Raw genomic sequence first — 144179 nt, forward strand, 5'->3', positions numbered from 1 at the left:
AAAACTTCCCGTGGGGGGTAATGAAACGCAGAACATAACGAAGGTGTCTAATCCTTACTGCTGCAGAATAGCAATCCATGTAGGCTTTGATAGGACCAAATTTGCTCTTCAGTTAAACGTGTTCACCTGCTGAGAGCTGTTACTGGCTGAGAGCTGAATGCCCTGTGCGAACAGAAAGCCAGCCTGTGGCTTGCTTTCAGAACTGCGAGTGCAGTTGCTCTGAGCCTGGCACTGAGGGAAAGTTCTTGTGCTGTCCTTTGAAAATCAGATGTGTTTTGTGTTTTAACGTTGATATCTGTTGTTCAGATTTGCGAAGGGTAAGGTCATGTGGTTATTGTCCTGATATTTATAAGTCCAGCTGGCAGTTAGGCTCCGGTTTGGCAGACAAAATACAAGTGAGATAGGAAAAAGAAAGTTCTGCGCTGAAGACCTTGCAATTGAAAATGTAGGAAACAAGTCATCGTTGAGGAGGAGAGGGAACGTACTCAGCTGTAATAAAACCGTGTTTCTGCCTCTGCTCTGTAAAGTTTCCAGAGCAAGGCACTGCTTTAAACCGACCATGCTCGGCGTCTCAGAGGCCTGGCGCTAGCGCGATTCCTCCCCGCTCCAGGAGCGAGCTGTCACCTTACTATTATTAGTGAGCTGATTGCTCCCCCTGTGCCATAAGCGACCCGGGACTTGACCACGGCCGCTATAAAACCTCCGCGCTGCGGAGCCTCAGCCAGCTGCTGGCGGCGGGGACCGCGGCGCTGGCCGTAAGTTCGCGGCGCCGGGCTGGGGGAACCCTGGGGAAGGAGCCCCTCCTGGAGCCCCTGCCCGGGCCGTGCCGCTGCCCTGCGGCCGGGAGCGGGCTGGCAGGGGGCAGCCGCCCCACGGGTGTCGATGGCTCCACAATCAGTCAGGGCGCGGGGAGCAAGCGGCGGGGTCGGGCTGCGCCCCCCGCTACTGTGAGGGGCTGGGGCGGGCCGGGAGGGGCCGGGACGGGCCGGGACAGCTGCCTTGGCGCGGGGCTCGCCTGGAATGCGGGCGCCGGCTGCGCGCCGCGACTTTTATGGCAAGTTGCAGCGGCGGAGCCGCAGCCGCGGCCGCAGCCAAGGGGCGCTCGGCAGCCGCCAGCGCTCCCCGCCCGCCCGCCGGGACCAGAGCGAGCCGCAGCCAAGGGGCAGCGCGCCCAGGTAAGAGCCGCTCCGCCGGTGCCGGGAGGGAGGAGAAGGGAGCGGGGCAGGCTCCTTCGGCCTCGGCGGGAGACCCCCGGCCGGGCGCCGCTTTCCCCCAGCCCCGCCGAGCCGGGAGGAGCGGCTGCCCCCTCACACCGCCCTCAGTGCGGCGCCTGCTGAAGGACCCGGGGCGGACGGCCGGGGGGGGACGCGGCACAGCGGCGAGGGTCGGGGCCGAGCTGCGGGCTCAGGACCACGGAAGCGGCTGCGAGCCCCGTGGCAGCCCCGGGGGCTCCAGGCGCGGCTGGGGACTCTGAGGGCCCTCGGCTCGTCCCGCGCCCTGAGGGGGCGCCGTGAGGCGGCCTGGCGGGCGGCGGCCCCCTGCTGCCCGCGGCGCTTGGCGAGGGATCCGTGCCCGGGTGCGCCTCAGGTACCGGGGGGTTCTGGTAGCGGAGCCGTTTGTTGCAGCGCTCCCCGGAGCGCTGGGCTGGGCTGGGAATTGGTCAGCAAGCGGCTGCGTGCTTAGCGCTGTCTGCCGTAGCTCCCGGACCCTAGCAGATCGCTTGGAAAAATGCCCCGTGTAATGAAGTTGGGAAATAATAATTAGTCTTCGAGGAGGGCCAAGTGCGTTAAGGACTGCACAGAAATACACGAGGCTGTCTGGCGTACACAGAACGCGGGAGAAATAAAAGAACCAGGTGGGCAGCCCAAGACACATGCCTAAGAAACACTTTCTCTCACCGCATCTGGAACATTTCAATGACCGCTTTCCTCGGCAAGGCAGCGAGACGAGCCGCAACTGCAGCGCTCGCATGTTCTGCTCGGAAACTTAACGAGGAGCGCTGCCACGGCCAAGCTGCAGACGGGACCTGGAAGCTGGACGGGGCCAAACCGCGGTGAGGGCTCGTGTCTGGAGGAGCAGCTCGGCACCGGGAGGAGCAGCCACGTCCCTCTGCGGAGGTGCGGGTACGCAGCGCGTCCAGCACGGCCGGGCTGCTCGGCTGGAAACCTGCGCTGTGCAGGGGGAGCCGTGAGGATGGCGGAGAAGTGGCGGATAGGCTGTGAGCTGTCCTCTGAGAAGGGAAGAAGCAAACTGCAATCAAACTTCACACCCGCGATTTTATCCCATGTATCAGCGCCCTGGCCTCTGTGGTGCTGTCCGTGGCATCGGCACTGTTTCTCTTCAGCTGCTGGGATGCAATGGGAGTTTCAGGAGCTGTGGCATGGGGTGATGTACACTAGTTTTTCTCTTGGGCATCTGTCTTCACAGTTACTGCCCCCCACAACTAGGATCCCAAGCTATCTTATCTTGGGATGTGAAATCGGGGGCCAGAAGATCTTGACAGGGCTTCCCCCAGTCTCCCAGTCCCCACCACATTTGTTCGGGAGCATATGTGCCCCATAATAGTACCCAAGAAGATTAAAGAATTGAAGCAGACCTCTTCCATAGAGAGGCGCTACTTGTGTGTTGTTTTTTTTAGCACAGCAGTTGGACTGCCTGGCAGTGTCATGTTAAGAGTATTTACAGTTCTATAAATAGACAAAATAGTTTCTAATAAATAGATTTTTATAAGTGGCATAAAGACTGTTCTGCTTTAATGGGGGACTTTTAGTGAATGTTGAAGTGCAATAAATTCAACGATGGAGGAAAAAAATGTAGATGAAGTTGAATTACTTGGGCCAATTTTTGGTAAGCATCTTAGCCTTTGATAATAAAGACTTCATTAGTTAAATACAACCGAGCAGAAATAGTTTTATATTTTATATTCTTAAAAATGTAATGTTTAAGCAGCTGTTGTTAATTGTCATAACTTGTTGGCTTCAGTGGAGGTGACAGTTCATGCCAGTTCAGGATCTTCCTCTGTGCCTGATAATTTTAGTATCTGTAATTTAGTACAACAACTGGTAATGTCATACCAGACAAGTTGCAATAAGGCCAGAAATGATGAGCATGGCTCTTTCCTCTCCTCTTTCCAGTTCTATTTCATATTTCTTTAAATACTTTAGCATTGTGGACTGTGTTTTCCTCTCCTGAAGTGCTTTGGCTGCAGGTAGTAAGTTTCCAAGTTTCACAGTATGGTTTTCTTGTATAATGGAGTCTTCCCTGCAAGCAGATCACAAAGAGGAGACAGATGGTAACCGTAACTCAGACTGTGCTGCAGTGGGCTTATTTATAACTCACAGTAGCCAGGAGGACAGCAGGGGGGCCTCCCGAAAGGAGGAATTGCAGAGCAACAAGACTTTTATTTTAAGTCCTGGCTTCGTACTCCCATCTGTACAGAGTAGCATTTGGTTCAGGAAAACATTTGTATTTCTATGTGTCTCATGTAACGATGTTAACTACTCCACCGAAAATCATGAGCTTCTAGTTTTTTATTATTTACTTATGGGATATTTTATTTGGTTAAAGCTGCATGACATTATTTGATCAATTCTGGACGCTGTCCTCTTTTAAGAAATATAAATTAATTACACTTATGGAGGTAGATTTTGGGGACTTCTGAGCTGTCAAAACTCTTGTGTCCTCTTAATGTTTTTTCTTCATTCATTTAGATTATTTTGCCTAAAGTAGGGCTTTAGAGGGTCACTGTGAATATTTAGTGTGATGATCACAGCAAATCAAGACATATCACACTGGAGCTGTTATCTTATATGTAGGCTGTTAATGGGTAAGCTGCTTTTTTTTTTTTTTTTTTCCTCCTCTTTAAAGTCCCTAAACCCAGAGTATTTCTAATCTGTTGCATAGTTTTCTAAGCATTATTGGCTTTGTATTAAATTTTCACTTGAAACTCCTGAGAGATCACTCTCTGCATTACAGTCAGTCAAGCCACTCTAACAATGGCGTTTTCTCTTCTATGCAGTTCCAGAGGTGGAACCATTGATCAAATTTGGAGGTTTAATTTCCCTTCTGGGAGAATCTTGAGGCAGATCTCTTCAAAAGATGGAAATACAGCCTAGTATTTTCAGTAAAAACATTAAAACATCAGACTTAACATTTCCTGAGATATTTCGTAATCATAGGGAAGGTAAAATGTGGAGAAAAAAAATAGTGATGAAAGTTAGGGTGATGAGAGTGGATATGCAAAAAAAATCCACCTAGTAACAATCGCAATTCACTTTTTGATCAGAGTTACATTCAGCATTACAATCTGGGAATTTTCTGAGTGTGAAGCTTCAGTGAGGAGCTCATGCAACATTTCCTGAGCCTTTCTGATCTCAGGAAGTGAAAGACTAGATGGTATCTTAAGATTTTTAACAGCTTCATAGTAGGAGGACAAATCTCTTCTGAAGCAAGTACATACAAAAGTAGGCCCTTGTTGCCTCAAAAAATAAGCATGACTTAATGGGGAATTGCTTATTACAAAACAAGCAGATATATCTATCTGCATACACAACATAAAAATACAACTAGTTTCTCTCAACAGGGAATTAGTAAGAAGATACTATCTTATTTAAAAGTTGCTGTTGTTAGAAAATAGCATGTCAAAGTTTCTTGGGTTGGAGAATTTACTACCACATACTTTGTGCAAAGTGATCAGCAGATGATGAGGGAGACACTCTTCCATGGTCTGTGGGTGTTAGGACTTCCCAAGCTGGTTGCTCGAGGGGTCCCTGAGGGAAGGGCTTGCTGCTGTTCCTCTTGGAGGTGTAGGTGACATGGAGAGGGATGAGGATGCAGGCATTGGCAGTCTCATGTTTAGTAAGGCCCTACTGCCTTACATCCGTATCTTTTAGCATCAAAGGTAGAGGTAGGATGACTTGCAGTTGCAAAATGTGCTGGAGCCAGCTGGCTAACCTTCAAGCACATTAACAGCTAGGTGAAGCCAACAAATTGGAGAGCACCCTGAAGTAATAGCCGACATGGCAGCATTCCAAATGGCAGAGACCTATCTGCCATCTTGAAGGCCCACAACATGGTAGGTTGGCAGATTTTTTGGAAGTTCAGACAATAGGAGTTTGCAAGGAAAATTTCTTCCACTATTTGTGCTTTTTAAAAATATTTGAGGTTTGTGTTTTGAGGATAGGTCTCACTGCTTCCAGCAAGCTTAGTGACACTGTCAAGGGCTTCAGGTAATTAGAGCTATCAAAAAGGTTCAAGGTAAAGTTGATCCAAAAGATCAAAATCTAATTGTGGTCTCAGACTCATGATTTGCTTTGTATGATGAATTCCACACAATAAATGCATCAGGCTTTGGAATAGTTGCAGTTTTCAAGACTTTAAGGTGAAGCTCTATAGATGGGGGAGGTTAGCAATGCCTTCCCAGGAGCACTTTGGGTGAAATGCAATCATTCCTTGTAAGAGATGAACTTTGGGACTTACTGCTCTGCTCCAGCTGTGTGTAAAGGCTAGGAGATCTCCTGTTGCCCTGGGTACTCCAGTGCATGAATTGTACCAATGCATAGTTTGTTTTCTGATGGACTCATGCAGTAAACCTTATATTTAGCTTCTGTATTTTTAGAAGTCAAAGAGTTATAACGAGTTTTAAGGTCATACTGATGACAGGGAGGATTTTACTCACATGTGTGAAGTAAGCTAAAAGCTTGCGATGACATCCAAATGCAGTAGCACTGTACAAAAATGCACAATAAAGTGTATAGGGACCTTGAGACCACAAGGGTGCTTGTAAAGTTATCTGCCTTTAGAGACACAACAGAACTTTAACATACTGTTGCTGATCTGAAACAGTCTGAGTAGGACCTAATGTTCAGTACCTCTGTGTTCGTGGCTTCCCAAGTGACAGGCTGAAATGCCTTGGATTCCTGTCAGTCCTCAGATGAGATGTTTGTCAGCTCTGACTGGGGGAGGAGTGACTTTACATACTCAGTTGAAAAGAGACAGCTCTGTTGAAGCTGAATTTGAAGAGTTTGGGATTTGTAAATCAAGGCAGGGCTTGGTAGCTAAATGCTCTTGTTTCATATATTGTGACTGCTCTGGCTTGGAAAAACATCCCAAGATATCTATGAATCTCATTCATTCTGTATAGCTACAGCAGCACCATTTATGGCTTTGGTGTATTTTTGAAAAGCTAATACAAAGGCAGCTCCTAAGGTTCATTATTTTTAACACCACATAATTCCCATGTTTATAATTTGTTCATAATTAAGAATGAGAGAACTCTGAGCCTGTTTAATTAAGGGAGGAATGCCCTGCTATTCCCACCTTGACAAATGCCCCCATGTAGTTGTTTCATAGAATCATACTGGCTTTGAGCTATGGCTGTGCCTGGCACTGGCTGGTGGGGGATGTCAGTTCAGCAATGTATGACCCACAGGAAGGTTTCAGAACTCATCCCGAACTCATTGCAAATTTGGGGCTTTCCTTAACATGTCAGGAATAAGTTATTACACATTAAAGCAAAGGAGATTCTGTTCCACATGGTCTAAAAATATGGTATAGTTGAGCCATTAGCGTATTTCTGATAATAGTCATATAGTCGTATTCAAATAAGTGTGTTTTTTTAATTTTTTATTTTATTTTATTTTTACAGTTATCAGCCCTAATGTTCAACCTGATTCAGGAAACAAGTATTTTCTGGGGATTACTTGTTTATGGTTTTGCCAGTAATATTTAAGTCTGAGCTACAAAGTTTCAGTCAGTTTAGTGTCTGCTGAAAGACTTTTATTTAAAATTTTTTCCTGGAATAACAATAAGTGAAATATGTTTACATCACACCGTAGAGAACATGGATTGTTATTTGTTTGTTTTTCCACTGAGCAGGAAAGTAGTGAGAACTAGTTGATATAATCAGAGCAGTTCTATGAAGCATAATTTTATAGGATCATACCATGCAATTCAAATTAGGATTACAAAGTGCCCAATGATAGTGGGTTAGGATACTTGCTATAGGATTGAATAAAACTAAAATAGAACCTTCCAGTTCTTATTACATCCCACTCACATTCAGTTAATTTGTAAAACGGTGGTTTGGCCTCTAGAACAGGGAGTGCTACCCTTTTTGGTCACATGCCTTTGTGACATCGCACTTACGCTATCTTTAGTACTAGATAATTTTTAGTAGCTCCTGAGATTTTTCCTTCTACTTTAATACATGGTTTTTGTGTGGGATTCATCTAGCTGAATTATCTGATCCCAGGTTTTATCCCTTCAAAACTTCATACATACGGTATTGCAAATAAAAAGCAAAGGAAAAACACTTTTTGGCTGACACAGCAAGAACTTCTTAAAATTATTACATTTTTTGGCTGTGATTTTTCTCATCTTAAAATCTTGTTCAAGCTGATGTGAACAAAATTACCTATTACAATTAGGCTTATATTATAAATGAATATTAAGGAGTGGGAGATAAGCAATGAAATACAAAACCCTTATCATTGATTTATTCAGAACATATTGATAAATACATGTATGTTTCTACATTACCGAACAGATCTATGACGGCATAAATGCAATAAAGATATTTGCTGTCCATTTTCTGGTGGAATACTTTTTAACATCACTGAAACCTCTATTACAGTTTACCACCTTTGTTGGCAATACTGAAAAAGAGATCAGAAATGGAGATTACAAAGAGAAAAGGTGCCAAATTTTATATGTATGCAGTGTACATCCTGTATAAGTTAGGGCCACATGTAGAATTGTTCTGTTCCTTCTGAATCAGTCTTTTTTCCTGATCTGATGAAACCTCGTGGCCTCCCAGGAAGAGCAAACTGGACTGTCTTCAGCTTTGTCATTTCAGAATAGGTACTATGAAAAAACAGCCGGCATGAACCAGGGTTTATCTAGATAAGGGATTGTGCTGACCCCACGGGTAAAAAATTGCAGCCTGCAAGGTTACACACTTACAGGTTCTGTCCCTGTCTTCCTCATACTTCATTTTTGGGAATTCACTATATCCAGGTTTAAAAATAATGAGTAATTTTCATTAAAACTGCATATAAAAGCAATGAGTAATTGACTTTTCAGAGGACATATGATTAGGATGCCTGCTAATGTAATTGTCTTTCATCATTCGTTCCTTTGAGCTCATCTGAATGTAAAAACTAGTGAATAAATGAGACTTCACCATAAAGGAAAGTGTCAAATTAACAGCGATTAGTCATCAAGGCATGTTTATTTTCCATGATTTTATTTTAAGCTTACAAATCAAGACCAGGTACCTGGGTTGCACAACTTTTAAGGAACAAATGACCATTTTGACACACGGGGTTTAAAAGCTGCTTTTAGCAGAATGAAAGCTCAAACACTGTCATAAATTCCTGTTCCATGAAACTGAAGTATAGGGAAACCATCAGTGAGGGCAGAGGATTGGGACAATCACCACAGTTCAAGCCTTTGCTTTCATTGTATTCAGGCCACAAATCATGGCAAAGAAAACAACTTTATGTTGTTCTGACACCACTGAGTTTACCAATGAATATAACTTCCTCCTGCACATGTGAATGTGACTTGGAACTGACTGAACATCACATTAGTATCATGGCACTATCAGACCCAAACACAATTTCTTATTATCTTTGTTCCCTTATCCAATTTCTACCTCAAAAAATTAAGAATTTAGAAGGAAAGAAAATAGCTCTTTGTTTTCTTTAAGTCAAAAGTTCTTTATTGGCTGGAAGCTCACGTCCTTTCTTGCAGCAGGGAAGGCTCACCTACTCCTCTTTATAAGTCTGAATAACAGCTTTGTGAAGCCCCAACACCCAGAATGGAATTTTGCTATTTCTTCGTATCATTCTCTGTTGCCCTGTAATGGAGCAGTGAGTGCTTGCACGGCATTCTGCTGAGGAGGTTCACATGGTGTGACTTAGGCAGGTAAGAACAGTTGTTAACATTGGTAAGAGCATGGCATGGAAATGCTAAAATGGGATTTAGGAAAAGACTATTTATAAATAAGAACTTATCTTTACATATCATGAAATGCCCTGTTCTCAGGTCCTCTAACCCACAGGCGAGAAGCCCTTTCCAGCAGAGAGCTCCTTTTCAAGCCTTTTTACCTCTAGCCTTTGAGACCATTTGCTTGCACCCCATGTAACACATCGAGTGTTCAGGCTTGCCTGGGACTTGCCTGTGCATTGGTACAGCACAGACAGCAGTGGCGCTGGAGTCATGTATGAACTTAGAATCATTAAAACTGTAACTTTTTGCCTTAATTTTTTTTTTTTCCCCTTAAACCTTACAAAAATGTCTTAAAATCTGTGGGGGAAATCTGTCTTATGCAGCGGTTCTTCAGCATTCACAGGGTACACAGCTCTCCTGCAGTCTCCTTCCATTCCTGCTTTCTCCCCTTCAGAGCTCCCACTGTACCATCATTCCCTTCCTTCCATGGGAAGAAATAGCGGCCTTCACGCTGTCATTGTTCACTAATTCACTTTTCTGGTCCTTCTCAACTTTATCCCAATCTCCACCCTCTATGTTTTCCCTGCATAGTTTCAGCTTCTGTTGGAGCCACGTCTTGCCCAGAAGCTGTCTGTGCTCTGACAAAGGAAGAAGTTCTCTCCCCTCACTGTGGACTGTACAGCTTTTCACGTTAGCAGGTAGTTGCTAAGGCTTCTCATGGCTTGCTGTTTGTCTCGGGTAGCCTCACAAGGTAAGTTAGGTGCAAAACCTAGCTAAAGGCTAGTACTGCTTTGCTACCCAAGTGCAAACCTGTGGGCAGGTTGCCTTCCTCCCCCCCAGCTCTGACAGTCTTGATTAAAAACCAAACCACAAAAAAAACAACTGTCTCAAACTTGAAGAGCCTTCCCATTAGGTTTGTAATAACTATAGTGTAATTTAAATTTTAAAACATTTTTCTCTTGAAAAATGCAGTGTTCCAGCCACAATTAAATACTAGAAATAGTTTTTCTAAGGTGTGTATGTTGTCCACCTAATGCATTTCACAGCTTTTAGCACTTGTTATTCCTAGAATAGGGGAAGGGAAAGTGTTCTGTGTTTCTGTAATTACTGAAGAGCTGAGAGGGGTTCCTGGCTGAGAGTCACAGAGACCTCATGCAGGCAGCAGATCCAGCTGCAGCTCTGAAATCCAGATACGTTCCCTGTAGCCACTGACCATCCGTCCCTTGTAAGGCAAGGCAGCATCTCCAGGAGGCTGAGTTTTGGCCAGCGTGTTCGGCAGGCTTCTTGCAACCTGAGCTTGCTGGCTCATACATCAGACCGAAGCAGAGCGGCAGAGGTGCAAAGCACATTCCTTTCTGCTAGCATGAGTATTGAGAAAAACAGTTTCATAACACACCAGCCAAGGCAGCCAGAATTTGGCTTAGAGTCCTTTTTTCTTTCTTTCTTTTTTTTTTTTTTTTCCAAATGGAAATTAAAAACCAGTACCTAGGATTATATAGAGGGGTTATGAGCATGAATAGTGAATCATAAGCTTGTTCTTTTAATTATTGGTGCATACTTAGAACCTATTATTGTCTTCAGGAGCCTCAAAGGACCAAATGAAATTGTGATACATCAGTTTCAGCCCTTGCAAACTTATTTACAGGAAAATGGTAAAAGTATCATTTAAAAGGACAAGAATCTAACTATAACTTTTTCTTTCAGGTTTAAGGTAGAAACTTAAACATACCAGGTGCAGAGCAGAACACAGTAGCCATGAATGACATTGCACAGAAAACTGAGGTATGTACCAATTTTAAAGTAATCAAAGGAACATAGTAATTTGCAATTGATGCTTTTAAAAAGAGTAATTACGAACAACTGCAAAAGACAATTATATTGTAAGTCTGGCTAGAAGTGTTTTTATTTTAAGACACTAGAAGGGTATTTGGGAGTAGTTTAAGGAAGACCACCTGATTCGGTGGAATGTGTGAAATACCTTCTTGGTATTAAAATGAATGAAGAATGCAAAATAAACATAATAAAATATGAGGAAACTAAATTTTAGGGGAAATTCAGAGCATCATTTACATCTTATTATAAAATCAGAATTTTTCTATTTAAGTAATTAATTAATATGAGGCAATGTAAAATATTTATTCTTATGCTTTGATTCACTGAGTAACAGGAACAAAAGCAAATATATCATTACACCACCCACTATTGGTTTGGTTGAAAATTTGAACCACAAAATATTTTCAGCCATTTTTCTCAGCACTACTGTATTGACATACTTTTCTGTAGTGATTGCAGTAAAAAGAGAAAAATCTTCCTACTATTTCTAAGTAGGTACTTCTCTTACTGTTTGGACACAGGTAGATTAAGCATTGGCAAAAAAAATGTCTGTTGGCTTTATCAGTAACAGATTCCTGCAAGTCCAGTGATCTTGACACTTTATAATATCACTGGACTTCTGAGTTTCTCTGAATATTAAAAAAGTTAAGTATATAACATATTGGAAGTTATAAATGAACTAATAGTACCATATATAACTATATATGGATGCTGAAGCATTGCAGAAAAATGCACGCATATTTTATCACATCTGTGTGTTTACATTTTTTTAAATGTGGTGTTAGGGGTAGAAAGACTTTTTTGAACACTTATGATTTCAAAGCAATAATAAAAATCTGTATATAATTTTTAAATCCAGAGATTGAAAGTGTACATTTATGTAGTTCTTATACTTAGTTGTGAAATTAGTATTCATTACAGTTACTCATAGTCTAAGTTTAATACAAAGCTGAATGTTTGTGGTATTTTCATGTTTATTACTGTTTAGTTACAAATACTTAATATAGATGATGGCTAGTGTCACAAAGTTCATAATCCCAAATGTACTTTTATGTTCTTACATTCTTTCTAATTCAATCTATTTCTGTTCATCTGTTTCAACTTTCTTTTTCTTATCTTCATTTCTTCTGTATCTTCACAAGATTCTGCTTTCTTCATCTAAACCCGTCCAAAAATCCTATGTACCCAAGCTTCACAAGGGTGATGTAAAGGATAAATTTGAAGCTATGCAGAAAGCAAGGGAAGAAAGAAATCAAAGGAGATCTAGAGATGAAAAGCAAAGAAGAAAAGAACAATATGTTAGAGAGAGAGAATGGAACAGGAGAAAGCAGGAGGTTATTTTCTTTGCAAATATTTTGTGTTATTTTGATATTGAATATTGTATGTGAAAATATTTTCACATTATTTTAATATAACCATTTTGGAATTTTATTTAAGATATAAAGACGGTTCACTTTCTTTTTCATCGACTAGATGAAAGAACTGCTTGCATCTGATGATGATGATGACACAAAATCATCTAAGATGGACAAGGGTTACGTTCCAAAGCTAATAGGTAAGAGAGGCCCAAATTTAAAGGCCACATAATTAATTACTTAAGTATTAGATCTACCTCCTGAATTGTGTATTTCATGTTCACAGGAACTGTTAAAGGCAAGTTTGCAGAAATGGAGAAGCAAAGGCAAGAAGAAGAAAGAAAAAGAACGGAAGAAGAAAGAAAGCGCAGAATTGAACAAGATATGATTGAGAAAAGAAAAATTCAAAGAGAACTAGCAAAAAAAGCACAGGAGGTATGTTCATCTGATCAAAATAGGATATAATTGTAAACAAACACAATGAAGTTTTGTATTCATCAGCAGAAACAGTTGGTCTTAAGATTTTTGATAGTAGTGTTTTATATGGGAGATGCTGGATGGGATGGAAGTGGGGAAGAAAGTGAAGATAAAGGTTCTCCTAACAATCCTTAGGCTAACAATTTTTAAGCCTGAGTCACAAATAAGACCAGGCAGGCATAAACGTGGTAGGAATATGAAAAAGGCACAAATTTTGGTGTCACAGGCATGTAAGAGTTTATAGCATTTACTAACTAATTTGAACATGTTTTTTTACCAGCTGTTATTTTAGACAATTTTTGCTTCTAAATTAGTGAGTACAGTTCAGTGATAGATAAACTGAGGCAAGATGTATGAAAATGACACTGTCAGACCAAAATATGAAGATACTAGCACTAGAAAAATCAAGATTATTCAGATCATGTTTTATTCCATTGTCACTTTGTGAATTGTTATTGCATCTATATGTGAACAGACTCCAACATTTTTGATGCTCATAAAGCAGATTTTGTCTTCTGTAAAATTTTGCACTGGGGCATCATATTCAATTACTTTTTCAAGTTTTATTCAGTGCTGCAAATGCTGCAGTGAGAATAATCATCTAAATGATAACTATTTCTATAAGCAAATCTTTATTTAACAAAAAATCTAGGAATACTTAATTAAGGCTTTTTGGTTTTTAAATGTAAGAAAAGAAACAGTGCTCTAGAAGTCAATTTTCAACAAGGACTTGGAGAGAATTTTCTGCTAGGACTTTTAGCATTGTTAAATCTCCTGTTAAAAAGTACAGCTTAAGCTGTCATGTATTTAATCGACAGTGAAAGGTCGTATGTTACTGTATAAAACTAACATTATATTAAGGCACCAATACAACAGACTTTTTGCATGGAGTTGAGAGGAAGACAGTATCACTTATATCAGAAATAATCAATAAGCTTGCTTCTTGCTTTTTTTAACACAATTGTGGAGTGCTCCCATGAAGAATGGACATCTAAAGCACTCTTCTTGGTTCGTCACTGAAGCATTAAGAATGCTTTAACATGCTTTCTGTATTTTCATGTTTTGCTGTCATGTTTCCTCTTTCTCACCTCGCTATCTAGCTGAAGTATTCCAACGAAGGTTCAATCATTACCATCTCTGTGAATTTAAGTGCTACATACATATCACTGATACAAAAAGAATTTCCAGTTCTTTGTTTGCAAATCTAAGGCAAAGAGCCAAAGTAATGTAATCATATGAAATTCTCATTTAATAGATTGATGACTTAAACAATACGGGAACTGAATCAGCAGCAGAGGTAATCAGATTTTTTTTAAAAGAAATGTTCACCTACATTTTTATTCACGTTGTTTTATTACTGTAATATGGGCTGGGAAAAGTTAGAAAAGGGCACACGTACTTAATTATAATTCAACCAGGGAGCTAAGAAAATTTAAAGCATACAATAGCGTATATATGCACTTGAAGTCAATTTATTTAAGTTTAAAATAGTCTGAACTGTGAATAATTTGTGGTTAAGAGACTGAAGAGCACCTCAAATGTAAATATTGAAAGCCACCAGAATGATTTGAGGCACACTGGTGATGATATTCTAAGTCCTTGGGCTTTGGAAAGTATCATCATAAAGCTCTTTGCCTTAAGCTTGACATTAAAAGGGGATTCTGTCACCATACAGATGTTTGAACACTGCAGTCAACTGCTTTGTCTTTTTTTTTAAATGGACTAATTTAACATAAAGGTTTAGATTTTTAAGTCTTGCAAATAAGCATTTAATTTTAAAAAGGTCTTATCATCTGTAACTAACAAAGGAAAATCACGTTCCTACTATGGTTTAAAAAACAAACTAACATTACTTTTAAGTTATTTGACAGTATCCTTGTTAGTCATGGTATTTTGTTAAAGAAAAAAAACTTGGGTAAAGCACATTTTGGCAAATAAGTTGTGAAAATAATGTTGAAGCAGCAGCATCCTTCAAAAGCAAAATAATCTGCTTGGCAAATTACCTATTTCTAAAACTACTAGCTTATTCCAACCACAGTACATCCTTTACATAGTAAATACAAGACTGGAAGTAGACTGCAACTACAATTTCTATGTATTCAAAATTTAACTTGTTTTTATCCAAACCATGAATATTTATAACTAAGTTAATGAAATTAAGTAAATTCAATTAGAAATAATTAAAGAGTTTGCCAGCAGTTATGGTGAAAATATAATTCAGTCTTGATGTTCTTTAGATATTACAAGGAAATTAGTAACTGTCACAAGTAGTTTATTCTTGTTAATGTAAGTAATTCTTTAGGAAGCTTTGGTTCACACAGGTAAAAACAACAGTTTCATTAAGAAAGAAGTCTGCCTAGAAGTCAAGCTGTACAAAAATATAACAAATATCTTTTTGGACAGGAAGGGGATGATTCACTGCTGGTTACAGTAGTACCTGTAAAACCCACCAAAACACCTGGGAAGAAGAAAATAAACTTTGAAAACACAGGAAAAGAAAGAGTAGAACAAAAAGACAGACAGGATGAAGAAATGAAGCCAAAATATGAAGAACAAAAACAATTCCTTAAGGAAACCAAGTGCCTTTCATTTGTCACGGTAAACTACTTCTCTAAGAATACCTAAGAAATAAATATGTATTATTTAAAATGTAACTATTTAATTTTTCTCGCACAGGGTGAAAATCAAGACAATGAATCACAAGAGCCTCTGTCTCCTGGTAAGCTGAAAGTAACATTTGAAGAACTTGAAAGACAGAGACAGGAAAATCAAAGGCGGCAAGCAGAGGTAGAAGCAAAACAGCGTTTAGAAGAGGAAAAACGCGCCTTTGAAGAAGCTAGACAGCGAATGGTAAATTTATGTTTCATATATATTGTTACAGAATTTTCACAGACAATATGTCTTTGCATTTTCTCCTGCATCCGATTATTTTCCTTACTGCTTAACTCTATTTCAAGCTGAAGATTGTATCACCACAAATTTTTGAAATGTTTCTGATCTTAGTTCTAATCCAGCAACCATCCTGGCGTAATTCTCTAGACATTATTTTAGTAAAAACAGGAAATCTGTGTTTTGAATTTGTCAGCAATCTTACCAGTTTTCATATCAGCTTTTGTACCTGAGGCTGTAAATCCTCAAGAAGAAAATTAGTTGTCTGTTTTCATCTTTAATATTACTTCATACATCTCAGTAACCGATTTTTATGAAAATGTTCGGTAGTAACAGAATACTATTTCTTGTTCCCATATTTATATGATATCATGTGAAATATGATAGATAAGAAGGAAGTGTAAATAGAAATGACCATTCTTGGACAAACAAAATCACTATATTGACTATATTTCAGGAACGTTCCAGAAATTAATATGCAAGGGAAAACAAACCACCCTCACAGAACATCCAGAAAGCTGAAACACTGAAATTCCCAACTGGCCCAAACTGAGAGGGCTCTAGGTTTAGACAGATCCCAAAATCATAGTTCCTCCCACCCACTCCGAAAAATCACCTAACTTTCCATTAGTTCCTACTGGATACTAGTGAAGATGAAGAAGAAAGAAAGAGAAGAGAGAACTTTGTGAAGTGAACAAAACTTCAATTAGAAATGCTACAGTAACATTTCCCACCCCTCAATATCTGCATTTATTAACCATGTAATATAACTGTGACAACTGAATTTACACATTCAATAGAAAAACAAGACATCCCCACGTTTTTTTTCTACCATGCAGTTTTATCAGTTATCCAGTGGCTATCAAAAGTTGAAGTCAGAAGTTTTCTTGAAGGAACTCAACTGCTGAACTGTTCTTTTTTTTTTTTTTTTTTTTTTTTTACCCTACAAATTCCAAATAAAAGTTTTCTGTAATTCCCCCAACATACCAGTCCCTAGCCTGCTTGTAATAAGCAGATAGCTGGATACTCTGAGAGTTCCCAGTCAATTTCCACCATTAGAAATTAAGTACTCCAAGATACATTCTGAAGATAGTTCATTCTTTTGTTCTTGATTGCAGTTTGCAAACCATAGGCTTCTCTTTGTGGATAGTATTTACTGGAGATAAGCAATAGTAAAGAATCTCACTTCCCTTTCTTCAGTGATGATTAAATGTCTAAAAAGGAAAGAAACAAAAAATGTCAGTCTGGATTAAAACAAAATGTTATTTAGTTTAGTTTTGCTATAAGACTTCAATATTTTGTAAACTGATACTTGTATTGGTGGAAATAATTTATACGTAAATAACATGATGCTATAAAGCTCCATGAAAATGATGTAAAGAAAGCTAATAAGGAGTTCACCGTAAATAATCCAACCTTGAAACCACAAAATAGATACTTAATTGTTTAGCCTTTTCCTGATAACATATTGTACTTCAAATTACACCTTCAAGTGATTTAAAGAAATTATAGAAGAATATGTGATTCTGAAATACATTTCTCTTCTCCCTCCCCTGGTTAAAACCAAGCTTAAAAGGTTTCTTATAGGAACCAAACCAATGATATATTTTTCTTCCCCTAGGAGAAGAAGGCATTTATGAGCGTTCAGAATAGAATTAATTAATGGAGCATTTACTGTACAAAGAATTTTTTTTGTTTGTTTGGATAAGGTATTTATTTTTTTCCTTTTCCTGTTCTCGAAAGATAAATGAAGGTGATGATGATGAATCTGAAAATTCTGGTAAAGAATTCCGTCCTGGTAAACTTAGGCTCAGTTTTGAGGAGATGGAAAGACAGAGGAGAGAAGAGGAAAAGAGGAAAGCAGAACTAGATGCAAGACGACGCATAGAAGAAGAGAAACGGGCATTTGCTGAAGCAAGGAAGAATATGGTATGGCACGTTGTTTAGTATTTAATTATTTTAATATTTTACCTAAGTCTCCAAACTGAACTAGAAAGCAGCTCCAGGAAAAGCTTTAAATACAGAGTTAGGAATATGTTTTTACTCCTTCATTAATTAGCTTACCCCACTACCTTCTAATAGGTAGCTTAACAAACATTACCACAGCAGTATCTCCCCACAGAAACCCTAGAAAGCATTTCAAATAATTTAATCAAAACCAGATATTGTTTCCTACTGCTAGTATAATTCTACATGGAAAGCAGAAAGACTTCAGAAGGAGGCTCTTGTTTTCAGTTGGGTGGGTGGGGAGGAATTCCTGTTTCTTTAGCTCCACTTGTCCAAGTTAATCTCCCTGCATTTAAAGAGTGCCCACCAATTAGCTCTTCCTTAAGTATAATTAATGCCAGGCTAGAAAAATGCTCAGTGCAAGTGCAAATTCTGTAGTCATCTGTGGCCTTTTAGGAAGAAAAAATGAAAAAGCTGAAGTCAGCTAATTGATGTTTTTATTGTATTTCATTACTTGTTCAGAGAAACCAAAAAGGCTACTTGTGGAATTTACTGTTAGAACAGTTCTTAATATGGAACTTTGATCTGGATCAGATCCCTGTGACATGCAATGACCAAGACTGTATCAAAGATAAATTTTCAGGGAGCAAGGATTGACATACTGACCCAACCTGAAAACAGAGACAAATGCCTAATTTCAGAGGGTGTCAACCAAATTACTCAAAACAAACAAACAAAAAAACCAGCATGGGGCTTTTCACAGTATTCTTCATATTTCTTGCACTAACTTGAAGTTTCAGCATGCTTTTTGATAAAAGCCAGTTACTTACTGATGGATGTTAGGAAATACAGTGTTAAATTAGACCATTACCAACTAAAATTGCAAGTACTGTTTGTTTCAAAATGAAGGACAAGACATACCGTGCAAAACTGTGCAACAACTCGCCCATCTGGCAGTCTCTATCTACATTCCCCTGTGTGGTTTTATTGAGAAAGAGCAACTGCATGCCTAATAAAATTGTTTTCTTCATAATTCAAAGCAATGCTTGTGAGGCAAATTACTTGTGAGGCAAATTAATGCTTTGTATGACTATTAATACCGCTAGCAGTGCTCCACCTCTGCCTGAAAAGTGGGCTGAAGACAAGACCTCTACTCCAAAATTTTTAAGAGAAATCACAACATAAAGTTATACTTGATATTGTACTGGTAAGCAGTTACATAAAATAATGTCTGTGGTCTGTCCACAGCTCCAAAGAGGGAACACAGAACCTTACATCTGAAAAAAAAGGAGTGCTATTGGACTTCTGCCATTACAATCTTTATGAAAAGTCAGCAGACCATTCAAAAGCCAAAAAACAAACAAACAAACAAACAAAAAAACTCACACCCTGCCCTTTTGTTTTTTATTGTTTTCTTGTGAACAGCCTTTTTCTGCCTCAATGTAACAAGAACTTTAGTGTCCAGGCCAGAAAAATCTCACTGACTGAACAGTTTAATCCATTAGATGCAGCACAGGCTGGAACTGCACTGTAACAGCAGAGAGTAAAGAAGTTCAGTAGTCCAAACAATTAACAGAGTATGTTTTCAGCATATACGTGTTTGGATTTTTTTCTGTTAATTAACATCCTGAATATGAGTACTGCATTTTCTTTTACTTTTAATAGAAAATATAAGCCCATGCTTTCCCTGTTTTCCACACCTACACAATATAACAGCAATGCACAGATGTGCTCTTTAGCATGTCAAGAAGTCATCTCTTTCGGAAGTTCTAAAACCTCACATTCATTTTTAAGCATTTAAATTTAGTTATTTAAGAACCTTTTCCACATTTATTCATTTTAATTCCTTTTTTGAAAAAAAAAAAAAAAAAAAACACAAAACAACAAAAATCAGGAGTAGGAACACTGCTACTAGCAAGCACAAAAGCTACCACCTTTAGCGAGGATCTCCCTATTTTACGTTTTCTTCTACTCTATTTATATTTTCATGCTTTCCAATATAAATTCAGTCCCTTTTGGACTGAAGCATTTGTTTTCTTCACCGTCATTCTCCTTCTACTAGTGACTGCGTAAAGAACCTGTCTTAGTATGAACAAAAAGCCATTCTACTTTGTATCAATCAGCATTGCCCATTGAAAATTGGCTGGCTGAGCCGTAAGCTATTGCTAGTACAGGACTGTTTCCCACCACTATCTGTTCCCAATTTGTAGAAAAAACAACCAAACCATGGTCTCACCTCACAAAACATGGCTACAATATTTACTAAACAAGGGTTTTATGTAACATACAGTTCAGCTGATTTTTTTTCCCTGTGTTTTTTAACCAGGAATAAGTTCACTTACTGTCTTTTCATAACTTACTGACTCAGATGCATATATGCCTCTCATTGCGCATATGCACAGCTTTTTTAATTCATACATACACGTATTAATAAATTTTGAATTAGTGCTTCTTCTATTCACTTAGGTTCTGTGTCATCTTGAAGTGATAAGCATATGAACTAATACAACATCAGAAAGAGACACTGACATTTCTTTACTGACTTAGACGTAATTACCTTCTAAAAAATACACAGCTAGCTATGCGTTGCCTCACTACAAGAAATAGTTTACAGCTTCACTTTTTGACTCTGCTTCTCCATGACAATTTCTACAAATAAGCTTGTGTTATGCAAAACAAGTGAAGAATGGAATGAATGGTGGGGCGGAAGTCCAACTGCAAGCTTACTCCGAGGAAAAAATCTGAAAGAAATCTATAGTGACTGAGAGTTTTTGAATGCGATTAGGCCAGAAAAAACTATTGAAAGTGCTGTGGCAAATAAAAACAGGTATGGGCAAAGTATGTCAAGAACTAAGATATGAACTAAGATAGTACAAACAGCAGTAAAAGGTGCAAGTTACAATGGCAGCAAGTAGTAAGTAATAAAGGAAAAAGGGAGTGCTAAGACATCTTTTCAGACACACTTGCTTGTTTCTTTATAAAGCTAGTTAAAACACTTTCTCAAATGAAAGTTTGGCTTCCATAATCCTTTCTAGAATTTAGTTGATGGCTGTTAGGGATGCCTAGAACTTAAGGCACATTGGACTCTGCAACGATTGCTACAAGACTTCAAACAAGCACTGACTAAATAGTGCCAAAAGCCACACCTTCATGTGGGTCTACATCAGTATTTGACCTCCTCTCACACACCTGTCTTCAGACTGCTCTTGTTGAGACACTCTTTGTTAATGTGACAGAAGTTTACATAGCTACACAAACTTTTTTAATAATCAAGAAGATATTTTAAAAATCTTCCTGTGGTGTAACTCTGACTGTCGTGCTACCTGGCTGTTTTTGTAGCATACCATTCACTGTCTTCGTACTGCTATGCTTTGACAAATTCAGTCTGATCAAGTATTTGGTCTTCTTGCTTTTGGAAGTAAAAAAAATGCCTTTCTGGGGCCCTGATATCCTCTTAGGAATGGGTCCAAAAATAAGCAATCAGCTTATACAGAAAGACAATCAAAGCCAGCCCTACTGTGTGGCCTGGGAAAAGGACAGAGAAAGGAGGAAACCCTTGCTGCAATGAACTGGCAACATGATTTAGTGTCTTCAGTTTGTGCATGAGTTCCTTGCAGAAAATTCTGTTCATTTATGCTTACTAGGAATACTAGTATTATTGGAGCTTAAGAACAGAAAATTAATGCAGTTTGCCTAGAAGATTAGAAGTACTTCAGTGTTAAGGGCAATGGCATTTAAACACAAACAGTTCGTGAGACAGTCTGAAATAAACAGGAATGAATTATTTCAGGTCACCAAGCTGCATATAGAGCACATCCTCTCCCATTTAAAACACCTTCACCTTCATTATCTCAGTACTGTAATAAGAAAGGGCTGAAGTCAAACAAAAACATGTTTTTCCCAAACCCCATTCTTTCCCAAAACTTTAGAGCAATACCTATGCTGTCATATTACATCTTACTGCTCTGTGGTAGGCGTGGCAAAATATGCGGTTATCCTCAAGCATTAGAAGCGTCTGAGCAACGCTGATTTCATCACATGTACCTTCAGGATGTATCATTAATGGTCTGAATTTCTAACAGGTGCTGGATGATGAATCACCAGAGATGTTTAAAACATTTTCTCAAGAATCTCTCATACCTGGTAAACTGGAAATTAATTTTGAGGAAATGCTGAGACAAAAAATGGAAGAAGAAAAGAGACGCACAGAGGAAGAGCGTAGGCAAAAGTTGGAAATGGAAAAGCAAGAATTTCAACAGTTAAGACAAGAAATGGGAGAGGTTTGTGTATTAAAAGATACGTTAAGCATGTTCTGAAAAAAATATAATGGATCATTTCAGTTAACAGAATTTTGACATTTAAGATTGTAACTGGACACTGAAAAAGGGATTTTCAATCCAGAATTTTTGTATTATGTGAAAAGATTGAAAAACATCCTTTTATAACATTTTATATAATAAGATACATATTTTTAATCACTAACATACCAGGAAAACTTTAAAAGGGTTTGAAGACTGTCACAGTTGATTTTAAGAATCTCACACAAAATTTGCCTGGCATACCAGATGACTAGAACATCGCATTCATGAACTCTACGCTTCAATTTGATTTGGTTGTGGGTGGTGATTTTAATTCCCTTTTGAATATTATTTTTTTTGTTTGTTTGCTTGTTTTTTTTTTTTTTTTTTTTTTGTAATCAAAGCAAGAGCAAGTAGTAAAGGCTCCAACTTGTGAACTTTGTAAGTAAATTTTGGATTACGTTCTGCGGAAGAAGGGAGACAGGGATATCCAACTGAAATGCACACACATTCTTATTGCCATTAGAGGTCATAAAGGGTGGATGTAAAATATAAACCATTACAACATCAGACATGGTTCAACTACAGGATCCAGAACTGTTACTTTTTCAGCCATGACACCCTGGCATTTCATTTGCTTTTTCTGCATTAAAAAAAATCTAGCAATAACTTTAACAGAGTAGCTGTATTTTAGAAAACTATTTCAGAAGACATTGCAAGTAAGTCAGGGAGGTAAATTACAGATCCAGGATAACTTTGAGATTATTATATTGTTAGGTATCTGACTCTGAGTCTCTAAAGGGTGGTTTATTGAGAGCAATTTTTGAACAAAAAGTGTATTCAAGCAAAGCCAGAGAAAACAAGATACTTTAAAATCTGTATCTAGTTTAAAGGTGCTACAAACTCAGTTATCTTGATCATAGCGATAAAAAGATATAGAAGGAAAAGGTCACTCTGTTGATTTCAAGTAACTCCAACCTAAAAGAATTGTTCAAGTATATTAAGTTACATAACCTGTGGGGAGAACAGGTAGTAAACAACAATCAGAGTATTTTCCATTTTACATGTTACGTTATTTCTGAACAGCTGGAAGAAGAGTCTGAAACTTTTGAGCTAAGCAAAGAATACGAAGAATTAATAAAGCTAAAAAGAAGTGGTTCTATTCAGGCAAAGAACTTGAAAAGCAAGTTTGAAAAAATAGGACAATTGTCTCAAGAAGAAATACAGAAGAAGATTGAAGAAGAACGAGCTAAGAGAAGAGCAATGGATGAAGAAATAAGAGAAAGGGAAGCTGAAAAATTTCAAGAGGTAAGTTGAACTCTGTGTATGTTAATGATTTACTTAACCAGCACAATTATGATACTGGACAATACTGCTGCTTTCATCAAAGCTGTATTTCCAAAATGGTTCTGTCCCTACTTTCCTATTGCTTCACTTGGATGCATGAGGAACTCTCACTCCAGCATCTCTAAAAGAAACAGCACCAATTCACTATCAGTCATGTGCTCCAGCACAGATCTAATTTGCTGCTCAAAGTCTTCAAATTAGCATCTTAACAACCTCAAACGCGACAGTCTGAGGGGTTAGAACATTCACGTTTGAGAGTGTGTTCTATTAACAGTCAGATGAGTTGCTTCTCCTTCTGAACTCTTAATTCATTCTCCATCATAAAAATTTAAACCAAATAAAAACCGTAGTACCATTTGGAGATCAAGTACTTGCCTTTTTTTTGATCAGAGAGAGGATTTTCACTTGTTAAAGCAGGGAAGGATGCCTAATTATATATGCTTCCATCTGGAATCATTGCACTTTATTTTCCAGAGGAGGAAAACAAGAAATGAAACTTTCAGTCTGACCTGTGTATCAGCACTCTCCTGTGACACCAACAGGAGCAGCTTTCACCACAATCATGGGGTAGTACAGGAGACTCCTAACAGTAGTAAACCTGATCTGAGTCTCATTCTGAGGTTCATACCTAGTGTAGTTAGCCACTTGAGTACCGGCTCAAAACCTTTTAAGCTTTCATTTCATGAGTGACACTGTAACATTCCTATGAGGTCAGCCTGCAATGTTGAAGGCATAACACCATGGTATAAAAGTGACTAAGGACTTACCATCACAAGACAGTATTCAATGTTTAAAGATTTTAATGTATAAAATATTTTTTCTAACACTTTTGAAATTACTTTTGCAAGTATTTTGCCTTTCTAATCTCCCTTCCACCATCTACCCTCCAAAAGTTTACTAAGCTGGTTGTTTCCATAAAGGGAGCACAAATCCAGCTAACCACTATGAGACAAAAACAATCCACAGAAAAGACGTTTAGATGTAGAGCTTAGGGATATGGTTTTAGTGGAGGATTGTTAGTGTTAGGTCAGAGGTTGGACTCGATGATCTTGAGGTCTCTTCCAACCTAGAAATTCTGTGATTCTGTGAACAGACATGAGACTTTATCGGAAAGCCTGCTTTTCAAGACCACAAAGCAAAAGTTGAAGTAGCTCAAACAGGAAAAGACCTTGTACAACCAAATCAACAGTGACTTCCAAGAAACTAGATTTCATACAGCAGTGTGTGAGAAGATGTGACAAGAAAAGAAAGCAAACAGTCCCATGATCATGTTTTTGTACTTCATGGATTCTTGCAGAAGGTAGAATTTTTCCTTAGATAGCACTATGGAGAATCACAGCATAGGTCCAAAAGGACTTATTTCCCTTGTCCAGAGGGAAGGAAACTAAATGTTTTATAACACTAGCAGTAGAAAAAAGCCAAAATGACCAAACAAAAAAAAAAAAGTGCGCACACAAAAAAGCATGAAAGTTGTGAAAAAGCCTGAGCATTCTTCTTGAAGAAGAAATGTAATGAAGATCGGTGTCCTTTCTCAAAACAAGAAAGGATGCGTACTTAGAAGGGCTCTCTGTAATACTTTTACATTGCTCCCCAGTACAGAAATGTAAACCCTAAGTATGCAGTGGGTATAAAGAACAATTCACCAAGGGACAGTTCTTACAACTGTGAAGAAATTCTTTAAAAACCCTGCATTTTTTCCCTATGTTATTTAGTTTAATGTTTTTATTAAATAATCTCTTCTGTATATAACAAAGAGAGTTGCATCCAAAATAATTATTTCCAGTGTTATTAATACGTACTTCTGACATAGAGCCATCAAGAGTGGGACATTATAGAAAATGTATCTGAATTCACTGTACAGAATTGTATATGTACATTCCAACGTTCCTTGAATTCTTACCTTACAGAATTAGTGTCATGAAACTGTTTTAAAAAAACTTCTCACTAAAATATTAGACCAAAGTTCATTTTTTCTTTTTAAATTATTTTTATTTATTTTTCTTAAATAGAAATTACTACCTCAGAACCTGGGATATTATCATTAAGACTTTATTTTAAATCCAACATTAAACAAAACAGGTAGGGTAAAGAAATAACAGGACTCTCTGGCTTTGTTCAGTTAAAAAGAATTACTCTACAGAATTAGTACTATTGTTATAACTGTTGAAAAGGTAATATATGAGTAAGTCCTATTTTTATTTTTCAAGGATGATGAAGTAGATGTGAGACCAGCCAAGAAATCTGAGGCTCCATTTACTCATAAAGTAAACATGAAGGCACGTTTTGAGCAAATGGCAAGAGCCAGGCAAGAAGAAGAACAGAGGAGAATTGAAGAACAAAAATTACTACGCATGCAGTTTGAACAAAAAGAAATCGATGCTGCATTACAGAAGGTAGAGATTACAAAGTACCTTTTCTTCAGTCCTACATGTCATTTAACTTAGCATCTGATTACCATTGATGGCAACACTGCCAGAAGTATAAAAAGAACATTATACTTAACAGCTGCTGTGAATTGCTGCAATAATGTATAATTGCTTTTGGTGTTTTCTTATTCTTGAAGAGTATGAGAAGTGTAGTGCAAAGAAAGTGCAGTTTCCTTTGAATATTCTGAAAATTGAATCCATATTCATGCCTGAATTTCCCTCCCTAGATTCCAGCCTCATTAAAATCAAATTTCCACAGCATTTACTATCTGTTCCACATCCAGACTCAGTGTCCTTGCTATCTAGGAGCAAGGATAGGTGTGGCATTTCCCCTTCTCAAAAACATGATAGCTTTTCTGTAAACAAATACATATGACTAGCAGTCATGCTGCCATTGCTACTTTCAATGTTCTAAATTGGATTATTTTCAAACAGAAAAGGGAAGAGGAAGAAGATGATGATGGAAGCGTTATTAATGGTTCTGCTTGCGAAGATGAGGAAGATCAAGCTCGATCTGGAGCTCCCTGGTTCAAGAAGTCACTGAAAAACACATCAGTTGTTGATGGCGAGCCAGTGAGATTTACAGTTAAAATTACTGGAGAACCAAAACCTCAAGTCACATGGTGGTTTGAGGGGGAAATGTTGCAGGACTCTGAGGACTACCAATATATTGAAAGAGGAGAAACTTACTGCCTTTATTTGCCAGAAACCTTCCCAGAAGATGAAGGTGAATATATGTGTAAAGCAGTCAACAATAGAGGCACATCTGCTAGCACCTGTATTCTCACCATTGAAAGTAAGAGTTAGTTTTCAAATTCACTTAATTCTTAAATACTCTTCTTGCATCTTTCCTATTATGAAAATCTATTAATCTTTCTCTTAACCCTTTTTATTTTCTAGCTGATGACTACTAATGCTCTACTTTAGCTGGAATCTCTCTTCCCCTCAAAACTTTCTTACTGCATCATCTCTTTCTCTGATGGGGCCAACTAAAGAAAGCAAGGATACGCATTGATTTGTCATTCCTGCATCAGATAAGAATAACCTTCAAACTGTGTGAGCGTCCAGGTTCCTTGCTCAGTATGAAATTTAGTAGTGAAGGTTAAAAAGGAATGAATGTTAAGAACTAAAAGGAAAAACTGAAGAATAGTGCTCCCATATTTGAAGACCAACTGTTGTGTAATAGTATAAAACTAAATACACAATCTGGAAACCTGTGTAGTAGTTTAAATCTACTGGTATATTTTGCATGAACACTAAGTATTTAAGCTGTTTTACTTTATCCCAGAAGCATAGAACTGGCAAAAGGAAATACTTATCAGTGATTTTTCAAAAACCCCAGTGTAATATTTTTAAACAATAAAAGATTACATAACTGCTAACTTTTGTGGGTTTGTTTCAAAGATCATTAGTTCTTTTATTATTATTCTTTTTTAAAACAGACTTGCATTTAAACTGTTAGGCTCGTATAAACCTATGCAGTTTGTTATCCAAAAACTAAAAACAATCTCAGTAAGGCTTTTAGTAGTCTTTTGTCTACAAGCAAATGTTGGTATTCTATCTAATTTTTCATTGCTTAAAATATATAGGAACAGTTGGTAACAAAACATGATCTGATCACAGTTAAGTTGATAGGAAGCAACTTTAAGAAAAATATTTTCAGGAAGGGCATGAAGCTCATTTCTCCACTTTCACTCACTCTTAATGCAAAAAATTTATTGCTGCATCTGTAAACATTGTCTGCTCAAGGCTAACATACTGTTTTTCTCTCAGATCTCTGATAGCAATGCTAATGCCATTGTGCTAACACCATGTGCATTTTTTCACCTGAAGCTTGTTATTTGTTATTTTTACAAACAAGTCACATTTTAAATTGAAGAGCACGTGGAGAGCCTTAACGTAAGACACAATCTGCAGCAAATTAAATTTATGCCATCATTTCAAAATGATGGAACAAAATTCTATTATGCTCAATCATGATGACTGCTCTCTGTACAGTTACCTATTAAAAGTCATTCTTCTGCCTCAATAAAAGTTGTAAATTCAGACGTTTTGAAAAAATGATAAGCTACAGGGTTTTCAATGAGCATTTATCCTAATAGCCATATACATGTATTTTCATGTGGGTGATGTTCATTCACGTAAGTACTAGTTGCTGCAATATCTTTCCTCTGAAGCTGTAATTTAAAACTAATTAAGGCACGGTAGGAGCACAAAGAAGACAAGAACATTTCTATTATTATCCATCAGTTTACATTTATTGAGAAAAACCATACAAAAACATTATACAGTTAACGTGTACCCATATTACATACAATGCCAAGCTCAAAACCACATTTTTGTAAAGCATTCAATTTACCTCAAGTCCAAGCTGCATCTCCCTAAGACACTGTTCCCATCACAGTTGCCTTTTAAAGCCAATCTTCTTTTTACACACGGGTAGTTTCTGCAGAGAACACTTTTCTCAGGACGAAAATGCATTTCACATGCACACAAGAGAAATATTTGTGCATACATAAGAGTTTCACAAGCTATTACTAGGGAAGAGGGAATCCTGTCAACTGTATGCTTTCTGAAAGGCCTGGGGTCCTCCCTTCCTCCCACCACTTTCAGAAAAAGGCAAAATAAGAAGCTCTTAGCATGCAATGGAAAACTTAAAAATCACTTTGGAATAGAACAGGGGAGAAACAGTTTCTATCATCCAATAAAATACCACCAGAAAAACAATGAAATATGTCAAGATAGGCTGTACAAGTTGAATAACGATCCTGTCTGCCTGGTCAATTTAAATAGGTACCCTACGGTCATGTTAGGTTGAAGATTACCCACCCGGTATTTTACTTCATGTCCTATTAACATATATGCTGCAGAAGGCTATATGAAAACATTTGTCCTACTTTGAACTTTATGCTTCCCTTCAAGACGTTTTATATTCTTCACATTCTACCTAATTTGTGAGATTCTAAGGGGGAAAAAGCAAGAAACATTTCAAGATAGCTTTTATTACATTCCTAAGAAAATCCCATCATCTTTTTGGATCAGGATAACTCCAATAATGTATTTTCTGTTTTCCCAAGAACTATGAATTTTGACAGTTGAAAAATAAACTCTAAGCTTAGTACAAAACAGCATGCCTCTAAGCCAATCAGTGAGAAAGCTGAAAGTCAATACACCAAAACCGCTACACACTAAGGTAAGAAACTCATCTTCCACACCCTAGCAATGTTCCAAAAAACAGGCTTTCTTCTCTATTTCCTTCTACTGGCTAAACTTAGCAATTGAAAGACTGTTAAATACATTTTAGGAACAACAGTTGTAGAAAAAAAGTACCATGTAAAAAGAAGCGAACAAATGACTCACCCCAACACTAAATTCATGGAATCAAAATCCAAATGGGACACACCTAACTTTTTCTTGTGTTAAAAATGAAGTCAAATTACACATTAAACTACAGACCATCATACATTAAGTAGCTTGAGAAACTGAAGCACAACTATTAATTTAGTTCAAAAAGTCAATATATCTAAGCTTGGCTGTTTAGAAGAATATAAATTAAAATAGATTGCTTATTATTATTATATCACAGTTTAAAAACTTAACAGATTATGAACATTTATGGTCAAACAAATAATACTTTAAAGAATGAAGAGTGATCAAAACAAAAATTATACCCTACACCGTTATGTATGGGATACATTTCAAATCTGTTATGTTTTTGCCAATTTTACCTTCTACATGGAGCCCTTCTATGGTCCATGCTCATCGGCTCACCAATGGCATACACTCAAAGGATTCCTCTTTACTGGTAGTAACTATCTCAGGACCTGATTCTATGAGCTATGATTTGGTGCTTGCAGCATCTTCAGCACTGTGTGTGAAAATGAAGGCAGTATTTTTGAATATTTTTCTTTAATGTACAGATAAGCAGGACTTTTGAAAGAGGAGCAGCACATTTTAGAAACAGAATAATCAACAAACAAATAGATGCTGCTTTACTTTAAGCTAAAAAAGGAAACAAAAACCTGTACCAGACCATCTGTAAGACATACAAACATTTTAAACTATCATAATATACAGCAATTCAGTTAAAGTATCATGAAACAGGATACACTGACTGCTATGTAGATAAAATATTATTTGCTGTACTGTTAACATTTAACTGGTGCACATGCTTTTCCAAATAAAACATACTAATCTGTGAAACTCTAGAATCTATTTTCCTACCATGTCAAGTATGAGTAAGCAAACTAATTTATCTAAAAATTCCACTAACACACTGTAACTGTAAGAAAACTTAACAAGTTCAGTGATAACAACAAGAAGTTATATTCTTTATATTTAAGTCTTACGTGTTTGAGCAAGAACAGTGCCCTACTACAAAAAACATTTGTGAAGGCTGTTGAAGTTTCTAACCAAAGTAATTCCTGCATATTTTAAAGGTTTTGATTCTTTAATTGCAACAAGTAACTATTTGAGGAAAAGTAACAAAAAATACTTATTTTGCTTAACTTCAATTAATGCAATCTACTAATCTTTTCTAAAAAAGAAAAAAAAAAAAGGATACATATTTACCTAGAAATAGAAACAATTGTTTAAAAACTTAAAAGACTTTCCACTGAAATGGAACCATGAGTAACAATGCATTTGGGAAAGCAGCAGATTGCTTTTCAATACACAACCACAAAGATCTCACAGGGACAACATTAATGTACTGAAATATTTAAATTTATATACTTCCTTAGGTTGTGCTTACCTGTTGCTTTTTTGCAGCAGAACCTAAGGTGGAAGGTCTGGGAAGGCACTGTGAAGTATAAATAATTGCACTGTTTGCAATTAATAAAGATTTTATACCTTAAATGAATCAAAATCAACAGCCTCCATTTTGTGAATGATAAAGAATCCAGTGAATTCAATTTTGCTCAGTTTAGTACATCATAAATGCACCATTCTATAAGGTTATCTACAAAATACCATGCAAAATATCTGAACTATTAAACTTCATACCCTACACTAAAGATAGCAAATACTGTCCTATCCTTTTATAAGGTACCAGAATAATTCCTAATTGTAAAAGGGATAAAAATAATTCCTTCTATTTCTACAGCACAAAACATACATTGCTAATTACCTGAATAAACTACTTCAATTTTTTCAAGCCTTAACTTTTACTTCTCTGTGCAGCCACTCTAAAAAAATGTATTCTCAAAGCAACAATATGGTGTTCCAAAGGATAAAGCAAGTAACAGATATAGAATTAAAACATACCTACATCACTACATATCTTCAAACTAACTGAAGACAAAGACAACTTCTGGCTATCAAGTGGTTCCAAAAACTTCAATGTTATGATATGCATACTTTAATACACTGAATGATACAGCCGTCTCAAAGAGTACTATTACTCAGAAACAAAAACATGATTTTCTTTAGCTATTGCTGAACGTTTCACGAATACTTACCCACAAAGCTCACATTATGTGTATGTAATATGTATATACACAAACCTATGTTTTTGAATTAAGAAGCAATTACGTTTTCCTAAGATATCAGCACTGTATTCCAACATAATATTCACACAAGTATGGCATTTTCATTATGTGGAACATCGACAAAAAGATACTGTTGCAGTTCATCAATTTGTCATTCTGATGTACTTACAGTGCAATGCTCCTTGAAGGAACAATCAAGGATGATACACAGCACAGTCCTCCTCACCCCTATAGAGCTAGTTCTATACTGGCTGGATCAAACCTGCACTTCAACAGACAATGGCAAGACAGACTGTATTGCATGTAGTCTAATATATGCAAAGAGCCAATAAATATGCAAAGAGCAAACATAGGATTTCAAGAGAATCAGACTTTTAGTATGAGCATTAGAGCAATAAGTTTCAAGTATATTAAAAAAAAAAAAATCAATTGATTCAAATACTTGTCTTCAGTATTTACAAAAACAGAAGTTATCTGCTTTGCAGGAAGTTCTCAACCACTCCCCACCACTCAAACAAAACAGCGTTTCAAGGACAGACGCAATTTTTTTTTTTTTTTTTTTTAAAACTACTATGCATACCATATTGACTTTTCTACACTGAATTTTGAAGTGGATTACTTCAAATTGAAGGCTTAAGCACATTACACTTAAAATAAATGTTATAACTAGTCTGAAAACTCCTTAAAATAGTTATACAGGAACAGTTTTGAAGTATTCAATTAAGAACAGAAGCTCTGTTGTAAACAGCTGTACAGGTCTGAAACAGTGGTCACATATAAAAGGAAATTTCACTGTTAATGCAATGGAAGTATGCCAAAAGATCACTTTCTTAAACACATGCAGTTTTAAACAAATAGAAAGAAAATTAAGGTATCAAGATTATTGGTGCTAGGCAGCAACACACAATGAATGAAAGAGATTCTCCACCTATAACTATTCTGCAAGAGGGGAAAAACATGCTAACGACAACTTCTTAAAACTCTGCAAAGTTTCAGGGGGAAAAAATCTCATTTCTGTACAGGTACCTTGATTCAGCGTTGCAAATCAATCCTATAACTCTTTAAATACCCACATATCCAACTTACCGACACAGGAGGTTTCATATTATTTATTGTAAAGCACAAAACAGGCATTTTAAAAGTGATAAAGAATACATTGAAAAAGTACATTTATATCACAAAGCATTGACCACATAATTGCAAATACATTTGCTGGAATGTGTACATCTACACTAATACTAAAAACAAACCATTTTTCATTTCTACACAGAAATATTACCTCCTATCAGTAGTGATAGATATTTTGTACATTTTCAAAAACACTATTTTTTTTAACCAAACAAAATTAAGATCTTCATCAAGGCGTCTGCATCCATACATTTAACAAAGGTTTTTTCCCCCACACAATGAAGCAAATACTGTATTGTCCACTTCTTATTATTGGCCCTGTGCAGAAGAGATACATAAGAGATACACAAAAAGTTAAAGAAAATCCTTTAAATTGCGCTAACTCAGGAGTGAAGCCTTTAAGAAAGAAAAATTGGTTAATGTAAATGGTGGTGGCTTCTTGCATGGTTTTCAAAACCCTGGGAGGAGAAAGTTTCTTTTTCTTTTTTTAAAAATCAAAATCACCAAACATATGGACAGATAAAGAACTCAAGTTATCCGGTAAACAAAGTCATCTATTAATTATTCTGATAGTTATTTTGCTAGAAAAAAAAAAAAAAAGAAAAGATGCATACTCCAAAGGTAACAAAGCAGGAGACATGCAAAAAAATATCTATATAACCACTGAAACAGAAGCCAGCCAGAAAAGCACATTTAATAAACTGTACCTGTGGTGCTGGAGGATGTTGTGGCATTCCCTGTGGACTTGTCTGGGCGTAATATGCTGCCTGTTGTCTGTAGTACTCAGCCCATGCCGCACTGTAATCTGGCTGACCACCTGGCGGAGCTCCAGCAGGCGCAGGAACTGCTTGACCTACAAGTATTTACATTTATATAGCTTTGCTGATGCAATACAAGTGAGAAAATTTCAAAATCTCACTGCCTAACAAATGTCATTTTGTTTATCGCAATATTTCTTGAAGGCTTTTGAATAGCCTTGTGGTTGCTCCTTTTGACTTAACTGCTCTTCTCATTATTTTAATGCAGTGATGCCCAAACAAAACCGAGAAACCATTAGGACAGAAAATTCTCACTCTTGAATCATGTTCCAGAGCACTAAGCGTTTAAAGCTTATGATCAAAACTATCCCAGTCAACCAGTAGCATTTATATTGAAATACAGGTCAACAAGGGAGATCAGGTCATCTGCCTAGACTGACAGGATTTATCATATTATACAGGCTGCATTACTTAATTCAGAAATGAATTCATTCTCCCAATTTTGGCACCCTTAATGTGATTTTGGGGTTAGTACATGTTACTTTTTTCATAAGAGCATTGATGTTTGTGAACATTTATTGAAAAACAGAGTATAGATCTGAAACATCTCTCAACCCAAGTTGCAAGTTCCAAGCCTCTAAAAGTAAGTGTAAACACATGCACGCAGCTGAGAACTACCAATCCTTCCAACAAAATCAAGCTACACCTTAAAAACTTTGCAAAGGTGAGAGACTAATACACCAGGACTCTGTAATGCATCAAAAATATTACAGCTCCAACAACAGGGGAGCTTCCCAAGAACAAGGGCTGAAAGGTTTCAATCCTATCCAGAACCCCTCACTTTTTATTCAGGTATAAGTTCACTGATAACCCTTCTGCAGAAAATGAATACAAAGGATTCTAAAACTGCTTTCTAGGGTATCAGGTTGTTTTTTTGTTTGTATATTTTTAATACTTTCACACAGAAAATTCACATGAAGACGACTAGTCACCCACACTTCTCTTACATGCATGTCTTTTCTCACAGTCCTCCTCAAGTGTGAGCTGGGAAGCCAAACATTTGGCAAAGCACTATCCTGAATGTTTTCAAAATACTATCTTCCTTTTCCAACCATCTCTACTATTTATGTATTTTTTCCACTTACTCTGTAGATGTCGTATTAAAAGAAACATCATCTTCTCCATCAGTTTTTGAGTAAAGCAGTAAAGCAAATATTTCCCAGAAAAACATTAGAAGTTCAGAGCTGAAACCACATTACAATCTACACTTTTGATCAACAATTTTCACCTAAACTATCTTCGGTATGGTTTCTAATTATCTCAGGATGCACTTTTTGCAAATTTATTATTAATCTATGACATCAGAATTTAGGTCTGAATCCAGTTACTAAAATCTAAGGCATTTTTTATCCATTATGACCCAAGAATCTTTCAACATTTAACCAGCTATGCTAAGGCAGTGCTTAAATTCAAGTAATACATCAAACATAGGAAGTTTGACATCTACGCTTACTGCCCTAGAATGGGTTAGTAAAAGCTTGCAATATTTTAGCTGCATTGTTCCTCCACTAAGTATTGCAAGCCATTCTGAAACTACACATGGAATTCAGCAGCTTAGTCAAAACCTTCTGAGTGCACAGAACTGCACTGGAACACACTCATTAACATCCAGATTCACCTGGAGCACTAATAAGTGAAACTGATTAACTGTATTTAAAGGCAATATAATAAACACAGAATATCTCCTCCATTAAGGCAGGCTAAGAAAGAAAACTCCAGAGGATTCTACATTTCTTCCACTTCTCAAACATGGAGGGTGATTCTAATACAGGAAAGTTTTTCTTTTCCCTCATTCATGCTACAATGCTGAGGAATCATTAAAGAATAGTTCTACCGTTTTATGATGATATCTCTTTATTACAAATCAAGACATCAGTATATTATAACAACTTTAAACAATACGTTTACAAACTCCTATAGGGACATATAGATCATTTACTAAAGTGTCACTTCGTGCTTAGTGGGAACTGCCATCCCTATAAGATTTTTAGGGCCCAGCTATACTAATCTTCATTTCAACTCTTGTAGGCAGAAGAATAGTATGGCTTTAACTCAAGACAACAGCACCAATATGTCTTCAAGAGTTAAACTGCTGTCTTGTTAACTTGTAATACACTAAGGAAGTTTAAAACAAGTTGTCTGCATTCATGACTTCGGGTACCACGAAAATAAAAGGATCTGAGTCACCTACAAGATCCATATCGAGTAAACTTACCAGTGTGGATAAGTAATGTCATCAGTTCTTCAGTCTTAATTTTAACTGTATTTGTTACTCAAAGCAATAGCTCCTGAGTAAAATAAAGGTTTGAAACATAGGATGGATTTTGCCACTCTATTTCCAAGTTGGAAACAGGTTATTTTTAAGTCACTCTTATTATACACTTTAAGTCATGGGCAAAACACATGCTCTCTGTGAGTAGCTGTGTCCTATCACACTAGTAGGAAGTCACTTTGGAATACTGTATTAGAATTTTCATTGGGTAGTCCCAAGTTTCAGTTCAGTTTTCTGAAATGACACAGAAGTTTTTGTAACGGTTGTTTCTGTAATTATCTCTGCTGTGGAAAAAAAATGAAACTGAGTCCAAGAACGAACTGTAATTCCTACTTTTCCCCTTTTGCAATAGTTATCAGAAACAGGACCATTATACTACTACAGGAAGAACAGCAGTAGCTGTATTTCGGAGAGTGGAGCCCACAAGAACTTGCTGATGGAATGCCTTCCAATTTGTCAGAATTTTTACTATTACTAAACACTGTTAAACTTCAGGCACTGTTTTTCCCTGCCTCCATATTTAGTGCTAGATGGGCAATCTCTGCTCTTCAGCCCAACTTGTTCAGTTCATCCTCTTTTTTAAGTGAATCTTAATTGAAATTACATCTTCCATCTCAAGATTTTTAACATGCTGATGAAGCAGGAAGTTCTCATGATTTATAAACACACTTTTCAAGAGTGCACATATCAAGAGCTCCCCTTCAGGCAAAGATCAGAAAAATAAGTGAAGATCAGAACTACTTGTTTTTCCTCTTAGGTATCTGACTTTTGTGTTGGAATTTATCAACTTTGAATTTTAAGAGCAATTACTTACATTTCCTGATGGTTCCTCTTGAATTAATACTCCTCTTTGGACATGCTCCCAAAATCCTTATCAAAACTCTTTTTACTAGCTGGTATTTAGTTAGAGCACATGCAAGACTAGCGTAACCCAAACTTTGCTTTCCACAGATAACAAGTAAGAGCCAACAACTTAGATTACTCTTAAAGATAATGAAATACCCTAGTACTTTGCATTGAAGAACATAACCTGAACCAAGAGACAGTAAATTTAGGAAAAAACACCAAATGCAAAACAACAACAACAACAAAAAATGAAACAGGAAGAATTTCCATTACATCTTAAAATCACGTGTTTAAAACTTCTGTTGCAATTGTCGTTTCATTTTTCATGATATACAATTCTTGAAACATCCCTTTAACTTTTGTGTTTCATGTTAACACTGTGCCAAAATCAGATGCTACTGTATGTTTGGTCAAAGTGAGATCCCAGAGCACTGGTATGTATTCATAAGGCCTCTATACAAATCTACATTATGCATAATATCCAGGAGCAGTCAGTATGGCCAAAACATTGACATGCAAGACCTTACCATTATTTAAAAGACCGTGCCTTCTGCCAATGCATCAACAGCACATACTCTTTCCTTATTCAGTAAACGAGGAGCCTTGAACTTAATGTAAATTTATTTCAATTCTTCAAAGTGAAGCCAAGCAAAATATTTAAGAAGCTAGCAATTATACATAAACTGCAGTTTAAAATACAGGTCTTAAATGCTGCAGAGCAAACACAACTCAAGGAAGCATATGATATAAATGAAGGTTAGTTATGACATTTAATACCTTCATCACAGAAAGCAAATGTTAAAGAAAGAAAGGTACATAATTTTAACAGGATAGGCAACACAGCTATTGAACAAGAAAATCAACAGCTTCATAAAAAGCAGACCTCCAAAACATACTTTCATACACTTAAAAATACTCAAATTGAAGCATCTAAAACGTATTGTTTCCCAGTGATCAAGTAGAGACATTTAAGTAGTAAATGTTTTGCTAAAGCTGATTACTAGCATCAATACAAGTAAATGCCTTGAATACTATTTTCTGATTTTCTTCAAGGTTCAGGGATTTTAGATGCTACAGTTCGAAGACAAATGGATAATGCATTTTCTTTAAGAAAAAAAACAACACATCTAATGAGTTATGCAGATCTATAGCATCTTACTATACAACATGGAAAACATGCACACATACCCATTTTTTTGTAGTACTCCTCCCATGCCTTTGTATAGTCAACCTGTCCTGCTGGTGCCGGATTTGGTTGATCTCCTGAATTAAACAATAACAACAAAAAAGGTCTAGATAAAACTACAATTTCTGTTTATATACGGACATAAGAATCATCACCTGACTTTTTCAGTAACAATCTCAATTATGTTATTCAAATTTGACCCTAGAAACCTATGTGGTCCTAGCTACTACAAATACAAATAATTACTAGAAGAAACCACAAAGAATTACTTGAAGCGCTCAGTGTATGTTCAGAATTCAATTGTAAATTGTATGTCACTCACAGTACAAAATACTAATTAAAATGTGTTAAGCCTCATGCAGACTGTAACACACAACTACGTACTACAAGCAATTTTCCTAAAACCACTGAAAGTGATGCAACAGTTTAAGCAATTGACAATTAACTGTTTTGCTCTTTCACTCGTGACTGACCACACTACAAAGATGCAATTAAATCAGCCCAAGCTACTGGAAAAGTATGTCTTTGGAATTATATTACAAGACATATTCAAGATTACCCTCAGTACTACTGAAATGAAGAATATCAACACTGAAGGCTGTAAGCAACAGTTTCCCAAGAAAACAACCCACCACAGAATAAGTTTACCCAATATATGAAGACAGCAATAAAAAATAATAGTTCATCTACACCCCCAGAAAGGAGCAATTAATTCTTTTCATTAAACTGCTACCTTGTCCATTAGTTTGGGTTGTAGCTGGTCCACCAGGAGGGGCTGCAGGTGGTGGCTGTGCTTGCTGCTGATAGTAGTGAGCATAATAAGCTGCCCATGCTGCTGAATTGGGATCTGTTCCTGGCTTGCCTATGAAACAAAAAGTAACCATTTACAAGAGTAATATGAACTGAATGCTGCTCTCAACTTACCCTGTTCCTATGCACTTGTATTTTCCTCCAAGAGAAAAATTCATCTAAACCAAGTAATCACGTCAACCTGTTCTTTTTGTTCTGGCACAAACTTTCTGTCAGGTTTCAGACAAGCATATGGTACAAGCTAGACTTTCATAGGACTGCTGAGATAATATCATTCTAGAACCCACACTACTATAACACCATTTATTAATTTTAAAGGTGATATAAGCAGAAACAGTCTCACATTTAAAGTAATCATGTTACTCAATGGCAGCAAAAATGAATCATTCCAGCACCAAACAATTTCAGTGGTTTCACTTTCATTATAGCCTCACACTAGCAATTCCAGCACATGCATGCTAAATATGTATTTCTGAAAATAGAAGCATACAAGTCTTACTACACATTTGCAGTGTTTGATAGGTAAATCTTAAGGTAAAAGCGAAATACAGAAACACAGCATTTTAAGAACCTGAATTCTCATACATGGCTATAAAGCATCACTGTTTACTTACAGCTTTTTAGTAAAAAAAATGATTGTAACAGTTTCATCTTCTGCAGCTATCTCCATGCTTCCCTTATTTTTAACTACATCTAGGTAGGCCAATGATGGAGCTTCCTAGAGTCTTATTTCTCTAACGTTTTTCACATATAGCCTTTAGGAACGGTTATTCTTCTTGCTGAATCACACAGAGATTGATTACATTAACAGACTGGCAAACCACAGAAATTGTAAATCTACTATTAGAGACTATGACGTTTCATAACACAACCAGTATCTTTTAACACCATTTGCATCCTTAAATAACAAAAGTATCTGCAAATAAATGGGGCCAAATGATGGAAAAACTTCACATAGAACACAGACAACAAAATGTTTTAGAACTATATACAGGAACGAAAGAATATTCCCCCAAACCAAAAACAGGTAAGTGAGTGACTAACTGAAGAGAAATAAAAGTATTCCTTGAACAAAGTAGAGACATGAAACAACAAATTTCATGCAGTATTTCATTTGGCAGTAAAGTCAAACGTAACCAGATAAAATGCATATAATAGATCAGCATACAGAAAGCAAAGTTAACAAGCTGTTTCCCTTTTAGAAATACACTGCTTGCATTGACAACAGCGGATGTAAGCAATATGCCCTGGGACTGTGCTCAACTTTTCTGTGGAAAGAGGAAGACTGTCAAGGGATAACCTATTATGCATTACAGGAATGTTTCCACACAACCCAAACCGTTACATACCCAGCTTAACACGTTTAGTTACTGAACAAAGTGTACAGCAGGAGGAACCACATCTATTGAACAGCTTGGATAAAGAAACAACACTGCTCATGACAGATGCAACTGATATTGGCACAGTGTCATTTAACATAAAACTAACATGTACTACTCTAAAGTTACCTGTAAATATATAAAAAAGCCATTGCTTGGTTCCACCCCACACCCCTTAGTAGCTATTGCTCTAGAATAGAAGAACATTGTGTGGGATTCACTAAATCTCCAAAGAAATCTGGTAACTAGCTCCACTGTCATGTGACACAAGCATGATTTTGGAGAGCATATCTGAAAAAATGACTGCAATAATCCATTTATTTCACTGAAATAAGTGTAAAAAAACACCTGTAAAAAATTCATTCAAGTAAACGCTAGTCAAAAGAAACACTGACTTCAGCTGCACCTAGGAAAAACTTCATTAGATTTGCAAGACAAGTGTTTATCTGAAAAACAATGATAAAATCATCAAGATGATGTCAAGATGAGTGTTTGTCATTTTTCTTACACATCGTTATGCAGAGAAATAATTTCATAAAACAAGGAAAAGGTGAGAGTGAAGAAGACTGCAACATTTTGGCAGTGGTATTGCATTAAATGACAGTTGGTAGGCTGAGAATTCAAGTCAAGTCACTTTGAATTATTTTACTATTAAATACTGTTAACAGACATTTTTTAATACTAAATGGAATACATGCAGAGCTACCGTAGAAGTCTGAAAACTGAAAATAGAGACGGTTCTTTGCCAAGAACAGATATATAAAAGAATTGAATATGAACAGAACTCTGTAGATTTCAACATTCTCCAAAGCCCTATCCTATTTCACTTTTGTCAGGACCAGTGACTATCAGAAAATATTTACTCCATTTAAAACAAAAATCAAATTGAGATCTTTCAGTTGAAGTTCTGAAGAGGGTCTACCTCAAACAAATGAGGTACAAGTGACTCAAGTATCTAGCCTTACCATGCCTTCTGGGACTGCAGTTCAGTTTCCCCACTTGCTCTAGTCCAACCAAAGGAAGTAACTCTTTTAAAGAAAGTCAGGAGACTAAAACTTCGAGAAGTTGTAATCAAGAAAAAAATCCTGATTTTGACAAAGATAAACAGAAGTAGAAGAAACAGATTCTCCAAAGATGGCTTTCAGAAGGAAATACAAAACCATTATAAGCAAAGCCTCAAAACACATAATCCTATCCACTTTACTTGCAACAGTTCAACAGAAGTTTTAATAGTCAAGAAGGATTGAGCAGATCTGTGTACCATATTCTTAGGAGCAATTTCATATACGTGAACAAAAGCTAGAAATACATAATACAGCATACTGGGCAAAGTCAGGATCAGGGACACTGTTCAAAAATAAAATAAAAAGACTCATTGAGTATTAGGAAAGAAAATACATCCTAATTAAAGAACTTTATGTAAAAACAAAAGCTAATCATATTCCATTACAAGAATAATGAACTGATTTGCACAAAATCAGTTAAGCAAGCACCTTGTAAGAAGTAGCATAAATTGGGAGGCAAGATCAAAAACGTTCATTAAAGAAGCATATTCCAGCTGTGACAACTCAATTTCAACAAATTAAGCAACACAGAAGCATAAAACGTATAAATTGAGCATCTATAAAGAAAAACCTGAAGAACAGCAACTTTTTCTGATTTACCAGCGTAACACAAATGCAGTAAGAACACACATTTGTAAGGACAAAGTGGATTTTACTGAAAGTGTATCACACTACAGTAAACTGTTGACATTTCTTACCTGGATCTGGCGGATTTGGTGGCTGCCAGTGTGGATAAGCATTTCCCCATCCTTGCGGAGCATATGGAGCTGGAGGACCACTATAAAACATCAAGTGAAACACAGTGAAAGCCAGTCCCAGGATCAATGGAAAAAAAGGAAGCTAGCTGAAGCAATACTTACTGAGGTGCAGGGCCAGGAGGCCCTGGATTATAAGGAGCTGGGTTATATGGTCCCATGGGAGCACCAGGACCTGGTGGCCCAGGAGGTCCATGTGGGCCAGGAACAACACCATGGGGTCCATGAGGAACAGGTGGACCCAATGGATTTACAGGACCCTGTAAAATGGAAGTAGAGCACAGATGAAAATAAACCCCCAAGTCTTTGTTCTTCTGCAGTTTAGAAGTATAAATCTGAACCATTTAAGAATGCAATCCAAAAGGTTTGATGGCTCTTAAATAAAGACTGGAGAGTCAAGTCTTTTTTGATAAATTAGGTTTATAACTAGTTATCGAATACACTTAAAAGCAGCTGTGGCAGTAATAACTAAGTTGCATTTATTTCAGTTTTCTTGATAAAATGATTTTACAAATAAACATGGATTTTTCCACAAGTTGTTTCAACAACAAAAGGACGTCACTGTTTAAAAATAAACTGACATGTCTAAATCTGGCTAATCTTAATAACTACATGTTTATAAGATCAGGTACAAAAAATAGGCTGTCAACTTGTTTACATGCATACACATGCAAACAAAGTACAGTATGTTTTAAGAACTGTACCTAAAGAATTAAAACTGCACCTAAACATACTGAGACTGAAATACAAAACCTGTAGTTTACTAGTTTTAAGAATACCGAGGATACCTTTGAAGTTGTCATATGTTTTGTTATGCACAAAGTGGGCATCTTCAAGAACACATTATTAGAAAACAAAAAACTATACTACACTGAATGAAGTACCTATTTCAAGCCCTTGTTTATTTGCATTTTTATTTTAATTAACTCTGTCCTAACTGAAACCAGGCAGGACACAATGTTATCTTAAATTAGCAGTTTTATCACTTTAAACAACACAATTACCACTGTTTATTATAAATTATCTGATAATTCAGAAGTGAAATAAAAATCTCCAAAATGGATACTACTCTATTTAGTTGTAAGAGTAAAAGAAAAAAATAGTTATACACTTACTCCAATCTTTTCTTCTATAAGTTGCCGTGCATAATCTATTTGCTGGGGTGTTCCACGGATAGTAAACATCTTCATGTTTGGATCCGCATTAGGTGGAGGATTTCTTTGAAGTTCTATTCTAGCACCAGACTGCTGGCTTATGCTTTTGATAGTTTCACCCCCTATAAAGCAATATAGAGCATTTATGATATGCATTAAAACAAAAACACTAAGATTCAGTCAAATTAGAGAAAATCAACTATATGGAAGTTTAAGAACTGCTAAGTAACCTATGCCATGTAAGAACATTATTCCAATAACACAAAGAGCCTCTTTGTTGTGGGTAGAGCCTTAACTGCAATAAATGAGTAAAAATATTTAAGACCGCAATGTTGTTACTCAGAAAAAAAAATATTCCTACAATACTGTTTTCTTCCTGTTCATGTAAAAATATAAGATTAGTCATGAATAGCAACTGCTACCCACAGTTACCAGTAAATACAAAATTAAACGTTCTTATATAGCAGTAGTTAAGATTTTCTGCAGTGCACTAAAACCAGAAAGAAATTCCCCTGAAATAGTTCCTCCTCTTACAGAAACCCAAGACATTACTTGTATCATTAGCAGGCACATTTTCAGAACAGAGGTCACTTGGCATTTTAAAAAATTTAAAATAACAGTAAAAAAAAAAAATCAACCTGTCAGGTCAAGAACTGAACTATGTCAGCCTACTTGTTGTGTCTGGAAAACACATTACAAAAGATTAACATTTTCATTTAGAAGCATACAATAAATTATTTGAAAATGAAATTCTATGAAAAGCGATCATTATAATAGACACCTGTAACATTTCTTATGTGTGATTCCACTGTAAACACCATCACCTTAATATACAAAAGTTAGTTTTAAAAGTTATTTACAGATGCAGTAACTCTAGGCTGATGAAGCAGTTTCAAATACAAGTTAATTAAAATATCTATTTAAGAATCTACCTAACACTACCAATGTAGCTTACTTTTTATTACTATTAAAAACACGGGTTAGAAAAATTGATTGCTTCTTGATATTGAGGTATGTGTTTTGATGAGGAAAGGAATAATGAAAAGAATAACAGGAGTGCTGTACACATAATTACGTGCAAAGGTTTCTCTTGAAATACCTCTCTAGCATGGTGTTTGTATAAACAGGAAAGATTTATTTATTTATTTATTTTTAACTACATACAGACACACGCATATATGTAAGATACATTGCCTTTGCCAATGATTAATCCAGTTTTGCCAGTGGGAACAATAAAATTGAATTCCTGTAATCCACCAGGAGGCCCCATGTTCCAGTTGCCTTGACCTCTACCCCTTCCTCGACCACCAGGTCCTGGTCCACCAGGGTTGCCAGCCTAAAAAGAAAAAGCAAAAATTAACACATTCTATGAAAGCTACCCTAAACCAATCACTAAAGCCAACATGATACTTTTGCTTGGAATAATCACACCATTTGTTAAGAAAAATCTGATGTTATTACTCAGTTTTAATAAAATACATCTAAAACATAATTCAGGTATTCTGTAAGATCTGAACAATTCTGCATACAAAAGACAAGTAAGGAAATGACATTCAAAAAAACCAGGAAGCTTCACACATACAAAGGTATCATTTCTGCCTGCTTTCTGTAAATGCAGTGGTGGGGTCTATCTTGTAATACGCATTTAAAACCATCTTTTAAACACTGATTTCAACCTAAAAGCAACAGTATATTGGTTATTAATAAAAGACAACAGAAGCAGCTCTAAAAAGACCAGACTGAGCACCATGTCTATGGATCCATATTACCATTGCCATCCTGCCACTCCCAAAACTGTAGTTGTAAAAACTTTCCTATTCCAGACTTAACTTTGAAGGAGATTTAGATACCACTACATTACTTTATTGTCATACACTCATTTTAAAAACATTATGTCCTTCCAAAAGCCAAACAGGAAATTTTAAATGTTAACATGTTAAATGTTAAAATGTTAATACAAACAATGTTAAGCATTACCCAACCTGAACACTTCGAAGGAGATCTGTAATAATTTCTGCAGCATGTTGACATCTGTCAGGAGGCCCTGTGATTTGGGCTATTCTATCTGGAGTTGTTCCATCATCTGGAATAAAATTGAACTATTTCAGTATATGCAATCCATTCAACTTGTATTAAATCACAGTAAATTATACATGTATTACCAACCTGGCTTAAACTGGATTCTAACACCAGCATCATTCTGTATTTTTTTTATCATCTCCCCGTTTCTTCCAATTACAATACCTACAGCAAATCGTGGTATTGGAACCTTAAAAGAGAACATATTTTTACAAGATGTTGATGATGCAAACATTCCTACAAAATACACAAAATTTAAGTGGTCACATCTTAGAATATTAAACTCGGGCCAGCTCTGTGCCACTTCAGGCTTTTTGAGGAGTGCGTTTTTTAATACCAACAATTAAGACACAAACTCAGCGAATTCTGAAGGAAAACATCAAAAAGAAACATCCTGTGTACCGCAAGTTCTTATAGTGGCATCAATTGAAATTATGCTTCCCACAAGCAAAGAATAGAAGTTCTAATGGGCCTTAACCACAGATTCTAGCAGATGGAACTTTCAGCTTCATCTCTCATGAACAGTTATTAGCTCATGACTTGCATAATAGGTAGAATTAAATATTCTTCTGTAATGGGCCAAATTCCAATTTCCATGACATCCATCTTTATGTACTTAGTCATAAAACTTAAGACTTAAATTGTTAAGACTTAAATTCTCCAGCTAACTGAAGCTCTTCAGAACTGCTGGTAATATAAAGTGAGTACTGCACACCATTTAAAGGCAAATCTTCATCAACAAGCAAGTAATACTTACATGCCACAAACACTTTTGGAATTGGGTTAATAACTTTCAATGGCGTAAACCACATTAACATTTTAACATTAACATCTCAAAATACAGTGAACAAGTTTTTCAACCATGCTTACGTCTATCCCTTCATTTCCTCCTATTCTTGACCCATATTCGTTGCGCACCTCTCTAAAGCCACCTTGATCACGGATTAACTCCAGCACCATTTCCTTGGCTTGCTATAAGGAAGAGTAAAATTTTGTTTAGGTATTGCAACATCAGAATGGATTTTAAAATACTATGAATTCTGAAGGACTCCTTACTTGAACTTTATAAGGGTCTCCAGTTATCCTAAGGGGCTTGTCTGCACCAGTGTTCTGTGGACCATCTTGAATCATGACCATTTTGACACCTGCTCGCTCCTATTCAACAAAAGCGAGATCAATACTTGCTCAAATCTGTATCTGTTATTACCACGTGTGTAAAAACAAGATTCATATATACCTGTAATTGTTTAATCGTCTCTCCACCTTTACCAATAACTAGTCCTGCTTTACTTGCTGGAATCATAATTTCTTGGACTGCATTTCCAGGTCCATCACCATGATGAAAGCCAGGTGCAGGTCTTCCCTTTTCAACTATCTGATCAAGTAATCTTTTTGCTGATCTGGAAAGGAATATAAGTGTTTATAAATACACTTACTCCTACAATTATCACTTGCTCAAACCTGTTCTGCTTGAAGAAATACAGTTTAAAAAAAAAAAAAAAAAAAGGATAATCATTCACTTGGTTCTTAGTTTCAGAAGTGCATGAAGGGCACCTGCTGCTACATATACACATACTTAACAAATCCTCAGAGCACAACCCAGTGTAGTTTCCTTAAGAATCTTGAAAGAGAAAAAAAAAAAAAGTAATCTGGTATGAAACACGACGCAACTCTTTGGAGAATTGTTTTTATCTTTTTGCCAGGTCTCTTTCCAATGTGTACTCCTCTAGCATCAAAATGCAAAACACATCCAGCAGCTACTTCAACAGTTAAAGGTATTACCTCATCTGACCAACAAGTTTTGCCAAGTTTGTGGGAATTAACCATCTTTAAGATCACAATCTTCTAACCACCAGGGTTTGTGCAATCCCAAACACAAAATACAGGCTAGGCAGGAAATGGATCGAGAACAGCTCTGAGAAAAAGGACTTGAGGGTGTTGGCTGATGGAAAAACATGGGCCAGCAATGTGCGCTTGCAGCCCAGGAAGCCAACCATATCCTGAGCTGCATTAAAATGCTTCAGGGTCTGTAAGTTACCCCAGTCCAAGTTATCAAATTCACAGGTCATCTTCTAAGGTACTTAAAAAAAGAGCTCGGAAGGCTTATTAGTTTAATTACAACATACATGGCTCTGCTAAAAATTAATAAATAAAAAAAATCTACAATTCACAATTTGCAGCTACACTGAGAAACACCAAGAACATCAAAGGCCCTCTGCAAAATTACTATCTGCTGAAAAATTTCTGCAGAAGAAATGCAGTCACTTTCATTCTAAGATATCAGGAAAAACTCAGTAAATCTGCATCAGTAACTTAGGAAACTAATAGCAAAATAACCTACACCTAAAAAATAACCTAGTAGACCTAAAATCACCCCAAAGTCAGAACATAAAAGGTAATTCTTTACTGAACACAAATAAAAGTTAGGTCCTCAAACATGTCTATCATCCCTGAATATAATTACATAGAACAAAACACTTAATATTCAGCAGTCACAGCTGCTGCTTGATTCAGCTTGCAAAGGGTATTTGTACTTATAACTATTACAAGAACAGTGGACAAAAGCAAGTGTACGTTTACCTCACATGTAAGTCATCAAAATAAAATCATGATTTCTGTACTAATATTGGTTAAAAACTCTTCCCTCTAACACACAAACAGAATAAACTATAATTAAAAAGGAAACTCCCATTAAGGGAATGAGTTCATGAAGAGCAGCATACATGGCTGCAAGGTAAGAGGTGAATGCCATGCCACTTTCACAAAGGAAAAATATTTAGCTGCAGGCCTTACCTGAAAATAAAATGGGAACAGCTAATGAAGCACTACCAAATATACTACCATGTTTAAGATCATTTCCAGCCAAGCCAGGAAATGAAGGTCTCTAAGTAATTATAAATTTCTGTTCCAGTAAACAAAAAACATTTTTGTTGCTATTTCCCTCTTCCTTCAACACATAAAGGATAAAGTTCATTTTGCTGGTTGGTAGTACATAGGCATTACTTTCATAACTTTGCATATACATTGGTTTATACCAAATACATATTTAACAACTCTGACAGAACAGACTTTGAGTAACATCTTAGGTTTCAGTGATTTTCCTCATTTTCCCTGTCATTTTTCAAATTCTGGTTAATAATTTCATTTCTGCATATGTTAGCATGTTTCCCCTCCCCTCAAAGTGCATGTTCGTGTATTTCATTCTCAACCTGAAATAAGTATGTTGCTAGATAAATGTAATCTACAAAAAATTTGGACTTTGAAGTGTCAGTTCAATAATTACACCCATACTTTTGTCCTAAAATCACAAGTATGCCGAGGAATCTGACTAAAGCATCAGGATCTTCTTTCTTTATAGACATTTGTCACTAGATTGCCTCTGTAATGGATGCAAAACACACTATTATAAACAGAATAGCTAAACATGGTATTTACATCTGAAGGAGAAGCGTGTTGTGCATTTAAATATGAATACAAGGAATTTGTGTTACTTACTGAACAGATTCTGGTGTTCCAGTTAGCATACAAGATCTTTCAGGCAGGCCCCCACTATCTAAGGTCACAAAATAAAGCCGATTTAGCAATAGTCTTAAGCAGAAAGAGTCGATGAAACTAAACACAATACACAAACTACTGGAACTTCACTGAAGTAGAAATATCAGTCTACTGCAATGTTTTGTACTTCTTTAGCCTGTGATAACCATGACTAGCACACAAAAAAAGCACAAAACACCTTAAACGAAGGTATAAATGAAAGCACTCAGAAGCAGTGATCAGTCTTCTGAACTTTCTACCACAATAACCAACTGAACAAAAACAAAAAAAGGAATAGTTACCAGGTGCAATCTGTATTTTACATCCAGATTCTTGCTGTATGCGTGAGATCTGCTCTCCACCTCTGCCAATTACTTGGAGAAAAAAACAACAAAAAAACAGAGAAAGGTATTTGTAAAAAAAGCATCTGGTAAAATCCCTCACAATACTGCAACACTATGTCCAGACTACTTACTGAATCCAACCATCCCATCCGGAACTTTGTATTCCTCTGTCATCACAGATCTGTAGAAAAGGTTAAATCAAACAAGGGACAGTTATCATCCAGAGACCAGACATTACATTTAGACATACCATCTTATTAAATTGAGGAAGAAAGTTAGCGCACCAACCATTAATCCGGCATTCTTGCCTCCCACTAACTTAAAAAGTCAGACACAAGAACTAGGACTATACAAAAGCGACCACAAAGTTTAACATGAATCAATCTGTTTTCTTTCACCCTCTTTCCTATTAACAAGGTGTGTATATGGCCAGTGTAGCGTCAAAAAAATTTTATCCCTATTTTCAAAGTATGCTGAAAATACACACATTTCAGAATTTTACCAATCCTTTCTGTACAGTAAAGGAATAAAAGGCATAATTAACCTGTATCTGAGAGAACACCAAAATAAAGGGGGTATAAAGCACCATAATCTATGTGCAGCAAAATATCAGGTAAAGGATCAAAAGAATAGTTGGAAGTGGTTAAGGAAGAAAAGAGTAGTGGAAGCTAGTAAATTGGTAGGTAATTTCATAGGTAACTGAACAATAAGATGTGTTAAGCCCACATCTTTTCTATTTATTTTTTAAATCCATTACTTTTCCATTTTGTTTACAAGATAGTGTCAATCCGCTTCCCCTCAGATCTGCTTCCAACTTTTGGTTATTCTACCTATGCTCAAATACTAAGCAACAGCAATTCATTTACCTTATACTATTTTTGATACATAGCATTGGCTGCCAAGAGAAAAACACAGCCAGCAGGATTTTACCAGATGCATTTTAAGGGTTTGGCTTGGGACTGTTGAAGCTAAATTTCAACATATCACAGATCTTGATTTGTGCAATTGTTTTATACATTATCACTTTTGTAAAAGAATTTGTTGAAATTTTTTTCTTTTAGTACAATGGAAAACTTTATATAAGATGTAACATAACTTACCGTTGTTGTTGATGCATTGGTGGTAGCTGATTTCCAAAAGCTATAAATAAATATTTTTAAAATTAAATCTGAACAGCCTGATTTGCAGTTAAGTCTCTAATCTAATAGAACTTATTTGTACACTTTTGTTCAAACTACGTTATAAGAGTTGTTATTAAGAAGTCTAAAAACATAGCCAAAAGATTCTCAATTGTTTCTAATATGATCGTCAGCTTTAGCAAGCAGATTTGCACTGCTTTAAAGAACTAAGACAAGCTCCCAGTCATTCCTTCTACCTCACTGATTAAAATATCACCTACCAAACACTGTTTCAAATTCTTGTTTTGAAAATGTTACACTTTAGTGTTTTTTTTTCGACAACAAAATAAAAATTACTTACAGTCATTCTGAGGAGCAACTTTCTTAGCATCTGGTTGATCTGCAAAATTAAGATTTTTTAATTTTTTTTGCCAAGAAATTCAAGAACTGCTTACACCTTTTAGTGTAAATTGCAACTTTCCAGTGTATTTTAGTCCCCCTTTCCTTTTTTTTTTTTTGTCCAATTTCAGGGAGTTGATCTTCTGAATAAAAGAAAGAATCTCACGAACACTCAGCACTTGGTTAGTACAGCTGAAAAGATGTTAGGTTTTTCCATGTATCTATTCAGTAGGTTAACAAAAGGCAGTTTTCAGAACACATTGTAGATTGCTCATAGATACCCAGTCACTGAAACTTAACTAAGACAAGGAACAAAGTTCAGCTCTGTTGGTTGCTCAAGCTAATGATGCTTCTATAGTTTAAAAAAAAAAAAAAAGAAAAAAAAAGAAAAAATCAAATTCATAAAAAAATTAACAACAATTTAAAGAAAAAAATCTGACAATGACCACAAATCTAGATCAAACATTTGGAAATACAACAGCATCACACAGCAATGCAATCTCAATCTGAATGTTGGTATGAAATTCCTACCCAAATATCAAGCATTTCATAGCATAAAACTTCAAAAAAAAAGCAGATTCAAAGCAACTACATCACTACCATTCAAATCCTTTTTGTACAGTAAAGGAATAAAAGGCATAATTAACCTGTATCTGAGAAGATAGACTTCAGATGCTTCCTTCCCACCCCAAAATAAAGGTTATATGAACCACCACAATTTATGTGCAGCAAAAATTCAGACACGTATTCCAAGAAATATTTGTGTCAATCCAGAAAGATCCACTAGTTTATGTCATGTTTACATACTAAACACAGGTAATAAATAAAAATTCCTGCCTTTAAAAGGAGAGGGCATTCCCTCCCAGTGTGTTGTACTGCTCGGACTTGTCCAAGAGCCATCTACACATAAAATAAAAAGAATACATTACATATATCATCTGAAGCATCATTAGCTCATTTTTGTATATTAAAAACCTCACCATTAATAGAAAAAAAACTTTATTACAGGACACAAGAACTCCTGATATAAAGCCTTAGTTACATTCTGTAGACTGAGTTTCAATCCACTCTCAAAGGAAAAAAAAGGCATTGCTCTTTTATAAGACCTATGTGAACATTTCAACAAGCTCAGAGATTTCTTTCCACAATTTAGCCAGGATTCTGTGTATATACTAAAGATACCAAACCCTGTTAAGTTAAAACTGGCTGCTTAGTAAGAGACAGAAGAGGAAACGCACATATTTCAGAAGACAACTTTACTGCAGTGTAAGGCAAATCCAAAAAGCTGCAACAAGCTAGGGGATTTAAGTACAATCTTAACAGGATTCACATATGCTATATACTTTAATATCCAACTAAGTGAAAATGCCTACAAGGTAGAATATGTACTTTCCTGTCTTTTTTTAAAGTCCTATGCTTTTACAATGAAATGCATAAATACGTTTATTTGAACCTGTGCAATAATAAAGTATATGAAACAATCTAAGAAATGACCACTTCCCATTCTAATTATAATTTAGAAACTGCAATCTGTCTCATATAACAAACAAAAGACTTCAGTGACATACCTGTTTAAGTGTTTCTCAGCCATGAATTTATATGCCCCCCTCCCTGGCATACGTTATCCTCTTTATAGTTTTTAAAGCCACACTTAAGATTTTTTGAAACAGGCTTACATTCACTTCAAGTTAGAACACAATGGTTTCAAAGAAGTTTCCCCATTAAACAGAAAATGAAAAAGCATGTCATGGTCTATAAAGAGAACAAAATGTTTTTTTACCGTGTTACAGAAAAAAAAAAAAAAAAGAGCCACCTGCAATTTTCCTGGCATCGTGGCTATACTGAACAACAATAAATGCAGCAGTAGCGAGCGCATACCTCCATCCTCAAGAGGTCTTTTTTGTCCTCCATAACCGTAGTCATTTGAATTCATTGATGTACCAGCATCTCCTCCAATTTTTGCTGCAATCTAAACAAAAACTAGATGTGAATTAAAAACAAAAAACACATCTTCTGAACAGCATTAAGTGCTGTAATGAAGCATATTAAGGTGATCCAAAATAAATAGAAAACTATTAGAATCTATGCAAATGGACATTAATTTTTAAATACTTTTAACAGACTTTCGCCCATTTTTTAACTCCAAAGGTTCCTGTATTTTCCTTTCCATCAGCTGAAATAAACTCTACCCTTCAAATAGCAAGAACTTTTTTTTTCCCCTCTAGAAGGGACTTTACGTTTTTTTATTTTTTACCCCTTTCTCAAAAAACACTGTAGTATAGTACCACGAAGAAACTGACTACTAAAACTGTTTTAAACATCAGTAACTCCAGCTACACGAGATGTTTAAACGCTGCCACAACCGCGATCGGTCATTACCAGCCGAGGCGAAAAATTCGCCTGCGAAATCATCGCCCGTGGTGAAAAATCCCTAAATGAAACTTCGGCATAAAAAACTTCCGAAGGCCGGGCCGCCCTCGCTGCGCAGGCCGCAGCCCTTCCAACCGGTCTGAGCAGGTTAGCGGGCACCGAGGAGGGCGCCCGGGGGCACACAATACGGGGCGCACAACGCGGGCCGCGCTGCTGCGCCGCCTCCATTCCCTGCCTCGCTCCGCGGCCCTGCAGCGCCGGCCGGCGATAAGGCGCCGCTCCGGCAGTCTCCGGCCGAGATTTGCCTCCCCGAGGCTGGAAACCCGCCCGCCGCCCCGCCAAGGCTGTGCGAGGAGGGAGCTGCGGGGACGGGACGGGGCTGCCCCCCTCACACACACCCCGGCGGCCGGGCCCCTCCTCACGTCCCCTCAGCGCCGCGGCCCGGCGAGGGGCCGCCGGAGGCCCGAGGCGCCTTCCCCGCCCGCACACACCTGCCTAGCCCTCTGCAGCGCGTCTTTAAAGGCATCGTTCACTCCTCCACCTCCGCCGCCGCCTCCCCCGGGCGCGCCCGCAGCAGGAGGGGGCACGGTGGAGTAGTCCGCCATGCTCGCTCGGCCGCCGCCTCCTGCCCCACTCGCTGCCTGCCAAGAAAGAAAGAAAATGGCGGCGGGCGGGAGCCTTTCACATTCCTGCGCGGCATCGTGCTCGGGGGGGGGGAACGCGCGGGGAAACCTCGCGAGATCTGCGACAGGAGGGGCGAGATTTCATCGCGGCGCCGGAGGCAACCCCACGGCGTTGAGGAGAGGGGGGGGATGGAAGGAGGGGGAGGGAGAACTCGCGATGCTTCCAGAACGCCACGAGCGTGAGCAGGCAGCGAGGGATTGGGCTGGGAGCGTCACGTGGTGAGAGAGGCGGCTTGGGGGGGGGGGGAGAGGGGATGGGGAGAGGTACTTCTCGCGAGACTTGGGGGCGAGCGAGAGCAGTGCCTGAGGAGCGGGCCGGGCAGGGCAGGGCAGGGAGCGGCTGAGGCGGCGGCGGGCGGTGAGTGCTCGGGGAGGGGCGGGAGACGTTTAACGCCCGGGGAGACGTTTAACGCCCGGGTGCCTGCTTCTCTCCCTTATCCGGCCGTTAAGAGGAGCTGTGCTGCCCGCAGCCCCCAGCCGGGCGCTGCCCGTTTGCCCTCCGCGTGACGCACGAAAGCTGTGAAAAAATAATAAGTTTTTCTCTTTACGTCTGGCCGTGGGGCCCTTCCCCGCGCCTCGGTTGTTTGTGTCTTGGTTTGAAGCCCTCGCCGCTATCGCATGGCTCTGACAGCTGTTTGTTTGTTTTTTTTTCGTGGCTGAGCAAGCGTAAGCTTTAATCATAAACTGGAGCTGGTAGTGCTCTGTTCTGGGCCCTGCCTGGGAGCGAGGGGGAATAACTGTCCCGGAGCGAAGGCTCCGGGGGGAATAACCGTCCCGGGCGCTGCGAAGGTATGGTCTCAGCCTGGGCAGAGAGCCAGGGCGGCCAAGCTGTATGGCTGCTTGCTGCCCTGTGCTGTGCCGAGGGAAAGGCTTGCACTCTTTTAAAGCTATATGCGTAACCTTCATCAGGGGTTACGTTAACTTAATATGTTTTTTTAAAAAAATATATGTATTTTTAAATTGAAGTGTGAAGAGTCTCTGGATTTGGACTTCACGTCGTTTTTCTCTATATGCAAGGAGGGAACAACTTTGTTTGGAGTTGTTTAAGAGTGTGCTGTGTTGACTTTTCTTGTGACTAGCCTTGTAGTCCCATGCTGTCTTAAGAAGTTCCTAGTTTCTTGCTGACCCCTTCAGTTCTGGCTGTTTATAACCAGGATTGTTCTAGCAGGTGACTCGGTAATAGAAAAGGCAGCAGAAACACCTTAAGATATGGTGCTGCTGCTGAGGTCAGATTATCCTGCATCTCCAGTCTAGGTAACTATGCCAAAGGAGACTGAAAACATGCTAGATTTTTTCTTTCTATACAGTTTATGAAGTGGTATAGCTCAATAGAGTTTTAAGACTAATATATTTATTTTCCACAAAACTAAAATCTGTATGTGCACGTAGGCAAATTATATTATATAACTAGAACGAAGTGAAACTTGCTGCTCAGATACCTTTGCTAAAAAAGGCCTGTTCAGAAGAATTGGCGTATGCTTTATGTTAATTTAGTTGTGCTAATGTGGGGGAAGAAGACAAGGAGTAAAAATAGCTTTGGGAAAGTAGAAACTTTATTTTCGTGCATGACTCTTTGTTCTTTCAAAACAATACTTCGAGCATTAACTTTTTTTTTTTCGTTTCCTTTGTTATTGTGAAGTTGGCTATGTATACCAGCCAGGCTATGCAGATAAATAAGTTGAGTGATGGTAGTTGACCAATGAGTTGAATATAATACTGGCTGCTGGCTATGTCTTTTATGGTTTGTCACTTCTTTGAAGATGTGGAGCTTCTGCGTCCTTTGTTTTTGTTGTTATGAAATGTGGTAATGACTGTTAAGTTCTGTGAGATGAGCCAGCAGCTGTGTAATGCTAATGACATTTCAAAGTGGATGTGTATTGGCCTAATGAAAGGACTTGTGCTACTAAAAGTGTTCTAGTTAGATTCACTAGCAGCTAAAGGTAAGTATTAACTTGAGAATTTTTACCAGCTTTTTGCTAGTGTTTAAAGTGCCTCTTCACTTGAAAGTGGCAAGACGGGTTTAGTGTATGTATGATTCCTTAACCTTCCAGATTCTTGAAGGCAGTATATTTGTTGTCTTAGACCTTCCAGGTAGTTAGAAGATGAAGCTTAGCAAATTACAGAGGAACAACATCTTACATGTTATCCTGTACAAATATTAGGTCCTTATTCACAGCATTCTTAAGTTGATCTAATGGCCTTTGTCAACAGGTAGAGTTGCTTTTATATCTCCCATGATGGCACTTAACACTTATCAGCTAGAAACCCATGCCTCTTAAAAACTGTCTACGTTTCATGTTATTAAATGTTACTTCCCTCGAGAAAAATTACCACTATGCGATTAATTCCTTCTCTCTTTTTTCTCAGTGGGGTGGGGATCTAATCCCTGAACACTGCTGACTGCAACATTCTTTCAAGTGCTTTTCTGACTTGGTATAGCAATACACACCAGGCTGTGATGCTTTCTCACTTGCAGAATTACTCATCGCATGTTTTTTCAAAATCTGCCTTCGAAGAAATTAAATTAAGTGGATTGGTAAACAAGTATTTGCACTGTGCTTCTAGAGCCAGAGGACTTTGATTTTGCTGTGTAAAATAAGCTTTGGTTCTACAGTAACATCTTGCTAAGAAAATATATACAGTTGAGAAATCTACCACTTTTGAAATTTTAATAATTAGATAGTGGACAACTTAAGAGGTAACGGAAGCATAGCTTTAAAATGTATTTCAGTATTTCTTAAAGATTGGAGAGGGGTGTCTTCCCTTAAGCTTCTTAATGACATCTCTCATGGTATTCAGGCCACGCTTTTTTTTCAGTAATCATCGGAGTAGACCATTCTGATAAATGTAGTTACTAAGAAACAGATGATTTGGGGAAAAAAAAAAGAAACAAAACTGTGACAAGTCAGAAAACTTTATATGTACAGGGTGGATAATCACAAACTTAATAATGGAGAGTTCTGAAAAAGGAAAGCATTTCTATTTTATTAATTAATTCTGTGTGTTAAGGAGTCCTTACTTCTACAAAAAGATACTTGGGGCAGTTCTAAAAAAAACAGTTCAGTTGTTGTAGAAGTATAAATGTGTAAGTGTGGAACTAACCCAAATTCTCTGTGTAAGCTGAGGTACTTCAGTGTATGCTTCTTTGAGGACTGTTCCTTATTTTTAAACAATATATTTTAATTTTGGTGGTCCATGGTGACCAGATAGGTCACCTCTCAATGGGTCATAAGATAAAGAATTAAATTTTCTTACAGAGTTCTTTCTGTACATCTCTGGATGTGGTGGTTTGACTTTGCCTCAGTATGCTGAACAGCACTAAAAGTGATGACAGTCTCTAAACCATTGTGGTAGTTTTACCCACTCTGCTTTCTGCAAATCATTGTTGGGCTGGGGAAATTTGCAGTTGGCTTCTGCTGATTTCATCACTTCAGGAGATTCAGATCTTAACTGTCAGCTGGTGTTCCTGCACTGGCAAAGGGTGTCCAGGATCGGCAGTACTACCAGTAGAAAACTCCTCTTATGTAACTCCTGAGAGGAGATTGAGCACATGCTCAATATCCAAACAAGAGCTGATCTGTTGTCATAAGCTTCTGTGTTTACCATATGTACATTGAAGTAGTAATTCCAAATTTCAGTCACAAAGTGGGCCTGAAAGAGAATGTATTTGTGAAAAGGTAATACTAAAGTGTAACTTAAATTGCCTACAGAATCTTTGCAATGCTTTATAATTAGATCATCTTTTGAGAGAGATGAAGTTCATTGGGAATGGTTTTTAAGCTTGAAGTAGGAAGGTTGCCACACAGGATTCACCTACCCAGGATTCCAGAGGTGGTGGGCCAGCTGCATGTTCCTATTCAGGAAATACATCTATTGTGCTATATTCCAGACAGAGGCATGGGTTGCTGCTGAGGATTTGGAGGGGATAGGAAAAATCATTTGTGGAAGGGGAAGAGCAAATTTGCTCCCTATGCCCATTTCTGGTCCCCTGTGTACCAACTTATGTATAGTAAGCTTAAAAAAAAACAAAACACAACAACAGTTGTTCAGGGTTTTTTTTCCTTACGTTTAGTTGTGGTGCTTTTCTTAGCAAAAATGTCATGCTGTATTAAGCATTTGAAACAAAGCTGTGTAGGTATTGTAGATTCCTTAGTGTGTTTTGCACATTTTACGCTGTGGTTCTTATTCCATATGTCTTTGGTTAAAGGTATAAGCAGGATGAACCTGATGAAAGGGAATTTAATAGTAAAGCTTAAAAGGGGAGAAGGGGTCTTTGCACCAATGTTTCTGTTGAGGTCTACTCACCAGTTTTATTCTGTGGTTGAAGACAGTTGAGCAATAAAAGATTAATCTAACCTCTGAAACTTTTATTAGCTGACAGAAGGCAACCAAATGTGTTATGCCACCATCACAATTACAGAAAGATTAATGAGAGAACATGCAGTTCTGCCTTGAATACAATTGCAACATGCAATGAGACAGCGGATCACCGTCTAGTGATCTCTGCACAACGTAGTGCAGGGCCAGCTGAAGAATACCAGTTGGCATGGTAGTGTGCTCATCAGTCTCCAGTGTCCTACCCGCTCACGGGAGCTGGATGTTTTTCTGTGGAAGTCATGGGAAGGAAAGCTTTGAGAGCCCAGAGCGTTTGTTTGCTGTTAACATCTGTAAAACTCCTCCCAGATGGCAGAAGTGTGAAAGGTCTTGCTTGTAATAGATTGGTTGGTAGAGCGAGGCATGGTATTTGAGTATGAGTAGGGATTAAGAAGGGCAGAAATGGGGACTGAATGTGGGCTTCTTTTTTAAAAGGAAGACCAAGTTAATGTAGCAGCAGCTGTAGAGGATAGAAGTGTATCGTATTCTTCAGCAGAACACTGAAGAAGGTGCATCCAAATCCTGTTACTAAAGCTGTAAGTGTCTGTTGACTTAAGGTTATAATATTCAACTTCCTCATCTCAAAGTGGGGAAAATGACTTGGATGAAGGGATAAAGTGCCTTCTCAGCAAGTTTGCTAATAATACAAAACTGGGAGGAGTGGCAGATAGCCCAGAGTGCTGGGCTGCCATTCAGAAGGATCTCGAGAGGCTGGAGAGATGGGCAGAGATGAACCTCTTGAAATACAACAGACACATGTGCAGGGTCCTGCACCTGGGGAGGAATAACCACGTGCACCAGGACAAGCTGGGGGCTGACCTGCTGAAAAGCAGCTCTGTGGTGAAGGACCTGTGGGTCTTGGTGGGCACTAAGTTGACCATGGCCAGTACCAGGCCCTTGTGGTCAAGAAAGGAGGTGTCCTGGGCTGCATTAGGAAGAGTGCTGGCAGCAGGTCAAGGGAGGTGATGCTTCCCCTCTGCTCAGCCTCACCTTGAGCGCAGTGTCCAGTGCTGGGCTCCCTGGTACGACAGGGACATGGAAGTCCTGGAGCAGGTCCAGCGGAGGACTACTGGAATGATTATGGGACTGGAACACCTTTCGTGTGAAAAAAGGCAGATGGAGCTGGGCCTGTTTAGCCTGGAGGTGCACAGGCTCGGCGGATCTGAGCCATGTACATAGGTTTCTGAAGGGAGGGTAAAGAGGATGGGGCCAGACTCTTCTCGGTGGTGCCCAGCGATAGGCTGAGAGGCAATGGGCACAAACCAAAGCACAGGAAGCTCAGTCTGAACAGGAGGAAAAGCTTCTTTACTGCAAGGGTGACTGAGCTCTGGAACAGGCTGCCCGCAGGAGTCTCCCCTGGAGAGTCTCAAAAGCTGTCTGGATACAATCCTGGGTCATGTGCTCCAGGGGATCCTGCTTGAGCACAGGGGTTGGACTAGATGATCTCCAGAGGTCCCTTCCAACCTCAACTATTTTGTAATTCTTTGAAAATCTTAATTACTTCGGAGTGATTGGTGTGTTTGCCTATTTTATAGGCCTGATCCTTAGTAGTATGCTTTCTGATACTGTTTAATTACAGCTAACAGCTTTGTTAATTTGTGAGCCAGACCAACTTATGCTTAACCAAATTGTGCTTAATCAGTCAATTAAAAAAAAAAAAGTCTTTCCTGAGAGGGAGGAAGGGAAAATGGAATAAATGCTTTGGAAGCTCTTAAATGACTAATCTCTTCAGTCCCTAAAATGACAACTAAAACAGGTTTGTCTAAACTGAAAATCCTCTTTATTGCAAGAATTATATGTGTGTTTTAGGGGGGAAATATTTTCAGGGAAGCTTATGGATGAGAATAGTTATCGTTTCTTTAATAAATCGATATCCTAAGGCTTCTTAGGGGAAGCTAGTCTAATTGCCACTTGAGTGTGGTGTTTGAAAGTATCTTGTTGTAATCATTGAAAGCCCAGACCTCCATAACAATGTTGCATAGGATTGGAAAGGGATAAATATTGCTGTGTTAATCTCAGATCTCACTCAAAAATAAAATCAGTTATGTATCATCACGGCAAGAAAGCAGGAGGTTCTGTAAGTTTAGATTTTGTGTGTGTATGTACACATATGTACATCTTTTGACTGAATTTTATGGAGAATCTAAACAGATCTCTCTTTTTTTTTGTACTGGTTGTTGTCTGTTAGGATTATGTCCTATGAGTAAGCTGATTCTGAGTAATATTTTCATTAAACAGTCACAGAAATGATAGTTTAATTTGCAAATGTCACTGTTCTTTCTGCCGTCTTTTTTCTAAGAGGAGCAGGGAAAAGGTGAAAAAGAAAATGTCTTTCCATGGTAGTGAGTCCTAGAAAGACGGTTCAAACTTTCATTATTTGGGGGAGAATTTTCATGAGACTACAGAACTTCTATGGTCTGTTAGTAGACAGAAAATGAGGTTTGCTATTTCTTCAGAACATGCTCCATCTAGACTTTTTTTTTTTTGTTTGTTTAATTGTTCATCTTCCTATGTTGTACCTTCTTTTCCTCTTAGCCCAGCATGCATTAGTTCATCTGGAGTAATAAAGCCATTTAAGAGATTACTGAAAGTAGGTCTGTCAGACTTCCCCCTTCCATCTTTTCCCAAAACTCTTCTAGATTTTAGGTAGTTGTGTTTTCCTACCTCCCCCAAGAAACCTGGTTTGAGCTATGGTATGTCAGAAACAGTTGAAAGAGTCATAAACAACTGTTCTGGCTTCTCTTGAAGTAAATTCTAATAAATGTAACTAGGGCTACCTGTATTTGTCTACTGTAGGTGAACAGAAGGACATTCTTACTGTTTCAATTCGAATCAAATGTCTAGAGATGTTGATACTTTCAAGTGAAACAAAGTTGTTCTGACATCTCCTTACCAAATTCTTGTCTGTATACTTTCAACTTTGCATGTAGAACGAGCTGCATGAATCAGAGCAGCTGGGTGGGATTGTGATGAGCACACTGGAAAAAGTGCCTAGTGTGACCATCTCCTTTTGCTTATGTAAGAACAGCTGGGTCACATGTCCGCAGCAAAAATGTGTGCCGTTCAGCGATGTGTTAATATTCAGTGATGTGTTAATAACCGTCATTGTGTTTGACAATAACAGCAACTGAAAACGATACAGTGTAGCTGAGTTGCTTTTTCAAGTAGAATTATTTGTCTTGCAGTTTCTCTATTAGTCATTCTCCAGGTGCCCTGAACTCTCTCCTGCCTTCTTGTTGAGACAACAGGTCGTTAATTATATTGTTTGGTGGAAGAAACCCCTTAGGAATCCTTTTGTGTGAATGAAGGAATTGTTACCATAGTTAATGTAAACACCAAAACATTGTTATAGGTGGCACATGCCCTCTCTTTTCTGCAGGTGAAAGACTAAAAGAGGAGCTGATGTATGCTACTTCCACTGAAATAGAGAGTCTTTGTAACAGCCTACTCATTCTAATGTCTCCTGGGTGATAAGGTAGTTGGGATAACTATATGTAGGTTATCAAAATGCATTTTAAGTGCTTTCTCTTCAAGTCTTTTCTCCCTTCTAATTTCTTCAAGGCAAATTAGCAAGGGTTATTGTGGGAATTAGCACTATTTTTCCATTGTCCTTTTCCTGTTAATCTGTACATACCACTACCATTAGGTCAGTTCTCCTACACTGGGACTCATTCGGTGGAAGAACTGGTAGGGAGCCAGTCATAGTTCCCAGGATCTCTGAGCTGGTTGGCCTCTTGTCCAGTCCCAGCCTGACCCAGAGCAAGTGCTGCTCCGATTTGTGCCAGCTGGCCCTGGTCCATGGGGTGGAGAATGCTGGCCTGCAGAAGCAGCGTATGAGCTGGTTGTTTGGTCTGTGCTTGTAGGGAAACTTTTTTATTTCTTCTGTGCTGCAAGAGTGGGGCTGAATACATTCACTGTGCAATCTTAAGTCATGCTTTTCTGTACTTTTTTTAAAAGTGGTAATTAGTTCCACTAGTAAAGATGTTTCCAAATAACTTTTTTTTCAAACACTTTTCTTTTTTTTGGAAAATACCCCTCATCGTTTCACTTAGGTGGAAAGCAATTTAAATAAACTTAATATTTTTTTTATTCAAGGTTTGTATAATAAACGTTGTCATGTAGGAAAATGAGAGTAGGAGTCTGTTTACATATCTCTTAAAGGTTTTGTGCATGAGCTGCTGGAAAACCTGTAGGCGGTTGTTGCTTTGTTTCATAAGGACAGATGGAGAGGTGGCAGGAGAGAAAGAGGAGGTAGCATGGTCACCAGTGGTATTCTGGTTTATAATTTCCAGGTGGTTTTAAACAATGTGTTTCTAGTATATGTACACACACACATATATAAATATATATATATATAAAATAATATCCTTGACAATACTAATAAATGACCTTAATGCTCATACAAAAACATACTCTACTAATTCTAGCATGTTTTCTTGTAATATAGAGAGTATCCAAACACGTTTTTTTCTTCCTAATATGTTAGGTGAAGCAGACTTTTACTGTCTGGCTGAGCCCATATGTTTCAACAGCATTTGTATGCCCCTGAGGTTGATTGTGTAGTGCCAGTGCTTGCAGCTTAAGCTTCTGTGCTGTAAAATTTTAATTCTTTAAAACATGGAAGTGACTGAATTGCATTACGTAGAGATTTTTCATGAATCTAATGAGGGTGTTCATCAGCAAGAGAATGATGGGCAGGTTGTCCATTAAGTGGCCTGTTTAGCCCAGTAGCTTGCATTCAAAAGTGCCTGTTAAGTAGGTGCTTTGGGGGAAGTGGAAATAAAGCAAACTCATAGTTTTCATTTCCACCTTCTAGGTTCTGTATATTTATTGTTCTGAGAATTCCCACTCTGGTTTCTCTGTTGGGTAAATTCTAGTGGATCTCTTCAATGTTTTCCTTGTGTTTTTATTTTATTTTATTTTTTTTAAGTGTCCCCTCAAACTATTTTGGAGTATGCATTGTCCTTTGGCAGGGAATTTTACCACTTACAAAATTTCTTAATTTTATTTTTTGAAACTGGCTTCTACTGGTTTCACTTAGTAGCTCTGGTGTAGATTGGAGTAGATCATGAAGCAGTTTAGTTCATACATCCCCTTTTGCTCCATCATTTTGTAGATCCTGTGGACATGGGAGAAACCTGATGGGTACATGATGGTGTGTGATCAAGGCCACCTCTCCATGTGCATATGTGCTGTGTCAGGACAGTGTTCCTGGAGTCTCAGTGATAGTAGTCATTGAAAATACAGGCTTATATGTAAAATTGAAGATATTTTTCAACTACATTTTCTGCTTTCTTTGCCTTTAACTGCTAAACTTAGTAGTAAATTGTGTGGATCTTGTCAAAATGTTTTCATGGGTGAAATACATCTTCAGATTCCATATTTTTTTTCCTTTGGTGACAACAGTAAGAAGTCTAAGAAGATGTTTTTCCATACCAACACATAGCATTTGTGTGTATAGATGTTTACAAAACTATGTATGGAGATGATGTCATAACCCCTTGAAGCTGGTGGTAGTGAGTGTGATAAATAGGCCTAGCCAGCGGTGTGAGGGAACCTCTTATATGTTTTTGTGTTTTGGCTTTTTTACCTGGTGATGGATCAAGTTGCTTTTGAAGAAGAGGCCATGTGTAGAGACTTCTATGTGGGTGAGAATTGAAATGAATGCTGAAAAGAATGTAAGGAATCTGTGTTGTTTAAAAATGGAGAAGCCTTAATCTGTAAGTGAAAATACTTTGTGTGACCATCCTCTATTTCCTTTTGGTATCATGTCCAACATGATACTTGACTGAACCAGTTAATGGTGCCATTGTGAAGTAGGGGTAAGTTAGTTGTGTTTCATCAACATGCTGCATCATAACAGAGTTCTAAGAACTTTGCCTGCTTGTAAGGTGATGAACGTTCCCACTTCGTGGGAAGTGAAACTTAGAAAGTTCTTTCAAGTGTATTCTTGCTCTTCAGCTTTGATAGAGATTGTGACTTAGAAGGCAAGAATCAGGCATGAGAAGGCAATTCCTTGATGCTGACCTATAAGTTTGGTATGTTGTGATGAAGGATCAGTATGTGTATGACTAGTGTCCTACTCATGTTTTTGGTGATAGTTGTAACCATGTTTAGAATAAAATCTATCTGACTTAGAGCAGTTTTTCTTTTTTTTTTCCTAGTGTTGCATGTATTTTCATGCAGGTCATGATATAAATAGCAGCAAGAATTACTTTATGAAGAGGAGAACCTAATTCTAGAACTTGATGTTGAGTAAATTGTCTTGTCTTAAGATGAAAGTGATGGACACTTTGAGTTGTGAGTAGCATTTGTAGCTTTTGGTCTATTTTAACTCTATTTTTCTTGTTATTTTGTAACTTTAAATTACTTGCTAAGAGTACCTGTTTTCTCATGTAGGGTTTTCAAATAAAACTGAAGCCTTTCTGAATCATGAGCTGAAGAATTCATTTTGAAAGTTCAGAAGTGGTAGCAGCATATCTCTGGGTGATAGCAATATGCTTTTTGAGTTCTAACATTTGAACTTGACCTGCAAATTCACACTGACTCTGAAATGTAAGTTTAAAGTAGGACTTCCCATAAAAGACCTTAGAAAAGCATTCTTTGCCCTGTTGGTGGGAGCATAACTTCACATATATTTCAGTAATGTTATAAAGTATTTTTGAAGCAGATACTATGAATGTATAAATTATGTTTTTGTTGGAGCTGCTGGGGCTGGCATAACTTCAATATAATAAATTTAATTATCTTAGAGAACTTTTGTATCCTACAATTTCATTTAATATGTTGTCTTAAGACAAAAATAATCAAGCCAGATCTTCAGACAATAGTATCAACTTTGAAATATAGAACATACTGTAGGGATGTTTCCTATCAAGTAGTGTTCAACAGTGACTTAGATACATCCCTAATGTGAATTCCGGGGCTAATGTATAGTCATGTTTTATAGGAATAGGTCTATTCTTTCTTAATCTGTGAAGAAATAAAAAATCAGGAAATAAAAAGTCTTGTTACTGTAAGCTTCAATGGTGAAATGCATTAAATTGTATTGTTGCATGTGTCTCAGGAAAAATATATATAAACATATCAGTGATATATATAAAATATATTTAGTACATAAAAGAAATTATCATAAATATTTATGGTGCACTCTGATGTATTTTTTGATCAGAGTATTTCAAAGATATATATATAAAATATATATATATATAAAGGTATAACATGAAAATACAAAAAGTGTGCCCTTAAATATGCTGTTTAACAAAGTTAATACTACAATCTGTTGTAACTTGATCATTCTATTGTTTAAAAATTTTATGTGGTCTTTCACTTGTATAATTACCAGTATCCTTTTGTACAAGGAACTTTCTACTTATATCACAGTAGCAGCGTATGCCTACAGAGAACAGAAGTGAAATTTAAATTTGTATGTAGTTACTTGGATATGAAGTGAATGACTAATATGAAGTGAAGCTTTTCTTTTAGAGCTGTTGATTGATTAGAAAGGGCTATTTACTCTCTGCAGGCTTGCTTTGGCAAGTTCTGTTAGATATATAAATATCAACTGTTTTCTTCTGTTGTAGGCTCTGAAATGTGTTTCTGTAAATGAGACAAAGTTCTGAATGCTTCTGTGGTAAAACACTAAATGCATTCGTGAATGTGGTTTGTATGTACGAGGTCTTATGCATAGTCCCCAAGTATTAACATAGCTTATAACAACTACATATGGTTGAAGAGGGGGGAAAAGTCATCGTTAGTGTTTTTCTCCTCTGGGAAGATCATGGATGCTCTTTCAGAAAATTTACTGTTGCATATGGATGTGCTTTGTTCAAATCCATTTAGACAAATATTAACTTATTCCATTAATTCACATGGGTTTGCAAATACTATACTACTTAATTGTTAAAGAGCTTTTTTGGGTAGGGATTTGGCTCCTCTGCCGTGACATTTATGTGCGCATGTATATTTATAGTTGTGATCTGTCTGGAATTTGCCGTTGTGGTTTTGTTTGCTCTTTAACTTGTTCTGTGATCTAGTTGTGTCTTTCAGTTTTGTCTGAGGTTCAGTAAGTGAGGAATGCAAAAGCAGTGGCTTAACTTAATAGGAATAGGAGTGTTTTTATTGAGCTTCAGAAAAGGACGCAGGTCTGCTTGGGAACTTTTCCTTAAAATAACCATGTACTGGTACTAATGTATGGTTAACCTAGAATTTCAGTTCACAGTGTCTGTTAGTGTGAATGTTTCCTTGTCTGTATCCTAATCAATTTCAGTTGTTCTTATTTAAGCTTTGAATTAATTGCGTTTTTTGAAGTTAACCTTATCAATGTAACTGTTCTAAGATCTGGAAGTGGTAGGACCGTCCTCCTGCTGTTCTGCTGAAGTTACGGTGTATAGTCTAACTTATATGGACAAATGCTATGGTAGTTCAGAGAGAATAATAATGGGAAAGATAGTCTTTCAGTAAAATAATTGTTGCTTTAAAATAACTGAGGTAGAATACCGAATGAGTAGTTGGATTCATTCTCAGAGTGAAGGTGGGCTGTTGAAAGAACAGTTTTCAGCTTGTGTATTTCAGAAACATTTTTAGTTTAAAAAAATATTATTACAAAAACGAATGCCACTTCTTAACTGAAGAGCAAACAAAATTCTCCGTCAATAGAAAAGGGTTTATTAGGCAAGTTTTGTATGGATTTAAAATTAATCTTCTGGAGTTAAGGAATGAGGCATGAGACTCTCGTGCCTTTTGGTTTTCAGGGCATTTAGATCAATATTCTAGTAGAATTTAGAAAAAGCAGAGAAGTGTATGTGGACTTTAATTAAATTTAAATATAACATTTTCAGTGATATGTTGTAGAGAAGATATGATCTTTGTTAGGCATCTCTTGTAGATAAACAGCTGGGTAACATCTTCGCTTAGTGTTTTAATGCTTCAGCATGGCACGCAGCATCAGAAGCAGACTTATATAGATTGCAGCTCTGGTTATGTGTCTTAAAACATCTCCACTACATTGATTTTTTTTCCACTTTATCCTACAAGAATCAGATGCTTAAACATTACTGATACTTGGTCTGTACATATGCTTCAGAATAAAGGCTGGGACTATTGGTATAGAGGATGTCTGCAGAAGTATGCTTTTCATTTGTGTTTACTAAGTAACATACCCCCTGAAAGGATATGGATGCGAGGTGGACTGAGTAATATTTTCAGAAAGCTGGGATTCTTTCATCATGTAAGCCATGTTTCACATGCTTCTGTAATGTGAGATATCATACAGCACAGGCATCTGGAATATTCTGTTATTTCCGTTCCTTCCCCCACCATGGGATCAGGTGTTTGGGAGGAAGAAGTTGTTCTACCAGTGTTTAAACTCTTCAATTTCAATTTATTTGTCTCATACTATTGTGAACAGTGAACACAATGAATTCTGTAAACCCATTTTCTGCCAAAGTAAAAGCAACAGCTTTATAGACTTTACTTGATAGTACAGTACTGGAATGCAGTTGTTGTGTATGACTGTAAACAGGTGGAGAATTGGTTCTTACTGGGGTATATCAATCAGAAGAGTGGATATGGTAGGATGAGGAAGAATGGTAACTAACTGGTGGATTTAATTTATTACATATTTGCACTTTGCTGTGACTCCACTCCATTACTGGAGTTTTATGTTTGAGCATTTGCTTAGCACTCATTTAGGAGCACTCCGAATTCGAGTTTTCGATGATGGCTTTACTAATTTATAGATACTCAGATTAGCAGCTTGCTTCTAGAAGGCTTTGGTAAGTTGCAGGATGCAGTGCTGCTGGCTTGTCACATAAAGGAAGCCGCAACCAGGCTTGGCTACATGGGATCTATCAGGTTGTGTACTGTTAATGCTCGTTAAACAAATTAGATTACAGCAACCATCCCTCCTTTAAGTAAAAATTCAAATAAAAGTCCAAGTAGAGGCTGAGGATGCATACCAGTATGCCACAACTAAAATTGTGTGCATGAGCAGGTATGCTTGTAGTGCACTTAGCTTCTGGTACTTGGCCACAAAGCGTCGACATCTGAAGTAAGAGGTGACTGAAATGCACTTACTAACAAAATACCCTATGATGGTTCCAAATACTACTGCAAAGGAAGTGGAAATGCAGGAATTTGTAAAGAATAAAATGATTCCATAAATGAATTCAGTTGTCCCACCCTAGGTGATGACCTTATCTCTTTTTTTATAGAGAATACTCATTCAGGCATTAAAAACAAAAACAAAGCAACAACAACACAAAACTTACTCAAACATATGGGAAGCACGATCTTTCCACAGTCAGCTTTTTTTAAATGCTTCTGATTCTATGTATATGGTAGCAGGCAGGGTTAGACTATAGCAATAACATGAAATATATAGTTCTTCTTGATAGGTGTCTTGTTTTCTGGTCATGTGCCTTTATTTGAAAGGACTGCAGGGTCAGGAGTTCTTGTGGACAGTGCATGAAGGATTTTGTTTTCATGTTAATAACTGTTGAAGGGGAATGTGGGTTAAATAACAAAATGAACAATGAAGATTCAGAGTTTTAAAAACCTACCAGTTGTGATTTTATCTGTCCTTGAAACTGCTGTAATACTCAAAGACTGGAAGATGTAAAAACTTAGCATGTTTACCGAATGGATATCTGAAGAAGTGCCAGTCTGATTAGTGTGATTGCTAGATACTCAACTTGTGCACGCTGGGGTTGAAACAATTCTAGTTGTTCCACTGATTATGAAAGATGCGTATGCCACAACTTATATTACAATTTGTTTAAAGAACTTGATAAACATGTGAGAGGTACTGCAGCCTATCTATAATCTCTGATTGTATGATAAAAGGAAGGTCTTGCTATGGAGAGAAAGCAGGAACATACTTTCTGAAAGTGTTTCAGTTAACCCATCAACTTTTAGAAAATACGAGGGTGTAAGCTGTGAATTAATTCTGCTGTGAAGATCTCCTGCAGGGCAGAAAGTAGAAATAGTGGAGTTGTTACTGTGGACCTTACTCAGAATCTTAAGGCTTTTCATTTTTAGGGAATAACTTACCTAATTAGGGTATAACTTGGCACCAGCGCCAGAATAGCATGTTCCCCTCTGCAAGGAGAGAAAGGATGCCTGAGCTTTTACTCACTGACTGTCAGCAAAAAGTCCCAGTGTAACTTTTTCTTCCACTCCAGTGTCAAAACTTTAAAGTTTTGATGAAAGGAGAAATCCTGACTATTATGTTCTTCAGTGAAACCTAGGAAGTTAATTATTATGTCTTAAAAAGTCCCCTCCATACCCTTTTTAATTGCAACTCCTTAGATATTCTTTTGATAGCTACTTAATATTTTCAATGGGGAAAATATTATTTTCAAACTAGCATATATACCTTCTTCCACTTCCATTGACTGGAAGTTTTGAAAAACCTAATGAAAAATAGTCCTGAGACTAATATGAGGTGTTACTGTTCTGACAGCTCTATGATGCATCAACACTGTGACACAAATAGTACAGGGTCCTTCTCAGACTCTTGGTGGGAGTACTTCAAGTGATATAAGACCTGACCTTGCTGGAGGTTGCTGTGTGATGGAAGCACAGCTAAGCATTGTAACTCCTTGCTCTACTAGTTTTGCAAGAGAATTTAAGGCTGCTCTAAATCTTGTATTAATAGTGATGAAGTTTGTTTGCTGTTGTAGTTTAGAGTTAGTGACTGTTGGGTTTGGATAGTGGTTTGTCATACTTGCAAGTAAAGTAGCTTCTTAGAGAGTAATAGTGTATTTTAAATTAAATCAGTTAAAGTCCTGTTTTAATTCAAGCTATTGCACCTACTGCTTTAAGGTTTTGTTAGTGGAAAAACACTGAATTTAGGATGTGAGTCTACAAGAAGTTATTGGAATAGTAAATTACCCAAACCAGTACATTTTAAAGAAAGACAGGAAGAAATGGGTAACTGGTAAAAGCCTAGCCCCTTGTGAAGCTTAATGACAACCTCCTCCTTCAGTTGTTAAGAGAATGGATTCTGTAACCTTGTGGCTCCCAGAGTTCCAAAAATGTAGATCAGTCCTTAAAGATTTGGTGACAAAGGGTTCCAGTGTTGAACCCTATTCCTATATTACTATGTTGGATTTGAAATAATTATAGGTATGCCAAATTCAAGCTCTTTCAAACAGTGAAGAAACCTCATCTTTGTACTGTTCTGTATTCATCCTCACTTGTATTCCAAGGGGATTAAGAAAAAAGGCAAATCCCAGGTACCAGGAGTCTGGTCAATTCTAGTACAGGAAGTGGAAAAGAGTAAATATGATGTGGAGAATAGGGTGATTGTACATAGTGGGGAGAGGAGGGAATCTCTCTTTGTAACAGTCTGGTTTAGACAAAATTTTCAATCTTTTCTGGTTAGTCCCCTAGCAGAGCAATTTCTGGAAACAAACTTCAAATATAATGCTTTCCAAATCAAAAGTTGCATTCTCTTCTAGAGTTTGATGGTCCTTTAGCTGCTATATGCTCCCTTTCTTAAGCTTTGTAGCATTAAAAGGAAGATGATTGAGTCTAAGAGATGTCATCTTACAGGTAATTTCTAAGTATGACTAAAATTGGCTTCTTGTAATATTTTGTTCCAGGAAGGAGCATTTTCCAAGTTATGCTAATCAATCTTGAAGTTTATTGCAGTACTGAAAAGCGAAGATAATTTCTTAAATAAGAACCAAAAGAAGTCTTACAGGTTGAAGCTTGTTGCCATTCTCTCTGCAGAGCATCAGAAACACTTAAATACTTAAATTTGAACTTAAATACTTAAATTTCACTTACATTTGATTTACAATATGGAGTTCAAATTTATAGACATCAAGTCGTCTTCTGTTAGCATTCACCTGATGAGATGTTAGTATTTCCTTGATATGCGGTTATACTTGCATAACAGTCTTAATACTGCCTCTGTGTAGAGTGAGGGGTAAAACCAACAAAACAACCGTATTTGGTCTGCTTTGAGTGGCTTGAGTTGTGGTAAATCATCATTTGGTTGTCTTCTTCCTCTCAGGTTTGATTTCTTACTGTTTAATAGTACTTGGCTGCAGTCAACTGCAGCTGAGAGCAGCTTAATTTTATTTTTTAAAGAAATGCAGTTAGCCTTTCTAAAGCTTTGTAGTTAACTTGGGTGTAAAATATTTTGCAGTCCTTGCTGGAAAGGATACAAATCCATGTTGATGATACATTCGGAAAGCAGTTGTATGTACAGCTGTCTCTACAGAAACTGAAGTAAAATGCTATAATTATTTTGTATGGGCTACTGAATTACTTTTGGGGTAGTTATGTCTTTAAACCAGGGTGGATTCAGCTCTGTTGGTGAAAGGCACTGTATCACCCTGTTGAACGTTTAAACTTTCTAGTTGCTTGAGCAGGAGGGAGGAAATAGTTGAACAACTTGCACGCGTGTGTGCGTGCACTTGAGAGTAAGCAAGTTGTGCTGACTGTTCAGCGGAGGCAGTCTGGGGAAGTGACGTCCTGCACTATTTGTCGTTCTAGAAAGAGCCAAGACACGTAGTGGAGAGGGGAGGACTCTGAAGAGGGCTGTGCCTTATCCTGTGTGTATAATTATTTATAAATGAGCAACAGGGGAAGGAATGAAATACGGCTAAGCTGTCTAGCGTTTCTTTAACGTATCAGTTTGTTGATTTTTGTTCTGTTTGTTTCATTTCCAAATTTTGTCTTTATTTTTCCTTCTCTAGCATCTCTACATTGCTGAGACACTGGATACTGGTTTCTTTATAGCAAGGAAAAATCTAAATTCCTTCAACTCTCAGGATGGGGAAGGATTATTATTCTATTCTGGGAATTGAAAAAGGGGCTTCTGATGAGGATATCAAAAAGGCTTACAGAAAACAAGCCCTTAAATGGCATCCAGATAAGAACAAATCTCCCCACGCAGAGGAAAAATTCAAAGAGATTGCAGAAGCTTATGAAGTGCTGAGTGATCCCAAAAAGAGAGACATTTATGATCAGTTTGGAGAAGAAGGTATGTATGTCTGTTATTGTCTGTGAATGGTCACTTTTGCTGTACTGAAAGAAGCAAAATAAATGTAGATGATGCATGGAAATGCAGTGTATTGAGTTTTTGGCAATGTAGCTGTACTACTTTGATATTTGACTCATTTCTATTAGATTTTTAATGTAAAATGTATTTCACAGCTTAATTAGTTTTAATTTCTTATGTTAATGTGTTCTTGTGTTTTTAAAAGCCCCAAATACTTGACAGGCAAAAAGTCACCGGACTGAAAGAGTTTCACCCACGAAGAGTTTTCTGGGATCTTGCTGTACCGCTGTCTTCCCTTGCTCTAACACTTCTTGAGGTGCAATTGGAGAGCTTGACAGATTCTTTTTTAAGATTTTTGGTAAAGGGCAGTCTGCTTGATCTCAGCAGGGCAGCCCTGAGCAGAAGCCCAGGTGTCCAGTCTGTAGTTGTTCTTGGCTTCTTGCCTGGAGAGGAAAGAATTTGGCTGATGTCATGAAATACCAGAACAATTTTTTAGCTTTAATTGTAAACAGTGATAACATGCCAGGAGAATGAGGCCTCAGAAATGTCATTTTTATCCTAAAATGGTTATCTGGAGAAGATGACTTTTTTTTTTTTTTTTTTTTTTTGACCGACATGACTTTGCCTCAGTCATAAGAGGATTGAGCAACAGGGGAAGATGTTAACAACCCTCCTCTTAAATGTATTGGTATCAGAAGTTCCAGATGAAATAGTTCCTTCTGTGTTAACAAGGAGGCCCACTCATTCATTGCCATTTGCTCAGGGCTTTTTTTTTTTTTTTTTTTTTTTTTTTTTTAAATTAACAGAGGACACTTAGGAGTATTTTTGTGCTGGAAATTGTGGGTTCTTATAGTGAGGTTTGGCACTTTGTCATCTGTAGGACTTAATACAATTATTAATGCCCATCAATTCATGTAGAAGGTCTTCAGCTCTTACAGGTGATGCAGTTTTTCAGCTTTTTGTTCTGCTGCAGGTGTCCAAAGGCTCTAGTGCTGTTTTTGAAACATTCTAGGGAAATGGTGCTTGTTTAGATACTAGAGACTTTTGCTGTCACCTGGGTCTTTTACCATCTTGTATTTCTTTCTTCTATGGTTTCCTTTCTGTATATTATTATAGAACTACTTACCTTGTGGATTCAATTACACTTTAGATTCTTGTGCAGTAGCTCATCCTAACTACTTTCCCAAAATGCCGTCTTTGACATTTTCTCCAGACAGCTTGATGTAAAACATAAAGCAATGCAGCCTTTAGCATTATAGCATTGCATACTTGAATCTAGATGTTCAAAACATGGATTTCTATTTATTTCGGGCATAATATTAATTGTATCCACTTCCGGAAATGTCTTGATGACTCAGTTGTTCTGTAAGCTTTTCTGTTGCTTCTGAGAGTATAATTAGCAGTTCTGAGGGAAAGGTAGAGGGGTAGGAAAGAGGAAGGAGGAAACCTCAGCATTTCTTATAACTAGAAACTTGATGTACCTTCAATAAAAACTTATGGCTAGCTATTCTTGGAGGTGTTATTCCATTATCACAGATTGGATTCACTGATCTGGTTGTTTGACATGAACAGTATTGTGACGCAAGGATGTACTACTACACATTGCTAAGTACTTTTAAAAGGATCTGGTACTGAGGTGGGGAAGACACCTGGATTTTTAACATCTGTCTTGGTTACTGTTGATAACTAGTATTAAAGTTGTACATAGAGATTCTAAAATGCAGGTAAAAAGACTTAGTTCAAATTCAGGGAATGAATGCTTCCATAAAATTAAACCCTCAAATTTTATTGTAGGCGTAGTGTTGAGCTCCTGTGAAAGGAAAAATAAGTTAAAATTGGGAAAAAAAAAAAAGCCAAACATGAGTTTAGAAATTCATCTCTTACGAAAACTTCAATTTTTTTAGTCTTAGAGGTTTGAGAGAGTGTTCTGGTGTTCTGAAATGCTGCAATGTACTATCTAGGTGGAGGAAATAGGTAGAGAACCTATTGGGAGAGGTATTTGAAACTGATTTTAGCTGGGTTTAGGATGGGGGAGGAGGAAGTATGAAAGACCAGCCATTGAGAATCATAAGGGAAGTCTTATCAAGAAAGTTAAATGTAAATATCTTCTTGGTGAAGATAGAGAGTTATTTGAGAACACCGTAATTTATTTGCACAGGTACAGTGTCAGTGTATATACAATGTTTTTGTAGGTCTTAAGAACGTTTAAGCTATTTTTATTTGTGGCTGGATGGAAAGTTGTTCCCGAGTTTCTTCTGCGCTTCATATCGTAGCACCACAAGCTGCGATAAGTTTGGGACTCTGAGTTGAAAATTAAAGAAGTGTTACAGCTGCTGGCCCATTATATTACTTTATTCTCAAACTGAATTGCAGGAAAACAGAGGTAAAGCTGTTCAACACTGGATTTGAGTAGAACTGTGGAGCATATGAGAAACATTATGTATGAATTACTGCTTGACACTGAATGGTCTCAGTTCTCATTGAAGAGGAGTCTTTTCACTCTACTGTGAAGACATTGTCTTGTCAGTTCTGATATCTACTGTTGTACTTAACAATAAATGGAATATTAATATAAGTTTTCTTTTTTAAAATTTTACTTCCTTGTTTAATTTAGGTCTGAAGGGAGGAGCTGGAGGACCTGATGGACAGGGTGGTACCTTCCGATACTCCTTCCATGGTGACCCACATGCTACGTTTGCGGCTTTCTTCGGTGGCACAAATCCTTTTGAGATCTTCTTTGGAAGGAGGATGCCTGGTGGCAGAGATACTGAAGACATGGAGGTGGATGGTGATCCATTTGGATCCTTCACCAGCTTCAGTATGAATGGTTTTCCAAGGGAAAGGAATACAGTTGGTAGCCAATTACGTCGTAAACAAGATCCACCTGTAATTCATGAACTTAAGGTGTCATTGGAAGAGATATATCATGGCTGCACAAAAAGGATGAGGATTTCACGTAAAAGGCTGAACCCAGATGGTAGAAGTGTCCGAACAGAGGACAAAATTCTCACTATTGAGATAAAAAGAGGATGGAAAGAGGGCACTAAAATCACTTTTCCAAAAGAAGGTGATGAAACACCCAACACAATTCCAGCTGACATTGTTTTCATCATTAAAGATAAACCTCACTCGCATTTCAAGAGAGATGGATCAAATATTATCTATCCTGTTAAGATCAGCTTAAGGGAGGTAAGTGTCTCTTCTGGTGTAACTCAGTGTTCAAACCCATTATGTGGTACAGTAGCTACACAGCAAAAGCTAAATGACAGCAATGAAGTGTTTTGTTTATTCTTTTTTTTTTTTTTTTTTAGAGAGCATCTCTTTTCTGAAGTCAAAATGTGGCTACAGAGTATAGTTATTTATAGTGGAAATGCTAGCTGTTTCTATATAAATGGAGTACTATTTCAAGCTGTTTATAGAGGTAGAGAAGAACGAGGGTGAAAGGGTAAAAGTGAAAGTTGTTAATGGCTTAAATCTTTGTAATTTATCTTTCTAGAACAATATATGTTAGGTTGGATTAATAAATACATCCAATATGGCATGCTCCTTGCTTGTGTGATCTGATTACAATAGAACAAAGTAGAAATGTCTTAAAATTCGTTGGCAATGAAAATATTTAAGCCTGTCTTTTTATGTCATAAGTTATCTCAGTGTGATTTCAAAGTAGGTAGAGATTGATTTCATGAGGATAAATTATTGTGAACAGGTGTCACAGGAGCTATATATAACAACAGAATGCTATAGCCTTTTTAAATTCTGTTCCAAGAACAAAACACACTGGCTTTGAGAAGGAAAAATCAGACAACTGGGGAGAGTTCTTCAGAGTCTGAAGGCTTGAAATAGTCATAACTGAAAAATGAATGTAGCTGAGTGTCTTGTGTTTTTTTTCTTAATTAGCATTAGGTGAAGAAGCAAGCTTGCCTTAGGAACTATTTGTGCATATTATGAGCTCCCTTCTTAAAGGATTCCTAGCTAAAAATGTATCTGAAATGAGATGAAGCACTTAAAATAGGGTCAGTGAGAGAGAAAAGACAATGTTTAATGATGACATGAATAGTACGGTTCCTTCATAGATAAAAGCTCATTTAGCCATACTGCACTGTTATATAACTTGGAGGAATCAATGTCTATCAGGGATCCTAGTAATTAATGTAAACAAACCATTGAGTAGAGCAGGAGACAGCCTGGTTTTCCTGGTGATGTTTTTATTTTGGTGTACCAAAATAGTCTTTGCTTTGCTTTTAGCATTGCAAATGCTTGTCTAAGACAACTCTCAAATTTGATGTCTCTTATAGACATTTAAATGTCATTCTGCCATTTTTAATACAGGTTGATGAAGTGTTACAGTAAACCCCCATGCAATGTAAAAAAATTAAAAATGGAACAGGATTCTAAATATGCAGAGGAGATTGAGAAGTCTCTGTGGAGACTTGCTACTAAAGACTTGAAAACAGTGGCAAGCAGTGTTTTCACCCTGTACTCTATTACCATTCTATTTGATAAAGTTGTGGAAGAATATATAAGCTCAATTACTCTCTAGTGACCATAAGCCTGTAAATTCTGTAACATTCAATGATAAATTGAAACCTTGCCTCCTTAGGATAGGAGCACTATTGGAGTTCTGATATCTCTGCATGTCTTAGTGCAAATACTCCTTGCAATGCTAGTCTTTTGTAATTAATCCAGATTCAGTTTTAGGTACAATCGAAGTTATAACCAACTCCTTTTTCTTATGATAGATTTTTTTTTTTTTTTTTTTTAGGCCTTGTGTGGTAGCTCTATCAACGTGCCAACAATAGAAGGAAGAACCATACCCATGACAGTAAATGAAGTTGTAAAGCCAGGGATGAGACGAAGAATTATAGGATATGGTTTGCCATTTCCCAAAAATCCTGACCAACGTGGAGACTTAATTATAGAGTTTGAAGTAGTTTTCCCAGATAACATTTCTCCAGCATCAAAAGAAGTACTTAGGCGAAATCTTCCAGTTTCATAAAATGAAGACTATGTCAACTGTTTAAACAGGACACTGGAAATGCAGAAGACTGGCAAGTCTGTGCTTTAAAAGTGCAATCTGTAACAACTAGTGGAATATTTGTTTTTTGTTTATGGGATGGGTGGGGGGAAATACTGTAATGCTGCATGAGAAGAAAAGGGTTAAGTACAAGTCATGGATGACTTCTGCAGTATAATTTACAGGGAAAACCACTCATTTTATTTTAGATCTTCCTAATCAGAAAAGTTTATTCAGTATTTTGCTTAATGTAAAGTGTAGTCAGTTTTTACAAAGTCAATGCATACTTCTGATGAAGTACTTGAGCGTCCGAGTACTTTATTTCATAATATCCCTACTGTATCTATGACATTACCTGTTTATATGGAAATTGGACATAGTAGTAGAAATACACACATGCACAAATATTTGAAATTGCAAAATATAAAAGATAATATTTTGTTATGTTGCCTTCCACTGCACAAAGCATAGACTGGGAGAATCAGCTTGGACTCCTGAACTGCCCCCCAGTGAAGTGAAAAAAATTCTTTACTGCCCAAGAACGTGAGAGGACTACATTGCAAGTTGAGCTAAGAACATGCAGCTTGAGGAGAAAGGAGCCATTTGCCATGGGATAGTTCCTCAGGCTACAGGCAGAACAGCAAGAAAGGATTCTACAAGTACATAAACAGCAAATGTTGGCCTGCTGTCAAATGCAGCAGGGAAGCTGGGTGATAAATGACATGGCTAAGGCTTGGGTACTCAATGCCTTCTTTGCCTCAGCCTTTATCAGTAAAATCAGGCTTCAGGAATCCCAAGCCCCTGAGACTTCGATGGGAAGCCTGAAACAAGGAAGAGCAGTGGTGGTGGTGAACTGGGCTACGGTGCTCTTAAACTGGATGTACAGAAGTTCATGAGGGCTGACAGGTTGCACCCAGAAGTGCTGAGGGAGCTGGCTAATACCATTGCAAGGCCTCTATTAATTATCTTTGGTTGTAGAATTTGGGAAAGGTTCCTGTAGACTGTGAGACTGTAGACTATTTTCAAGAACAAGAAGAAAGAAAACGGGTGATCTACAAAGCCAGTCAGCTTCATCTCGATTCCTGGAAAGGTGATAGAGAAAATCCACTTGGAAAGCATTTCAAAATGCATGAAGGACAAGGAGGTCCATAGTCAAGATAGAATTACAAAGGGGAAATCACGCTTGACCAACTCTATAGCTTTCTACAGGGAGGTGACCAGCTTGGTGGTTTACGGGAAAACAGTCCGTGTTGTTTACTTTGACGTAGGGCAAACTGGCAAAGTACAGGTTAGATAAGTGGACACTAGAGTTGGATTAAAAACTGGCTGAAGGAATGGGTGCAGCGGGATTGCAATCAGTAGCACAAAGTCTGCTTGGAGGTTAGTCACTAGTGGTATACTCCAGGGCTCAGTACTGGGGCCAATACTATTCAACACTTTCATTAAAGGTCTGGATGAGGGGATGGAATGTACCCTCAGCAAATTTGCAGATCACACAGAACCAGGAGGAGTGGTTGATAACACCATATGATTGTGCTGCTATTCAGAGGGGCCTTGACAGACCAGAGAGCTGGACACAGAAGAAAGTTCAGTGAGGAAGAAAAAGTCCTGCTTCCTGAGGGTTAAGTCCAGGTACCAGTACACCCTGGGAGCTGAAGGACTGGTAAACAGAGTCGCTGAGAAAAGGCTGAGGTCCTGACAGACAACAAACTGAACATGAGCCAGCAATGTGTCTTTGCATCAAACAAGGCCAATGGTATCTTAGAAAGCTTTGTCTGCAGGTCAAGGGAGGTGATCCTTCTCTGCTCCTCAGTGATGAGGCTGCATCTGGAGTAGTGTGCCCAGTTGTGGGCTCCCCAGCAGAAGAAAGATACTGACTCGCTGGAGTGAGGCTGAGAGAGATGGAGTTCAGCCTGGAGAAAAGAAGGCTCTGGGGGATCTTATAAGTACCTTAAAGGAGGGAATGAAGACAGGGAGCCAGACTTTGCAGTAGCACCCAGTAACAGGGCAAGAGACAGTGTACATAAACTAAAGCACAGGAAATCCTATCTGAGCACAAGGAAGCATTTGTTGTTTTTTTTTTTTTTTTACTGTGGGGGTGGTCAAACACCAGAACATGTTGCCAAGAGAGGTTGTGGAGTCTCCATCTCTGGAGATACTCAGAACCCAACTGGACATGGTGCTGGTCAACCTGCTTTAGCTGATCATGCTTGCATAGGGGTATTGGACTAGATGATCCCCAAGAGGTTGCTTCTAACTTAAAGGATTCTGTGAACTTCGATGTAGCAGTTTTCACAAGACAGCATTAAGGACCATGTTTTGCAAATGAGGCTTAGCCCAAAGATGGGTGATGCTGATGAGATGGCTTGAATCCATAGGAAGTAGGTCTTTAATGGTTAATGGAGTGGAAAGATGCACAAAGAACACTGTAGAAGTACACTGTAGTACAGATATTTTAAAGATCACGCTGATCTCAAGTATGCATTATTTTCAAAAACTGAACTTTATTCCATCAATGAAGAAAATGCCCAGCTACTACCTAAAGAAAAGTATGCCTAAGAAAATATGGGATAGGGATTGCCCGTAAACTTTTTATGTGCTTGCATTGATTCTTTTTTTTTTTTTTTTTAATAAAAATATTATTTACCTGTCTTTAGAGTTGAAAGATGCATAGAGAAAGAGAGCCCGCTGTAATAGTCTAGTTTTATAATACAGTACTAGGGCTGGTTCCCTTGATTGTGGCTTAATTTTGGTGGAAAAAATGCCTTGCAGATGTTCTCATTACTTGAGTTTAAAACCTTAACACAGTGTTTAGCAACAATTTCAAAGATTTTTCTTCATAAGAAGAAAGAAAGGCTGTCAGCCTTTGCCTGTGGAAATTCAGTAGTTACCTGCTCTGTTAGGTAGCTTAAGAAATAGTGTTATCTTCATGTAAGTGATTTTCTGCAGAAAAGTAAATCATAAGGAAGTTGGGAATTAATTTACAATAGCTTTTTAACAAGCACAAAGAATCCCATTTTTTGTTACTCAAAGGACTAGAACTTCTGAGAGATGCTGTTTGAGTCAATTTTTCAACTGCTGATCTCTTTGTATATTGTCTGTTGTAGTCCTAGATCTACAAGGAACTGAACAAATGCTGGAGCAGTATCACAAAGGGAAAAATTTGCTGCTTAGTGCTTGTATGTAATGTTAATGCTATATATTGTTTGTTTAAAAAAAAAAAAAAGTATGTTCTGTATTGCATTTCTTATGTGGTTTTTAAGTAAAAAGTGTAAAGTTGTTTTTTAATTTCCTTTTCATCTTTTGTTATGATGGCAGATGCTAAAAGCAACTTAAAAAAAAAATAATTCTAACGTGTATGTCTGTTTAAATGCTAATATAATTGAGATTTTGTAATCCAGGATCTTGTAACCGTAGTCCAACTTTTAAAAACACTTGCAGAAACTAGAACCATCTTTTGTAACTATCTTCAGGTAAGAGGATTTGCAGTATCTTGTGCATTTTGAGGCATATGTACAGCAAACTAAACTTTTCCAACTGTTTTCATGCTCAAAATACAGAAGAACTATAGGAATGGTATGAAATCCTTGTACTTCTTTTTTTTTGGAGAGATGTAACAAAGTATACACTTCAAAAATAGCACATGGAATTACTTCAAAATGAGAGGGAACAATGATAGCTATCTAATCCAAGATTTCCAAGAAACAAGCACGCTTTCAATAGAGAAATATTAAAAGCTATATTTTAAAAACCACGTGAGTATTTATTTAGTCAAGGCTATGTGGGAGACAGGTGAATTCTAGGCAGCCTACTGTATCTTTAACTACAAAATACATGGAAATAAAACTGACAAAGTTGGGAGGAGAGTATTTTTAATACTCTATTATATAACACTCCCTAATTTTTAAGGGTTGCTTAAGTGCCACAGAAAGCAAAATTATTTGGTTACTTCAGAGTTTATTCAACAAGTCTATGAAAACCCATACTTCAAAAGTATCTCTTTAATTCCCCCAATATCAAACTATAGAATAACCTCAAGCTGTTGAAAGAGTTGGGAAAGGTATGTTCAACTTTTCCTTTGTCATGCAGAGGTATTCTGTGCCTGTTGCCGTACAGGCTTTTTGATGTTGTGAGGATATCAGCATTCCATTCTTCCATTCCAGCATTCCTTGTATTACCTATGTTGACAATTTTTTAAAGCCTATTGGGTGCATTTAACAGGTGGTGTGGTATTGGGTTGGTTTTGGTTCATGCCATGTTTACTTTGGGAAGTAACATAACATAAGTAGGTGGGGTCAGGTAAGCTCTTGTTCTTACCACCTTTATCTTTTAACTTTGTGCTTGCTCACTTCCATTTATTTTTTTAAGGAGTAGAAGCGTTTTATTGATTTGTATGTCCTCTTCTAGTATTCACACCCCCCCTATTTTCAATATGACCTCCAGTCCAAACCTTACAAGCAATGCTCAGATGAACATGTTATGATGATCGATGAAATGAGATTAGCAGAGTTCTGATTCTCAGGTGTGACAGTTCTAGTATTTTAGTAAATGCTCAAAACAGTTCCATGTCTGATTTTCAAAAATCCAGGCATAGGAAGGCATCCCTAAGATTGATGTATAATGCAGTGAATAAGTCAAGATCTTAAATTGATTACACCTTCAATGGCAAAGAGCCAAAACACAGGTGAGGAAGTAGTCTATAGCTGGCTTGGTTGTAAAGATGCTGGTTGCATTGTGTACAGGTATGCAGGTGCAAGTGTGCCATGAAGTTCTCAACCTCGTGTAGTTTTGCTTCAGTATTGGAGGAGGCAATATCACAAACTTGTTTATATTGGATAATCTGTCATTAGTTGTGGATTAATTTTTTGGAGGACCAGTATGAAAGTGAACTCAGCACCCCAGAAGGCGTTGGTGTGTTTGGCAAAGAATGAGTTCCACTTCTTAGTATGTGCCACTAGTGCAATGTTTGCGTAAATGACATTTCCCCTACTAGTGAGTCATGCTTTGTGTTAATAATCTTTTGAAGACATACTAGGTGCAACTGGCTGATGGACAGTTTTAGCTGAGAGAGGAAAACAATAGTGGTTTCCAAAAGTTGTTTTCCTTGGCCTTTACTGAGACTGACCCAATACTTATCTACATCCTTTTTTATTCTTAGCCTGTAACCATTGGGTGTTTCAAAATGTTGTAGTTCTAGAAGTGCCCCCAAACCTTGAAGTCTTAAGATGTTTTGTGTATTTCCCAGCAGCTTGGTCTCACTATTGCGATGATGCCATTTTAAAATGTGATTCTAAGAACTGTGTATCTGTTCTGTCTGGGATGTTGCTGAGCTAAATAAGTCCATAGCTTTTGTAAGGGTTTTACTCTGTTCATGACAACTGACTGATGTTAAAAACGTGCTAGGTAGGTTAATCATAGTCTCTTTTCTTATTGTAAAAGACTGTTTCGCTAGTTTGGGACACTTCTCTACTTAATGACTGTGTCTGTCTGACATCAAGTAGCAAGTACTTTGTAAATAAGGATTGGAGAGAATGATGTGTTACTGAATGGTATCTGTAGTATCAGACAGCAGAGTGGAATGCACAATAGAAAGGGAAGACACTGAACTCTAATGATTGTGGAGAAGAACCGAAGTATATTTGTGAAGGTCTAGTTCAACTTGCGTTTGACAAGCTCTCCCTGTTGGGTCCAGAATCACTTCCCCTGACTTCAGCAGTATCAGTACCACAGTGATCCGCTTACAGAGCTCCTGCCAGTGATCCACTTACAGAGCTCCCAAGCTCTTGTGCTGACTGATTCTCCTCGCCCCCTTTTTACCAGTTTATATAGAGCTTCTAAGCTCTATGACAGAGCTTCTCAGAAGACTCAGAAGTAACCAGACATTTTGACTCTTGAATAGAATACCAGAACGTGTCTTTTTCAGTATGCATATCCAGTGTACCAGTCTGACTTGCTGGTAACATGCTTTGGGGATACAGTAGGTTCTACCCCACCAGTGAAACTGTTATGATGAGTCAGGACGAAAATCTGTGCACTTGATTTCTTAAGCTAGATCTAAAAAAATTATGTGACTGAACATTATAAGAGGCAATTTTCCTTTTCCAGTCAGTAAATGCTAGTCTTCCTCTGCAGATGACATTAATAATTCTTACTGTATTGCTTTCTGATCAGGCCACGTAGAACCTGGGTATTCATGTATTCACTATTTTTTTCTACTAATTTTTTGAAATCTCAGCTTTTTGTCAAATTGTTCAGCAGTGGACTCTTTCCAGGTGGCATGATTTGTTTTCTTCATGGTCCTCCAATTAATTGTTTTCTTATGCAAAGAATGAAAGTAGAGAGCTACTGTTGCTCCTCTGGAGGTTTGAAGGTGCAACTCTGTGCTTTGTTTGTTCTACTGGACGTGCTGGTCTACCCAGGGGAGGAGCTACAACAGCTATGTTGTTTGTCATGCCTGATTGCTTTATCAAGAACAAATTTGTCTTAGCTCTTTCTGCCCTACATCATTAAAAAACAAAAATCAACCCAATCAGCTCCTGAAATATAGCATTTCCCTGGACAAGTACGGTATGGTATGTTCCAAAAAAGTGTTTAAACTGCTCATTTATATCCAAAGGAGGGATGATAAAACTGTGTTAATTGAGAAGCAGCCCTTGCCAGAACAGCTGTGGTTAAGTGTAATAAAGACCAAGAACAACTTTGAGCTCAATTCAGAAAAACCACATCCATTTTTATTTTTCCTCATACACCAACAACCTGATTTTAAGTGATAGGTAACAGGGATCAAATCCCTGGGAACCCCTTATGCTCCTTGTTAAGTCACAGTCCCAAACTTGAAGTCAGTGCACAAAATGAGTTTATTTTTGCTTCCAGAAGATGGTTTGACTAGCTGCTGCTTTTCATGTGTAAAAGCTGAAGTATGAATATTCAATGTGGTATGGCCATACTGTCAGAAGATCAATTTGGTTATGGAGTTTAGACCCCTGTCACAGGCAATCCTTTTTTGAACTCCTGTCTGAAAATTATATTTCATCCTCTGTTTTATTGAAGACTTTTTTTTTTTTTTTAGTGTCCTCTGGTGGTTTAAAAATAGCTTTTAACATTATGACTTGGAAACTTCAGTTCTATTTTTTTATAGTTTATTTCAACTTGATACTCCCACAGATACTTAAATGGACCAGCCATGTTTCTTCTTGGCCTTGTTTTTGTTAGAGTAAGCATGATGAGGTCCTGCAATATTTTATAAAATAGATTCTTCATTCTCTAGTCAAAATCCTTTTTAGCAGCTGCTTCATTTGGAGTGTGGATAACCAGAAAGATACGAAGTGTTGCAGGTAAGAACTCCTGAAGTCACAGATACATGTTCCATGTGTAGTGAAAGTTTTGTATATGCTACTGGTACTTTGCAGTAGAGCACTGTGGCATTTTGTATTTACTAGTAGGATTCTGTTCTGTTCCACAGACGTGCTTGTTGCATACCATGGTACTTCCACCTGAAGTACTGTGGCTTAAACTGAGGAATGTGATAACCTGCATTGTGCAATGTAATTGTAGGACAAAAGGACTGAAACAAAAAGGACTGAAACATATTTTTTCTTTTTTTTTAGTGTGTAATTTATTTTTCCTCTTCCAAAACTATGGCAAATATTGAATGATTAACACTTTGCAATGTCACTTACTAAAAGTGCAACTTAAGTACTTTCCAGATCCCAACTACCCCTTGCTATTGGAGGTGTATTGGGATACATGATCTTATTATATGTATTACTTAATGTTGGCAGATGTTTCCCTAGTGGGTACACGCTTAAGGAAGCCTGAGAGCAGGACTGGTTGTAGTTGGAGAAAATGTCTTGTGCCTTATATAGGCTCTTTTTTTCTCTGAGGTTCTCAGCAGTCTGAGTCATTTCTAGTTCTACAGATCACTCAGTTCACACTGATATGCTGGTGGTGGGAACACCTAATTCATGATCAGAGTAATACTAGTACGTAGCATTTGCAGCTTATCAAAAAATAAGTATTAGTAGTAGTGGATGTGTTAAACACTTAATGATTTCTTGCCAAAGCTGGAGGCTGCTAATGACAACTTAATGTAGATTCTGTTAGAGGCATGGCTTTCAAGAATATCTTAGCATATGAGAGGTAGAGAAAACTACGTTTTTTAAAAAAAGTTTATTTTTATCTGTTATGTTGATAACGATAGCATGTATACATGCTCCATACTGTTTGTTTTAAACAGTACAATATGATCTTCAGTCTACTTGGTCAGCTGTGCTGGTTTCCCATCACTTTTTCTTTCTGTGCTTAAAAACTGATGCTGTTCCTCCAAGCTGTAATGGGATCAGCACAGTTCTGATACAACTTCAGCTACTTCCATCTATCTCCATACAAAGCATGGAAGCATTAACACTTCAGTTAAAGGAAATTTTGCAACATACCTAAATTACGGCTATGTCAATGTCCATAAATTTGTGAAATAAATCTACTCACCCTCTGTTACATCCAGGAACTTGGATGTCTTTACTTCATTACTGATGTTAAATGGAAACAAACAACAGTTGATGGGTTTTAAACATTGATTCAATTATCTTTTCACAAAATAAATGAGTTGGTATAGAATGCTTGGACATGAACACTTTGGTACTGTCATTTAATGGCATCTCACTGGCATAAATTGAATGAAATTGCAATATGTTCCCTTAATTTTATTCTAGTATTTTGGGGGAATACATTTCTCCAAATTCACAGAAATCTTCCACTTAAGTATTCTGTTTTCAAACTGGGCTGGTAAGTCAACTATTAACTCCAGGCTGCCTCCTAATCATCTTTATTGCACCTACCTGGTCTGATTACATATATGAGAATCCTACTTGCTTATTCCCTATGCTTTCTTTTCCTCTCCTGAGACTCAGAAGATTGAAAGCAATACTGCTTCTCTCTGCAGCTTTGCAGCAGACTCCTCTAGAAGTGCTGAATGTGTTGTGACACTTCCACTTATGACATGCTTTTTCATGATTGAGTACACTAGTGAAAATGGAGTAATTCCACCCAGGTGAATGTAGTTTCATTGGAGAAGGACAGAAGAGGTTTTCTGTGGTATATGAGCATCTAAGTCATTATAGGAAATATTTCTGTTCCACAATGGAGATGGAAACATTTTAAGTCCACTACTAGAAAAATATATATTTCTAATATAGGTGTTAATTAAATCTCAGTACTTCAAAGCTGTTGTACAGTACAATAGCCCTTTAAACTTCGCTTACGTGGCTATTGCTTTATTGATCCTTTGATATTTGGTGGGTACACTAAGTACAATTGTGGTAAAACAGCAAGAGTTGGCAGAAGTCCTTGTATACTTCTTTGTCCTCATTATAAACCTATTCTGATCAATATTTAACACTTTTATTCTCAGTAGAAATCCCTAAACCTGGTCAGTGGAAAGATGGTAAACTTCATACATCCTGGCTTTATTTACTTTAAAAGTGCCTATAGTATAACTTTTTATTTACTTCATTCTGTCTACAAAAGAACCCCTTCCCCCCCCCCCCCCCAAACCAGAAGTAGATTTCTTTGAACAGGCCAGAAGACAAAACATACCTGCCTTTGTCAAACTCCTTAGTATCGCTGTGGGCTACTTGACCGTGCCCTTGCCTTCCATTAAAGAACCCTTCACCATCAACGCCCAGGAAGCGTTGTTACAGGAATAGGGGCTGCAGCAGGCTGGGGGCTGCTGCTCTCCTCCCTGGCCTTTTGCTCGGCTCTGGTTCCTTACGTTGGGAGGGGGGGGTCCCTCTGCTCGCCCCCTGCCCCGGCCGGGCCTCCTCAGCGCTCTGGGAGAGGCCGGGGCGGGGCGGCCGCGGGCCCCGGGCCTCACCTGGCGGCGGCATGGCCGGACCGGGCTTGGGCGGCGCCGGGGGCAGAGTCCGTCGCGGGAAGCCGGCGGCAGGAGCGTGCGGCAGGCGGGGAAGATGCCCCTGGGGCTGGGGAACAAGAAGAAGGGCAAGGCCAAGGACACCTCCAAGCTGGTGGACAGCGAGGCGGTGGCCCCTGCGGCCACCCCACCGGGGACAGCGGTAGCCCCGGCCGGGGCGGGGAGCGCGTCGCGGCTGCAGTTCCACGCGCAGCTGGCGCACGGCAGCCCCACGGGCCGCGTGGAGGGCTTCGGCAATGCCCGGGAGCTCTACGCCAAGGTGGCCGAGGCTTTCGGCATCGCCCCCGCAGAGGTACGGCCCGGGGGGGTCGGGGCGGGGCCACGCCCTCACCGCCTTCGGCCCCCTGGCGCTTAGCCCGGCGCTGGGGCCGGCGTTCGGCTGTCGGGTTGGTTCTGGCCGCGGGGGTGCTCGCCGGCTTCGGAGCAAAGCGACGGAGGCAGGAGGGTGAACGGGTGCCCGGGCGTTAAACCTGGCCCCTTCGTCGGGTCTCCCCTGAGCGGGGTGGTGGAGGAGGCTGTGCCAGACAGTTAGATTTGAAAGACATCTGTTTAATCGGGGTTATTTAAACCCAGAAAAGGATTATTTTATTAATGGTTTATTTCGTTTTTTACTCTTCTGTCTTTTTGATCTTTTATTTTTTGTTTGTCTGAGCTGAGCTTTAAGCACTTGTTTGGATTATGATTCATTTGTAAATGCATTGTTTTCCCTTAGTTGAAAGGCAGTGGCCGTATCAAGTTCTTCCTACGTGGTTCTGTGAACCTTAACCTCTGAGTGGCAAAATGAAAGAAAGTGTTAACATTTCATTAGGTGTGCAAGCAGCACTTTGACTTGTTTTCTTATTTGTAGCTGGCTCTTCTGAAGCTCCGTAGGCTACTATGACAAACTTTATTCTGTAAAATAAAGTGACCAAGCAGCGTTTCTAATGGTAAACTATAAAAGTGTTGGTAACAGCGAATACAGTTTAACCAGTCACTGGTGCGTTAAGTAATTAAGCAATATCTTCCCAGCTGCTTTCTGTCTGGTTTTCTGTTTTCTTTCTGTGAGATACTGTTCCCCTTTTGTTCTCTGTTCAACCTCCAGTTACTTCTTCAGCTCTCAAGTTCTCACAATTCCCAGATTATGTTTTAATTTTCTTCCTTTCACCGATGAATTTTTGTTACTGATCTTGTGGCTCTGCTTACTTGAAAGAGTAATGTTCTTCTGGAAATTCAGTTTAAGATGAATGGTGCACTTCCTATTTCTCCTGTTAGATGGAGAATCTGACAGTAAAGTGTTTTTTCTTTTTTTTTTTTTCTTTTTTTTTTTTTTTCTTCTCTCTCCTCTCTCTTCTTTTTCTTCTTCCTTTTCTTTTTAGAGGAAGCACCATGTATTTCATGGGCATCAAGGCACTGCCAGTCTTGTGCCTAAACTACAGAAACCTTTTTCTTGTCTTTCTCTCTTTACTGTCCCATTCCTGTTTGGGTTTTATTTTTTAAAATATGGTTTGTAGCTGGAAAAGGATGGGAAATTAGTGCTGGAGGCACTGAGCTTATTTTATTTATTTTTTTTATTATTTTTTAACTCAAAAAATTCATTAGGCTTTAAGAAACTATTCTGTACAAAATGAAAATAGTGATCAAAATGACTTTCTGATGTAAAGGTGATTAAGCTGTGGAATCTGGATCTGAGTCTTGTGAAAAAACTAACAGAAGAAAATAGGTGAGTGAATAGCAAGGGATGCCATGAAACATGAATTTGCTGACAACAGTTGAGCTTGTTGGAAATAAGAGGAGACTAGAGAACGTGCATGGTATTGTCTAATAATTAAAGCTGCTTTTGTACAGTTAGGCATAAAGAATAATGCCCGAACCTCTGCAAACTGAAAGAAAGACATTGAGGTACTCAAATGCCACCTGTAGGTGTTATCCGTCTAGGAAAGTTTCTGTGACCTAGCTCTCCTGAAGCCTGTGGGCAGTGATACCTGAATGCCTCTGGAAACAGGTACTATCACAGAGATCTCTGCCCTGCAGTGACCGAGGTGGAAAATAGCTGGGGGAAGGGGTGTGAGAGAAGCTCCATGGAGAGAGAGCAGTTGGCAAACCAATGCAAAAATGCATTTAATGTGACGTGTGAGTTTACTGCGACGTAGGCAAGGGTATGAATTCTTGGATAAGTTCCTGCTTAAGTGTTTCAGTACGGTACAGGATGAGCTATACTTGTAATCTGTCATTTCTTTTGACTCAGCATGGTTATAGCACCTCATTTGCTCTTCATATCACGTCCCACAGGACCAGCTGAGCTTAGCTTCTGCTGGAGAATCCTTTCCAGACTGTGATTGACTGCCAACAGTGACATAGAGAAGCTTGTGTAAAACATGGTATTTGTTGGACAGACACTGAAGAATCAGTGCAGAGTGACAAAAACTTCTGTGCAGACCTTTGTCATAAGTAGGGTAGGATGGAGTTGGAACAACAGAGGTGTGCCTTCAGAGAGGAACACTCCTTCACAGACACCTAGCAAACATCAGAGGAGTGAATCCACAACAGTGGCTTTCTGAGGCTTTCCCTGTACTCATCTCTTCTTGTCTAGGTATTTTATTCTTCATCTGTCTTCTGAGGTGAATAGCATCTCAGTCCTTTTGAACCTTTCAGCATGCATTTCTGCCCACCTCTCTGAGTTTTATCATGCCCCCCCCCCCTTTTTTTTTTTTTATTTCCTGGTCCAAACTCAGTGTTCTTCCCACAGGGAGAAATGCAGCCCATATGACAAATAAACGAGCACTGACCAAAGGACAGTGTGGATCTGTTAAAGCATCTGGTGGTGGTGTGCTCCTGTTTATTATTATAATATTATTCTAAGTAGCTAATCAGGTGTTAGAAATGTGAATATTAAAATCTAAATGTGGCAGGGCTATTTCTTGATCAGTTGGGAAGCGAATGGCAAATAACAAGGCATATGAACTTCCAGTTAATGTACTCATAACTTGTACTTTTGATTATTCTGTTTGCTTTATAAGGTGAAGTATGGTGAGGTGAATTGAGTGCTTAATGGGTGGGTCTATCAAGAGCGCATGAAGGCTAGGATTTCTTTCAGGGTGAAAGAAATTTCTTTTCAGGGTGAAGCCTTCTGCTTCATAAAGAGAATAGAGGATCAGGGAAGCCTTCCTAGTAGCACCAGGAGCAGAAATGCAGCTCCCTGTTTCTTCCAGTGAGAAGCGTTCAGCTGCTGAGCTTGTGCCCTGGCTGTTGTTCAGTGGAGCTTGCCTCCTGATGCTAAACAGTTAAGTGTGCTGTGGGGCACGTTAAACTTTCATAGAAGTGTTTGATTTAAACACATTCAATTTAAACTTTTATAAAAATACTGGAAAATAAGTCACTATGTTGAAGTTTAGGTTTATCAATAAGTAACCTTTTTACAAGAAAATAAAAAATCCAAAGCATGTTTTAAGAGGTTAGAGAAAAGGGTCAGCTTGTGAAATCCTCATCAGTAAAATATTTGGAGTATCTGCTTATCTGTTGAAACAAATTGCTCACAATCTCTCCTGCAGATTGGAGACTTTAAATGAACGAGCCACCCCCAACCCTATGGCAACAATTGTTTGCTTGCTGTTCCCTGAAGTGGTGCTTAAATTTGATACTGCATTACACGTGATGCTTGCTGTGTTAATGACCTGTATTTCAGATACCTTTTAGCTGTATGGAAAAACTTACACTAATTCTTGTGTGTTCTGAAATTAAACAACAACAACAACAACAAAAGGCAACAAAATACTGAATGCTTACTTTACAATGCTTTGATTGTGTCTGGGAAGGTGAAGTTGCCTATTTGATAGAGTGGCACACTATACCTAAGAGGACTTGGTTACTTCTCCTACCACTGCAACTAGCCAAGGATCCCACATTTTTCTCAGGGAGGATGAAGTGAGCAAGGTAGCTAGAAAATGTGTTGGTGGTTTCTTGATATAGATGACACCTACATATAGAGGGAAATATGTAAGTGGGTGTTATATTTTGCTCAATAGTATAAATCCCATTTCTGAGCTTCTTAAAGTGATTATAATGCCCTTTATAAAGTTATGAGATCTACTGATTTGAAAAGTGCTTTTAATAGCTTCTGAGCATGTTGTCAGTCAATCAACTTATTTTTGAGTTCTTAAGGTTTAGGCTTAATGGAAGCTGAGAATGTCATTAATATATAGGATATGCAGTATGGTGCTGCCTATATACTTCATATAACACATACCGTAACCCTCTTTCTTAGTTAATATAGTTTCTTACTTTATGTAATGCACTGTAACAATGTTTTTCTTGACCAATGTCTCTTACTATTGAAAATTGGGATGCAAGGAATAATTTGTTAGCAATCTTACCTGATGGATCTATTTTATAAGGTTATATACAAGCCCTCAGTCTTTGCCAGGCAAATGGAATTTCCTTGTTCTGTCTGCTGTGCAAGATAACTCTGTGAAGGAGGTATCCTAGATACTTCATGGCTGATGTAACAGTTATGATTTATAGTACCTTGCTAAAACTGGCACGAAATATCACAGCACTGGTATGCTGAGTTGAAGATCAAATGCATGTGAAGGGTGAGGGTGAGAAGAGAGAGAGAGACTTTACAATGAAAATTACACATTGAATCTTTCTTGTTTCTTTTCTGGGTAAGAAAATTACTACTTAAAATTATATAAAGATTTGAGTGAATGGCAAGGTGTACTATAGTAGCTGTTGTTTAATTATTTAAGTATATAAGCAGTTATAAGGTACCTATATTAAGCTTACACAACACTTATGAAAAAATATAATTTTTTCCATTGTCAGTCCTTAGTCATGTACAAATAAACCTGTGCTGTAACTGATGGTGTAACTGTATATTATTGTGGGTGGATAATATACAGTTCTCTTTAGTACATTACTCTTTGAAGTTATCTGTTCTGAGAAAAAGCAGTTGTTCACTGAAGAGGATGAAGAATGATTTAAGTTTTATTTTTGACTGGTTGATGCTCTCTCAGCCTTGTGGTTAGTATAGAACTGACTCATAGAGAATTCTGGAGACTTATAGGCTGTAGGGAGAATGCCATCCAGATGAATGTCTAAAAAGAGAAACTCTGGATCGAGTTTCTAAATATCACATTTCTGCTGTGTTGCCAGTTGATCTATTCAAAGGTGTGACAGTAGTTACTAGATGATTGTGTATTTGACAAGGTCAGATGAAGGGTATTAATACCTAAAATGTAAAGCCATAGTGCTTGCTGTTCATTGTAAGAACAAGAACTGAGTTGCAGTTGTAAACTGGCCAAGTTACGTAGCTTGAGAGAAAGCTGAACATATATATGCATTTTATATAATCTGTTTGAATTGAACTGTCTCAGTTTAAAACAATGTTGATGATTAAATATGATTACTATTTATAAAATAAAATTTAATTTTATTCTTAAAACTAGCTGAATTTCTCTAGATGATACTGTTGTTTGAGCATTGGTTAACTGGAAAACTTTAGCATTACCTGAGAATAAAACTGATGTCTGTTAAGTGTGTGCTGTTGTGGCTGTCATTATTAAAGCATTAGGCTGGAGTATTTCAATAGATTATCAGATAAGCAATTAGACTTTTAAGTAGTTTTATTTAAAAATAAAAACAACTAAAGACCCAACCCATCCAAAACCACCATCTCACTACTAAACTTTTTTTAAGTAAAACCAATCAAACAAACAAGTATTTATATAGAGTCCAAGATCTATAAAATTTCAGAAAGTGAAAGCTCTCTGTGAAATGCATTAGGAAAAATATTTCCCCCTCATCTGGCCTGGAATAGACCTGAACAACTTAGTGGCTTTCATTGTAGTTTTCATGCTGGTACCACTTCATCCACTGATACTGGAATGAAGGAAAAGGCATTTGAAGCATTCTGGGGGTGAAATCCCCATAACTTTCATAGGTGTGGTGAGGGGCAGCAGAAGGAAAGCCTACGTTTCCAGCAGAGCACTGGGGGGGTCATAGGTCAGCCACTAGAGCAGCAGCTGACATTGCACTGTTTTTCTTGGATGCCATGTGTACTTCCTTTCATGTGTGGCCCTGGCACCTCTTTTCCTGCTTCCAAATTTGGACCTGTCAGGCAGCAAGGGGGGTCCAAGGTGTGTTCTGATGGAAAATTGTGTCCAGCAGATACTTCTGTAACCTCTGCCTGTATCTGCTCTCTCTTGTCCTGCCAGAGCCCCGTGTATCCTGCAGGCAGCAGTGCAGAGGTAACAAGATGATGCCTTTGGCTAGTGGCTTCCATCTGTGGCTCCTCTACCTGGGCCACATGGGGTGACAAGCCTCCTCCTCCTCCCTTGCTTTCCGTTGCACTTGAAAGAAGGTCTTGAGGGAACAGCTTGCATCAGAGAAATCAATTTTAGGCATTCTCCAAGCTTCTCCGGGGGCATGACTTTCTCTTGGCTGTAGCCCCGTGCTCTGGTGCTGCCCAGGAAGAGGCTGTGTGGGCCTCCCTCAGCCACTGCTCCTGTCCAGCCTCAGCTTGGAGAGAAGCCATCAGGTGAAGTTACCCTGTGAGGAGAAACTGTGGATTTGTTTCTTCTTTTTTTGGCTAGGCTATTTGCCCTTTGAGTACAGGCTGTGTTAGAAAGCCCAGAGCCTGCCTGGGCTGGCCCCATTCCTGTGGTGGGCAGAAGTGAAGCCTGACCCTGAGCAGTGCCCCTTATTTGAGGTGGGTGAATCACGATAAACAACATGGTGGTGGTTCTTGGGGGTTGCTCACTCAGGCCTCTGGAACAAGCTGTTCTGCTTAAGCTCAAGCTGCTTGTGTCAAGGTTGGTGCTGTGTGACAGGTTGTGAGATATGTCCCTTTCCTTTGCTCCCTGCCAGCTCTTATCTGCTGTCTGAGCCACTGATGCCTCTTGTCATGTGCGTGGGATGGAGACTATCACCTCTCCTGGGGCAGCTGAAGAAGGAGAGTTGTTATAATGTCAGTTATGGATCCGTCAATGTGGCCAGAATTATGCTCTATTTTTATCTTTCTATCAGCCTGTCAAGCTCACCAAGCCTAAATAAACTGTTAAATTTTAAGGTAGTGTATTTGTTTCCTTCCTGCACAGATCATGTTTTGCACTTTGAACACTCATAAAGTTGATATGGACAAGCTGTTAGGTGCTCAGATTGGCCTTGAAGATTTCATATTTGCCCACATAAAAGGAAAACGAAAAGAAGTCGAAGTTCTTAAATCTGATGATATGCTTGGACTTACCGTTACAGACAATGGAGCTGGCTGTGCATTTATAAAGGTAAATTTATTTATCAATTAAATGCTTCTTTTTATAGATGCTTCTGTAACTCTAAAGGGTTAATAATTGCTTTCAAACTATCAAATCTTTTAGCATATGGCAAGTACAAAAAAAATTGTTTTATTTAGATTCATCTTTTGAAATTAGCTCAGCTATTTCTGTGCTGCATGTCATTTCAAAATTAGGTCATTCGTTTGTTGCTTCTATAATGTATATCAGCTTTATAATGTGACTGTTATATTTTCTGACCTATTCTGAGATGCTAGGTGTTAAATGCTACTTGTATCTGCCCCCTCCTTTTTTTTTTTTTTATTGATTTTTTCTGATGTTGGTGAATAGTTGCTTGTAGAACATCTGTCACTCATGATAATGAGAACATGTTCTTTCAGTCTTTATGACTGTTCACAGGGCAGAAGCCTTCATGCTCAATAAGAATAGGTGCAAGTATAGTGCATTTTCAACTTTCCAAAAGTAGTATTTCCAATATTGATAGGTAGGATGAGTTAAAATGTTGTAAGGATTTGGACTGACAGAATTCACCCCCAATTAACTTGCATAGAAAGTATAGGCAGCAACACATTCAACATACTAATCATAATTGCTCTCCTCATCATCCTCTATGTGACCTCCAGACAGTCGTATTCATTTTCTCCCCTTTTTTAGATGCTTTGCTTTAATCTACTTCAACTAACTGTTATTAGTGAAGCACTGGAAATCACCTTTGATTACTGTTGTCCCAATTACTAATATTATTACTGTTACAAACAGAGCTTCTTGTATGTGGAGGTTGTATACTCTATTCATTCCTTAGCTACCATGGATATAAAACAGGACGTGGTCTAGAGATAGGTTTGCTTGTCTTTGTTGTTGAAAAATGCAATAGAGATAATACTTGACAAAACTGAGATGCAGTGGAGGTTTCAGCAAGTAGTCTGGCAAAATTGTAGCCTCATTTTTATGCTCGTAGATACAGAACTCTGAATTTCTAGTGGTAGCATCAGCATAGCTCATAACATTCAGTCACGCTGCTGCTTATGTGGCATTTTAAAAGAAGGCATTGAAAGCAGTGCTTCAGTGATTAAAGTTCACGTGTGCAGCATTGTACAGAGCATGACTCTGTCTGTGCTTGTTTGGTAATAGGGGGTGAGAGAAACAGCCATCACATACTGCATAATTTGAGCAGACTGGAAAACACTCACAAAAACAGCAAGCTGAAATTTCCAGTATTAAAAAATTGCATGAATGAATTGTTTTAAAAAATTGTCTGAATAAATATGTCGTTGTCATTGCACTGATCCAGTAATAGGTATAATGAACGTGGTGCAGTCTTCATGGAAATGCACTTCTGCATCAGTTTAGAAGATTTTCTAGGAGCTTACTTTGTTACTGTGGTGTATTTAGCTAATGGCTCATTTTAAACAAGTAGAAAATAAATATGCAATTTAAAGGCTACGTATTTTTTTATGTTTAGTCGTCCAGCTAAATCACTAAGCAGAAACTGTCTCTACTTACAAATAGTTTGATGGAATTACTTGCTTATATATTTCCTTTCCTTGAAATTTTGTTAGTGTGTTCCATTATTAATTAATGATTAATACTAAATTTACCTAATTGTGGGTTGATGCTAGTATGGGCTGCAGTAATTTTGTTGTGCTTTGTGTAACAGCAGTTTCCAGGATTGGTATGTAACCCAGCCAGATTTTAAACCTGATGCTCTGAACTGCAGACTCTTTTGCTATGAAATTTGATGTTGTTGTTGTGCCTTATTAGTAACAGAACCAGGTGTTGTGCTACTTTCACAAATTTACTTTCTGGGTACATAGCTAGATGTAAAGATGTATAATGGAATCAAATTAGCCACTCAAAGAATAACAATAGAACTTGGAGCATTTTGTAGGTGCTTAAGATTGTGCTGTTACACCATGGTGTGTAAGGAGACATTTTAAAATGGTTTTGTATAATTTCTAGCATTGCATAGGAAATATAGATCCTAGCTCCTAAATGGGCTGTAGAGCACTTGATACAGGCATATCAGTTGCATCGCAATTACTGCGACAATGTAGCTTGATGGCCTCTGGTCAGTTAACTTGGAATGCTAAGTCATATTAAAAAAATTGTTTGAATGTTACACGTGTAACATAGGCAATATTACTTAAACAATGTTGGTATATAGATCAAAGTGGAGAAAAAAGGTAATGGGAATTAAACCAACACTTAGACTAAGCAGGAATTGAAGTATGACGGGCATGATTTTGAATCCTGGCACCTGGTAACAAAAATCATTTGAGACCTGGTTTCTTGTTTGTGTATGATACCCCCTTCTTCATTCACCGTAACGCTGCTTTTTGTTTTTTAATCTAGGTTAAACAACATTAACAAAAAGCACTGGAAAGAGTTAAACTCTGCCTGAAGCTAAAAATTTTTGCAGTATCTTATAGGATGGTGCACATTATCACACTTCCCACTGACTCTCTCATATGTGGGCTCAGACATGCACACATAAGCTAGAAGCAGGTTTTTAAGATTGTTATGCAGCTAGGCTAGGTGTTATAGTAGTAGGTGGTAGTATGTTTATCTTCCTTACCTCACTGTAAACTCAAAGTTAGCCTGAAGAAAGCATCAGCCTTTATTAAAAAGCACATTATTCAGGAAGATTTTGGAATGAAACTTGTATCTCTACAAAATATATTCAACATTCTACCGTGTCATATCTATTCTATTAAATAGGATAATGGGTTTCATGACTTAAGCATGATAAATATGACTACATTTAAAAGCAATAAGCAGAATCAGTGAAATCTGAAGTGTCCTTTAATTGACTTGATAAATCATAAAGATTTTTAATGATTGTTTTGTTCTTCTCTTTAAATACCACTTCACAAAAACTATAAATGCTTGCTTCTCTTACATTTTATGACCTTTAGGCTATTTATATTCCCTGAGATGGCATTTGGAAGCATTTCTTATCCTTTATTGTTATTTCAGAGGAAATACATTAATATGCAACTGTATAGCTCAGTGAGGAAGATGGTAGATTTTTTTTCACTATAGATAAGCCTTATTGAGACTATCCTTTATAATCATTTACATCATTAACACCATGTGTTTTTTTTTTTTTGTTTTGTTTTGTTTTTTGTTTTTAAATGTCCCTGGACTATACTTGAAAAGAGAAAACTGTTGCACCCATGCCTGTCAGGCTTTTAAATCAAAGTAAAAAATCAAATAAACAATCACATTATCAGCACATTTGGGTTCAGCTTTAAAGCATAAAAATATTATCTTATTCAGAAACCTTAAATTCTGAAGTTTGGTTGTATTTTTTTTCCTCTTGCTATTGTTATACAGACAAAACACACTGCTAGCATAACGAGCTCAATGCTATTAACGTTAATTGACATTCTTGAAGCCCAGTTTCATCTCTTTAAAATTACTATTTAAAGAAATGTTACTAATTTTTTTTTTTAATTATTTTTTAATTGTAGCGAATCAAAGAAGGTAGCCTTATGGACCAAATCAAAATTATCTGCGTGGGTGATCACATAGAATCTATAAATGGAAAAGATGTGTCAGATTGTCGGCATTATGAAGTTGCCAAAATGCTAAAAGATCTGGAGAAAGGTCAGATGTTTAAGCTGCAGTTAATAGAACCCAGGAAAGCATTTGGTGAGTGTGGGTTGTCTGTTCACCTTGTTCATTGAATCCAGCATCGTGTTGCATTGTAAGTTTGTTTTCAGGTTGCAGCCAGGTGTCAACTACATGTAAGTGCTACAAACCTACCCCCCCCCCCCCTTTTTTTAACTTTGAAGTGGGAAATTTAGGCATGGATTTTCTTCCATCTTGCTTTCTTCAGCAGTCATCTTTGTGTGGTCTGAATCAGCCCTGATTCTCAGTTGTTTGATTCCTTTGCCACCACATGGTGGTGCAAAACAAGTACAGGAATTGTTTCACAGGCACAGTTTTAAAGCATGGATCACTTTACTGATCCTCAAACCTCCTCTTCTTTTTCTGCTACATCTCTTACATACAATTCCTGTTCATCTGTGTATTAGATTTATATATTTAAAGTTATGTATTTTTTATACATATATATATTTTATATACAGGAAGTATACTTAGAACTCAAGGAAAGCATTATGACAAGCTCTATCTCTACCTACCACCTGCAAGCTCCATGAAAGTAATATTACATAGGAGAGATGTATACCTACTGCTAGTCCTTATGTACATTAATTTTATCAGTGTAATATAAATAAATAAAACTTTGTATTGAGCTTCGGGAGTCAAAGTAGAGACTGAGTTTTAATTTTTATGCTCTCAATTTTTAATGTTTTTATCGATTATCCACACAGTACTTTCCTCTAATAAGAAAGTTAAAAACATTGCTACATTTTAAGTATGTGTGACTTAATGTGCACTATCAGAGAGTTCAAAATCATCACCTTCATCACAGTGGCAAAAGTTGTGGGTTTTATTTTTCTGTTAGTTTACAACTGCTGTCATACACCAGTCTTGACACTTGGTGTCAGAATAACAGCAGAAATTGAAAATGAGAGAAGTTGGAAGACTTTTTACTTTTGGTGCTTCTGCACAAAATAAGAGTTATGTGTTAATCTCTAATACCTTTGGGTATAAGTTGATATTTCTGTTAAGTAAATATATGTTGTAATACTAATTTAGCATAAAGTACACGCATATACATTTTCTATGTACATACACAGAAAAGGAAACCTGCTAATTCCATGGCAATACATTTTACAAGACATTGAATTAAGACATTGAATTGAGCTTTTTGAACAGATTTTTGAAAGCTGCATGTTATTTTTTACTCTACAGAAACGAGCTTAGAAGTTACAGTATCCAGTGTGACAGGTTAAGAATACTCTGGTTCTTGCTTTAGGTGCAGCTGAGCTTTAGGCACAAGTTTATATCTAGGGTTTATGCTGTAGCCTGCTGAGAATAGCCCCTGAGAAGATGACAAACAAGATTCAGATCCTTCTGGACACGTAGGTGTAGGATGCCTGCTAGTTGCCACAAAATCTGGTTTCTACAAGTTTGTATGGGTATAGGAATGAGAGGCAAGTCTGTGTCAAATTACTAGCTTTTATTTTTCTTCCCGTCAGTGGAATGTGGAGTAAGTATAACTTACTGGTTGTGTGTCTTCCTACCATGTGCATGCATGCTGTCACAGCACTCTAGGCAATATTTAAAGTACAGAATTAGGCTTCTCTGAATAAGATTTGTCCTTATCAGTCATAAGCTAGCCCTCTGCGAATTGGTGAAGAATCAACAGAAACAAAGCAAAGGCAGGATAACGAAGTATAAATTTAAATTGTATGATTGTGAAAAATAGTTTCTGTCTTGGCTTTGGTGTAAGGTATTACAAATAAAGCTCATGTCATATCACGAGTTTTAAGGTGCTAGTGGTGACAGCTAGAAAAAGATGTATGTTGCATCAGGAATGGCTTTTTGAAATAAATCTAACAGAAGTGATGGAAGTTTTAAAGATGTTTTAAACTGTCCTTGAAGCCATGAAAGTGTTAAAAAAAAAAAAAAAAAAAAAAGGTGTTGATCTTAAGTCTTGTATTTAATAGACTGTGCAGTATATATGTTAAAATAAAAATAATTAAAATTCATATTGCAAGGCTTGTTTAGCAGAATAATCTGTATTTTGCCCACCAATGCAAGAACAATGAGATAAAACCTACCTGGGCAAAGTAAAAACAGCTTAAGGCCTCCCTTTAAGAAAAGGAATACCCTGGTGGAGAAACTAGCACACTAAAAAAGTTCCACAAGTCTTTTTAGTACTTTCCAGATTAGCTATGTAACTCCTGTGTCAATAAGTAAAATACATCCTTTCCAGTCCTGAATGTAAAATTATTTTTTACATAGGAGGATCTGGATAGGCTGCACCGATGGGCTGAGGTCAACTGCATGAAGTTCAACAAGGCCAAGTGCCGGGTCCTGCACCTGGGGCGCAATAACCCCAAGCAGAGCTACAGGCTGGGAGAGGAATGGTTGGAGAGCTGCCAGGCAGAGAAGGACCTGGGAGTGATGGTGGATAGTCAGCTGAATATGAGCCAGCAGTGTGCTCAGGTGGCCAAGAAGGCCATCGGCATCCTGGCTTGTATCAGAAACAGTGTGGCCAGCAGGTCTAGGGAGGTGATCGTCCCCCTGTACTCAGCTCTGGTGAGGCCGCACCTCGAGTACTGTGTTCAGTTTTGGGCCCCTCGCTACAAGAAGGACATGGAGGTGCTTGAGCGGGTGCAGAGAAGGGTGACGAAGCTGGTGAGGGGCCTGGAGAACAAGTCCTACGAGGAGCGGCTGAGGGAGCTGGGGTGGTTCAGCCTGGAGAAAAGGAGGCTCAGGGGCGACCTTATTGCTCTCTACAGATACCTTAAAGGAGGCTGTAGTGAGGTGGGGGTTGGTCTGTTCTCCCACGTGCCTGGTGACAGGACGAGGGGGAATGGGCTAAAGTTGCTCCAGGGGAGTTTTAGGTTAGATGTTAGGAAGAACTTCTTTACTGAAAGGGTTGTTAGGCATTGGAACGGGCTGCCCAGGGAAGTGGTGGAGTCACCATCCCTGGGAGTCTTCAAAAGACGTTTAGATGTAGAGCTTAGGGATATGGTTTAGTGGGGACTGTTAGCGTTAGGTCAGAGGTTGGACTCGATGATCTTGAGGTCTCTTCCAACCTAGAAATTCTGTGATTCTGTGATTTCTTATAACAGGAAGGCTGAGATGAGCCAAATCTTAAATGATTTAATACTCCATTTTCTGACTGGGGTGCTCTTGCCCAAGAATAAACAAGGAAAGTTGAATTTAGATAAAGAAAGCTATTGGTTTATTCAGATATTATCTTTGGAGACTTACTAGCTATGAAATCCTGACCTTGTTGAAACCAGTGGAAAAACTCCTACAGACCTACTTATGCATATGTTTCACCTATGTGACTGATAGTAATCAAACAGTTTAGCATGAAGCAAACAGACATGCCTCAGACGTGTGGCTCATCATGGCACATTTTGCAATCCTGTTTGTATCATGTCTTCAGTCAAGGATGGAAATGTTGCAATTTAGTCTGCCTGTAAGGAGCAGGGTAAGTCTGTATTTGGCTGATGACTTCAGACATTATCTAATATTAAGTCTTTGTACTTTATTATAGAATGAGGTAAAATTAAATGAAGTGCAGATATGATGTGCAATAGGCTTCAATGTATATATCGGTCTGTAGAAGTCAAGTGGGTATCAAAATTAGAAGACAAAAAAATTGTCAGCAAAGCTAAAATGTTGCTAATTTATAATTAAAATGTTAAATACATCTTAGATATTGATTAGAATAAAAACTGAAATTAATGTAACAGCTGAAGCAGATGCTTTATATTCTGATATAACACATACTTAAATTTGTTTGCCATTCTTTTTTCTTTTTTTCCTTTCTCTCTAGAAGAGATAGAACCAAGGTCCACAGGTGGAACTCCGACAGCGGCTAAAATCTCCAGAGGAAGAGAAACACTTCGGCTGAGAACTAAAGGCCCTGCCACTGTGGAGGAAATGGTATGATTATTTCAAGACCTTTCAATAGTTTAAAAGTCTGCTTTCTCCAAGGAGAAATGTTTACACAGATTTGAAGACTAGGAAAGATAGAATGAGGCTGAAGAATCTGGAAATGGAGAGCCTATACTCCATCTAGGTGATCCCATATGTTACATGGATAAAGTTAAGATGGATTAGACCAAGGAGTGTTGAAAAGAGGGAAGGTGAAAATAAAAGCAACATTTGAAAGGGTGGTTCTATATGTGACACTGCAAAGTGTACTGGGATAATGTAAGCATGGTTGTTAGGAGAGGCTAATAATTTATATTGACTTGAATGTGTGTAAAGCCATGATTAGGGTCTGGAAGAAGAAATGTTATTTATTTTGGATCCCTCTAAAGCTGATGAGGATTTGGTAAAGATCTGTACTGTCAGGAGTTGGAAGGCCTGTGTTTAGTTTGGTGAATATGAGAGCTATGTGGTTTGAAGTTTGTAGGAATACTTGAGTTTCTGAGAAGAGGGGAAGAGAGAAGAATAACATGTTTTACTTCTAGGTTTTGTAAGTCTAGGCACTTATAAGAGTGAAGATAATCAGCATCCAGTTAGTTATTTTTAAGTCTGCATAGATACTAATCATACACTTGCTTTCTCTCCCTTTATTTCAACAAAGCCATCTGAAGTTGAAGAAAAAGCAATAAAAAAAGTGGATGAGCTTCTTGAAACATATATGGGAATAAGAGATATTGAATTAGGTGAGTTTTAACAGATACTTTACTACACAATGCAATCATTTTTCATTTTATATAGTATAAATAATATTTCAACTGTATGAAGTTCAACAAGGCCAAGTGCCAGGTCCTGCACCTGGGGCGCAATAACCACAAGCAGAGCTACAGGCTGGGAGAGGAATGGTTGGAAAGCTGCCAGGCAGAGAAGGACCTGGGAGTATTGGTTGGCAGTTGGCTGAATATGAGCCAGCAGTGTGCTCAGGTGGCCAAGAAGGCCAACGGCATCCTGGCTTGCATAAGAAGCAGTGTGGCCAGCAGGGCTAGGGAAGTGATTGTCCCCCTGTACTCGGCTCTGGTGAGGCCACACCTTGAGTACTGTGTTCAGTTTTGGGCCCCTCGCTACAAGAAGGACATGGAGGTGCTTGAGCGGGTGCAGAGAAGGGTGACGAAGCTGGTGAGGGGCCTGGAGAACAAGTCCTACGAGGAGCGGCTGAGGGAGCTGGGGTGGTTCAGCCTGGAGAAAAGGAGGCTCAGGGGCGACCTTATTGCTCTCTACAGATACCTTAAAGGAGGCTGTAGTGAGGTGGGGGTTGGCCTGTTCTCCCACGTGCCTGGTGACAGGACGAGGGGGAATGGGCTAAAGTTGCTCCAGGGGAGTTTTAGGTTAGATGTTAGGAAGAACTTCTTTACCGAAAGGGTTGTTAGGCATTGGAACGGGCTGCCCAGGGAAGTGGTGGAGTCACCATCCCTGGAGGTCTTTAAAAGACGTTTAGATGTTGAACTTAGTAATATGGTTTAGTGGAGGACTGTTAGCGTTAGGTCAGAGGTTGGACTCGATGATCTTGAGGTCTCTTCCAACCTAGAAATTCTGTGATTCTGTAATTCTGTATAAAATTTATAGGTTGTTTTAGTCTCTGAATGTAAGCAAAGTAAAACCTGTCCAGGATGTAGTCCCTCAAACTTGCATGTATTTCTCCAAATGCATCTCTCTGATGAAAAGGAAGAATCTCTTGCTAAAAGCCTTATGATGTAATTAATAAATCTGCTAGTCTTCCTACATATTAGCTATACTCCATTGCATAATTTGTTTAGTTATTTGCCATTATCTGCAATCACTATTCTTTCTGGTGGAGCTTGTGTGTGGCATTTGAGGACTGTCAAGGACAAGCATGTCTATTTGCCTTTTTTTCCCCCTCTCTTTTGCCTCTTGTCTTAGACACATTAAAGAGATCACTACATTTAGAATCTGAGACCTTTTTTCAGTGAAAGGGTAATTATTTAGCAATGAACTGATAAAGTAACTGCATAATGTATCAAATTATTTAAAGCCTGTATTCTGAAGAAACATGGGACATTATCTATTATATTTACTAACATTAAAGTAATTTATAGTAACAGAAACTATTCAAACTAAGAGAAGCTATTTCAACTATTTAGTATGATAAGTTCCTTAAAGCTACACCAAACTTGTCTCTGCAGCTGTTTGCCTCTCTGTTAATCTCACAATAACTAAATATGAACTTCTGTTTGTAAGGGAAGAGGTTGCTCGTGTTTTTCAGTCTAGCTGAATAAAAATTGCCACAGTGAGAGCTGGGTGTAGTCCTCGTACAGTTTCATGGAACTGTTAATGTTGAGACAAAGGGTGAAGTTATTTATTGTTATAGAAATATTTAAAAATCAGCCAAGAATTAGGAAAGGATGAACTAAATGGAAAGTGATACTGAAAAGCAAGCCTTGAGAGAGAAGTGGCAGAGGCAAAGCAAAGATAATAGGTCTGGCATGTAGCTAAGGGCAGAGCAAGGGGGGTTGGACAGGCAGCAGTTAGCAGAGGAATGAGAACAATAGAAAATTATCTGAATAGCCCAAAGACCTTTGCTGGCTGCTCCTACTGGCAAGCATCTGATCAGCAGCTTCTACTATTTTCCTCACAGGAAAAATTGTAGGTAAGTGTTATTTGTCTCCCAACCTAAAGGTAAAGGCGGGCTTCCTGGCATGGAAGACAGAGCAGAGCTGCCGAAAACTTCATAATGCTGCTTTGCAGATGACAATCTCCCCATTCTCAGAAAACTAAGTTCTCAAAATTCTGTTCCCAACAATTTTAATGTGTGATGCCTCTGGCATGTAATATGCTGTCAAGAGCCCTGGGTGGTGCTGACCCGCTGCTTAGTTTTATTTTTTTTTTTGCCATCAATCTCTGGCTTAGGCTTCAAAACTCCCAAGCCTGGTGCCAGCCACCCCTCCAGGAGCTGTTTTGGTCCTGCAACTGTTGCAAGGCCCAGTTTGAGCCAGTCTGCTGCAGGCTTCTGAAGGTCCTTGCTAGTTACATCCAAGATCCCTAGACTCCTGGCCCTACAGGAGCAAGCAGCTGGTATGGTTTTGGTTTCTGTAGCCCAGGATCCTGAGATCCTAGGTTGGTTTCTTGGCATTTCAAGGTGCGCTGGGCTCTGCTGTGGGACAGGGAAGTGAGTTCCTGTGGTTTCTACTGTTGTTTTCCTTTCCTTTCCTTTCCTTTCCTTTCCTTTCCTTTCCTTTCCTTTCCTTTCCTTTCCTTTCCTTTCCTTTCCTTTCCTTTCCTTTCCTTTCCTTTCCTTTCCTTTCCTTTCCTTTCCTTTCCTTTCCTTTCCTTTCCTTTCCTTTCCTTTCCTTTCCTTTCCTTTCCTTTCCTTTCCTTTCCTTTCCTTTCCTTTCCTTTCCTTTCCTTTCCTTTCCTTTCCTTTCCTTTCCTTTCCTTTCCTTTCCTTTCCTTTCCTTTCCTTCCTTTCCTTTCCTTTCCTTTCCTTTCCTTTCCTTTCCTTTCCTTTCCTTTCCTTTCCTTTCCTTTCCTTTCCTTTCCTTTCCTTTCCTTTCCTTTCCTTTCCTTTCCTTTCCTTTCCTTTCCTTTCCTTTCCTTTCCTTTCCTTTCCTTTCCTTTCCTTTCCTTTCCTTTCCTTTCCTTTCCTTTCCTTTCCTTTCCTTTCCTTTCCTTTCCTTTCCTTTCCTTTCCTTTCCTTTCCTTCCTTTCCTTTCCTTTCCTTTCCGCTGACAGTACAGGATGACAGGATGGCTCTTGTACAGTACCAAGGAGCTCAACTCCTAGAAAAAGAGTTGACTCAGCTGATTGCCAGGTACCCTGGTAGAGTTCTTCTATGAATTCCATGACATTTTTATATATATATATATATGTATACATATGTATACATATATATATATACATGTATACACATATATACATGTATACATATGTATACATATATATATATACATGTATACATATGTATACATGTATATATATATATACATGTATATATATATACATGTATATATATATTAAATCTGATAGCCTTGCATCTTTCAGTGAGTAGCTTGGAAAATTTCAAAGAATGTCTTTAAAGAATGCTCAAAGAATGAAGAAGTCTTTGTCCTCTAAGCCACTTTCTGCTTCCTAACTGGGTTGTTGGTTTGCCTTTCACCTCTTCCTTCTCTTCCTCCCACGAAGGCAGTTAAACAAAGAAATTGTCACGAATCAAAGACTACAGGGCTCACATAACTCTAGTTTACACCTTTCATGCTATTTCCTAAAGTTCAAATCTTAATCGAGGGCCGATGGTGATGGGGGAAAAAAAAGAAAGAAAAAAGTTTTATCACTTTTAAATAATTAAACAGCTCTAGGACTCTTTAGGAAAGGAGAGCTAATCACCTGTCACAAATCTGTTCAATTAACATATGTCAGTTTTTTATATACTGGATGTGATCAGTCACCCATGAAAATGAAATATGAGGAAAGGATTCATTCAGAGAATGCCAATCACCACTCAGCTAGAAATTTCGCTCATTACTCAAGCCAGATTAGTTGTAAATGCAAGTCATCACAATGCGACAGCCGACAAGTGATTAAGATCTCAATCATTGCTCACTCCCATGCAGTTCTGTTTGTCAGAAGCTCTGGTTGTCAGTTAATATTGCTCTTTCATCTCCATTAAAATGACACTTCCATAGTGTGACTGAATCCTGAAACAGTGCCCCAATTTTGAGCCAGAAGTTAGAAAGAAAGGAAAGAAAAATAATGTAAAATTACAGACAGAATTAAAGATGAGATAAAGCCCTTAATTTTTGCATTGTTAAGTATCTTGACAGTTTCAAGGATGGCTGACTAAATCCACACACAAATCCCTGAGTTGGATGAAAATGCTCAGAAATGGAAATACATATACTTTCTTTATGTAGGGCACAGGTTTTTATTTTCAGGGATCTAAATGCTTTTGAGATATATGTATCTGCCTTTTGAACACATTTCGACCTTTTTAACTCTTTATTTTACTGAAAAAGGAACTTAATCTGTGGAAGAGACACTTGGCTCCCACCCACTTATTTTATGGACACATGAGAAATTGGGCCAAGACTTAAGCTTTCTTTAAAAAAGAAATGCACCATTGAGGGCTGCTGTAGATTATTTTACATCTTGTCAGTGTTTTCTGGTAGAGGAAAGTGAACAGTTGATTAATTGGAGGGATGCAGGAAACAGTGTTAGTAAGGAATGCTGGTTGCATTTCTTTTTTAAATCAGTGATGCTTGAATTGATAGGCTGTATTTGATATCAAAGATCATGGGGTGGGAGTAAGCTTGGGTCTTTGGCTTTCAACCACAGAGTGCTACCAATGGATAAACTATGACAAAAAGGCTTCCTGTCCAACTTTGATTTTTTTTTTTCCTCTCCTTTCAGCATCTTCTGATATCTACTGATATTTTAATCTACTTTTATGCTTTTGTATGATTATTTCCTTTTTGCTCGTTTGTTTAATGTTGTCAGGTATTACACATCTTTTTATATTCTCCAACTACATTTAGAAGAATTCAAATCTTTTCCACTCCTGATTTTATTTTTCCAACTTTTCATCTAGTCAAAACATCCTGACAGATTTAAATTTTCCTCACCTAAGTTTCTTTTCTTGGATCCCAGCAATATTGGATAGATATTTTTATTTTGAAATGGTTGGACTAAAGTGATATTCTCCTTGAATTCATTGTTTTCTGCTCTTCCTGTTGCCAAACTTCCTTCTCCAAAGGATTACAGTTGTTTGTAGTTTCTTCAGTTTTTGTTTCATAATTTTCAGGTTGATTAATTCGAAACACTGAACATATATATATATTTTATATAGGAACAATCAAAAACAATGTAAATACACTCTAGGGTATATTGTTTCTGACTCTTCATTTACTTCGAGAATTCTGAGTTCAATGAAAAAGGAAAAAGCTGGTTAAACAAGAAACTTGTTTTGTTTTTCTACTCCAAGAAGAATTAGCACTTAGTACAAAGAAATGAGAAGAAGAAAGGATGTTTTTAATGTTTCCTTGAATTCCAAATCTGACAATGTTCAACATGAAGCTAAAACCAAGGGAAGTTGAACAGTGAAAACTTTAATGGTATGCTTCTTTTTCTGCGATGTTGTTCAGGAAGGTGGATGAGACTTCTAGCTCCTCTAAAGTGTCAGGCCAGAATAATTTGATAAAGGCAAAGCTTCTGATAGCATTACATTTAAATAAATATTGAAATTTCTGCTAAGGCTTCTGAAAGTTTTTTGAAAGTTACAGGATAGGATATAGGTAGCAAAACCCTTATGTAAGGTGGTTATCAGTGTCCTGGTTTTGGCTGGGACAGAGTTAATTTTCTTCCCAGTAGCTGGAGTGGTGCTGTTTTGGATTTAAGATGAGAATAATGCTGATAATGCACTGATGTTTTAGTTGTTGCAGAGCAGTGCTCACAAGGACTTTTCTGCTGCTTGTGCTGTCTGCCAGTGAGGATAGCTGGCCCAGGCTGATCAGAGGGATGTACGATAAAACAGGGCATCATGCGGAACAACACAACTGGGGGCTGGCCAGGGGGTGGCTGCTGCCCAGGGACAGGCTGGGCATTGTTTGGCGGGTGGTGAGCAATTGCATTGTGCTTCACTTGTTTGTATATTTCTTTATCATCTTTATTATTTTCCCTTCCTTTTCTGTCCTGTTAAACTGCCTTTATCTCAGCCCACGAGTTTTACCTTTTTTGCCAGTTCTCTCCCCCATCCCACTGCAGGGGAGAGAACCAACAGCTGTGTGGTGCTGAGCTTCCGGCCTGGTTAAACCACAGCAAGCAGCATCAGTGGCAGGCAGATCACAACTCTCAGGGCTCGTGCCCATGCATCTGTCAAAAGTTGACAATGAGGATTTTGTGAACAATGATCTTTGAAGTTATTTTCAAGGGATTAGGTCTAAAATGCCAACATATTTTTTGTTCATATTCTGGGAAGCCTGATAATGAGTTTCTTGGTTAAAGTTGAGAAGACTTAATTCCTTTTGTTATGTTTGAATTTACTGAAATTCACATTCTATGCAAAATTTTCTCAGGTATGAGCATTGCTGGTAGTGGGATTTTAAAACAAATATCTGAAAACAATGGGACTCTCTGGATTGTGTGGAAAAATATTCTCCGTGTTAGAATAAAATTCCTGTAATCACTTATTGTGCAGCTGTTACAAGAAGCAGTGGGGGGGGGAAAGGGAGGGCAGTGGAGGCGATTTGGCATGGAGCTATCGCCCTCTGAGAACCAGTAAAGTTTTCTTCAGGCTGGAAAGTATCTGCTAAATGCTTTGGCAATCAGTACTTTTTGATTTGATTTGGGAATTACACATTGAAAATGTCACTGTGTAAACATGCGTATTCTGCACAAAATTTCCAGCTGTGCCTCCGAGGGGATGCTACCCCATGCCTGTATGTGTGCTAAGTGCCTGGAGAAATAAGAGTATGTACACTGTGTGATTGAGAAGGCTAGTCTGCTTTAGTGTTTCTGTATGTATGAAACTAGTGAGACAGGGTTCAGCTTTGCACCTTGGTATACATCAGTGGTAAAACTTGTGTGCCAGTTATCAGGAAGGATTGATTGCAACTTGCATTACCGTTTGCTGAACGGTAATATAATTCTGCTGACACTAGAGGTCAGCACCAAGCTATTGAAAAGGTTCACACGAGCAGTAAAGATCCTGCACTTTTGCAGAAGCAGATTTCATCGTATCAGGTGAATCTGGAAGGGTGATGTGCATTAATAAATATCGTACATTGAGCATGCTCTGGATGTGCTGGTTACAGTTGTTTAATTTTATTTGAGGCTGCTGCTCTCAAATGGCAGTGGAATTATGATTCCTTGTCAGGATTGAAATTTGTCTTGTATAAGTTTGGTAGTTTTTGTTTTCAGGTTTGTTAAATCTCTAAAACGGTTTTTAAGGTTCCATTTCATAATTTGGGAAGCATGTCTCAACATGTCTCAACGTTTGAAGAACATGTCTCAATGTTTGAAGACAATTGTGTTTGAAGCAACATTCTGGGTTAAGGTTTCCTGTGCAATTCTGAAGTTCCAACCATACCGATTCTGTGATTCAACTAGAGCAGTTGGACTGTAATATAATGATGTGTTGTTGTTTTATCACTGCTCTTAGAATGTCATATGGCTCTTTCATTTATCTTAATCAATTTATATCAAAACTGGCTGAATTCCTTGCTACCACTGGTTCTACTGTAACGGTCTAGATCCTCACTCCTTTGATCCTCACTCCTGTCTCTTTTTATGATGTTGAGGAACTGTATCTCGACATGTTTTCTCTTGTGTCTACATTGTCTTTCACCTTGCACAGCTATTCTCCCTCCAACCTTCTTCCAGTGTCTGTGTGAAATAACTTTGTATCCTGGTTCACACCAGGAAGTCTGTGAAGTTTAAATTAGGCCTTTCACCTCATTTCCTCCAGGGTTGTCTCCTTTGTAAGTACCTTATTATGACTTTGGATTGAGAGACAGAGAGTGGCATTGATAGGACAAATATTTGTCTTTCACTTATGAGGTTCAGAGTCCTATGATTAATGCCAATTTCCCATCTAGACTGCTGTGAGTCAGTGTAACAGGAAGATCATGGTTACTTCTTTCATGAAAATAGGTCCTGAGAGTCCTTGAGAACCTCTAGTGGTGCCCAGGAGGCTGGGTTACACTTCAGTTGCACGCTGGTTGGTTTGTCAAAATTTATGTGAATTTTCTCTGGGCTGCTTTGTGTATACTGGCATACAGATTCTGTTCACAGAATCTCACATCTCACATCTGAATGTAGTTAAAACTGAAACATCAAATTTCTTCAGAATTGCTGTTGCTGACATCTACAATGTGGAATATATCTCAGGTTTGCTCACAGCCTTTTACAAGTTTGCAGAATAGTGAACACTATTTGCCAGAGGTTTGTAACTGTCAATAAACTTGATCTGAGTTTCAGGTTAACAAAATGTTAAATACACTTAATAATACTTCAGAGCAGGGAAAGTTTATTTTGTATTTATTAGTGAGATTTTGCCATTTCAATACCACACAATGTATGCGGTACATAGTAGACTAGATTGTCCTAATGAAGATGGCCTTCTGTGGCTTCAGGATTTTCCTTTCTCAGGCACTGTAATACATGTTTTTCACTCAAATATTCCTCTAAAAAGAGGCTAGAAGCAATCAAATCTTTCAAGTTTTAAACATTTTGCAGTTTAAGGCAGGTGTATAAGATAACAAAATGAAGCAGACTTTGAGAGTTTCATCTATTGTACAATACTATCTTTTCTTGTGAATATGAACAGAGACTGTAGAGCAGAGATACAGCAGCAAGCCTTTTCCCATGCTTTTGTAGAGTTTGAACCATGGAAAAACAAAAAACAAAGAAACCAACAAACCAAAACAGCAAACAGTTGAACCAAGAAAAAAACAAAACAAAACACAACATTCAGGTATGCCTTTTGATCAGTAAGCTCATATCAGACTCACAGAAGTTGGTAACACACTCTTGTAGGCTCATGCTTTGTGTGCCTTCAGTAAAGAAGGCTGAAATTAATTTAGCAAGATAAGAATGAAGGTTGGTGGAACTACAAATTAAACACCCCCCAAGCAAATGGAAGAATATATAATGTACACTCCAAGAAAGCTCTGCCATTTAGTGGGATAGAATGTAGCTACTGCAGGTGGATTTAAGTACATATATCCTATGGAATCCTAAATTTGGAAGATAAGCTTTAAATACCCTTATCTTTACTGGGTTTTGAAAATAAACATTTGAAAATTATCTTGGCTGAATGTTAGCTGTCACTTCCATGATAATTTTAATGTTTGTTTGTTTGTTTTTAGCTGCAACAATGGTGGAAGCTGGAAGAGACAAGAAAAACCCAGATGAATTTGCAGTGGCATTGGATGAAACTCTCGGAGACTTTGCATTTCCAGATGAGTTTGTCTTTGATGTATGGGGAGCAATAGGAGATGCTAAGCAAGGACGACTGGAATGAGAATTGTGTGTCAATCCCTATTCAAAAGTACAAAATGACTTTCAAATACATCAGAATACTAATACTTTTATTGTTATAAATCTAGGGTGCTCTGTATAAGTATTCTTATCAGAAAAATTCTATTGCAAAACAAGGTTTTTAACAAATATGAAGATAAACCCAAAGTTTTGACAACTGCACACTTAAAACAAACTACATGTAGAAATCAATGAGAAGATTGCGTCAAGATGTATACACACATTTTATGAAAATTAATGTGCTTAGATATCAATATTTTGAAGTGTTAGACATGCAACAACAAAAAAAAAGACCTATTTTATCTCTTTTTCTTTAAGAAAGGTTTATATACTTGATGGAAAACTACTCAGCAAGACACTGCGGTTCCATGGTCTTTTCTTGTTCTTATGTGTTCAACCACACCAAGAGCTGTGGAAAACCTGAAGCCTTAGGCATTTATACTGTTTGGCTGTATTTATTTTTTTCTGTAGACAAAGCTGGGAATAAGCCACCCTACTTCCGGAAAATCTGCATTCAAGAAAAAAATATTCTTCTGGGACATTAGAACTATGACCTTAAAATGAAAAAGACTTTAATTTTTGGTCAAAATACATACTGCCTAGGTATTTCTGAAATGATTAAGTATAGTAGAAATGCCTAAAATAGGAATCTGCTGCTTTATTCAGATGCCATGTTATCACAATAGCAGCTGCATAAGAAGAAACAAATGTTAATATTGGTTACTATTCAGATATTTGAGTAATATATGTAATCTTACACTGGAGGCTGTAGTATGTGACTAAGTGCTTTAGTAATCTTTGCATATGCTAAACGCCTTGCTGAGATCCTGTGAAGTTCCCCCTTTGTCTTGTCTTGTCTTTTATTTTTTTTTTTCAACATGGCAACATAGATATATTTAAGGTGTTCAAAATCAGCAGATACTATTGTAAAGTCACAGTTTGGATGAAAATGTGTGCCCAAAACCTAATCAATAAACTAAATTGATTTTAGATGTTAAGATTTCAAATTATACTGTACATAAATATTTATTCTAACTGATGGTGTTTTACTAATAAATCTCAGATTATTAAAAATGAACTGTCTCTTTTAACGTATCTACTATGTCTGCATTTGCCTTCCTGTTCACTCTGTGTTTAATCAAGAACAATGTTTTGTTTTTACTCATAACTGTATTCTTTTTCAGTTTTTCCTGTGCTGGATTCTAATCAAGACTGATAGTTGCTCATTTATTTAGAAAACGCTGTTTTCAAGAAATTATTGCAGTTAGTGATTCTGATTAAATGCATATATATATATATATATATATGTATGAAATTTATATTTTAGCCAAATAACACATAATGAGTATCCTTGAAAATGAAATTGAACAAAAATATGGGGCCTGACTATGAAGTCTTGTAAACACAGTTCTCTGGTCTTTTAAGGGGGATAATCTTCAATTTCAAAAATGCTATTGTGAATTGTTTTGCTCTTCTATCTGCAATTTAAGAAAAAGCTTTTGTATAATTTAGATATTCCTTTTTATGAAATAGGTAGTACAGAGATGTATGGAGGTCGTACATTATATTCTATTTAAGAAAGTTCATAGGTTTCAAAATTTCTATGTACTAGTGCCTCATATCACCAGTATCAGCAGGGACTAAATATGCATTTATCTTCAAATAGATGTAATAGTTATTTCTATATGTAGAAATACATACAGATACAAACATTTAGGCTATTTTCAAGCTGTAAGTAGCAAAAAAATATATAGTTTTACAAGAAAATTTGAGTTAGTAAAGATAAATCATAATTAAGCTTTGTAAGCAGATGGTTAAATGTTATAAATCCCATTGATCAAATGAGGCTATGAGAATATTATTTTGAGAAGCATAATTTTAGGGAGGAGAGTATAAGTTGAATAACTTTTCTCTGTATTTAGTAATTGTGAATCTGAGCTCACAATCTTCTGCTGCAGTTGAGCACATCTTCTGCCATGCAGTCTAACTAAGCTACTCTTGGTAATAAAGGGCTAAAATATAATATAAAATATAATAAATAGTAAAAAGTATAAAGTATAATATATAATATATATAATTTAATAAAGTATAATAAATAATAAAAGTAAATATGTATATAATATAGTATATGAAGTGAATGTAATTTATTCTTTAAACTCATTTTCATTGAAAAGAAAAAGTGAAATGTCAGCAATGAAGTGCTGAGAGTTGGTGTTGTTTCCATGTCCACTTTGAATGGTTATATAGAAATCCCAAATGTCAAATTTTGTGAAAGTGTTGGAAAATGTTTGTATATGCTAATGTTATTAATCAACATGCCATTGATTATAAAAACAAATAATTCCTTCTAAAAAAAAGCAGTACATTGAAGGAGTTAAATTACAAACTAATAATAAAATGTTATCTATAGCAGATAACTCCTCATGCATTTTGGCTGTTCATTTTATATTGAGAAATTAATGCAGCTCAAGCAATTTACTCAAGGCATAATTTGTCTCATTACATCCATGAAATAGCCAGATAAGTCCCTGAAGCTGTCATTCTGCACTGATCTCTTGTTTGCATGTTACAGCTATGCACGAATAAGTAGTCACATGAAAATAACATTACCTCATAAACTATCATAAATACTTTTGCTCTTTGTAACAGTTTATGTGGAAAATGTTGTTTTTACTAATTATATACAGCCTGTAGATCCCTCTAAAACCTAGTCAAAAGCAACAATAAAGTGCTTGTATGCTTTATAGGGTGAAAATGTCACAATAAATATCTCAAATTAATTTGAAGTACTAGTTCTAGTTCTTAGTATATAGAATTATAGAATCATCTATGTTGGAAAAGACCTTCAAGATCATCAAGTCCAACGTTGCAGGTGGAACTGGATGTTGCTAAATAGTCCTTTCTGTCTTCATCTTTTCCTCTCAAAATCTGAGGTGCAGTGAGGCAAGGTAGTAACTCAGCCTGAATGCTATTTGAAAGTTAACTGTATTCTTATAATTTGGTGCACAGTTTGCAGGGAGATGGCAAATACATGCAATTGTTTGTGCCTTTAATTCTAGACTCACTGCTGTATCCAGGAAGATGGAAAGTATACCTCTATTGTTCTCCATAAGCAATAGTTTTTAGATGCATCAGGGGGATTTAATGAAATTTGGTGTTCATAAAGTTTGGAGCTTATAAACTTAAAAATATAGTCAACAATGGGTATTTCACTCTTCTAAAGAAGCTTATTTTGCAAATTATTGATACATCTTCTGTGTCACCTTTAGTATGCCAGACGTTACTTCAGCTACAGAATTGATTTTATGTAACCCTATTCACAGTGCAGTTGCTATTCAGATAGCTATTAGTATAATCCATGTATTTAGGAAAATCTTGTCTTCAAATCTGAGTTTTGATTTGAATAATGTAATTTTTTTTTCTGTATGTAACTTTCTACAGAACTTCTAGATTTTTTTTTTTTTTTTTTTTTTTTTGAAATGTCATGAAACTGAAAATTTTGTACTTAATGTTTGATAATGGAATATTGATCTTCAAGTCCGGCTAATTTATAAAGCTTTATTAAGAAAAAGCTATCAGGCAAGATGTAGTGCAGGATGAATAATTTTTTAAGTGCTATATGTTGTAGACAAAAAAGCAAACTGTAGATTTCTTTTCCTCTTTTTATGTGAACTTCTGCTACTTTTCATATTGTATGTTGTTTTTTCATGAAAATAGCTCTGAGAATTTTTATTTGGTATCAGGGTGTCAACTGTTTGCCCCTTTGAAATCAACTTCAAAACCTAACTTTAGCAATAAGAATTTAATCTGAATTTAATCTGTTATTTATATTAAGTATTTTTTCCTTTTACTGGTTTGACTCCCCGTGTTTCTAAGACATTTTGCCTTTAAATTCCACTACGCTCTGAAAGATCTGTGATTTTGTTTATGAAAATATGAACAAATTTACACAATTGAAAGTCAAAAGTAGATGAAATCATCACCTGTTGGTTTCTTGAAGGTATTTGCAAATAATAACAGTCTTTCCTTAAAAAAGGCACAGTCTGCAGTACAGACATACTCCTCAGAAAAGATATATTCACATGTATGAATTTCAAGGGATGACAATTAAAAAGAAGAAAAAGATTGAGGCAGCATAAATGTGTAAAAAAAAAAAAAAATTTTTTATTGAAACACAAACTAGCTTTAAACTGAACAGCACGAGGTCTGTACAGTGAAAAGAAGCAATCTCCCGGTGTATTTATGCTGATCCATCTCTCTTGTTGCTTATAATAAGAGAGAGATTGTGAACAGCTTTTCCAGTTTTCTTTAAATAATGGCAGTCTAAATCTCTATTGCTGGCAGAACTCTTTCAGGAAAATATACGTGTTGTTTTTGTAGCTGTTGGCTTTGTAGCTGAATCTTGGGTGCATATTGTTGCATAGTTGTCATAAAATTAATTTTACTATATAGTATTTGAAAGAGGAAAAATCATGGAGAAATAAATGTTTATTGTTTGAAATTAGAAGCTATCTACCAGTACCACTTTTTAGTCATTTCTGCTCTAGTGACCTATACGTAGGACACTGAAGATTAATGAATGTGATTATATCTGGTAATGTCTTTGTCTAAAAAGAGTCAGAAAGATTACCCTGTAAAGTATTTAGAAATTGTCAGTGTGAAAAAAAGAGTAACTGCTAGTCAAAAGCTCAACAGGTAGTCCTAGCTTATGGCTCAAGTTAGGTGTTTTCTGGGAGCTCAGATAAAGAACAAGACTGACCACAGCAGCAAGTCGCAACCTTTCTTCCCAAATCTTTGTCTCATTTCCTTTAATCTTGATGTCCTCATCTGGTGTCCCAAATGTGGTCTCTGGAAATTGATACATAAACTACATGCTAAGCACAGGAGCTTTCAGCAGTGCAGGCAGGGTGGTACATAAAGAAAGGAAAGTGAGCTTCACCACAAAGGACAACATGCTGTGCCATTGCACTTACGAGGATACTCATTTGCTGGTACTGATCCTATCTTCCTCCCCAGTTACCAGATATTCTGGGTAATAAGGCTGGGTATAAATGAATAATGATGGGGGAGCACTTGCTGGATATTTTAATTTCTAACCTTTCCAGCTGCTAAGGAGGGGCTGAGGCTATGGGTCAGACTAGAGCAAGATCAAAGTACGTGTTGATGAAGGATTGGTATGGATGTTGGATCTTCAGCAGCAGTGGTTCTGCTCAGCAGATGTGCTTCTGTGATTCCATGACTAATTGCCAAGATGTGCCCACTGTCCTGCCCTGTTAATGTTTACTAGGCATGTGGGCTCATGAATCTAGCATATAAACTAATGCCTAATTAATTGTTGTAAGCCCGGGTGTTTAATCTTGGAAGTTAACTGTAATTTTGTTTCTTGTTAGACAGGCATAGGTTTGCTTGAACCTGAAGGTTGTAAACAACAGTTCCCAAATATATTGTTTTGTTTCTCAAGCCATTGTGTGTCTGAGTGAACTTTTCATGGAGGCAGAGAGAATAAAAGCAAGATTCATTATAATATTCTAATTTTTGATTACTAAGTATGCTTTCTATCAACTTGTTTTTTGCTCTCTTCCTTTGGGATTAACTGGTTAAATATTAATACTATCTCTTTCTGGAGCATGAACTGCATTAATTACTTAAAAGAAAGAAGGTATTTGAATTCCAGATGAACTCTAATTGGAGAAACATATTGCACCACAATACTTGGGCAGTATCTAAGAATAGAAGTTTGTGTTTAATAAAAAGGTTGTTTTATTCCCAAATCTTTTGTTTGTTTTAATATGGAAATAAGCTTACAGAATGGTGAATAGCCAGGGAATTAAACTTTTAGTGGAAAAAAGCTTTTATTGATAAACTTGTGATTACATGTTTTGCTTGGAACACAGATGATCTAGCAGTGATTTTTTCCCCCTAGTAAAGGCACAGATTTATTTTTCATAGATATAAACTCTGGCTTGAAACAGAAAAGAAAGTGTGGTAAAATCCATTGCAACTCATATTCTTCATACATTCAACTCATGGCATTGAAATCTCTACCAAAACCCTTCACGCAATCTTTTCAAACATCGTTATTTTCAAAATGAGGATTTTGTTTACAGTAGATATTTTTACAAGTAATTTTAATTATGAGGTTAAGCTTTGAAACCAGTAAACCCTTTCTGAATTATCTTGAGGTAAGCTAAACTTCTGACTACCAGATACAGAAACTGATCAAAAGAATGACATAATTTTCAGCTCCATTGGTAAGGATACCTGAAATGTCCAATGCATGTTTGCCATTAGCATGACCAAACTTGGTAGTGAACAATTTCTATTTGTAAGGCTACAAAAGAAGTGGACCTTGTTGTTTCTATGTTAACAAATGCAAGAGTATGTTGCTTTAAATTTGGTATGCTTTTGTTACCTATAAAGTGAAACAAGAACGAAAGGGTCTAACTACAATAAAAACAAATGTTAAAAAGGTACAAGTATGACCTCTTTCCAGGAGTAGAAGCACAAAGAACCATGGTGAAGCTCTGCTCTAGGTAAACAAGGCTCTAATAAACATGCTTTCTGGTTTGGTAAACAAAGTAATAGTCATCTTTCAATATCACATAAATTGAATATAACTTTCATTGTACAAATACAGTGCACTGTGTATTATCTACAGAGCATATAACTTTCTGGACAAGGTTCTTGACTGCAGTGAATTGCCTTTGAGGAAAGATGCATGAAACTTAGCTCAAACTGATATTTTAGTCCATAAAGCCCAAGGCAGCTGAAGTATTGCCTGAAAGAAAACAACACCTGACTTGTGCTAATGGTAAAAATATTGAGCTAAAAAATTTATCAAAAGACAACTGAAGAAAGGGACCTTTTTGTCTGAAGTAGGATGCCAAATTCCACTTTAAGCTTTCTCAGCAGCATAGGTGATTTGAAATTTTACTTCTCCAAAGTAACATGGTTAAGCCAAGGACAAGACTTCCTACTATATGTCAAAAGAAAGGGAGCAGTGTTGGAGAAGGGAAGGAGATATCTCTGGAGAGTTGAACTTGTTACTTCTACTGGGGCTTGGGATGCATCACATTCACTAACTCCTCCTCCTATTGACCTGTCCTTCAGTTGCTAGCAGCAGGATCCTGATTTTTATATGGATTTGGTGCACCACAGTCACTTTGCTATCCTAAGTCTATGCTTAAAGCCAGTGCTGCAGCTTTGTAATGCAGTGGAGTCTGCCAGGGTGGCATCCTATCCCCAGGAACAGTTGGTTTTTAGTACTGGTCTTGAGCAAGATTCAGGTGTAGACGTTGAATTGCTCAGGCCATATGAGAGGTAGAGCTAAATTCTGCTTAGTTTCTAGCTGTAGTTGAATGAAGAAAGGGTGCAGACCACATGGTGGCCATTGGTTGTGCTGTGGCCTGTTGCTTGGGCCTCCATTTTCTCTGTTCTTTAGATTGCTAGTCTGTAGTAAATACAAAATGGCTGACAATATCTTGCTAAACTCGCCACAGTATTATTTTCCCTTGTATTTCTGGCCTTTCAAAATTTGTGCTTAGAGTCCTGAATGATCGGGGGGGGAAAGGAATTTGTAAATAGGTTTGGCTGCAATCTGTATTCAACTCTGTGTTCAACATCCGTTATTTTTATGACCATAATAAAATGAATACCAATTTAACAGCTGCCTTGGGTTTTCAATTAAATGCATTAATGCATATGCAAGAAAATAGCCTGTCTCAGTAGTATTTATATGGAAGAGAATATTTTTCAAGATTTGTTGCGAATCATTATGTCTTATTTATATGACAATTGGAAATGTGAGAGTGGATTTGCAAGCATGCTGCTTTATTGCTTGCAGGTGGAATGTGTGATAATCAGCCTGACCACTTTGCCATGTTTCTAGATGACAAAAATTTTCATTACATAACAATATGGCTTTATAAGCTTGATGAACAAGCCTGGAGACAGTGATGGCTTCAGTAAGAAGGTCATTAACCTTCACAGAAGGGAGAGAATGCATCTTAACAGCTTCAATGCTTTATTTTTAAGAGAAATATTGATAATGTTAAGATTTTAAATTCCTGGTTTACTTTGATGGCTTGAGGGTGGGAGGTGTTTTATTTATTTATTTATTTATTTTATTTCCAAACTGCTTTCTCCAATGTGCTTTATTTTCTTCATCTTTGCTCCATGTTAGAACCATGCCTTAGTTTCTTTTGCTTACAGCTTTCTTTCTTTTCCTTTGTGCCTCTAAGCTTGCCAAGCAACACTGAACAATAAGGGAGTCACTCTGTCCACCCAGCTTAGATTTTGTCAGGCATTGCGCTGCAGCTCACTTTACTTTCTTCACTCTGTCTTTTAACTGGGTCTTCACTGTTTCTGCCAGTGAGGCTGAAAGAACAGCCTTGTCACGCTATTTTTATGAGTCTGGTGTTTCTTGTAGGTGAATGCTGGACTGCATAACATCTATTAATATTTCCACTATAAGAAACTCGACTGCAAAAGTAATCTCTATTTCAGAGCATGGAAGCTGGATGATTTAAAAATTAAAATAAAATAAAAAATACCATTGCATTACCATTGCTTCAGCTCTAAGACAAGTAGGAGCTTGGGTTTTATTAATTTTTCACTCCCATATTCAGAGTAAATAATGAGGCACAATAGCAAAAAAGCCAGCTAGGATTTGTATGAGATGGACAGTGCTATGCCTATAATTCAACCATTTTACTCTTTGCAATAAAGTCTTTTTGGTGAATTGTTTTACTGCAGAAAGAATTGAATCTTCTGTTACTGAAAACACTTGAATAAATGAATGAATAAAATAATACATAAACTTCTACTGTTTGGACTGTGAACTTGATAGCAAGATCGCAACTTTTTTTTTTTTTTTTTTTTTGAAAATTTTTTATAACTGCTATGGTCACTGTGCAGATAGAAAACAGATTCTGTGATACATCTAAGTACACAGTGAATCAAGATTTTATGAATTTTAGACGTTCATTTTTTATAGCCCATCACCCTGGATTATTTATAAGGGGAATTACTGATAGGCAATTACTGATAGAATTAAGTAAGCAGAAAAAATACTTTTATTTGAATGTTCTGGTTTATGGAACAGGAATGCATTTAGTTTATCTGGCAAAAGATGTTTCCTTTATTGTTTGTAGTATAGGAAACCTGGATTTTCTTATCAGGATTCCACTGAGGATGTGTATAAATCTGCCCAAGAATCTGTCCCGAACAGTGTATAAACTAAACCAAGACAAACTATATGCGGACAAAAGCATAATGCAACTTGATTAGGGAAACTGAAAGCTAGGGATTAAGACATTTTTTTCCCAAATGCTTCAGGGAATGAGGATTTTCAATATTTTGCCTATCTCACAACACATATTGGACAGCGAGCTGCTCTGATCTGCACTCGCTTCTGGTGGCTTTTCTCCTAGCAATGGTGATCAACTGTCATTAGTCAGTATGATTTACAAGGAAAAAAATGCTGTATTTGCTCACAAACAAAAGAGCTCTGCATTGTCAGAGTTCACGTAGATGCAAGTAAGGTAATTTCTCCTTGAAAATCCGGAATGCCACTTCTCTCTTGGTCAAGAATAAAATGACCTTTTCAGCAGTTTCTGCTTCGTGTCTCTTGCCTCAGATGACTTCCAGCCAGCTTCTTGTAATTACCTCCTTATTATGTTTGTGTGGGATGGGAGTTTGAAAGATGATATCACTCAGCCACATATTGTGATATGTATGACTAATCAGCAGTTACCAATGCAACAATTAATTCCTGTGTGACACTTTATTTGTCACTTAAAAATGTTCCTTTGACTCATGGGGTAACTCATACCCGGCAGAAAAGAAATATAATCTCAGTTCACTAGAGTTACCGCAGTAATCACTTGCCTAATATCTTCATATATATATATATTTGTCCTTGTTTGTTTATTTGTTTCTTTCTTTATTATTTATTTATTTATTACATGTGCTTTTTACCCCAGTGAACTGGACTTGCTTCCACACAGAGCAAAGGAGTCAAGCAGCATTATTAAAAGCAAATCAAAAGTAAAAAAGTAGGCTTTTTTTTTTTTTTTTTTTTTTTTTTTGACAATTGTGTAGGACAAAGTATAAAAATGGCTAAAATAAGGCACAACACTGTATGAATGTTTCCTCTGAGCTTTTGTCTCAGTGCAAGAGTCATCGGTGTCATCCACACTGTCCTATTTGGAGTTTTATCGCCTTTCCTAGAGATTAGTCCTGCTTTTAGTTTCTCTGTGGATTGATTTTTTTTTTTCTTTTAAGAATTCATGCCTGCAGAAGTACAATTTTTTTCACCTCTTTGTGTTAATCTATTTTAAATATGCTAATATTTAAGCTAAGTATATTTTCAAAAGGAGAAGAAAGCACAAGCAATCGTGGATCTTCTATACCAGGCTTATCTGCACAATGGAGATCTTCTGGAGTACTTTTTTCTTTCACATGGAAACCCCAGAATGAAGTGGTTCCAGCTCTTGCATGGCCTGAAGAGCATGAGGTAACATTATAACACCCTGTGCAGAGTGTACAGGAAAAGGGACATCTGCACAAAAGAGCGTGCAGCCAAGGCCCGGTTGATGCAGTGAGGCCACTGCATCTGGGAACAAAAAGCTAGCTGGGCAGGAACTCAGGGCCGGGTGCTCAGTACAGGGGAGGCATAACAGTTGGGTTATGATTAGGCAGCACCGGGGAGCTGTGCATGGGGTGTGCAAGCAGGGACTAGGCAGCCAATGCAGTATTTGCTGTGAAAAGGCCCACCACTGAGTGAATGCAATATCAATGAAGTATTTTACATGCTGTACATAAATGCATGGTTTAACACTAGGTTATATAAATTCATATCGCATACAATTTGCCATCGGAAAGGTTTTTCTCTGCTATATCTCAAAGTCCTTTGCTATAGTAAATCTTACTGCTATCACCATTCTACGCATTGTGCAGCTGAGAGAGTGATGGAGTAAATTAGCCTGCTAACAATCTCACTAAGGTGATCAGTGGCAAAGTTACTTGTACTCTCTGCAGGTAAAACACAAATTTTTACTTCCAAATGATTGATATATTGCTAAAAATGGGAAAATTAGTTACATATGTATTGTAAGTGTTCATGTGAATGCAGCAGGCTATCTAAAATGCATGTGGGTAGCTAGTGTGTAGTATGTGTGAAATTTCCACTTTCAGAAGTGGCAGTACCTGTTTAGAAAGGTATCTTAAATGTGCTTCCCCATCTGAAATTATAAGGGTTGAGACAGCTATGGCTAAGCTAGATTAATTCATTTTAATCAGTGTGTTCTGGCAGACTTTTCTTTAAACAGAACAATCTGATTTGTCAAAACCGAAACTTTTCCTGGAACTTTTGCATTGTTTGCTAGCTGAAGATATTCTGGTTGTAAAGGAGTCATGCACTCCTTCAGCCAGATGACAGCTCCTCACTTCATTGCAAGGAGCAGAGTCAAGCTGCAGAAATAACTATTCCGTTACTTCTGAAAAGCAGAATAGCTCAATCTACCTAGATGGCCTAATGACCTCAGATGTGCACTCAGTGAGCTTCAGTTCCCTAATCATAATCACGGAAAAAAGTGTCTTGAAGCAGGATGGTCACACTGCTGGCAAATATAAGTTTATTTTGGTGGAGAACGTGTGATTGTCTCCCTAACATCTTGGGCTTGTTTTGATTTAGAGTAGAACTGCTGTTAAAATTTGGATTTTCTTTCTGTATTTGGACATATCAAGATGTCTTCCGAGAAACAGGTTTGGGAACATTCTGCAGCCAGAGGCTGGGACTGAAACCACTGACAATGGGAAAGGGAAAAAAGAGAAAGATTAGAAAGATATGAAGCATCAAAAACACAAAGGATGATCAGAAAAATGTGCTCTGGAAAAAGGATAATCTTCCAAATGTGTGAAAGTGAAACAGATTTAATAACAGGGCTGGATAAGCTGAAAACTGTCCAGCAGAGTAATTTGTATTAGCCTATAAGAGAGAGAATTTCTTTTTTTTTTTTTTTTCCTAAGTGTGTTTTTTATTATAGCAGGAGAGTTAAAATTTAAAGAGAAAGAAATGGAAAAAAAAAATGCTTCATTTTTCTGAGTTGGTTTGCTAAATGTGCCAACCCCGCAGAAATACTATCAAGGGTCCAGACAGAGCAATAAAATGACTTTTGACCACTTTTAAAGGTTAGGCAATTTTTGCATAGCACCTTAGTATGATGTGGTAATTTCCTCAGCAACTGAATAATTTGAATAGGTATAGTAATACTATAGATAATTAGAAATGTATGAATAGTGATTTAAAGGGCTTCAAGAGATGAAGGATCTGCTATGTTGCTAGGTAAGGCAGTTCAAAGGGTTAATTCTCTTCATCATTAAAAAAAAAAGAAAAAAAGAAAAGTGTAATTTCTTGACTGTTTAAAATGCAGCTTCTAGCCATAAGCTTCCTTAGTCTTTTTCTATTATAAGAAATGCATTCCCCAATTGGATCTTTCTATGTATGCATGCTGATGTGAGTCTTATTTAAAGGTAATAGTGATTCTATCTGAGTTTCTTACACTTATCTATATCAGTTCCTGTATACCAGAAGAATAACAGCAGCTGCTTTCACCAGAAAAAGTAAACTGAATATTTCTAACTACATCTGTGATGCATTTGTTCTTGTTCTTAGTTAAATAAGGCAAGATGTACTACTCAAAATAAATAAATGAAAACATAAAATCCAAAACTAAATTAAAAAATCAGAAGGAAAACGCAAAGTGATTCTTAAAGTAAACTTTTGATTCAGTTGTGGCTGCTAAGCAGCTGTTGATCTTGAATATGTCTGGATTCTCTTTGTTTACAGTAATTAGTCAACACATTTGGTTGGAAAGATGGTTTTTATATCTTTGAAGAGTTGAAGTGAATGGATCTTCTCTTTTGTGCAGGCTGGAATGTTGTATTTGGGAACAAAATAAGCCTCTTCCCCTGGCACAGAGGCCAACAGGAGGCCAAATTGATGCCCTGCATCCAGGGGATGAATACTATGAGAGTCAGGGTTGCTTCGCTGCTGCATGGCCTCCTTGCTGTCTGCAGACGGTTTTGCTGGAGGATGTGTCCTGATACACGTTTTTGTGTGATCATTTCAAGGCCAAAGCTCTTCTGTTTACTTCGGACATCGGTATTCAAGACCCCTCCCACCCCATCCTCACAAGAAATATTCAAATATATGCATAACCTTGTTATTTTTTCCCAAGACTATGCATGTAAATTATTTGTAAGACTAAAGATTTTCTCAGTTAAATATTTCTCTCAGAATGAATAGTTTAATAATAACATTTAAAATATTACTACAGCTGCATTTCTGTCCCACTGAATGATTTCCATTACCTATGAAGTATTTTATGTATTACTATTTGACAGGCCTTAAAATATGTTATGGATATCTCTAATGTAATGAATATATGTAAAACCTTATTTAAAAGGTGTGTGTGTGGGGGGGGGGAAGGGGAAGCAAGAGAGATTCTTCATGTTACAGGCATTTTTATGTACTATAAAATCTCTTAAACCTCCGTTTCATTCTTAAGATCAATTTATATATCCTTTCTTTATGTTTAAACATAAATCTTGTATTTTTTTTTAAATTTTTAACTTTTTAGAAGATGTATTAATAAGGAAAACTTCACATAAATATATTAATATGCAGTGCAGATTTACATTTAATAGTAAATTATACTGTCCATAATTTAAATGAAAATAATAAGTATTGAACTATTTCACGAATACATCGAGATTTGGTCTTTGTGCTAGTTTATAAATTGGAATACGTTTCAAAGTAAAGTAAGTAAATTAAGTTGAGAACTAGTAAATAATTTTTAAAAAGACAGACTGTGTGTACCACAGATACTTCAGTTTCCTTACAAATTCTTCCTTTTGCCCTCCCATGGAAATTTTCCCATATTTGCAGAAATGTTTTTTCAGTTGACTACAATTTTAAAGATTGTAATTTTGAAGACAACAGTTGATGAGCTCATGTTTTAGTTAATTATTTGTTTTGGCTTTATCTGTAGTAAATGCTTGCAGATGTTTCTAAATCATCTTGTATTGGTATAACATTGTCAGGACAATAACTTCTGCTTAGGAAGCATTGTGTAAGATACAAGGAAGTGCTTTTCTTGTTTCCAGTAATGAATTCTACTCATCTTACTTGTTATACTCATAAGAGAGATTTCCAAACCTCTGAACTTTCCCTTCTGCCAGGGGTTAAATGAAGGTGCTTGGGAAAGGACTAGGACAAGGGTGTTTTCCACAGCTGTGTGACTATTTTCCCTGCCCCCTGCCCTGCTCATCAGGAGCATCCCCTCTTCTCCTGCTGCTGATGCAGAGTTATGAAATTATAGGTCTGATCTGGAGTGGGACTGACAAATGGACAGAATACATGCTTTTTGATTCATTTTTGGTGTTTTCCTTGCTTTCCTTGCTCCATAGATGTACATCTCTAAATCTGATCAAGGGTAAACAAAGTGATATAATGCAGCCAGCCTTCTGCAGGAGCAAAACAGGAAATCGGCACAGCACAAATTAGGACATAAAAAGCTGGCTGGTTGCTCTCATTATATGCCTGTTTGTCACAGTATCCATGGAATTCCAAAGAAGTTGCTTCATAGTCCTCAGTTCTAATTCTTTCAGTAAAATTTGGGAAGAAATCATTACAAATAATGAATAGAGGTTACACAAAGACTGGATCTATAGTGAGGGCTGAAGAGGGAGATATTTGGGTGATGTGGGCTGTTTGGTGACAAAGCTCATGTACTCTCTGCTGAGATGTTTCTCTGTAGCATGATCTGCTGTGTGCTTGCAGATACAGGGAAATGTGTGCATGACTGACTATACAGCCAGGACTATTTTTACCCACAGCCACATAATGATCGCATCTTGCCCTGGGTATAGCCAAACAGTATGCGTTTTAATATGGTTAAGCCTAAAATTTTGCTTCTGGAAACAAACCAGGGAAACGTTTCTTTATGAAGGAAGACTGTCTTGGGAATCAATGGCTCAGGAAAGGCCTTAGGGGAGAGAGGGAGCTCCCAGTGCAACATTATAAAGGTGATTTTTTAATTTTAATTTTAATTTTATTTTTTTCTGTCTGAACAGAGGAATAGGAAATTGTTCAACCTATAGTTACCTGCAATACAGCAGTTAATGGAATATCACATGCAGGTCTGGGAGTTTATTAATGAGGGAAGTCTAAGAGAGGAGCTCTGAGATTTGGAAACCTTGCTTTGTACTGGGATCCAAAAAAGTTTGTTAAGGAGAAGATAAAGGAGCAGCTTGACCATATGTGAAGCAGAGATTTGATAACAGCAGCTCCCCTGTCTGGCTGGCAGAGGTATAATGAGAACCATGCAATGAAATTCAAGCTAGGCAATTTAGATTCCAAGCAGGCAGGTCTTAAACAGTGTAGGTGATTTTCTGGTGAAATGATTTATTAAAGATTGCAATAAATTTCCTCTTATTGGACATTTTAAAATCTAAATGGAATGCTTTTCTGAAGGAAATGCTTCAATTCAAACAAAATGAATACATAAAATCTTATGGCCTAATTTATTCAGGAGGTCAGACTGTAAGATTGTAACAATCCCTTCCATCCCCCTGTGTGCAAAAACTGCTAGGTGGTTGGTCTGTGGACTTTTGCCATGTACAGGGATTATTTCTTTGTCAGACCCCAGATATTTCAATTTAATAGAGAGGTCTCAAGTCCTCTTTTGTGATTCTGGCTTTTGTACTAGAAAGGAATGGTGGCCCTAACTCCTTTGGTTTTATTTCATTGAATCAGTTAATACAACTAAGTGCTGATAATGTATTTAATGTTGTTCATACATCTTAAGCCTGTATGAGGCAATAATGAAAAGACAATTACTAGATTAATTTTGCAATTTTTAAAATCCACATCACTGCGATTATTGCGTTTTTGACTGGAGGCAGTATGAACATGGCTTCAGACAGTTGATCTGTGAGTAATGGTCACCACTGTTCTTCGTGCTCTTCTCGTGGCAAGTGACCTTCAGGCACTGCTAAGTAATAGGGAAAGCATGGGTTGCTGTGCTTGTTTATCTAGCAGAACACAAATAACAGGAGTTCACCCTTCATTAATGCATTGCTGCTTCTCTCCTATTAGTTTCTCTGCTCTATTGGAATATAAAACGAAGATCACTGTTCAAAAAAAGCCATGCAATCAAAGAGTGCAAATGAAGATGATGACTGTATTTAAAGAAACTTGCTCAAAACTGAAAGCCATGGCAAATTTTGGAAGAGAGACAGCTATGCAAAACACATGTTGAAAGCAATTTAATTGAAGAAATGACATTTTGGACAGGTTAATTCATGGTTAAAAGTACACATAACATAGTTGCTTGAAATATCTTCCATTTGATATCCAAGCATTGCATAGTGTCTTAAGAACTGGTATTTAATCTTAATGATTTATTCACTTGCATATTTCTAGGCTTTCTGAATTAGACATGTTTCAGCATGCAGAAGATGCTGTTCTCAGACATTTCACAACTAGAGGGAATTCTCCTCATTAGTCCCCCAAGAAACTGTTTCCTTCTTACCCACAGTTTTGCAGTTGTAGTAATAGAAGACAGTGGCCTGCCCTGCCTCCTTGAATTTCTTCAGGTAAAGGTTAATTATTTTTATTTATTTATATATATTTTTTCAGCTGCTGGAAGCATTGCTGCTTTTTGGTTTATTGCAACTAGATACTCAATTTTCTTTATTCCCAACTGCAATCTTTATCTTAGCTAGGTACATCCCTTACCTGCAACATTTCTTTTGTAACATTTATTTAGACCTAAATATAAACATCTTGTAAAGACTATAAGAATAATCTCAGATGTGAATCGATAACAGTCCAGCTATTCTGTGCCTGCTTCTTTACATATTTGATTTTGGTATCAAAGCTCAGAGCCTGTACTACTTAAATGAAAATGCAGGCTTCTAACCCTGGATGCTGACATACCTGGAATAAGACTTGGTCAATGTAGTGTTTCATTAAATTTTCATCCTATGTCTCTGTTTTATTTTCTTGAACTGCATTCAGTCCTGTAAGTCCTATGTTTGTTGAAGTCATGTCCAGTCTAATATTGAAATTTCCTAATTCCTCTGAATATCCTTTATTAAGGATGGAGTAGCCACCTGCCACTTTTTTTTTTTTTTGTCTGTCCTGATTAAGCACCATAAGCAATTGCTGTATATACTGGAATTACACAAAATATGATATCAATCCAGTTTTCTCCATTTTATCTCATATGAAAAGTACAGATTTCTTAGATCACTGTTCTACTCGTTGCCTATAAACCTCTGACTAATGAAGTGCTTGAAGTGCTTGAAGGGTTTATAATCTTTGGAAAAGTGGGCAGGCCACTAGGGAGGACTATAAGGATGTAGCGAGGCTGTGCAGGGACAAAATTAGGAAGGCCAAAGCTCATCTGGAGCTCAATCTGGCTACTGCCGTTAAAGATAACAAAAAACGTTCCTATAAATACATCAACACAAAAAGGAGGACTAAGGAGAATCTCCATCATTTACTGGATGCGGGGGGAAACTTAGTTACAAGAGATGAGGAAAAGGCGGAGGTGCTCAATGCCTTCTTTGCCTCAGTCTTTAGTGGCAATACCGGTTGTTCTCTGGATACCCAGTGCCCTGAGCTGGTGGAAGGGGATGGGGAGCAGAATGTGGCCCTCACTATCCATGAAGAACTGGTTGGTGGCCTGCTATGGCACTTGGATGTGCACAAGTCGATGGGGCCGGATGGGATCCACCCAAGGGTACTGAGTGAACTGGCAGAGGAGCTGGCCAAGCCGCTTACCATCATTTATCAGTAGTCCTGGCTATCGGGAGAGGTCCCAGTTGACTGGCGGCTAGCAAATGTGACGCCCATCTACAACAAGGGCTGGAGGGAAGACCTGGGAAACTATAGGCCTGTCAGTTTGACCTCAGTACCAGGGAAGCTCATGGAGCAGATTATCTTGAGTGTCATCACACGACACTTAAAGGGCAAGCAGGCGATTATGCCCAGTTAGCATGGGTTTATGAAAGGCAGGTCCTGCTTGACAAACCTGATCTCATTCTATGACAAAGTGACGCGCTTGGTGGATGAGGGAAAGGCATGTAGATGTGGTCTACCTTGACTTCAGCAAGGCTTTTGACACCGTCTCCCACAGCATTCTCCTCAAGAAACTGTCTGCTCATGGCTTGGACTGGCCCACGCTTCGTTGGGTTAGAAACTGGCTGGATAGCCAGGCCCAAAGAGTCATGGAAAATGGAGTCAAGTCCAGTTGGAGGCCAGTCACTAGTGGTGTCCCCGAGGGCTCGGTGCTGGGGCCGGTCCTCTTTAATATCTTCATCGATGATCTGGACGAGGGCACTGAGTGCACCCTCAGTAAGTTTGCAGATGACACCAAGTTAGGTGCATGTGTCAATCTGCTTGAGGGTAGGAAAGCTCTGCAGGAGGATCTGGATAGGCTGCACCGATGGGCTGAGGTCAACTGCATGAAGTTCAACAAGGCCAAGTGCCGGGTCCTGCACCTGGGGCACAATAACCACAAGCAGAGCTACAGGCTGGGAGATGAGTGGTTGGAGAGCTGCCAGGCAGAGAAGGACCTGGGAGTGATGGTGGATAGTCGGCTGAATATGAGCCAGCAGTGTGCTCAGGTGGCCAAGAAGGCCAACGGCATCCTGGCTTGTATCAGAAACAGTGTGACCAGCAGGGCTAGGGAGGTGATCGTCCCCCTGTACTCAGCTCTGATGAGGCCACACCTCGAGTACTGTGTTCAGTTTTGGGCCCCTCGCTACAAGAAGGACATCGAGGTGCTTGAGCGGGTGCAGAGAAGGGCGACGAAGCTGGTGAGGGGCCTGGAGAACAAGTCCTACGAGGAGCGGCTGAGGGAGCTGGGGTGGTTCAGCCTGGAGGAAAGGAGGCTCAGGGGCGACCTTATCGCTCTCTACAGATACCTTAAAGGAGGCTGTAGTGAGGTGGGGGTTGGTCTGTTCTCCCACGTGCCTGGTGACAGGACGAGGGGGAATGGGCTAAAGTTGCACCAGGGGAGTTTTAGGTTAGATGTTAGGAAGAACTTCTTTACTGAAAGGGTTGTTAGACACTGGAACAGGCTGCCCAGGGAAGTGGTGGAGTCACCATCCCTGGAGGTCTTTAAAAGACGTTTAGATGTAGAGCTTAGGGATATGGTTTAGTGGAGGACTGTTAGCGTTAGGTCAGAGGTTGGACTCGATGATCTTGAGGTCTCTTCCAACCTAGAAATTCTGTGATTCTGTGAGTTTTTTTTTTCTTTTTTTTTTTTTTTTCTTTTTTTTTTCAGGAATTTAATCTAGTATTTCCTAGTTTGATCTAATGGTTCATGTTACCAGAAATTCACAGGCATGAGACCAAATGCATGCACATGCTGTAGGTTTGCAATATTTGCAAGTGCTGGCAAAGAAAAATTTAAAAGAAATATTAAATTACTCATGGACTACATGTTTACTTTTCTCAAGAAGTTAGACTGACAAATATCTGAGAAGAGTGTGTCTTTCGTTACACTGTATAAAAAGCTCAAGAGTTCCTTTTATGCTCCTATTGAGCATATCAAAGAGGAAGTGAAGACCTCTTAATTCAGTCACACAGAAATCAGAGATTTTATAAACTGTTTTTGATAAAACATAAAAAGAAGTTTTGATGATGGAAGGTTGAAGTTTTTCCAGTAAATTCAGATCCAAAGAAAAATATATCTTGGCAATTTTGAGGTTAATTAGCTATTTATAACATTAAAACAACAACAACAAAAAGCCACCAAACATTTAGAAACATCTTTTCCCTTTATAATCCACAGTTACTTTGCAGCTGAGTTCTAGCAATTCTTACAACGTAGTTTACTTAGCAGGCACGTTAATTTTAATATATTGCTATCATAGAATCATTTAGGTTTTAAAAGTTGAACCATCCACCTAACACTACAAGCCCACTGAAAAATCATGTCCCTAAGTGCCACATCCACACGTCTCAAATATCTTCAGGGATAACAACTTCACCATCACCCTGGGCAGCATGTTCTAGTGCCTAACCAACCTTTCTTTGAAGAAATTCTTTCTGATATCCAATCTAAATTTCCCCTGGCACAAATATGGATCCTTTGAATCTTCTTCAACCTGTGACTCCAGTTTTCATACTAAAAAGCACCAGGAATCCTAACTTTAGATTTCTAGAAATATATCCAATTTATTTTTATTGTGGTTCATGTGAATTAGTTAATAAATCCAAAGGAAAATAATGCTTTTTAATGTTGCACATACATCTTAAGGCAGTTATGTGGCAATAAGAGCTAAAAAGTAATTCCTGACTTATTTTAGCAAGTTTTATACTCAATAAAATTGGTTGTATACCTACTGAGTGAGTTGAGGTAATGTGAAACATGGATTGAACATAATTAATTTTAGATGGCAAAATGTTCTGGAAATACACTGAGTCTGTACACTGAGTCATTCCTTAATTGCAACAATGTAGAATCTGCAATTTGGACCTTTGCTTAGCAAAAAATATTATCATATCTATGGTTTGGTTAGAAAATACTTAATATTTGCTGATTTTATTTAAGCTAGCTTCAAATGAAAACAATTGCCATCATGAAAATCACAGCACTTAATGAGGTGAATTAAATAAAAGCTATTAGACATTAAAAACAAAAGAAAATATGGGAAGATAAAAGAGTTTAGTAAAATTGTTCCCAGTGATTTGCTCATATATTGTCAAGGAATGTTGGATTTCATTTGTTTATTACGAATTATAACATTTTCTTAATTGGAGTGGAGATTTAATTTGAGCAACTTGAGGCTTGCTTGTTTTTCTAGATGGAAGAGGCTACAAAGTGGCAATATTTAAGTGTGCTGGCATACTGATCCTTTTTAGACTTTGTGTGACTCTTTTTTTTCTTTTGGGGTGGTGGTGGTGGTGTGGGGAGTGAAACAGCAGCCTACATATGATTGAAATTCTTTAATGGTCTTCCCTTGAGTTTTTTTTTTTTTCCTTTTCCTTTTTTCTTTTTCCTTTTTCCTTTTTTTTCCTTTTTCTTTTTTCTTTTTTTCTTTTTTTTTTTTTCTTTTTTTTCTTTTCCCTCCCATCTCCATTTTTTTTTCCTCCCATCTCCATTACATTTTCTATCAGCTAGATATAAAGATAATCAATGGGTTTAATCAGTATTTCTGTAGATTGTTTCTGGGTATACCCAGCATGTAGAGACATGCTGTGTTTCATTTGTCTTTGTGTTGCCCTCGTATTCTCCTGTGCTTAGATTTTAACAGAAATAATTTTTGCCTAATGTTTTATTTAGTGTGGTAACCATTTTGAGTAGATTTCCCTTCTGGCATCAGACACAGGTTTCTTACTGTTCTCATTTTTTTATTTTATTTTTTTTAAAGGCTTTTTCAATCACATGAAAGCACTGAAAATGAATTTTCAGGTGGATGTAATAGGAACTTTTTCATGCCTTTTTAAGTGGAATCATGAAAATGGAGTTGAGTCATGTTTATCCTGTGGCAAAATAAATAAATAAATAAATAAATAAATAAAAGAGAAACACCTTGTCCTGCCTCAAGGAGATGCAGAAGTTAGTCTCCAAAAATGAAGTAGAGTCTTCCAAAGTTACTCTCAATGTATCTTTGACTGGATTCTTTTTCCTGAATATATATATTTTTTTCTCTTATAAAGTGAATATGGTTTTATGAAGAACAAATTATTGAATTAATTATTGTCTCAACTTTTAAAGAAGCAAGTGGAGAGTCTAGCTTACTGGTGACAGGGATGTTGACAAGAGAAAAGTAAGAGTTAAATAAACTTATCTCCTAGGACTATTTATAAATTTAGAATTAGATATCCTGTAGATAAAATAATAATAATAAAATCAATCAGAGACAGACGAAAGGTATGATGAACCAACTACTGCTGCTGTTTGACAACAGGCCAAGCAACATTTTATGCAAAGGCTCTGCTGAGCAAAAGCAGAAGAAAGTCTCAGGGTGAGTTCCACAATCCTTACAACATCTACAGCAGTCTTGTCTTAAAATAGTCCTCTACCAGCTGTTAGTTCATCTCTTCTAAATACCACATAGAACAGCCTTCTCCCTGTCTCTGGAAAACAGTCCATGCTCTCGCAGAGCTAAACAATTTTCTTACAGTTTGTCATTGTCCCACTGTACTGGGGATGCTGAGGTCTTGTGTTAAGCCCATTTGAACTTTGGTTACCCTAGGTGGCATTGAGTTCTGTGCTTTATCATGTATTTGGCAATGCATTGCATGTTAAGGAAAAATACTGGAAAACCACAATCCCTTATTTGTTTAGATTTTTTGGTATTTCCATTTCAAGGTAAGTAGGAGTTATTTTGAAATGGGTGATTCACACATCATTTCAATTTGGCAGTTATATTGAATCACAGTGTTATATACTTTAAGTACAGCACAAAATTTGCTACTATAAAGAAAATAGCCTTGCCTATATCTCTGAAACTTTGGTCTTACTACATCTCTTTTCTTTTCTTGTTCTTAACTTTCTTAGTTTCCTCTTCCAATGGTTCTACATATTCACGTAGCAACCAAGCAAATAAATCAGATCTTCCTTTGTAGTCAGGTGTACAAATATAATTTCACTGAGTAACATAAGAAAAGCAAATAAAATAATTATTTATAATATAAATAATTAATGTGACACAGAGATGTGGACAGGCTGACTCACTACAGTTAGCAGGAAGAGCATTTATAAATGGAGTGGTATAAATGGAGGGATATAATATTTTATTTTATAGGTATATAAGGCCCTCTTCTCCTCTATTCAATGGAACTTTTGTCAGTGGGTTTCTTATTTTTCAGCTGAGGCTTGGAAATTTTTGTTCATTACTTCCGTTTTAAATTATTTTTGTTGTTGTTGCTTTTGTCGTGTCTCTCCCCCATCAGTACTGCAATGGTAGAACCGCCTCTGATTTTATTCCTGCAAGAGCAGAGCATACTCACAAATTATTATTTGATATGCTTCTGAGTTATATATTTTTTTCCCAATTATATTTTCTTTTCTTCTATTCCGTAGATTTATTGATATGATATAAAGTTTTTAGAACTGAAAGCAAAAATTCATATCTGGGTACCTGGGAGCTTTTACTGAGAAGAGCAAAGGAACCATTTACCTTCCCAAGAACACCAACTTCTTTCCTAGCTTCCCCTTGCATAATCAGTGAAAAAATAAAAACTTTGCAGGTGGTGGAACATTCTCAAGGCTTATTTTTTTCACTGTAAATAGTTAACATAATAGTATTTAATTGCTTCCACTAAGCTTTTAAAAGTGAAAAGCAAAATGGATCTCAAAGTGATGGATGGAGACAGGGTCTAATGTGCTTTTTCAAGTGACAAATGTGTTGCTGCTCCATCCTCACTCTGGCTCTGCTTTCTGCAGCTGTCTTTGGTCAGCTGGGCTGTTCTCAGCTAGAAGCACTAAGCCAACAAATGACTGATATCGACTCCCTTTTTGCTTCACCTGGCTTTGACTTTAAAAGCTACACAGGTTGAAATGTTGGAGGCACAAAGCATTGTTCAAGGCACAACTACACTTGACCACTTGAAAAAGAAGGGAAGGAAATTCAAAACCTTAACAACAAAGGAGAGTGGCTTCTGTTTGAACACAGGGCCATTTAGTCTGCCAAAGAGTACTTAAACTTGCCTGGTACTCCAGACCTGTCATGCCTCTGACAAAAAAGAAGGGAAGTAGTCCTCAGAAACAGGCCAAAGATGAAACTAATGATAATGTTTCTGTGCACTGAATCCTGTTGGGAACACAGCACTTAAACATTTTATGCTATCTCTTCCAGACACCCGCATGGTATCTCTTCCAGAAACATGCTGGAATAAATCATCGTAAGTAGGAGTATACTCCAGCAGATTTCAGCTTTCATGTTTCAAGTATGCAGATTTTGATTCATTAATGAACGCAGCAAACACATCCATTTTTGTTTGTAATTTAAAATTTAATTCTGAGTTGCCTACTTTACTTGTGTAAATTCCTTCTTATTTAAATGAGTGAAATTTGTAGGTCTGTCCCTTGCTGTTTAATCTTTCTGCTTTCTTTTGCTAATGTTCCTGTTGTAAAATGACATATTTCTTCTTGAAGTATATTAAAGATTATTTCATGAAATGTTTGAAAGCCTTACATTAGAGTAAAGTCATGAGTTAACATATTGGAAAAAACATCTATAATAGACAATATTGAGGAACTTCTGACAGGAGAATTATCCATCTTGTACTATGCTTGAGGTCTGAGAAAAAATGCTATTGCATGGTTAAAGCTTGTATCAAAAGCTATATTAGGCAATCCTAAATCTGGAATTTCTTAACTTTTGAGAGTTTGGTTTTGTAACCTCAGTAACGTTTTTTCTCCTTGTGCAACTCATCTACTGTTGTCACTGAACTTGGAAGACAATTGTGGTAACACAACGGCTTATCTTAAATGAAGCTTAGGGTAATTTTCAATAAACCTAAATGGATTAATGAAGAACTAAGTTACAAAAACATATGTCATAGAGTGCTTGTGTCTATATTGTCCTCTTCCACATCTATACTTCCTTTGTGTTTGCTGTCTTCCTTCCGATGCTCTTTGCTAGTTTCTGTCTTGATGTTTCTCTTAACAAACTTGTTTTGAAGTTTAAATGCAAATTAAGTCTGAATTCTTAGTTGGATAAATTATAATGGGTCTGTTTTTAAGCTCAGGCCTGTATGAATATCCATAGACAACCTGCATGGTATCTTAAACTTCAGGCCCTATTGTGGCCTAGTTTTGAACAAAATGCTCAGCTTCTGCCTTGCCTGAATTGTTTGGTAGCTGAGTTAGTAATGTCATACTTGGAAATATGAGAAGGGGAAGTGGGTTAAGGCAAGGAGTGGGTTTAATCTGTGTCACACAGGATTGTTTCCAGAGGCAAAATATATTCAACATACCACTTTGAGTAGTCTCTGAAAGAAAGTGGCCTCATTAAGACTGTACCCCATAATTTCTTCACAGTTATGTTACTCTACCCTTCTGTAACGAATGACGATTTCTTTATGTACAAAATCATTCATATTTCATTACTCTTGTTTCTGAAATACCATAAGGTGGTGTGTTAGTAAGAATTGTTTGATTCTTCTTCATTAAAATACACCATGAGAAAGATTTTTTTTTAAACTACCTACAGTTAAAAAAAAACAAACAACCTGAACCAAAACTCCTAGTCTGCAATGGTAATCTTATGAGAAAATGACTTGGAAAGATTTATAAACCCTCTATAGCATTCTTGGTCCAGAAAAATCAGTTTCCCCATGTCTCTTTAGGCTGTTCTTTCTCTAATGCCCCAGACATATTTGTCCCACTATTTTGGAAACTTCCGATTCTGAAAAGTTCCATTTTATCTGTTGTTTTTCATTAATTACAGACAGCTTTTTTATTTTGACTTAAAAGTCAACTTAGTACCACAATGTGATTTTTATCTACCTCTTTTTCTTTTCCACTCCCTCACAAACCATGGAAGGGAAGTCCAGGGACAAGTTAAATTGACTAAAATGAGTGGGAGTCTTTCCATTTGCTTTAAGGATTTGGACTGTATCACTGTAGTACGAACGATGAAGCTAATTTTGTGCATACGCGCTGAAATTTGGCTACATCCTTTTGAGGAAGAACAATGACTCATTTTAGCTGTGTAACTAATTAGGTGTCTACCGCTGTAACTGAATACTTCTAGTAATGTGCTAAATTAAATTGCTAAACTGTATAGCTTTTTTTTTTTTTTCTTTTTCTCCTGTCATCCTCTTGGGGATTTATATATATATATATATATATATACACACACACACACATATATAAATGTAACATTTGCAGAGTATTTTTAGAGGATGTGGACTGGAGATGGGCATTTTGCACTGGAGCAAGAAATGATGATGTTTGTGACAACTTTCTGTTCCAGTTATGGATTGGCCTTCAGAAAGGGCCATTTCTCTCTAAGGAATATCTTAAAATGGGGAGCTGGAGTAACTTTTTCAAACATCTTTCCAAAGATGTTCAGTAATCTCTTAGTTCCACTGTCTTAGGAAACTAAGTTCCTGGAGTACAAGAGCTGAGATCTAAAACTTTTCTCTGTTTCCTATGACAAATGAGTGTGGAGTGTGAGGGCTAGGTTGCTATTGCTTGAGTTATTGAGGAGACCAGCTGCAGTGTCCTGTCCTAGATAAGGTTTGCTAACAGTGATCACTTTATGCCTGAGCAAATTGCATTGTTTTAATCCACTTAGGTTATGACTAAGGGACTTAATACTTAGGCATGGTCATAATTCACAAAGATGGGGTAGTTATGTTAATCCTGCGAAAAGAGTGAATTCAGTTGAGAAAGGCAAAAATAAGAGTACAGATGCTACTGCAGCTGGAAGCGAGGTATAAATTTAATATACAGAGCTAATGCATTCAAAGGGAACAAACAGTCTCTTTTCACAGAATTCCTTTTGCAGATCTCAGTTTCATTTTGCAGCCTATTTCCATCTCCAATTACAAATGTAAATGTAGCTCTGGACTGTGATTTTATCTCAGCCTGAACTTAACTCCAGGCTGATCTCTAGGTCAGGGACCACACTGTGCTGAGAGACTAATCTCAGTCAGACACTGCTCAGAGGAAATACTAACATCATCCCTTAGTTTGCTTTAAGTGGTACTTTCTCACCCACATACTTTCTAACCCTTTTGCTGCTAAGCCTGGCCTTGGGCTCATTCATAGGCAAGTCATAGTGACTTCAGCTCTTCCCCAGGTCTCCTCCTCAACACACACACACACACACACACACACACACACACACACACACACAGAGAAACCTGAACACTTGCTGGTTCTCAAAGAAATTTCTAAAACTAGAGCTGAAATAGAGCTAAGATATGACCTATTGTCTAGATGGATAGAAAGTACCTGTAATAACTACTGACACATTCCTGTTACTTTAATGCATATTTTAAAATTGTTTTTGAAAGCCAAGATAAGTCATGGAGAGATGAGAAAAATGGGCTAAAATGTAACTTAGGAAGAGGTGGGCTAGACCACAGCAAGCTGCCTTATTTCTTTTATAAGATGTTCTTTCTTGGTATAAAAGAAAATGTGTTAGGTCTGACACATATTTCAGTAAATCATGATACCAAAATGATATGATTAGTTGAAGAAAGAGGATGTAGTGATTATTTGCAAGAATCTGAAGCCAAATGAAGGGAGACTAGTCTTATCCAGTGTTTTTGTTAACAACCTTAAAAAGACGAAATAAGTAAGTGAAATTTATTGCTGATACAAAATCGTGAGATCTTAGTAGTATCAGAGAGTACTAGAATATTATGAAAGAACTGGATGACCTTTAGCATAGGGTCAATAAAGACAAGAAGAAATCCAACAGAGTAAAGCAAAAGTTTGTGTACTTTGTTGTTCTGTATAAAGTAGGAATAGCTGGATGCACTCACACCAGAGAAAAAGGAAAACTTTCCTATTCCTCACTCACAAAATGACTCAACCAAGAATGTAGTACAGCCATGAAAAAGCAAAAGTCTTTCTTGGAAATATTAAGGGTGGTATTACTGTTGAAGGCAAGGAAATAGGCAAGTTGCTGTACATGTCAGTTAAGACATCACCCATCATCGTATCTGCAGCTCTTAGAATTATTGCTTAAGCAAGATTTATTCAAACCGGGACTGGATTACAGGAAGAGATAATATTTGGTGAGTTATACTAAAAGACTTCAAGTTTTTTAAATAGCAAGTTTCAGAACAGTTTCTGCTCCAGGATGGGAGACCAGCTGAAACAAAATAAAAAGTTTGGGCAGGAAAGTTTAGCTGAAACCTCCTGTGTGCAGGGATGGGGAAAAGCAAATAATCAACAGCCAGACTTCAACTGAGGTGAAGACAGGGTTTATACTTATGAATGGCATTATGCTGTGTTATAATTATGTGTAAATTTTACCTGTTTACATTAGGTGCTATAGAGTCTCTGTTGTCTGGGTTGAACAGAATGCAAAAAACAGTACAGACATAACTTCACTATGATGAATTAGAAGTAAAATGTGTTTTGGGTTATGGAAAGAGATTTTTACAAGAATGATTTCCAATGAGTTTGTGTTTGAGGAACAGGATGACATTTCTAGTTCTGCCAATTATATTCTGTTTGATAATCTATACCATGCTTATTTCTGTGACAATTAGGAATAACAACATAAAATGAGAGTAAATTAATTCTCATTTTAAAATGCTTTTATATCTCAAGCAAATTCCTATAAAAACAGGTATGGCAATTATTATTAATACCAGTTTGGGAGAAAAGGGGGGATTTCTTCTGTCTGTCGTATATTTGCAGTTTATTGACTAATCTGTGTTTTTAATCTCATTCTGAAATACACCCTGTGTTTTAACAGTTTATTGCAAGCATGTTTATTGTATCTCATTGTCACAGTCTCTTGCTCTCTAAAAGCAATGGAAATTTTACTGACATTTTACTAAGGAACCTGATGTATAGGGTGGCATTGCTGCCTATGGCAGGGGGGTTGGAACTAGACCATCTTTGAGGTCCCTTCCAACCCAGGACATTCTATGTTTCTATGATCATTAGGTTGTATTTCTGCTGTTCATATATATGGAAGTTTGATAGACAATATTGTCCAGGTCAAAAACTTTGGGGAGCTTAATGCAGTGAGTTTGGGAGGGTTGATGTGGCTATTGAAAGCCTAGAGATAAAGTTTTGCTTTGCAGAGTATGCCAGCTAACAGTTGCAACTCAGGTCAGACATCAGCTCTAACTGTTATATGGAAATCACGTCTGCACGGTGAAGGAATCAGTTAGTTTGTACTCACAACTACATGTGCTGTACTATATGTAACGGCAAATCTGCTACTAGAGAAGCTGTGGATGTATCATTATTAAGGCATTAAAACCATAGCAATGGAACACCACGCTATTAGTAGTGATGGAGGTGAATTGTCTGTTCACGTCATTTGCTATGCTTTGCTGCTGGTAAAGGTGTCTGAGTACTGTATGCTTTATAGCTTAGTGACACCTGGAGAGATGCTTTTTCACACAGCACCTCCAGTTTACTTCATAGGTAGCAGAAAGAAATGGCCTGAGGATTTTTCTAGCATCTGTCATTTAAGGAAAAAAAATCACTCCTCTGAGCTCTCTCCCTTCTTCACCTGCTCTCTTGACTCACAAAGTGCCATCTCCACCTTGACAGAAGAAAACCCCTGTGAAAAACAAATACTAAAACGCAAATTCTTACATTCTGCCCTTGTGGAGTGTTTGCTGTTATGCTTCCTCCCAAGGTTTTAGGTTTTGTGCCTTAGACTGGAGGAAAAAAGAACTGGTATAATGTTTTGTGAGCAAAGTGAGCTTTGGTGAGGTTTTTCAACAGACAGTCGGTAGGCTGTCCAGCGTATTTCTGGGACACAGTGAGAGCAAGGGATTGAGGCCAAATGGATTGTGGAAGATGACCACGCTCATGATACTTAAGAGAGCCTGAGTTTTGCTAGATGATTTATATAAGAGAAGTTGCTTTATTTATTTTATTTATTTATTACCCCCCCCAGCTACATTTATAGAAAAGTGGACTGGAATTTGAAAACTTCGTTTAAAAAAAAAAAAAAAAGAAAAAAAGACCTAATTCATGTTAATAAGACATTACCGCAAATCTGCTGCAAAGTGGACATTTATCAACAATGTGAATGAAAAGTCCTATCAACTATATCTGAAGAGGTACAGATAATCCTAGTGGATACAGTGTAACGTTGCAAGGTTATAACATGCAGCCAAATAAATGATAGTAAAACTAGACTGAATTTGTTTAAAAGGCTGTCTTGTTTTCCAAATATGATTTTAAAGGCCATTTTGTTTATCTTTCACAAAAACTTCTATTTGTCTTTGGAAGGCTCACTCTGGACACAATAAGCAGAGATTGTAAGCAGAGATTCTCATATAATTGAATCTTCCATTAACATGAAAGGTTCTAAGTTATTTCATGAGGTGTTTCTAATATTTTCAGAAGAAATATTTCTGCTCTAGATGAAGGCAAGAATGGCAACTGCACCTGTGGTAGATGACCTACTTTTCAGAAAAAATCATTTTCATATTAAAACTGAGGGCACAGCTACTATGCATGCAGATAAGGACTAGATTATTCCCAGAAGGCTCCTTCTTTTGCTCCTCATTTCAAGAGGAAAATGTCATCAACACTATTCACTACTACAGATATGAGAAAAACTGAGAAGGGACAAATCCTCCAGATGATGAAGAGGTGAAGGATTGAAAGAGAGATGATTATGATTAGTGCAGAGCAGATCATAATTCTTTTGATAGGCAGGGGAAAATGGCTGTTTTGCTCAATGCTATCCTGTACTTGGGCTGATTTAAACATTTAATGACAACAATGCCTTGCACTCTGAGGCCTCAAAAAGATTTCTGTTTTCTTTCCTTAGTTCAAAGCTTGTGGTTTTCAAAGTATTAAAAATATGCTACAAGATTCATCAGCCCATTTTCTACCTCTATAATGGCTTTGTCTATTTGTAATGAAGTGAAAAAAGTTATTTGTGGAATCAAGAAAAAGTGGAAAAAAGTTTGAGGATGATGGTTTTTGCTAATTTAATTCTAACTTGCTCTTTGAATCTTTCCTCCTTTTGTTTTCATGTAATAGCAGTTTATTTACCATAGCAGTATACTACTGCAGTAGTAAATATCTATGTGTTTTCTTCTAACCTAAAAACAAACAAACAAACAACAACAACAAAACAAACACAAAACCACATTCAAACGAACTAGAAAATTCAAGGTGCGCTCCTGCTGCTTTTTGGGCAAAACACTAGAGGTGTTCGCTTCACTTGTGCTTGCTATTTGTGTTAGATGACAGAACTGTGTGATCTACATCTACCTAGAGGTGCCAGAGTGTTGCATTTCACTTCTGCTGAGAGAAAAACACACCCTGCACTATCTGAAGTATTTTCTCTTATGACTCGTTTAGTTGTGTTTTAGAGTGTTGTCATTGCATTTGGCAAAAACAGGCTCAAGGAGTTTATTTTGACACTGAATTTTCTGATGTTTTTGATTTCATATCCTCAGAAACTCCCAAGTTCCTTGTGGTTTTCTGAGTTGTTTTCATTTATGACAATGCTGTTGTGCTCATCAGAGACAACTTTTCATTCTTCCTAGAGCTCCAAGCATTTCAATTTTTACCAGGACATGTTCTGCTGCACAAAGCTGATCAATAACTACCTTGTGAAAAAAATATAAGCCAACTTTGTGAACATTTCTCATAAAGTTCAACTTGGTTACAATTGTTGGGATGTTTTAAACTACTGTTTATATGCACTGCAATCAAATGCCTTTATAATGAGAAGCCAATTATGAAAATGGATACAGTAGTAATGGACATTCCACCTAAAAAATAAAAAATAAAAAGACAAGAAAAGGAAAATAGTTTTTTCTTTCAGGCTGCATAAGTTTCAACTGGGAGTTTATCCAAAAGGAACCGTGAAACATCTGGCAAGTTGAGTTGAGTACCCATGGTTCTGAAATCTGAAACATCCATCTGAACCTAGGATGTCAAAACAGCGGAGCAGTACTGGCATTATTTTGTGGCTGCCTTACCATGATCTCATGGTGCGATAATTCTCTCTTCTTGTACTGGAAAGGGCACTGTTGCAATGACTGAGAGCAGATTACTATGACTCTAAGCGTGGAAACAATCTGGGGAGATCCTTGTGTGGGGTTGATTGAGCTCTACCATGACGATAATGTCAGGATAACATGGGTCATATAATTAAACACTGATGGAACCAGTGAGGTAGGGAAGGCTAAATCTATCCAGTGCTAAGTACAACTTCCTCCCTGTGTTATATAGGAAAACAATGGTTTTGCAAGATGAAAATTAAACAGCACTTAATGATTTTCTCAGTAAATAGGCTGGAGGATCCTGGATGAGTCATGGTTGTCCAGCTTCATCACTGAAATATGCAAAAATTCTCTACTGTTCTCAGCTATTCCACTATCTACTTTTTTTTTTTTTTCCTTTTTTTTCTTATTTCAAGAGTGAAGAATTCTTATGCCTTTTTTTTTTTTTTTTTTTTTTTTTTTTTTTGTTTCCTACATACACTCCCTGTGGAAGAAATCATGTGGATATAGCATAGCATGTCCCTTCTTCTCTAGTAAGGTCACCTTTTAGTGAGCTTTTTTAGAAAGCTCACTTGCCAAGGCGATCGGCTCCGGGGCAGACGCGTTCTGCAGCAGAGAGCAGGATCAGACAGGCAGGGCTAATTTTTCCAGCACCGAGCCCACTCGAGGGAGTCTCCAGCACACAACGAAGCAAGAATGAGGCGTAGGCGGAGCCAGCAGCGCCCTCACCCCAGGCCTTTCATAAACTGCCCCAAGAGAGCGCGAGCACCCTGCCTGTGTGAACAGGACGGGCAAACAGGGCGTGGTGCGTCAGAAGGGAGTGGTGCGGTAGTTCGCGCAGGCAGGGCGAGCAGGAAGGGCGGAGCGCTTCCCCCCCCCGCCCATACGAACACCTCCTCTAACGGTGGTCTACCGCTAGCTCAGCTGTAATGGTGTACACCAGGCACAGCGTGCTCTCCAGGAAGTCTGTATACACCCAGTCCGACTGCCCGCTCAAAACTGCGGCAGTTCAGGTCTCCGGGTGCAGAGAGTGCCTGAGCCGGTTGCTACCACCTGTGGGGGGCAGAGAGACTGTATGCGTGAGGTGTGAGCAGGTAGGGCCCTATTTGTCGGCCTGACCCTACCTGTAGGGAAGTCTGCTGCCTCCCTGGGGCCAGGGTCAGGGACATTGCCAGAAAGCTTCCCAACCTGGTTCGCCCCTCTGACTATTATCCTCTTTTAATAGTCCAGGCTGGCAGTGATGACATTGAAGAGAGAAGCCTGAAGACCATCAAACGGGACTTTAGGGGATTGGGATGGTTAGTGGATGGAGTGGGAGTACAGGTGGTGTTTTCGTCC

General features: G+C 37.6%; 4 protein-coding genes across 22 annotated transcripts; 3 read left to right on the forward strand and 1 right to left on the reverse strand.

Annotated features, from left to right (window-relative positions):
- Positions 1–664: 664 nt before the first annotated feature.
- NEXN (nexilin F-actin binding protein) lies at positions 665–27281 on the forward strand. 3 transcript variants are annotated; one of them, XM_084291574.1, is made up of 14 exons: positions 665–755; positions 10657–10734; positions 11928–12119; positions 12259–12340; positions 12427–12575; positions 13873–13914; positions 15021–15215; positions 15294–15467; positions 17250–17435; positions 21536–21733; positions 22838–23059; positions 25306–25491; positions 25960–26320; positions 26425–27280. In XM_084291574.1, the coding sequence occupies exons 2-14, from the start codon at positions 10708–10710 to the stop codon at positions 26436–26438; spliced, it is 2028 nt and encodes a 675-aa protein (XP_084147700.1). In that variant the 5' UTR covers positions 665–755; positions 10657–10707; the 3' UTR covers positions 26439–27280. The 3 variants fall into 3 exon arrangements, with proteins under 3 accessions (XP_084147700.1, XP_084147702.1, XP_084147701.1); XM_084291575.1 differs by lacking the exon at positions 665–755 and adding an exon at positions 1015–1175 and having other exon boundaries at positions 26425–27281; XM_084291576.1 differs by lacking the exon at positions 13873–13914 and having other exon boundaries at positions 26425–27277.
- FUBP1 (far upstream element binding protein 1) lies at positions 15695–52965 on the reverse strand. 15 transcript variants are annotated; one of them, XR_014618691.1, is made up of 23 exons: positions 52761–52965; positions 51778–51868; positions 50737–50799; positions 49862–49900; positions 49483–49522; positions 48514–48563; positions 48341–48412; positions 48000–48057; positions 45742–45904; positions 45561–45659; positions 45375–45476; positions 44592–44694; positions 44408–44508; positions 43620–43761; positions 42387–42547; positions 41377–41531; positions 41215–41294; positions 37997–38125; positions 37266–37340; positions 32849–32994; positions 29253–30325; positions 27884–27970; positions 15695–16720 (listed from the first exon to the last, which is right to left on the reverse strand). XR_014618691.1 is itself a non-coding variant. In XM_084291572.1 (22 exons), exons 1-22 carry the CDS (start codon positions 52872–52874, stop codon positions 16703–16705), a joined length of 2001 nt encoding a protein of 666 aa, XP_084147698.1. In that variant the 5' UTR covers positions 52875–52965; the 3' UTR covers positions 15695–16702. The 15 variants fall into 15 exon arrangements, 8 of the variants coding, with proteins under 8 accessions (XP_084147698.1, XP_084147692.1, XP_084147695.1 ...); XR_014618696.1 differs by lacking the exon at positions 15695–16720 and adding an exon at positions 31183–32459 and having other exon boundaries at positions 27548–29392; positions 30278–30325; XR_014618690.1 differs by lacking the exon at positions 27884–27970.
- Positions 52966–53152: 187 nt separating this feature from the next.
- DNAJB4 (DnaJ heat shock protein family (Hsp40) member B4) lies at positions 53153–79645 on the forward strand. 3 transcript variants are annotated; one of them, XM_084291128.1, is made up of 4 exons: positions 53153–53171; positions 71039–71325; positions 73958–74532; positions 76106–79645. In XM_084291128.1, exons 2-4 carry the CDS (start codon positions 71115–71117, stop codon positions 76337–76339), a joined length of 1020 nt encoding a protein of 339 aa, XP_084147254.1. In that variant the 5' UTR covers positions 53153–53171; positions 71039–71114; the 3' UTR covers positions 76340–79645. The 3 variants fall into 3 exon arrangements, with proteins under 3 accessions (XP_084147254.1, XP_084147252.1, XP_084147253.1); XM_084291126.1 differs by lacking the exon at positions 53153–53171 and adding an exon at positions 53258–53310; XM_084291127.1 differs by lacking the exon at positions 53153–53171 and adding an exon at positions 63814–63881.
- Positions 79646–86295: 6650 nt separating this feature from the next.
- Positions 86296–112196, forward strand: GIPC2 (GIPC PDZ domain containing family member 2). The gene is made up of 6 exons (XM_084291494.1): positions 86296–86577; positions 93359–93544; positions 97027–97207; positions 100986–101095; positions 101745–101826; positions 110956–112196. The coding sequence occupies exons 1-6, from the start codon at positions 86323–86325 to the stop codon at positions 111108–111110; spliced, it is 969 nt and encodes a 322-aa protein (XP_084147620.1). The 5' UTR covers positions 86296–86322; the 3' UTR covers positions 111111–112196.
- Positions 112197–144179: the final 31983 nt, after the last annotated feature.

This window comes from Netta rufina (genome assembly GCF_964035555.1).
Source record: "Netta rufina genome assembly, chromosome: 8".
Classification (NCBI taxonomy): Eukaryota; Metazoa; Chordata; class Aves; order Anseriformes; family Anatidae; genus Netta; species Netta rufina.

Excerpts from the sequence above, each read along its gene's own strand:
- NEXN (XM_084291574.1), top strand. The coding sequence starts at position 10,708 with ATGAATGACATTGCACAGAAAACTGAG. Across the intron at positions 12,341-12,426 it reads TTACGTTCCAAAGCTAATAG|GAACTGTTAAAGGCAAGTTT; the intron begins GTAAGAGAGGCC and ends TCATGTTCACAG. Across the intron at positions 12,576-13,872 it reads TAGCAAAAAAAGCACAGGAG|ATTGATGACTTAAACAATAC; the intron begins GTATGTTCATCT and ends CTCATTTAATAG.
- DNAJB4 (XM_084291128.1), top strand. The coding sequence starts at position 71,115 with ATGGGGAAGGATTATTATTCTATTCTGGGAATTGAAAAAGGGGCTTCT. Across the intron at positions 71,326-73,957 it reads TGATCAGTTTGGAGAAGAAG|GTCTGAAGGGAGGAGCTGGA; the intron begins GTATGTATGTCT and ends TGTTTAATTTAG. Across the intron at positions 74,533-76,105 it reads TTAAGATCAGCTTAAGGGAG|GCCTTGTGTGGTAGCTCTAT; the intron begins GTAAGTGTCTCT and ends TTTTTTTTTTAG.
- FUBP1 (XM_084291566.1), bottom strand. The coding sequence starts at position 52,874 with ATGGCGGACTACTCCACCGTGCCCCCTCCTGCTGCGGGCGCGCCCGGG. Across the intron at positions 49,523-49,861 it reads AGTTGCTCCTCAGAATGACT|CTTTTGGAAATCAGCTACCA; the intron begins GTAAGTAATTTT and ends ATTTATTTATAG. Across the intron at positions 41,532-42,386 it reads TTATAGAAGAAAAGATTGGA|GGTCCTGTAAATCCATTGGG; the intron begins GTAAGTGTATAA and ends TCCATTTTACAG.
- GIPC2 (XM_084291494.1), top strand. The coding sequence starts at position 86,323 with ATGCCCCTGGGGCTGGGGAACAAGAAGAAGGGCAAGGCCAAGGACACC. Across the intron at positions 93,545-97,026 it reads CTGGCTGTGCATTTATAAAG|CGAATCAAAGAAGGTAGCCT; the intron begins GTAAATTTATTT and ends TTTTAATTGTAG. Across the intron at positions 101,827-110,955 it reads AATAAGAGATATTGAATTAG|CTGCAACAATGGTGGAAGCT; the intron begins GTGAGTTTTAAC and ends GTTTGTTTTTAG.